The sequence below is a fragment of the Oncorhynchus nerka genome, linkage group LG24 (genome assembly GCF_034236695.1).
Source record: "Oncorhynchus nerka isolate Pitt River linkage group LG24, Oner_Uvic_2.0, whole genome shotgun sequence".
Taxonomy (NCBI): Eukaryota; Metazoa; Chordata; class Actinopteri; order Salmoniformes; family Salmonidae; genus Oncorhynchus; species Oncorhynchus nerka.
The window spans coordinates 79,255,943-79,382,466 of record NC_088419.1 but is presented as its reverse complement, the minus strand read 5'-3'; the positions used below and the strand labels follow the sequence as shown (position 1 = coordinate 79,382,466).

The 126,524-nt window shown below is 43.4% G+C and overlaps 1 protein-coding gene across 1 annotated transcript; it reads right to left on the bottom strand.

Annotated features, from left to right (window-relative positions):
* Positions 1–7,410: 7,410 nt before the first annotated feature.
* Positions 7,411–105,143, bottom strand: LOC115126871 (pituitary adenylate cyclase-activating polypeptide type I receptor-like). The gene is made up of 13 exons (XM_065009188.1): positions 104,827–105,143; positions 99,069–99,177; positions 73,044–73,148; positions 48,147–48,247; positions 44,778–44,875; positions 44,467–44,599; positions 16,186–16,339; positions 15,934–15,994; positions 15,722–15,791; positions 15,442–15,533; positions 15,017–15,146; positions 14,584–14,625; positions 7,411–14,255 (listed from the first exon to the last, which is right to left on the bottom strand). Exons 1-13 carry the CDS (start codon positions 104,905–104,907, stop codon positions 13,911–13,913), a joined length of 1,521 nt encoding a protein of 506 aa, XP_064865260.1. The 5' UTR covers positions 104,908–105,143; the 3' UTR covers positions 7,411–13,910.
* Positions 105,144–126,524: the final 21,381 nt, after the last annotated feature.

Sequence of the window (126,524 nt, the reverse complement as noted above, 5' to 3'; positions counted from 1 at the left end):
CCCCTAGCCCTATCTAAACTAACCCGAGCCCTAACCCTATCCAAACTAACCTACTCAATACAATACAAACTAACCCAACCCCTAGCCCTATCCAAACTAACCCAACCCCTAGCCCTATAAAAAAACGACCAAATACAATTCAAACGAACCCAACCCTAAACCCTATTCAAACTAACCTACCCAATAAAATCCAAACTAACCCAACCCCTAACCCTATTCAAACTAACCTACCCAATACAATCCAAACTAACCCAACCCCTAGCCCTATCTAAACTAACCCAACCCCTAACCCTATTCAAACTAACCCAACCCCTAGCCCTATTCAAACTAACCTACCCAATACAATCCAAACTAACCCAACCCCAAGCCCTATTCAAACTAACCTACCCAATACAATCCAAACTAACCCAACCCCTAGCCCTATCCAAACTAACCCAACCCCTAGCCCTATCCAAACTAACCCAACCCCTATCCAAACTAACCTCCCCAATACAATACAAACTAACCCAACCCCTAGCCCTATCCAAACTAACCCAACCCCTAGCCCTATCCAAACTAACCTACCCAATACAATCCAAACTAACCCAACCCCTAGCCATATACAAACTAACCAAACCCCTAGCCCTATCCAAACTAACTCAACCCCTAGCCCTATCTAAACTAACACAACCCCTAACCCCAACCAAACTAACCAACCCAATACAATCCAAACTTACCAAACCCGTAGCCCTATCCAAACTAACCCAATCCCTAGCCCTAACCAAACTCACCCAACCCCTAGCCCTATCCAGACTAACTCAACCCCTAGCCCTATCTAAACTAACCCAACCCCTAACCCCAACCAAACTAACCAACCCAATACAATCCAAACTTAACAAACCCCTAGCCCTATCCAAACTAACCCAACCCCTAGCCCTATCTAAATCAACCAACCCAATACAAATCCAAACTAACCCAAGCCCTAACCAAACTAATCCAATACAATTCAAACTAACCCAACCCAAGCCCTATCCAAACTAACCCAACCCCTAGCCCTTTCCAAACTAACCCAACCCCTAGCCCTATCCAAACCAACCCAACCCCTAGCCCTATCCAAACCAACCAACCAAATACAAATCCAAACTAACCCTAACCCAAGCCCTAGCCCTATCCAAACTAACCCAACCCCTAGCCCTATCCAAAGTAACCTACCCAAAGCCATATTTAAAACTAACCTACCCAATACAATCCAAACTAACCCAACCCCTAGCCCTATCTAAACTAACCAACCCAATACAATCCAAACTAACCCAACCCCTAGCCCTATCCAAAGTAACCTACCCAAAGCCATATTTAAAACTAACCTACCCACTACTATCCAAACTAACCCAACCCCTAGCCCAATCCAAACTAACCCAACCCCTAACCATATTCAAATGAACCCAACCCCTAGCCCTATCCAAACTAACCCAACCCCTAGCCCAATCCAAACTAACCCAAACCCTAACCCTATTCAAACTAACCCAACCCCAAGCCCAATCCAAACTAACCCAACCCAATACAATCCAAACTAACCCAACCCCTAGCCCCATCCAAACCAACCTACCCAATACAATCCAAACTAACCCAACCCCTAGCCCTATTCAAACTAACCCAACCCCTAGCCCTATTCAAACTAACCCAACCACTAGCCCTATTCAAACTAGCCCAACCCCTAGCCCTATTCAAACTAACCCAACCCCTAGCCCTATTCAAACTAACCCAAACCCTAGCCCTATTCAAACTAACCTACCCAATACAATCCAAACTAACCCAACCCCTAGCCCAATCCAAACTAACCCAACCCCTAGCCCTATTCAAACTAACCTACCCAATACAATCCAAACTAACCCAACCCCTAGCCCTATTCAAACTAACCCAACCCCTAGCCCTATCCAAACTAACCCAACCCCTAGCCCTATTCAAACTAACCCAACCCCTAGCCCTATTCAAACTAACCAAAACCCTAACCCTATCCAAACTAACCCAACCCCTAGCCCAATCCAAACTAACCCAACCACTAGCCCTATACAAACTAACCCAACCCCTAGCCCTATTCAAACTAAGCAACCCGATACACTCCAAACTAACCCAACCCCTAGCCCTATTCAAACTAACCTACCCAATACAATCCAAACTAACCCAACCCCTAGCCCTATCCAAACTAACCCAACCCCTAGCCCTATCCAACCTAACCCAACACCTATTCCTAACCAAACCCCAACCCACCACTATCCAACCTAACCCAACACCTAGTCCTATTCCTAATCAAACCCCAACCCACCACTATCCAACCTAACCCAACACCTAGTCCTTAGCAATCCAACTCATCCATACCTAAACTAACCTGACTCCTATTTCTATCCAAACCAGCCTATCACTATGTAAACTAACCCAACCAACCCTGACTTAACCTACCCCCACATTAAAACCCAACTCTACCAGACAGGAACAGAACACCTAACACCTCACCAGCAGCACCTGTTCACGAGCAGTTGTAGGTGAATCCACCTTTAAACTGTTACAACTACAGTGTCTCCATCATGGAGCAAACCACCGTCAGTGGTAGTGGCCTAGCAGTGAATGTCAATCACCATTCAGAAACCATCAGACAAGGATCTTTACAAGGAAGGCAGAAGGCTATGAAGGAAAAGCATGGTTAATGGTCTGTACATATCATCATGGTGTTATGTCAAAAAGCCTCCCCCCGTTAGGTTTATCACGTAGAGCAGAAGAGCTGGACCACTTCAGTGCTGCTGGAACATCCATGTAATACCACTGGTCATTGCAATCATATCATCATGTCCGAAGAATGACCAGTATTTAATGACTCCTCCTCCTCTCTTTCCTCAGTCTGTCTTTCAGCTTGTTGCAGACTCAAGTTAAGACTGTGTTTTGTTGTTCTGGGTATTGTTGTTGTTATGGCAACTCAATTACGGAGCAGTAACAAAACCATAAAGCCTCTATCAGAGTCCAAAATGTGCATGTGTACGCACAGCAGTGTTCTAGAATATTGGACCGTTGGCTTTCATACTTTTTGAATTCTCAGCAGAGAACGTTGGTTGGGAATTTTGGTAAGGTGCGCGTTCGGGCTGTGCATCCCCTGAGAATTGTGGTCTCAGAGCCATGTAGCTACAGTATGTCACAACGAGATGCCGGACTATCACGTCACTAAGTCTGTGGCCGGACTGTTTGACTCTGAATTAAGCTTTACACGTCCTGTACAGGAGAAGCAACAAACCGGCCAATCGAGACAGACTGACCTAATGTAAATATTTATCAGCTGACCAATCAGGTTGCAAGTGTGTGCCTGTTTGTAGAGGGCATAGATTTAGATAGACATTGCATCTTTGTATCTGTCCCACTATGGCATCTGTGAGAGAAAAGGCAACACCATTGAGACCATGTCCAGTTTGAAGTAGTCACTTTATTAATGTACTACTTCTATGAGTTGGCAAACAAACTAAAAAGGTGCATACTGTGGTCTGGACTATTATTTGAACAGGTATAAATGTTGCCTATTTACTGCCACCTGCAGTTCTGGAATGTTTGCTCACAAGAATAATTAATTGGCTGATCCCTCCTGATGACCTGGATAGAATTATGGGATCCTTTCTTAACCCATAGGATGTTCCACCCAGTTGACTACTTAAAAATGGTGAAAGTCCTCAATGGCACTGCCCATGCTAAAAAAGACTTTTGGGCACTAGTGTTGTCTATCTAAGTCTATGGTAGAGGGAAAATGATCATGTGAGGTTACTGTAAAATAATGAACAGTGAAAGGACACAAAATGGAGGCTAACACACTGCATCATGGGATACTATTCAGGCCTGGAGACTCAAGTCAGGATCAAGGCAAAATAATTAATTAATGGACCAACAGTAGAAACAATGTCTCTTAAAATATGAAGATAATAGTCAACCACCACCAGAAGTAGAGCATCATAGTGCTTTGTATGACCGTATATGACGTCAACAGCTATGTGTCAGCCAATGGCACAGGTCACCTTTACCTGTGTAAGCTGTGATTGGTGGAGTGACAGGAAGATGATGATGTCACTTCCTCCTTGCTATATGTACCACTGTTACTAGAGATAGAGGAATTCTTCCCACTGGGCACACACTGAATCAATGTTGTTTCCATGTAATTTCAATGAAATTATGTTGAACCAAAGTGGAATAGACGTTGAATTGACGTCTGTGCCCAGTGAGATTCTTCTGAGGAAGACAGATGACATGGGTAAAACCAGTATTTATGTGAAAGGTATATTTTCTACAGTTCAATTATGAGGAATGAAATGCCAAAAATAAAACCTGCATTAAGGTAAGATGGTCATCTATTTTAGAAGGATGAACAATGCTAAGGTTTGCCAACTACGACCATTACACACCAAACCTCTTTAAATCTTAGCATTGCTTATGATAACAAGATGCCTTGGTTCATTTCGGGAGAGGATTGATAGTGCCACTAGTTTTAAACAGCCGGTAGTACAGAAAATGTCAATGACAACTTACTCATGAATGGGTATCGTGAGTTCAATGTATAACTGTGTTACAATGTCTGCATGAATTGTATTTTTCTTTCTTCTTTTGAATCTGTTTACAATTGTTTTGTGAGATTATTACTGTACCTGACGCTGAAAAGGCAATGCAGTCCAATCTAGATTTTACTTCGTTTCTTCAGCAGTCTCTCAGCTAGCTTCAATTTGTATATTTAACTAAATAGATAACTTAGACCGACAGAAAGTATTTTACCACATTGAGTTTTGATAAACACCTTCCTGAATTGTGTTTTTAAAAAAGTATTATTTTGGGGTATTTCTCTTATTCCAAAGATGAACACTAGACTCCACACTGAGTTTCACGGCCGTATACATTTGCAAAGGCTGAGTAAAAGCTTTGCAACTGATGTCACTACAGATTTGATCCTTTGGACTGATTTAACTATTATTATTCTATATTCTAATCCCATGTTAATCCTAATCCCATGTTAATCTCTCCTAGTATACTTTAGTCTCCAAAGTGCCTTTATGCACAAAACGGCAAGTATTTCTGTTAATCTGAGAGATTTTTTTTAGACATTATTTTTTAAACGAAACTGCAAAGTATGTAAAAACATGTGGTCAACAAAAGTGCTTTTATGATGTTACACTGAATCAGTATTTTATTAACCTGGAGGCCTTTGAAGTACCTAGAGCTCATTTCTGGTTTAAGATGGGCATAACCTATGAACTTTAACCTACGACCTATAACCTACGACCGATGACCTTTTGAAATAAGCCACTTTTATTTTGAGTAAATATCTACTATGGTCTATCTATATCATATACACAATAATAGGTATGATTGATTGACTCTGTTCTATTTTGCAGCATTCAGTCCTTTACACTCATACTATTTTTTTTATATCAAAATAATGGGACACTGGTTGATTTAATTAAGTTACTGTGCACCGTTTGTGACTGCAGGCAAATGTGGTGCTTTTAAACGGGAGAGAAAGACAAAAAAATGTATATATATATATATATATTCTCAATTTGGTTTGGTCACGTACAGTACGAATAATTGCCTTTATTCTCAAACTGAAACGGAAAAGTCATATTATTTTATTTACCTGTGGATGTATATCGATGTATAACGATAGATAATGCAACAACGCATATCTGTAAACAGCGTGTCAAACGTTTGATGAACAGTTGATGACTCCACGACTCCCCAGCCCACCTGAAAAAGCACAGCTCTTTAGCAGTACTATCTGATCAGAAACACAAAACTTCCTGTTAGGAATAGTTTCCCATTGTTCATTAAAGAAGCATATAGAGGCTGGTTCAGATGAAGAAGAATGACAAGGAGGGTAGACAGAAAGCAGTAATGTGCTGTGTTTTTCTTCAGTAATATGGGTCCATCCATGCGTGTGCGAATACAGATGGCCAAAAGGTGTTCCTGTTTCACTGTGAAACAGTTCCTTATTAAAACCATAATGACAGTCTCAGCATGTCATGAGCCAATTTTAAGAGTATGAATATACATTTTCAAGAGTATTTATGTTATGAAATATTAAACAATACACAGCCTTATATTGCCGGTCAATGTGATGTCAATTAGATATGTAATCATTCTGAGAATACAGTATATTGTTTATTAAATCTGTTGTTATAATGGACAATTAAGTAGTTATCTACATACATGTACAGTAGTTTAGATGTGTCCCAAATTGCACCCTTTTCTCTAATCCTTGTATAGTGTACTACTTTTGACCAGGGCCCATAGGGAAAAAGTGATGCACTAAATAGGGAATTGGGTAGCATTTGGGATGGAGACTGTGGTTTACAAATATGTGTAGTCTACCATTGTGGCTTATAAATGGTCAACTGAATTCTGCCGTGTCATTGTGTAAGACAGTATCTCGTAGATGGAGTCGTCCGTGGTGCAAAGTGAATATTAGCAGTCATTAGAATTTTGCTCCGTGGTTGTTATCATTTTAGTATTCTTTTGGTGATAGTGATTGTTCAAATATGAAGCATATTGTATTGCTGCCTATAATCTCTTGTAGACTGATGCATGCATCTCTTGATGGTTTGATCCCTTTCACCAAGCTGTGTTGATTATTCTGCAGATGAAATCTTACTGGGAGATGATGGAACCTTTTATAGACATGTTTTTAACAGTTCACAGAATCCTGAGGGAATTCTAAGTGTGACATTCGTTTTACTGCATTCTGATCATGTAGTCAGCAATTTCAAGGAAAAAGCAGCTCCAATGAAGAAAAATACAATGGTGTTCAATAGTGAATAATTATTTTAAACTATTTAACCAGAAAGGGGCATAGGGTTAGAAAGCCATCCACTAAACTGTGAATAATATTTTTCTGTTTGACAACAGAGTTGCTGATCAATTGTCATTAAGAAGGGGCATTTTAAAACATTTATAATCGGGCCTAGTCAGAACCACCCTGTTCATTCAATTTCATTTGAATGTTAATACGTTTTAGAGTCCTTTGACATGAGGGTAATTGCCATACTACATTTCTAAATAAATAGCCAATACCTTTCATAGTTTCCAACCATCACAAGATGACATTTAGAAAGCTGGCTCTGTTTTGGATGGAAAAGAGACAACAGGGCTGTGTTCAACAGGGCTGTGTTCAACAGGGCTGTGTTCAACAGGGCACCATGTTGTGGAACATCATGTAGAACAAACATGTCACTCTGAAATGTTAAGTAATGTAAGGACTCACGTCAGCTCTATTCATGACATTTCTATCTGCAACGTTCCACATTTGCCTACCTAACATAGCCCAGGACAAAGGCACTGTACAGTGATGGCTGAATGTAATGTAACTGTTGTATCTGTGGTCTGAAGGGTTGGGCTCAATTACATTTCAATTCAGTCAATGCCGGAAGTAAACAAAACATTTTCTCAATGCTTTTTAATGAAAAACAAATGTAATTAATAATTTCAGTTTGAATTGAAATGTAATTTGCCATAATTCTGGTGACCTGACCGCTGCCTGCTTCAGGCTGTTTTTAAACTCATGTTTTCATTTCATCTTCTGTTTCACCGCTGCGCTGTATAAATGTCTTCTTGTTTTGATGTATATATTAAAACTGGGGTAGGAAACCCTGTTCTTGGTGTGCCGCAGGTACAGCAGGATTTTGATCCATCTAGGCACCACGCTGGACCAACTGAGCTAATTGATCAGTTCAGTAATTGCCTAAATTCAACATACCTGGTCTTCCAGGTTGGTTAAATCAAAAACATGAAGTGCCTGGGGCCCTCCAGGACCAGGGTTACCTACCCCTGTAATAAAGAGGTTTTGTACATTATTATTGTATTATTGACTTTAAGTCGCAATAAATGTTTTGGACTTGTTGACTCATTGATGTTGTGTATGTGTGTTTGTTATTTGGACTTAGAGTACAGCCCTGTATTAGCCTGGTGCCAGATCTGATTGTGCTTTTTTGCCAACTTGTATGTCCAGTGTCATGCCAAACATGACATGACGATAGGAGTTGGCAAAACAGCACAAACAGATCAGGCACCAGGCTAGCCCTCTAAATAAACAGCATCACATCAGAAATGATCAGTAATGTTGTAGCCAGGAACCTGTTAGGGGGGAAAGAGCTTTCAGTTTTTTACAGCTTCAGAAGAGAGAGAACACAATTCGCACACAGATGTGAATATTACACCATCTCAACTCCACAATACCACAAAAGCAGTTTACAAGTCAAAGTGCTGCATCCATTGATCCTTTCAGTAGCCTCACAGTCAATAAAAGTCTTGTTCAGTTCAGATCAGTTCCATGTTCTTGTCACAATTTGAACCCAACAAAGAAGCACACTATTATATTATGCTGCCCATGTTATAATAGAGTATACAGCTGTTTTATATCAAATGAATCAAAGTGCAGGATATCTTAGCATAGTATGCTCATCATATTCCACAAAAAAATGACATATTATAATTGATATAATTCATGATATGAATACACGGGATGATTGCCTTACATGTCAGATGCATATATGAGCAACACAGACCAGTAGTACATGGTAAAGGTACCAGAGGTCATCGTCTGAGCCATAACCTCCTTTTCCCACAATCACAGATTCACATAAGAGGTCACAAGCTCCAAAGCATGAATGGCTTTTTAATATAGTGTTTCATGTATATATACACTGAATACTTTAACCATGTACAGTACCCATTTACTTCTGATTTGTTTATCTTCTGGAAAGGTACTAAAATGGCCCCCATAAAATATGATTCTACAGTGCTCCCTTGTGGAGAGATGCAACTATTGACACCAAGAAATAAACAGACAAGATAATCCAAAACCTGTCCATTTTCCCAACTACACAATACAAATATCTGAAAACATACTCATACTGTACAGTTGCAACCTCTTGAAAATGTCCTTTCCCTAAAAAGTATTGTTGGTACAAGAAGTATGTAACAACACATTTTTGCAATTTGTCAATAAATTGATATACAAATGATATAATTCTATTGAAATGCAAGTTGTATTATATTTTATTAATTTACTCATTTTATTATACAACTAAATAAACCTAGTACCTACATATATGTGTATATGATACAAAATATTAACATGTTCAAAGTTAAATCATTAAGATGTGTAATGGGTATATGTTGTACAGATTGCTCAGAAATATAGAACACTTTGAAACAGTTTTGACATAAATACGCTGACTTTGGTGTTAATAAAATCTCGAAATAAATGCAATGTCCAAGAAAACGGGAGTATAAAGTTTCAAAAGAAAAACAAATCTAGACTATCTATAATCTATCATCTCTATCATTTCTATTATGTCTATAATCTATCATCTCTATAATCGATCATCTCTATAATTTCTATTATCTCTATAATCTATACATCTCTATATCGCTATCATCTATAATCTCTTATCAACAATCTATAATCTCATTCATTCATGTTTATGTACACTTCTACATTAAAACCTCTTAAACTGACAGTCCCTGAAATGGTGCACTAGAATTACTTTTAAAAATATGTAAATGTTTACCTTACTTATTTTATTGACTTCCCACTGTCTTGTCAGAAGACAGCAATGCAGACCTTCCTCTGTCGAATAAACTTGTATTTGCCTCCCTCTGCTGGTCAGTTTCATCATTACATCGATTTATATCACTTCACTGCCATGTGAGATCAAAGGGGCGGTCCTTAGAAAAACATTTATCCAGCTCGACTGCTTCACAGCACAGACATGGCAAAGCAATGCTGAATTTGTCTCGAGCAGGCAGATCTAAATTACAACAGAGCTCTACGATAAAGAACGCAATCTACACACTTCCTTAAACCTAAAATAAGTAAAGAAGTCATTTTGTGTGGAAGTCAAACATTTGTTTTACTTTGGAGGCAGACACATTGCATATGGTCAGAGCGACATAATCGATGCCTTTACATAGCCCTTCTCCCCTTGTCTATAAGAGGGAACCATGCTGTTTAAATGGCCCAAATGTTGATTGAGACATTCACAAATGTAACAGATTTTGACTATCATTAATGTCATGATACAGAGCCTTCGGAAAAGTATTCAGACCCCTTGTCTTTTTCCATATTTTGTTACATTAGAGCCTTATTCTAAAATTGATTAAATATTTTTTTCCCTCATCAATCTACACACAATACCCTATATTGACAAAGCATGAACAGGTTTTTAGACGTTTTTACTAATTTATTAAAAATAAACTGAAATATTACATTTATATAAGTATTCAGACCATTTCTCAGTACTTTATTGAAGTACCTTTGGCAGCGATTACAGCCGCAAATCTTCTTGGGTATGACGCTACAAGCTTGGCACACCTGTATTTGGGGAGTTTCTCCCATTCTTCTCTGCAGATCCTCTCTAGATATGTCCGGTTGGATGGGGAGCGTTGCTGCACAGCTATTTTTAGGTTCAATAAGGTTTAAGTCTGGGCACTAGCTGGGCCACTCAAGGACATTCAGAGACTTGTTCCAATGCCACTCCTGCCTTGTCTTGGCTGTGTGCTTAGTGTTGTTGTCATGTTTGGTCAACTTTCTCCCTAGTCTGAGGTCCTGAGACCTCTGGAGCAGATTTTCATCAAGGATCTCTCTGTACTTTGCTCCGTTCATCTTTGCCTCGATCCTGACTAGTCTCCCAGTCCCTGCCACTGAAAAGCATCCCCACAGCATAATTCTGCCATCACCATGCTTCACCATAGGGATGGTGCCAGGTTTCCTCCAGACGTGACGCTTGACATTCAGTTCAGTGTTCAATCTTGGTTTCATCAGAGCAGAGAATTTTGTTTCTCATGGTCTGAGTCTTTACTCAGACCATGAGGACAACTATGTCTGCAGCACTCCACCATTCAGACCTTTATGGTAGAGTGCTGCAGACATAGTTGTCCTTCTGGAAGGTTCTTCCATCTCCACAGAGGAACTCCAGAGCTCTGTCAGAGTGACCATGTGGTTCTTGGTCACCTCCCTGACCAAGGACCTTCTCCCCTGATTGCTCAGTTTGGTCTGGTGGCCAAGAGTCTTGGCAATTCCAAACTTCACTGAGTTCTTGGGGACCATCAATGCTGCAGAATTTTTTTGGCACCCTTCCCCATATCTGTGCCTTGACACAATCCTATCTCTGCGCTCTGCGGACAATTCCTTCGACCTCATGGCTTGGTTTTTGCTCTGACATGCACTGTCAACTGTGGGACCTTATATAGATAGGTGTGTGCCTTTCCAAATCATGCCAATGAATTGAATTTACCACAGGTGGACTCAAATCCAGTTGTAGAAACATCTCAAGGATGGTCAATGGAAACAGGATGCACCTGAGCTCAATTTCAAATCTCTTAGCAAAGGGTTTGGATACCTATGTAAATCAGGTATTTCTGTTAAAACATTTTTATACATTTGCTAAATGTCTAAAAAGCTGTTTTTGCTCTTTCATTAAAGGGTATTGTGTATCGATCGCTGAGGATTTAGTTTCATTTCATCCATGTTAGAACTAGGCTGTAACGTAGCAACATGTGGAGAAAGTACTTTCCGAAGGAACTGTGTGTTTGGTCAAGTAATAAAGAATGTGAAATATTTTGTGTAGATGTTCCGAAAACAGATTATAACTATATATGGACATATTATAAAGTATGAAAAGGCTTATTCATTCCCAACTGTATGTTATTTTGTCATTTCATAATTGTTGTATTTGTTTTAGTATACTTTTACTGTGTACTAGATCATATGGGTTGAAAAGTGTTTTTTTTTCCTCAGACATAGATAACAATTCCAGGTGAAAGCCAAAGGTCATAGCTAACTGGGGGAAAACAACACTACACCATTAAAATATTGCCCTCTTGCTAGATGGATGACTAAAGCCATAGCGAAACAGTACAAAACGGCTGTCAGCTCAACTGGTTTTAAGACAATTAATAACAACAAAAAACAAGGTCTACATAAATAATCATCTTTACAGTGTAGTGCTCCATACATGCTTGTGCACTGTGCAACATGTTGCATTTACAATCCATAAGGTAGAAATGGTTGTTCTTCTCTGTACTCCTCAGGTTGATGAGGGGAGAGAGATCAGTTGAACCTCTTCCTTCAGGTTGATGAGGGGAGAGAGATCAGTTGAACCTCTTCCTTCAGGTTGATGAGGGGATAGAGGTCAGTTGAACCTCTTCCTTCAGGATGATGAGGGGAGAGAGATCAGTTGAACCTCTTCCTTCAGGTTGATGAGGGGATAGAGGTCAGTTGAACCTCTTCCTTCAGGATGATGAGGGGATAGAGGTCAGTTGAACCTCTTCCTTCAGGTTGATGAGGGGATAGAGGTCAGTTGAACCTCTTCCTTCAGGTTGATGAGGGGAGAGAGATCAGTTGAACCTCTTCCTTCAGGTTGATGAGGGGATAGAGGTCAGTTGAACCTCTTCCTTCAGGATGATGAGGGGAGAGAGATCAGTTGAACCTCTTCCTTCAGGTTGATGAGGGGATAGAGGTCAGTTGAACCTCTTCCTTCAGGATGATGAGGGGATAGAGGTCAGTTGAACCTCTTCCTTCAGGTTGATGAGGGGATAGAGGTCAGTTGAACCTCTTCCTTCAGGTTGATGAGGGGATAGAGGTCAGTTGAACCTCTTCCTTCAGGTTGATGAGGGGATAGAGGTCAGTTGAACCTCTTCCTTCAGGATGATGAGGGGAGAGAGATCAGTTGAACCTCTTCCTTCAGGTCGATGAGGGGATAGAGGTCAGTTGAACCTCTTCCTTCAGGTTGATGAGGGGATAGAGATCAGTTGAACCTCTTCCTTCAGGTTGATGAGGGGATAGAGGTCAGTTGAACCTCTTCCTTCAGGTTGATGAGAGAGATCAGTTGAACCTCTTCTTTCAGGTTGATTAGGGGAGAGAGGTCAGTTGAATCTCTTCCTTCAGGTTTATGAGAGAGATCAGTTGAACCTCTTCTTTCAGGTTGATTAGGGGAGAGAGGTGAGTTGAACCTCTTCCTACAGGTTGATGAGAGGTGAGAGGTCAGTTGAACCTCTTCCTTCAGGTTGATGAGGGGAGAGAGGTCAGTTGAACCTCTTCCTCTCAATCAATATGTTAAATTTATCACTACTCTGCATTTCTAACACACCGGGGCCAGTTCATTTCTACTATGGACATAAGCGCAGTCCACTGGAGTCCACTAGCTTCCACTAGAGTCCAGTAGTGTCTAGTGTCCAGACCACACAGCCAGCAAGTCCATGTCTGGCAACAATAGCAGCAACCCACCCAAACACAGCACAGTCCATTTAGAAAGCCCTGACAGACAAGGCTGTGTATTTACTTGTACTATGGAAGATACAGTATATTGTAGACACTATAAAGTTTGCTTCATTTGGGAATCTGGTCAATCTGTGGCCATTGCGATAATTTGCTTTTTTTTGTATTACTCTTCCTCAGTCTATGGAGCCACACAGCCAAGCCAGTGAGTCAACACAACAGACAGCTCAGTCTATGGAACCACACAGCCAAGCCAGTGAGTCAACACAACAGACAGCTCAGTCTATGGAGCCACACAGCCAAGCCAGTGAGTCAACACAACAGACAGCTCAGTCTATGGAACCACACAGCCAAGCCAGTGAGTCAACACAACAGACAGCTCAGTCTATGGTGCCACACAGCCAAGCCAGTGAGTCAACACAACAGACAGCTCAGTCTATGGAGCCACATAGCCAAGCCAGTGAGTCAACACAACAGACAGCTCAGTCTATGGAACAACATTTAGATCTCTCTAGACTGAGAGGCCTATCTGAGATTTGGGCACTGCAGAGTCAAGGTGTAGTCCATCCTTGAGAGAGGGGAGGAAGAAAAGAAGAGGGAGGATTGGGAATAGAGAGAGATAGCGGGATTTTTTGTTCTCTCAGACTGTTGAGTTGTGTGTGAGTGAATCGGTGTTGTGTGTGAGAGTGTTTGTGTCGTCACAGATTGAGACAGAGCTGTGTGTGAGTGTTTGTGTGTCAGTGTGTGTGAGTGTTTGTGTGTCAGTACAGCTCGGGACAGAAGTGTGTGTGAGTGTGTGTTTGTCGATGTGTGTGAGTGTGTGTGTGTCGCTGATGCAGGGCAACTCCTTGGGGGAGGACTTCTCCAGAACAGAGATCTGTGTGACAGTGGAGCTCTCTGTGAAGAGGGTACGTCTTCTCCTACTGTAGCGCAGATAACCCTGGATCTGCCACTTCCATAGATGCTTCTTCAGCTCTGCCTGCACCTGGACACACGAATGCACGCACACACATGCATAGGCACACACACACGCGCGCATATGCATGCACGCACACAGGCACAAACACACACACACACAGAGAGAGAAAGAAAGAGAGCACTCTGTCATTTGAAAGCACATTGAGAGGTCTGTACACAGCGTTCAGTACATAAAATAATCTTGACATCAGAGACTTGAGATAGCAGTCAATCAGAAACGAAGGGCTATTTGGGATATTTGTCTCTGCAGTAAGAACACTGCGAGCTATTCAATCAAAATTACTGTAATCCTAGATTCTAATTCTGTCATTGTAATTATGTTGGTTACTGCTTACTTCTCCATTTAGGAAACAGTAGAGCAGAGCCACCACAAAGCCCTGAGGAAGAAGAAGGAATACAAAGTGAGTTTTACAGTTATATTAACTAGCTACATGTCAAATGTACCTTACTTTGTAACACACATTCCCCTAGGTAGTAGTGGCACACCCAAACCACGTGTGCAGGCACGCAGGCACACAGCCACGCCCCTACCACGCCCCTACCACATCCCTATCACGCCCCTACCACGCCCCCACCACGCCCCTACCACGCCCCTACCACACCCCTCCCACGCCCCCACCACATCCCTACCACGCCCCTACCACACCCCTACCACACCCTCCCACGCCCCTACCACCCCCCCCGCCCCCACCACATCCCTACCACACCCCTACCACACCCCTACCACGCCCCTACCACGCCCCTACCACACCCCTACTACGCCCCTACCTGAAAGGATCCCAGGCCCAGCTCTATGAAGATACGGGCCTCCTCTCCTGTGTTTTCTGGTAGGAAGGCAAACACCATGTAGTGCATCCCAAACAGAGGGATCAGGAACAGAGTGGATTTAGCCAGCCTCCTGCACACACAGAGAGAGAGAGAGAGAGAGAGAGAGAGAGAGAGAACAGGTAAGAGTCACAATAATGTCTTTGTGCCTGGCTCACCAAACCACCTTTACACGTGTGTGTGTGTGTGTGTGTGTGTGTGTGTGTGTGTGTGTGTGTGTGTGTGTGTGTGTGTGTGTGTGTGTGTTTCATGCTCGCACGTGTGTGTGTGTGTGTGTGTGTGTGTGTGTGTGTGTGTGTGTGTGTGTGTGTGTGTGTGTGTGTGTGTGTGTGTGTGTGTGTGTGTGTGTGTGCTTCTCTGAGACTCACATGAAGTGGCCAGTGTCGTGGCCCCCCACGCCAGGAGATTTGAGCTTCTGTACCAGAATACGGATCACATTGATGAAGATGATGAAGTTGACCTGGAGCAGTGGAGGAAGAGGAGGAAGATGAGGAGTTAGGGCTGGATACTTTACAACACTGGGTGGATTAGGGTTAGAGTGGAGTTAGGTTTTGGGTTGGAATTGGTTTAGGAAGAACTGGGATGTGGACATGAAACCAGGGTTAGGGTTAAGTTAGGTTAGGGTTAGGTTAGGGTTAGGCCAATCACCAGTAATGATGCTGTTATTGGCCCTTTGATGATCCACCAGATGAAGGCCACATCAGTGTCGTCCCAGCAACTACATCAGGACAGAACCACATGATATTATACAGTACAGTATTATTCCAACCGCCAACAATACATTAGTATTCATGTATATAGGCCACATGACAATATCAATTCAGAGTAAGATTATAGTAAACATAAGTTTCTATCCTTACCCTCGGTTATCATAGAAGTTGCGTGTCAGAACCCACACCAACAGTATTGTAGTTGGGAGACCTAACAGATGCAGAGGACAATATCAGCTAGGTGTCCTTACTAAACCATTCCTCTTTGAGTTGCTGAGGAGAGAGAAGGACGTAAAGAGAGAAGCACAGGGGGAAAGACGTAAACAGAGAAGGACAAAGGGAAGGAGAAAAGAAGGAGAGAGACGAGGACACGGAGAAAGTAAAAAGGAGAAGGTCACCGACCCCAGCCGATGAGTGTGTACCACCAGAAGTACTTCTTGTGTGAGACGAAGGTGAGGGCCAGGAGGGTCTGGAGGTACATGCCCTCCACCAGCAGCCAGAAGTAGTTAGCCAGGATGCTAAACTGGAAGAAGGCCACCGCTGACTTACACGCCATCTACAGTACACACACACACAATATAGCAACATCAATATCAGAGTTTTCTCAGCTCTTTTATTATTTATTTTACACTTATTTTAACAGGTAAGTTGACGAAGAACACATTCTCATTTACAGCAACGACCTGGGGAATAGTTACAGGGGAGAGGAGGGGTGATGAGTGAGCCAATTGGACGCTGAAGATGTTTAGGTGGCCATGATGGTATGAGGGCCAGATTGGGAATTTCGCCAGGACACCAGGACACCGGGGTTAACACCCCTACTCTTACCTCTAATGTGCGGGGGTACAGGTTAGTTGAGGTCATTTATACATGTAGGTAGGGGTGAAGTGACTATGAATAGATGATAAACAGCGAGTAGCACCAAAACAAATATTTTCTTAACTCTTCTCGAACTGCACCGTTGGTTAAGGTCTTGTAAGTAAGCATTTCACGGTATACCTCTCGTAAATACAAGTAGTAATGCAGTCCATCTCTCCTCTACTTTGAGCCAGGAGAGATTGACATGCATATTATAAATATTAGCTCTCTGTGTACATCCCAGGGCCAGTCGTGCTGCCCTGTTCTGAGCCAATTTTGTGGCACCTGACCACACGACTGAACAGTAGTCCAGGTGTGACAAAACCAGGGCCTGTAAGGACCTGCCTTGTTGATAGTGTTGCTAAGAAGGTAGAAACTAGAGCGTGTAGGTCCTGCCTTGTTGATAGTGTTGTTAAGAAGGTAGAAACTAGAGCCTGTAGGACCTGCCTTGTTGATAGTGTTGTTAAGAAGGTAGAGAAACTAGAGCCTGTAGGATCTGCCTTGTTGATAGTGTTGTTAAGAAGGTAGAAACTAGACCCTGTAGGACCTGCCTTGTTGATAGTGTTGTTAAGGTAGAAACTAGAGCCTGTAGGACCTGCATTGTTGATAGTGTTGTTAAGAAGGTAGAAACTAGAGCCTGTCCAACCTGCCTTGTTGATAGTGTTGTTAAGAAGGTAGAAACTAGAGCCTGTAGGACCTGCCTTGTTGATACTGTTGTTATGAAGTTAGAAACTACGGCCTGTAGGACCTGCCTTGTTGATACTGTTGTTAAGAAGGTAGAAATTAGAGCCTGTAGGAACTGCCTTGTTGATAGTGTTGTTAAGAAGGTAGAAACTAGAGCCTGTAGGACCTGCCTTGTTGATAGTGTTGTTAAGAGGGTAGAGAAACTAGAGCCTGTGCGACCTGCCTTGTTGATAGTGTTGTTAAGAAGGTAGAAACTAGGGCCTGTAGGACCTGCCTTGTTGATAGTGTTGTTAAGAAGGTAGAAACTAGGGCCCGTAGGACCTGCCTTGTTGATAGTGTTGTTAAGGTAGAAACTAGAGCCTGTCGGACCTGCCTTGCTGATAGTGTTGTTAAGAAGGTTGAAACTAGAGCCTGTAGGACCTGCCTTGTTCATACTGTTGTTATGAAGTTAGAAACTACGGCCTGTAGTACCTGCCTTGTTGATAGTGTTGTTAAGAAGGTAGAGAAACTAGAGCCTGTAGGGCCTGCCTTGTTGATAGTGTTGTTAAGAAGGTAGAAACTAGAGCCTGTAGGACCTGCCTTGTGGATAATGTTGTTAAGAAGGTAGAAACTAGGGCCTGTAGGACCTGCCTTGTTGATAGTGTTGTTAAGGTAGAAACTAGAGCCTGTCGGACCTGCCTTGTTGATAGTGTTGTTAAGAAGGTAGAAACTAGAGCCTGTAGGACCTGCCTTGTTGATACTGTTGTTATGAAGTTAGAAACTACGGCCTGTAGGTCCTGCATTGTTGATAGTGTTGTTAAGAAGGTAGAAATTAGAGCCTGTAGGACCTGCCTTGTTGATAGTATTGCTAAGAAGGTAGAAACTAGGGCCTGTGGGACCTGCATTGTTGATAGTGTTGTTAAGAAGGTAGAAATTAGAGCCTGTAGGACCTGCCTTGTTGATAGTGTTGTTAAGAAGGTAGAAACTAGAGCCTGTAGGACCTGCCTTGTTGATACTGTTGTTATGAAATTAGAAACTACGGCCTGTAGGTCCTGCATTGTTGATAGTGTTGTTAAGAAGGTAGAAATTAGAGCCTGTAGGACCTGCCTTGTTGATAGTATTGCTAAGAAGGTAGAAACTAGGGCCTGTGGGACCTGCATTGTTGATAGTGTTGTTAAGAAGGTAGAAATTAGAGCCTGTAGGACCTGCCTTGTTGATAGTGTTGTTAAGAAGGTAGAAACTAGAGCCTGTAGGACCTGCCTTGTTGATAGTGTTGTTAAGAAGGTAGAAACTAGAGCCTGTAGGACCTGCCTTGTTGATAGTGTTGTTAAGAAGGTAGAGAAACTAGAGCCTGTAGGACCTGCCTTGTTGATAGTGTTGTTAAGAAGGTAGAAACTAGAGCCTGTAGGACCTGCCTTGTTGATAATGTTGTTAAGAAGGTAGAAACTACGGCCTGTAGGAACTGCCTTGTTGATAGTGTTGTTAAGGTAGAAACTAGAGCCTGTCGGACCTGCCTTGTTGATAGTGTTGTTAAGAAGGTAGAAACTAGAGCCTGTAGGACCTACCTTGTTGATACTGTTATGAAGTTAGAAACTATGGCCTGTAGGTCCTGCATTGTTGATAGTGTTGTTAAGAAGGTAGAAATTAGAGCCTGTAGGACCTGCCTTGTAGATAGTGTTGTTAAGAAGGTAGAAACTTGGGCCTGTAGGACCTGCATTGTTGATAGTGTTGTTAAGAAGGTAGAAACTAGAGCCTGTAGGACCTGCCTTGTTGATAGTGTTGGTAAGAAGGTAGAAACTAGAGCCTGTAGGACCTGTCTTGTTGATAGTGTTGCTAAGAAGGTAGAAACTAGGGCCTGTGGGACCTGCATTGTTGATAGTGTTGTTAAGAAGGTAGAAACTAGAGCCTGTAGGACCTGCCTTGTTGATAGTGTTGTTAAGAAGGTAGAAACTAGAGCCTGTAGGACCTGCCTTGTTGATAGTGTTGTTAAGAAGGTAGAAACTAGAGCCTGTAGGACCTGCCTTGTTGATAGTGTTGTTAAGAAGGTAGAAACTAGAGCCTGTAGGACCTGCCTTGTTGATACTGTTGTTATGAAGTTAGAAACTACGGCCTATAGGACCTTCCTTGTTGAGTGTTGTTAAGAAGGTAGAAACTACGGCCTGTAGGACCTGCCTTGTTGATAGTGTTGTTAAGAAGGTAGAAATTAGAGCCTGTAGGACCTGCCTTGTTGATAGTGTTGTTAAGAAGGTAGAAACTAGAGCCTGTAGGACCTGCCTTGTTGATAATGTTGTTAAGAAGGTAGAAACTAGGGCCTGTAGGACCTGCCTTGTTGATAGTGTTGTTAAGGTAGAAACTAGAGCCTGTCGGACCTGCCTTGTTGATAGTGTTGTTAAGAAGGTAGAAACTAGAGCCTGTAGGACCTACCTTGTTGATACTGTTATGAAGTTAGAAACTTGTTCCTGCATTGTTGATAGTGTTGTTAAGAAGGTAGAAATTAGAGCCTGTAGGACCTGCCTTGTAGATAGTGTTGTTAAGAAGGTAGAAACTTGGGCCTGTAGGACCTGCATTGTTGATAGTGTTGTTAAGAAGGTAGAAACTAGAGCCTGTAGGACCTGCCTTGTTGATAGTGTTGTTAAGAAGGTAGAAACTAGAGCCTGTAGGACCTGCCTTGTTGATACTGTTGTTATGAAGTTAGAAACTACGGCCTATAGGACCTGCCTTGTTGAGTGTTGTTAAGAAGGTAGAAACTACGGCCTGTAGGACCTGCCTTGTTGATAGTGTTGTTAGAGAAGGTGTAGGACCTGCCTATACTGTTGTTATGCCTGTAGGACCTGCCTTGTTGATACTGTTGTTAAGAAGGTAGAAATTAGAGCCTGTAGGAACTGCCTTGTTGATAGTGTTGTTAGAAGGTAGAAACTAGGGCCTGTAGGACCTGCCTTGTTGATAGTGTTGTTAAGAGGGTAGAAAACTAGAGCCTGTGCGACCTGCCTTGTTGATAGTGTTGTTAAGAAGGTAGAAACTAGGGCCTGTAGGACCTGCCTTGTTGATTGTTGTTAAGAAGGTAGAAACTAGAGCCTGTAGTACCTTGTTGATACTGTTATGAAGTTAGAAACTATGGCCTGTGGTCCTGCATTGTTGATAGTGTTGTTAAGAAGGTAGAAATTAGAGCCTGTAGGACCTGCCTTGTAGATAGTGTTGTTAAGAAGGTAGAAACTTGGGCCTGTAGGACCTGCATTGTTGATAGTGTTGTTAAGAAGGTAGAAACTAGAGCCTGTAGGACCTGCCTTGTTGATAGTGTTGGTAAGAAGGTAGAAACTAGAGCCTGTAGGACCTGTCTTGTTGATAGTGTTGCTAAGAAGGTAGAAACTAGGGCCTGTGGGACCTGCATTGTTGATAGTGTTGTTAAGAAGGTAGAAACTAGAGCCTGTAGGACCTGCCTTGTTGATAGTGTTGTTAAGAAGGTAGAAACTAGAGCCTGTGGACCTGCCTTGTTGATAGTGTTGTTAAGAAGGTAGAAACTAGAGCCTGTAGGACCTGCCTTGTTGATAGTGTTGTTAGAAGGTAGAAACTAGAGCCTGTAGGACCTGCCTTGTTGATACTGTTGTTATGAAGTTAGAAACTACGGCCTATAGGACCTTCCTTGTTGAGTGTTGTTAAGAAGGTAGAAACTACGGCCTGTAGGACCTGCCTTGTTGATAGTGTTGTTAAGAAGGTAGAAATTAGAGCCTGTAGGACCTGCCTTGTTGATAGTGTTGTTAAGAAGGTAGAAACTAGAGCCTGTAGGACCTGCCTTGTTGATAATGTTGTTAAGAAGGTAGAAACTAGGGCCTGTAGGACCTGCCTTGTTGATAGTGTTGTTAAGGTAGAAACTAGAGCCTGTCGGACCTGCCTTGTTGATAGTGTTGTTAAGAAGGTAGAAACTAGAGCCTGTAGGACCTACCTTGTTGATACTGTTATGAAGTTAGAAACTACGGCCTGTAGGTCCTGCATTGTTGATAGTGTTGTTAAGAAGGTAGAAATTAGAGCCTGTAGGACCTGCCTTGTAGATAGTGTTGTTAAGAAGGTAGAAACTTGGGCCTGTAGGACCTGCATTGTTGATAGTGTTGTTAAGAAGGTAGAAACTAGAGCCTGTAGGACCTGCCTTGTTGATAGTGTTGTTAAGAAGGTAGAAACTAGAGCCTGTAGGACCTGCCTTGTTGATACTGTTGTTATGAAGTTAGAAACTACGGCCTATAGGACCTGCCTTGTTGAGTGTTGTTAAGAAGGTAGAAACTACGGCCTGTAGGACCTGCCTTGTTGATAGTGTTGTTAAGAAGGTAGAAATTAGAGCCTGTAGGACCTGCCTTGTTGATACTGTTGTTATGAAGTTAGAAACTACGGCCTGTAGGACCTGCCTTGTTGATACTGTTGTTAAGAAGGTAGAAATTAGAGCCTGTAGGAACTGCCTTGTTGATAGTGTTGTTAAGAAGGTAGAAACTAGAGCCTGTAGGACCTGCCTTGTTGATAGTGTTGTTAAGAGGGTAGAGAAACTAGAGCCTGTGCGACCTGCCTTGTTGATAGTGTTGTTAAGAAGGTAGAAACTAGGGCCTGTAGGACCTGCCTTGTTGATAGTGTTGTTAAGAAGGTAGAAACTAGGGCCCGTAGGACCTGCCTTGTTGATAGTGTTGTTAAGGTAGAAACTAGAGCCTGTCGGACCTGCCTTGCTGATAGTGTTGTTAAGAAGGTTGAAACTAGAGCCTGTAGGACCTGCCTTGTTCATACTGTTGTTATGAAGTTAGAAACTACGGCCTGTAGTACCTGCCTTGTTGATAGTGTTGTTAAGAAGGTAGAGAAACTAGAGCCTGTAGGGCCTGCCTTGTTGATAGTGTTGTTAAGAAGGTAGAAACTAGAGCCTGTAGGACCTGCCTTGTTGATAATGTTGTTAAGAAGGTAGAAACTAGGGCCTGTAGGACCTGCCTTGTTGATAGTGTTGTTAAGGTAGAAACTAGAGCCTGTCGGACCTGCCTTGTTGATAGTGTTGTTAAGAAGGTAGAAACTAGAGCCTGTAGGACCTGCCTTGTTGATACTGTTGTTATGAAGTTAGAAACTACGGCCTGTAGGTCCTGCATTGTTGATAGTGGTTGTTAAGAAGGTAGAAATTAGAGCCTGTAGGACCTGCCTTGTTGATAGTATTGCTAAGAAGGTAGAAACTAGGGCCTGTGGGACCTGCATTGTTGATAGTGTTGTTAAGAAGGTAGAAATTAGAGCCTGTAGGACCTGCCTTGTTGATAGTGTTGTTAAGAAGGTAGAAACTAGAGCCTGTAGGACCTGCCTTGTTGATAGTGTTGTTAAGAAGGTAGAAACTAGAGCCTGTAGGACCTGCCTTGTTGATAGTGTTGTTAAGAAGGTAGAGAAACTAGAGCCTGTAGGACCTGCCTTGTTGATAGTGTTGTTAAGAAGGTAGAAACTAGAGCCTGTAGGACCTGCCTTGTTGATAATGTTGTTAAGAAGGTAGAAACTACGGCCTGTAGGAACTGCCTTGTTGATAGTGTTGTTAAGGTAGAAACTAGAGCCTGTCGGACCTGCCTTGTTGATAGTGTTGTTAAGAAGGTAGAAACTAGAGCCTGTAGGACCTACCTTGTTGATACTGTTATGAAGTTAGAAACTATGGCCTGTAGGTCCTGCATTGTTGATAGTGTTGTTAAGAAGGTAGAAATTAGAGCCTGTAGGACCTGCCTTGTAGATAGTGTTGTTAAGAAGGTAGAAACTTGGGCCTGTAGGACCTGCATTGTTGATAGTGTTGTTAAGAAGGTAGAAACTAGAGCCTGTAGGACCTGCCTTGTTGATAGTGTTGGTAAGAAGGTAGAAACTAGAGCCTGTAGGACCTGTCTTGTTGATAGTGTTGCTAAGAAGGTAGAAACTAGGGCCTGTGGGACCTGCATTGTTGATAGTGTTGTTAAGAAGGTAGAAACTAGAGCCTGTAGGACCTGCCTTGTTGATAGTGTTGTTAAGAAGGTAGAAACTAGAGCCTGTAGGACCTGCCTTGTTGATAGTGTTGTTAAGAAGGTAGAAACTAGAGCCTGTAGGACCTGCCTTGTTGATAGTGTTGTTAAGAAGGTAGAAACTAGAGCCTGTAGGACCTGCCTTGTTGATACTGTTGTTATGAAGTTAGAAACTACGGCCTATAGGACCTGCCTTGTTGAGTGTTGTTAAGAAGGTAGAAACTACGGCCTGTAGGACCTGCCTTGTTGATAGTGTTGTTAAGAAGGTAGAAATTAGAGCCTGTAGGACCTGCCTTGTTGATAGTGTTGTTAAGAAGGTAGAAACTAGAGCCTGTAGGACCTGCCTTGTTGATAATGTTGTTAAGAAGGTAGAAACTAGGGCCTGTAGGACCTGCCTTGTTGATAGTGTTGTTAAAGGTAGAAACTAGAGCCTGTCGGACCTGCCTTGTTGATAGTGTTGTTAAGAAGGTAGAAACTAGAGCCTGGGACCTACCTTGTTGATACTGTTATGAAGTTAGAAACTACGGCCTGTAGGTCCTGCATTGTTGATAGTGTTGTTAAGAAGGTAGAAATTAGAGCCTGTAGGACCTGCCTTGTAGATAGTGTTGTTAAGAAGGTAGAAACTTGGGCCTGTAGGACCTGCATTGTTGATAGTGTTGTTAAGAAGGTAGAAACTAGAGCCTGTAGGACCTGCCTTGTTGATAGTGTTGTTAAGAAGGTAGAAACTAGAGCCTGTAGGACCTGCCTTGTTGATACTGTTGTTATGAAGTTAGAAACTACGGCCTATAGGACCTGCCTTGTTGAGTGTTGTTAAGAAGGTAGAAACTACGGCCTGTAGGACCTGCCTTGTTGATAGTGTTGTTAAGAAGGTAGAAATTAGAGCCTGTAGGACCTGCCTTGTTGATAGTGTTGTGAAGAAGGTAGAAACTATAGCCTGTAGGACCTGCCTTGTTGATAGTGTTGGTAAGAAGGTAGAAAGTAGAGCCTGTAGGACCTGTCTTGTTGATAATGTTGCTAAGAAGGTAGAAACTTGGGCCTGTAGGACCTGCATTGTTGATACTGTTGTTATGAAGTTAGAAACTACGGCCTGTAGGTCCTGCATTGTTGATAGTGTTGTTAAGAAGGTAGAAATTAGAGCCTGTAGGACCTGCCTTGTAGATAGTGTTGTTAAGAAGGTAGAAACTTGGGCCTGTAGGACCTACATTGTTGATAGTGTTGTTAAGAAGGTAGAAACTAGAGCCTGTAGGACCTGCCTTGTTGATAGTGTTGGTAAGAAGGTAGAAACTAGAGCCTGTAGGACCTGTCTTGTTGATAGTGTTGCTAAGAAGGTAGAAACTAGGGCCTGTGGGACCTGCATTGTTGATAGTGTTGTTAAGAAGGTAGAAACTAGAGCCTGTAGGACCTGCCTTGTTGATAGTGTTGTTAAGAAGGTAGAAACTAGAGCCTGTAGGACCTGCCTTGTTGATAGTGTTGTTAAGAAGGTAGAAACTAGAGCCTGTAGGACCTGCCTTGTTGATAGTGTTGTTAAGAAGGTAGAAACTAGAGCCTGTAGGACCTGCCTTGTTGATACTGTTGTTATGAAGTTAGAAACTACGGCCTATAGGACCTGCCTTGTTGAGTGTTGTTAAGAAGGTAGAAACTACGGCCTGTAGGACCTGCCTTGTTGATAGTGTTGTTAAGGTAGAAACTACGGCCTGTAGGACCTGCCTTGTTGATAGTGTTGTTAAGGTAGAAACTAGAGCCTGTAGGACCTACCTTGTTGATACTGTTATGAAGTTAGAAACTATGGCCTGTAGGACCTGCATTGTTGATAGTGTTGTTAAGAAGGTAGAAACTAGAGCCTGTAGGACCTGCCTTGTTGATAGTGTTGGTAAGAAGGTAGAAACTAGAGCCTGTAGGACCTGTCTTGTTGATAGTGTTGCTAAGAAGGTAGAAACTAGGGCCTGTGGGACCTGCATTGTTGATAGTGTTGTTAAGAAGGTAGAAACTAGAGCCTGTAGGACCTGCCTTGTTGATAGTGTTGTTAAGAAGGTAGAAACTAGAGCCTGTAGGACCTGCCTTGTTGATACTGTTGTTATGAAGTTAGAAACTACGGCCTATAGGACCTGCCTTGTTGAGTGTTGTTAAGAAGGTAGAAACTACGGCCTGTAGGACCTGCCTTGTTGATAGTGTTGTTAAGAAGGTAGAAACTAGAGCCTGTAGGACCTGCCTTGTTGATACTGTTGTTATGAAGTTAGAAACTACGGCCTATAGGACCTGCCTTGTTGAGTGTTGTTATGAAGTTAGAAACTACGGCCTGTAGGACCTGCCTTGTTGATAGTGTTGTTAAGAAGGTAGAGAAACTAGAGCCTGTAGGACCTGCCTTGTTGATAGTGTTGTTAAGAAGGTAGAAACTAGAGCCTGTAGGACCTGCCTTGTTGATAATGTTGTTATGAAGTTAGAAACTACGGCCTGTAGGTCCTGCATTGTTGATAGTGTTGTTAAGAAGGTAGAAACTAGAGCCTGTAGGACCTGCCTTGTTGATACTGTTGTTATGAAGTTAGAAACTACGGCCTGTAGGTACTGCATTGTTGATAGTGTTGTTAAGAAGGTAGAAACTAGAGCCTGTAGGACCTGCCTTGTTGATAGTGTTGGTAAGAAGGTAGAAACTAGAGCCTGTAGGACCTGTCTTGTTGATAGTGTTGCTAAGAAGGTAGAAACTAGGGCCTGTGGGACCTGCATTGTTGATAGTGTTGTTAAGAAGGTAGAAACTAGAGCCTGTAGGACCTGCCTTGTTGATAGTGTTGTTAAGAAGGTAGAAACTAGAGCCTGTAGGACCTGCCTTGTTGATACTGTTGTTATGAAGTTAGAAACTACGGCCTATAGGACCTGCCTTGTTGAGTGTTGTTAAGAAGGTAGAAACTATGGCCTGTAGGACCTGCCTTGTTGATAGTGTTGTTAAGAAGGTAGAAACTAGAGCCTGTAGGACCTGCCTTGTTGATACTGTTGTTATGAAGTTAGAAACTACGGCCTATAGGACCTGCCTTGTTGAGTGTTGTTATGAAGTTAGAAACTACGGCCTGTAGGACCTGCCTTGTTGATAGTGTTGTTAAGAAGGTAGAGAAACTAGAGCCTGTAGGACCTGCCTTGTTGATAGTGTTGTTATGAAGTTAGAAACTACGGCCTGTAGGTCCTGCATTGTTGATAGTGTTGTTAAGAAGGTAGAAACTAGAGCCTGTAGGACCTGCCTTGTTGATACTGTTGTTATGAAGTTAGAAACTACGGCCTGTAGGTACTGCATTGTTGATAGTGTTGTTAAGAAGGTAGAAACTAGAGCCTGTAGGACCTGCCTTGTTGATACTGTTGTTATGAAGTTAGAAACTACGGCCTGTAGGTCCTGCATTGTTGATAGTGTTGTTAAGAAGGTAGAAATCAGAGCCTGTAGGACCTGCCTTGTTGATAGTGTTGTTAAGAAGGTAGAAACTTGGGCCTGTGGGACCTGCATTGTTGATAGTGTTGTTAAGAAGGTAGAAACTAGAGCCTATAGGACCTACCTTGTTGATACTGTTATGAAGTTAGAAACTACGGCCTGTGGGACCTGCATTGTTGATAGTGTTGTTAAGAAGGTAGAAACTAGAGTCTGTAGGACCTACCTTGTTGATACTGTTATGAAGTTAGAAACTACGGCCTGTAGGTCCTGCATTGTTGATAGTGTTGTTAAGAAGGTAGAAATTAGAGCCTGTAGGACCTGCCTTGTAGATAGTGTTGTTAAGAAGGTAGAAACTTGGGCCTGTAGGACCTGCATTGTTGATAGTGTTGTTAAGAAGGTAGAAACTAGAGCCTGTAGGACCTGCTTTGTTGATAGTGTTGTTAAGAAGGTAGAAATTAGACCCTGTAGGACCTGCCTTGTTGATAGTGTTGTTAAGAAGGTAGAAACTAGAGCCTGTAGGACCTGCCTTGTTGATAGTGTTGTTAAGAAGGTAGAAACTAGAGCCTGTAGGACCTGCCTTGTTGATAGTGTTGTTAAGAAGGTAGAGAAACTAGAGCCTGTAGGACCTGCCTTGTTGATAGTGTTGTTAAGAAGGTAGAAACTAGAGCCTGTAGGACCTGCCTTGTTGATAATGTTGTTAAGAAGGTAGAAACTAGAGCCTGTAGGACCTGCCTTGTTGATACTGTTGTTATGAAGTTAGAAACTACGGCCTGTAGGTACTGCATTGTTGATAGTGTTGTTAAGAAGGTAGAAACTAGAGCCTGTAGGACCTGCCTTGTTGATACTGTTGTTATGAAGTTAGAAACTACGGCCTGTAGGTCCTGCATTGTTGATAGTGTTGTTAAGAAGGTAGAAATCAGAGCCTGTAGGACCTGCCTTGTTGATAGTGTTGTTAAGAAGGTAGAAACTTGGGCCTGTGGGACCTGCATTGTTGATAGTGTTGTTAAGAAGGTAGAAACTAGAGCCTATAGGACCTACCTTGTTGATACTGTTATGAAGTTAGAAACTACGGCCTGTGGGACCTGCATTGTTGATAGTGTTGTTAAGAAGGTAGAAACTAGAGTCTGTAGGACCTACCTTGTTGATACTGTTATGAAGTTAGAAACTACGGCCTGTAGGTCCTGCATTGTTGATAGTGTTGTTAAGAAGGTAGAAATTAGAGCCTGTAGGACCTGCCTTGTAGATAGTGTTGTTAAGAAGGTAGAAACTTGGGCCTGTAGGACCTGCATTGTTGATAGTGTTGTTAAGAAGGTAGAAACTAGAGCCTGTAGGACCTGCTTTGTTGATAGTGTTGTTAAGAAGGTAGAAATTAGACCCTGTAGGACCTGCCTTGTTGATAGTGTTGTTAAGAAGGTAGAAACTAGAGCCTGTAGGACCTGCCTTGTTGATAGTGTTGGTAAGAAGGTAGAAACTAGAGCCTGTAGGACCTGTCTTGTTGATAGTGTTGCTAAGAAGGTAGAAACTAGGGCCTGTGGGACCTGCATTGTTGATAGTGTTGTTAAGAAGGTAGAAACTAGAGCCTGTAGGACCTGCCTTGTTGATAGTGTTGGTAAGAAGGTAGAAACTAGAGCCTGTAGGACCTGTCTTGTTGATAGTGTTGCTAAGAAGGTAGAAACTAGGGCCTGTGGGACCTGCATTGTTGATAGTGTTGTTAAGAAGGTAGAAACTAGAGCCTGTAGGACCTGCCTTGTTGATAGTGTTGTTAAGAAGGTAGAAACTAGAGCCTGTAGGACCTGCCTTGTTGATAGTGTTGTTAAGAAGGTAGAAACTAGAGCCTGTAGGACCTGCCTTGTTGATAGTGTTGTTATGAAGTTAGAAACTACGGCCTATAGGACCTGCCTTGTTGAGTGTTGTTAAGAAGGTAGAAACTACGGCCTGTAGGACCTGCCTTGTTGATAGTGTTGTTAAGAAGGTAGAAACTAGAGCCTGTAGGACCTGCCTTGTTGATAGTGTTGTTAAGAAGGTAGAGAAACTAGAGCCTGTAGGACCTGCCTTGTTGATAGTGTTGTTAAGAAGGTAGAAACTAGAGCCTGTAGGACCTGCCTTGTTGATAATGTTGTTAAGAAGGTAGAAACTAGGGCCTGTAGGACCTGCCTTGTTGATAGTGTTGTTATGAAGTTAGAAACTAGAGCCTGTAGGACCTGCCTTGTTGATAGTGTTGTTAAGAAGGTAGAAACTAGAGCCTGTAGGACCTGCCTTGTAGATAGTGTTGTTAAGAAGGTAGAAACTTGGGCCTGTAGGACCTACATTGTTGATAGTGTTGTTAAGAAGGTAGAAACTAGAGCCTGTAGGACCTGTCTTGTTGATAGTGTTGCTAAGAAGGTAGAAACCTGGGCCTGTGGGACCTGCATTGTTGATAGTGTTGTTAAGAAGGTAGAAACTAGAGCCTGTAGGACCTGCCTTGTTGATAGTGTTGGTAAGAAGGTAGAAACTAGAGCCTGTAGGACCTGTCTTGTTGATAGTGTTGCTAAGAAGGTAGAAACTAGGGCCTGTGGGACCTGCATTGTTGATAGTGTTGTTAAGAAGGTAGAAACTAGAGCCTGTAGGACCTGCCTTGTTGATAGTGTTGGTAAGAAGGTAGAAACTAGAGCCTGTAGGACCTGTCTTGTTGATAGTGTTGCTAAGAAGGTAGAAACTAGGGCCTGTGGGACCTGCATTGTTGATAGTGTTGTTAAGAAGGTAGAAACTAGAGCCTGTAGGACCTGCCTTGTTGATAGTGTTGTTAAGAAGGTAGAAACTAGAGCCTGTAGGACCTGTCTTGTTGATAATGTTGCTAAGAAGGTAGAAACTTGGGCCTGTAGGACCTGCATTGTTGATACTGTTGTTATGAAGTTAGAAACTACGGCCTGTAGGACCTGCCTTGTTGATAGTGTTGTTAAGAAGGTAGAGAAACTAGAGCCTGTAGGACCTGCCTTGTTGATAGTGTTGTTAAGAAGGTAGAAACTAGAGGCTGTAGGACCTGCCTTGTTGATAGTGTTGTTAAGAAGGTAGAAACTAGAGCCTGTAGGACCTGCCTTGTTGATAGTGTTGTTAAGAAGGTAGAAACTAGAGCCTGTAGGACCTGCCTTGTTGATAGTGTTGTTATGAAGTTAGAAACTACGGCCTATAGGACCTGCCTTGTTGAGTGTTGTTAAGAAGGTAGAAACTACGGCCTGTAGGACCTGCCTTGTTGATAGTGTTGTGAAGAAGGTAGAAACTAGAGCCTGTAGGACCTGCCTTGTGGATAGTGTTGGTAAGAAGGTAGAAAGTAGAGCCTGTAGGACCTGCCTTGTGGATAGTGTTGGTAAGAAGGTAGAAAAGTAGAGCCTGTAGGACCTGTCTTGTTGATAATGTTGCTAAGAAGGTAGAAACTTGGGCCTGTAGGACCTGCATTGTTGATACTGTTGTTATGAAGTTAGAAACTACGGCCTGTAGGACCTGCCTTGTTGATAGTGTTGTTAAGAAGGTAGAAATTAGAGCCTGTAGGACCTGCCTTGTTGATAGTGTTGTTAAGAAGGTAGAAACTAGAGCCTGTAGGACCTGCCTTGTTGATAGTGTTGGTAAGAAGGTAGAAACTAGAGCCTGTAGGACCTGTCTTGTTGATAGTGTTGCTAAGAAGGTAGAAACTAGGGCCTGTGGGACCTGCATTGTTGATAGTGTTGTTAAGAAGGTAGAAATTAGAGCCTGTAGGACCTGCCTTGTTGATAGTGTTGGTAAGAAGGTAGAAACTAGAGCCTGTAGGACCTGTCTTGTTGATAGTGTTGCTAAGAAGGTAGAAACTAGGGCCTGTGGGACCTGCATTGTTGATAGTGTTGTTAAGAAGGTAGAAATTAGAGCCTGTAGGACCTGCCTTGTTGATAGTGTTGTTAAGAAGGTAGAAACTAGAGCCTGTAGGACCTGCCTTGTTGATAGTGTTGTTAAGAAGGTAGAGACACTAGAGCCTGTAGGACCTGCCTTGTTGATAGTGTTGTTAAGAAGGTAGAAACTAGAGCCTGTAGGACCTGCCTTGTTGATAATGTTGTTAAGAAGGTAGAAACTAGGGCCTGTAGGACCTGCCTTGTTGATAGTGTTGTTATGAAGTTAGAAACTAGAGCCTGTAGGACCTGCCTTGTTGATAGTGTTGTTAAGAAGGTAGAAACTAGAGCCTGTAGGTCCTGCCTTGTAGATAGTGTTGTTAAGAAGGTAGAAACTTGGGCCTGTAGGACCTACATTGTCGATAGTGTTGTTAAGAAGGTAGAAACTAGAGCCTGTAGGACCTGCCTTGTTGATAGTGTTGGTAAGAAGGTAGAAACTAGAGCCTGTAGGACCTGTCTTGTTGATAGTGTTGCTAAGAAGGTAGAAACTTGGGCCTGTGGGACCTGCATTGTTGATAGTGTTGTTAAGAAGGTAGAAACTAGAGCCTGTAGGACCTGCCTTGTTGATAGTGTTGGTAAGAAGGTAGAAACTAGAGCCTGTAGGACCTGTCTTGTTGATAGTGTTGCTAAGAAGGTAGAAACTAGGGCCTGTGGGACCTGCATTGTTGATAGTGTTGTTAAGAAGGTAGAAACTAGAGGCTGTAGGACCTGCCTTGTTGATAGTGTTGTTAAGAAGGTAGAAACTAGAGCCTGTAGGACCTGCCTTGTTGATAGTGTTGTTAAGAAGGTAGAAACTAGAGCCTGTAGGACCTGCCTTGTTGATAGTGTTGTTATGAAGTTAGAAACTACGGCCTATAGGACCTGCCTTGTTGAGTGTTGTTAAGAAGGTAGAAACTACGGCCTGTAGGACCTGCCTTGTTGATAGTGTTGTTAAGAAGGTAGAAATTAGAGCCTGTAGGACCTGCCTTGTTGATAGTGTTGTGAAGAAGGTAGAAACTAGAGCCTGTAGGACCTGCCTTGTGGATAGTGTTGGTAAGAAGGTAGAAAAGTAGAGCCTGTAGGACCTGTCTTGTTGATAATGTTGCTAAGAAGGTAGAAACTTGGGCCTGTAGGACCTGCATTGTTGATACTGTTGTTATGAAGTTAGAAACTACGGCCTGTAGGACCTGCCTTGTTGATAGTGTTGTTAAGAAGGTAGAGAAACTAGAGCCTGTAGGACCTGCCTTGTTGATAGTGTTGTTAAGAAGGTAGAAACTAGAGCCTGTAGGACCTGCCTTGTTGATAATGTTGTTATGAAGTTTGAAACTACGGCCTGTAGGTCCTGCATTGTTGATAGTGTTGTTAAGAAGGTAGAAACTAGAGCCTGTAGGACCTGCCTTGTTGATACTGTTGTTATGAAGTTAGAAACTACGGCCTGTAGGTCCTGCATTGTTGATAGTGTTGTTAAGAAGGTAGAAACTAGAGCCTGTAGGACCTGCCTTGTTGATACTGTTGTTATGAAGTTAGAAACTACGGCCTGTAGGTCCTGCATTGTTGATAGTGTTGTTAAGAAGGTAGAAACTAGAGCCTGTAGGACCTACCTTGTTGATACTGTTATGAAGTTAGAAACTACGGCCTGTAGGTCCTGCATTGTTGATAGTGTTGTTGAGAAGGTAGAAACTAGAGCCTGTAGGACCTGCCTTGTTGATAGTGTTGTTAAGAAGGCAGAAACTAGAGCCTGTAGGACCTGCCTTGTTGATAGTGTTGTTAAGAAGGTAGAGAAACTAGAGCCTGTAGGACCTGCCTTGTTGATAGTGTTGTTAAGAAGGTAGAAACTAGAGCCTGTAGGACCTGCCTTGTTGATAGTGTTGTTAAGAAGGTAGAGAAACTAGAGCCTGTAGGACCTGCCTTGTTGATAGTGTTGTTAAGAAGGTAGAAACTAGAGCCTGTAGGACCTGCCTTGTTGATAATGTTGTTAAGAAGGTAGAAACTAGGGCCTGTCGGACCTGCCTTGTTGATAGTGTTGTTAAGAAGGTAGAAACTAGAGCCTGTAGGACCTGCCTTGTTGATAGTGTTGTTAAGAAGGTAGAGAAACTAGAGCCTGTAGGACCTGCCTTGTTGATAGTGTTGTTAAGAAGGTAGAAACTAGAGCCTGTAGGACCTGCCTTGTTGATAATGTTGTTAAGAAGGTAGAAACTAGGGCCTGTCGGACCTGCCTTGTTGATAGTGTTGTTAAGAAGGTAGAAACTAGAGCCTGTAGGACCTACCTTGTTGATACTGTTATGAAGTTAGAAACTACGGCCTGTAGGTCCTGCATTGTTGATAGTGTTGTTAAGAAGGTAGAAATTAGAGCCTGTAGGACCTGCCTTGTTGATAATGTTGTTATGAAGTTCGAAACTACGGCCTGTAGGTCCTGCATTGTTGATAGTGTTGTTAAGAAGGTAGAAACTAGAGCCTGTAGGACCTGCCTTGTTGATACTGTTGTTATGAAGTTAGAAACTACGGCCTGTAGGTCCTGCATTGTTGATAGTGTTGTTAAGAAGGTAGAAACTAGAGCCTGTAGGACCTGCCTTGTTGATACAGTTGTTATGAAGTTAGAAACTACGGCCTGTAGGTCCTGCATTGTTGATAGTGTTGTTAAGAAGGTAGAAATTAGAGCCTGTAGGACCTGCCTTGTTGATAGTGTTGTTGAGAAGGTAGAAACTAGAGCCTGTAGGACCTGCCTTGTTGATAGTGTTGTTAAGAAGGCAGAAACTAGAGCCTGTAGGACCTGCCTTGTTGATAGTGTTGTTAAGAAGGTAGAGAAACTAGAGCCTGTAGGACCTGCCTTGTTGATAGTGTTGTTAAGAAGGTAGAAACTAGAGCCTGTAGGACCTGCCTTGTTGATAGTGTTGTTAAGAAGGTAGAAACTAGAGCCTGTAGGACCTGCCTTGTTGATAGTGTTGTTAAGAAGGTAGAGAAACTAGAGCCTGTAGGACCTGCCTTGTTGATAGTGTTGTTATGAAGTTCGAAACTACGGCCTGTAGGTCCTGCATTGTTGATAGTGTTGTTAAGAAGGTAGAAACTAGAGCCTGTAGGACCTGCCTTGTTGATAGTGTTGTTAAGAAGGTAGAAACTAGGGCCTGTAGGACCTGCCTTGTTGATAGTGTTGTTAAGAAGGCTAGAAACTAGAGCCTGTAGGACCTACCTTGTTGATACTGTTATGAAGTTAGAAACTACGGCCTGTAGGTCCTGCATTGTTGATAGTGTTGTTAAGAAGGTAGAAATTAGAGCCTGTAGGACCTGCCTTGTAGATAGTGTTGTTAAGAAGGTAGAAACTTGGGCCTGTAGGACCTGCATTGTTGATAGTGTTGTTAAGAAGGTAGAAACTAGAGCCTGTAGGACCTGCCTTGTTGATAGTGTTGGTAAGAAGGTAGAAACTAGAGCCTGTAGGACCTGTCTTGTTGATAGTGTTGCTAAGAAGGTAGAAACTAGGGCCTGTGGGACCTGCATTGTTGATAGTGTTGTTAAGAAGGTAGAAACTAGAGCCTGTAGGACCTGCCTTGTTGATAGTGTTGTTAAGAAGGTAGAAACTAGAGCCTGTAGGACCTGCCTTGTTGATAGTGTTGTTAAGAAGGTAGAAACTAGAGCCTGTAGGACCTGCCTTGTTGATAGTGTTGTTAAGAAGGTAGAAACTAGAGCCTGTAGGACCTGCCTTGTTGATACTGTTGTTATGAAGTTAGAAACTACGGCCTATAGGACCTGCCTTGTTGAGTGTTGTTCAGAAGGTAGAAACTACGGCCTGTAGGACCTGCCTTGTTGATAGTTTTGTTAAGAAGGTAGAAATTAGAGCCTGTAGGACCTGCCTTGTTGATAGTGTTGTGAAGAAGGTAGAAACTAGAGCCTGTAGGACCTGCCTTGTTGATAGTGTTGGTAAGAATGTAGAAACTAGAGCCTGTAGGACCTGTCTTGTTGATACTGTTGTTATGAAGTTAGAAACTACGGCCTGTAGGTCCTGCATTGTTGATAGTGTTGTTAAGAAGGTAGAAACTAGAGCCTGTAGGACCTGCCTTGTTGATACTGTTGTTATGAAGTTAGAAACTACGGCCTGTAGGTCCTGCATTGTTGATAGTGTTGTTAAGAAGGTAGAAATTAGAGCCTGTAGGACCTGCCTTGTTGATAGTGTTGTTGAGAAGGTAGAAACTAGAGCCTGTAGGACCTGCCTTGTTGATAGTGTTGTTAAGAAGGCAGAAACTAGAGCCTGTAGGACCTGCCTTGTTGATAGTGTTGTTAAGAAGGTAGAGAAACTAGAGCCTGTAGGACCTGCCTTGTTGATAGTGTTGTTAAGAAGGTAGAAACTAGAGCCTGTAGGACCTGCCTTGTTGATAGTGTTGTTAAGAAGGTAGAGAAACTAGAGCCTGTAGGACCTGCCTTGTTGATAGTGTTGTTAAGAAGGTAGAAACTAGAGCCTGTAGGACCTGCCTTGTTGATAATGTTGTTAAGAAGGTAGAAACTAGGGCCTGTAGGACCTGCCTTGTTGATAGTGTTGTTAAGAAGGTAGAAACTAGAGCCTGTAGGACCTACCTTGTTGATACTGTTATGAAGTTAGAAACTACGGCCTGTAGGTCCTGCATTGTTGATAGTGTTGTTAAGAAGGTAGAAATTAGAGCCTGTAGGACCTGCCTTGTAGATAGTGTTGTTAAGAAGGTAGAAACTTGGGCCTGTAGGACCTGCATTGTTGATAGTGTTGTTAAGAAGGTAGAAACTAGAGCCTGTAGGACCTGCCTTGTTGATAGTGTTGGTAAGAAGGTAGAAACTAGAGCCTGTAGGACCTGTCTTGTTGATAGTGTTGCTAAGAAGGTAGAAACTAGGGCCTGTGGGACCTGCATTGTTGATAGTGTTGTTAAGAAGGTAGAAACTAGAGCCTGTAGGACCTGCCTTGTTGATAGTGTTGTTAAGAAGGTAGAAACTAGAGCCTGTAGGACCTGCCTTGTTGATAGTGTTGTTAAGAAGGTAGAAACTAGAGCCTGTAGGACCTGCCTTGTTGATAGTGTTGTTAAGAAGGTAGAAACTAGAGCCTGTAGGACCTGCCTTGTTGATACTGTTGTTATGAAGTTAGAAACTACGGCCTATAGGACCTGCCTTGTTGAGTGTTGTTCAGAAGGTAGAAACTACGGCCTGTAGGACCTGCCTTGTTGATAGTTTTGTTAAGAAGGTAGAAATTAGAGCCTGTAGGACCTGCCTTGTTGATAGTGTTGTGAAGAAGGTAGAAACTAGAGCCTGTAGGACCTGCCTTGTTGATAGTGTTGGTAAGAATGTAGAAACTAGAGCCTGTAGGACCTGTCTTGTTGATAATGTTGCTAAGAAGGTAGAAACTACGGCCTGTGGACCTGCATTGTTGATAGTGCTGTTAAGAAGGTAGAAATTAGAGCCTGTAGGACCTGCCTTGTTGATAGTGTTGTTAAGAAGGTAGAAAGTAGAGCCAGTAGGACCTGCCTTGTTGATAGTGTTGTTAAGAAGGTAGAAACTAGAGCCTGTAGGACCTGCCTTGTTGATAGTGTTGTTAAGAAGGTAGAAACTAGAGCCTGTAGGACCTGCCTTGTTGATAGTGTTGTTAAGAAGGTAGAGAAACTAGAGCCTGTAGGACCTGCCTTGTTGATAGTGTTGTTAAGAAGGTAGAAACTAGAGCCTGTAGGACCTGCCTTGTTGATAATGTTGTTAAGAAGGTAGAAACTAGGGCCTGTAGGACCTGCCTTGTTGATAGTGTTGTTAAGGTAGAAACTAGAGCCTGTCGGACCTGCCTTGTTGATAGTGTTGTTAAGAAGGTAGAAACTAGAGCCTGTAGGACCTACCTTGTTGATACTGTTATGAAGTTAGAAACTACGGCCTGTAGGTCCTGCATTGTTGATAGTGTTGTTAAGAAGGTAGAATTTAGAGCCTGTAGGACCTGCCTTGTAGATAGTGTTGTTAAGAAGGTAGAAACTTGGGCCTGTAGGACCTGCATTGTTGATAGTGTTGTTAAGAAGGTAGAAACTAGAGCCTGTAGGACCTGCCTTGTTGATAGTGTTGTTAAGAAGGTAGAAACTTGGGCCTGTAGGACCTGCATTGTTGATAGTGTTGTTAAGAAGGTAGAAACTAGAGCCTGTAGGACCTGCCTTGTTGATAGTGTTGTTAAGAAGGTAGAAACTAGAGCCTGTAGGACCTGCCTTGTTGATAGTGTTGTTAAGAAGGTAGAAACTAGAGCCTGTAGGACCTGCCTTGTTGATAGTGTTGTTAAGAAGGTAGAAACTAGAGCCTGTAGGACCTGCCTTGTTGATACTGTTGTTATGAAGTTAGAAACTACGGCCTATAGGACCTGCCTTGTTGAGTGTTGTTAAGAAGGTAGAAACTACGGCCTGTAGGACCTTTCTTGTTGATAGTTTTGTTAAGAAGGTAGAAATTAGAGCCTGTAGGACCTGCCTTGTTGATAGTGTTGTGAAGAAGGTAGAAACTAGAGCCTGTAGGACCTGCCTTGTTGATAGTGTTGGTAAGAAGGTAGAAACTAGAGCCTGTAGGACCTGTCTTGTTGATAATGTTGCTAAGAAGGTAGAAACTAGGGCCTGTGGACCTGCATTGTTGATAGTGCTGTTAAGAAGGTAGAAATTAGAGCCTGTAGGACCTGCCTTGTTTATAGTGTTGTTAAGAAGGTAGAAACTAGAGCCTGTAGGACCTGCCTTGTTGATAGTGTTGTTAAGAAGGTAGAAACTAGAGCCTGTAGGAACTGCCTTGTTGATACTGTTGTTATGAAGTTAGAAACTACAGCCTATAGGACCTGCCTTGTTGAGTGTTGTTAAGAAGGTAGAAACTACGGCCTGTTTAGTTTAGTTTAGTTTAGTTTATTTTATTTTTACAGGGACAGTGCACATTAATCAACGTTTCAGTAAAAGTGCCGGTTTTAGCCAGCCGGCTAATTTTCAACCGCAGTCCCTGGGCAGGTTATTAAAAACAATTACAATATAGACAATAGCACCATAGAACAAGCAAGACATAGCAACATAGGACAAGCAAGACATAGCATACAGACAGAGCAACATAGAACAAAAAGCAGCAAAACAAAATTCATAAAAGCAACAAAGTGTTTCCACACCTCACAAGCTGCAGACAACAGACAACATGGAAAGCGGCAACACACAGCTAGGGACCATGTTCACAAATCTGATTGACCTTTAGCCAGGTCTTCAAGCATTTTGTGAAAGTGTGATATGTGGTGCAGTTATGTGTGTCTGATGGCAGTGTATTCCAGACATGGGAAGCTCTCACGGAGAATGCAGATTTACTAAAGGTGCTTTTCCTTAGGGGAACTATACAGTCACCTCTCATGGCAGACCTTGTGGATCTGCTGCCATATGTCTGGGTTTTCTGTTTAACAAAAATATTGAGTGGAGGGGGAGCCAGGCCATTAAGGATCTTGAATACAAGACATGCGTCGGTGTATTGCACAAGATTTTCCCAACTCAAGAGCTCATGCTTTCTAAGGATGTGACAATGATGATGGCTATTGGGCTTCCTATCAAGCACTTTGAGAGCCTGTTTGTAGACAGACTGAATAGGTTTTAATGTTGTACAGCAAGCTTGGGCCCAACTAGTCAAGCAGTATGTTAAGTGGGGGAGTATCATAGAATTGAAGTACAGTTTTGCTACCTCTGTAGTCAAACAATTTCGTATAAATCGGAAATTAGCTAGGTTGAATTTGGTTATTTGAATGACCTTTTTCACATGCTTTTTAAAAGAGAGGTTGGAATCAAGTATGATGCCAAGGTACTTAAAATCGGATACCACATGGAGCTTCTCCCCTGACACATCGACATCTGGCTCAGTAGCATCTGTTGCCCTCTTTGTGAAGAACATGCAAACAGTTTTTTTCACATTGAGATGCAAACACGAGTCACAAGGCCACTTTGTAACCTGGACCATTACAGTAGTGAGTCCTTGTGCAGCTTGTTGTTTGCTCTTTGCATGCACATGTATCACTGTATCATCTGCATACATTTGAACTTCAGACCCAGTACAGACAGAAGGCAGATCATTAATGTACAGGCTGAACAGGAGGGGCCCCAGTATTGACCCTTGGGGCACGCCCACATCATAGCTACGAGTGGGCGACAGCTCATTGCTCACTCTGACACACTGAGTTCTGCCTTCAAGGTATGATTTCATCCATCTCAAGGCATCAGGGGAAAAGTTTAACTTTGATAATTTTGTGATGAGAATCTCATGGTTAACAGTATCAAAAGCCTTCCTTAGGTCCAGAAACACAGCCCCAACAGCACCCCCTTTGTCCATCTTGGACTTCACATTTTCCAGAAGAAAGCAGTTGGCCGTTTCTGTGGAGTGTTTCGCTCTGAAGCCAAACTGCATGGAGTGTAATGTGAAGGGGCTGTTGTTGAGGTGGGCAAGCAGTTGTTCTGCTACACACTTTTCAACAACCTTTGACACCACAGGTAGTATACTAATGGGCCTGTAGTTACTCACGTCAGCAGGGTCGCCTGATTTAAAGATGGCCGTTATTATGGCCGACTTCCATACCCTTGGAAACACACCGAGACCAATAGATGTGTTGGTGACCTTAGTAATGGGGCCAATGAGTGACTCTTTGTAGTTTTTAAGAAAGGTAGAGTCCATCCCAAACACATCTTTGGCTTTAGAGTTCTTTAGTGAGCTAATCACCTTGTTCACCTTTGACTCAGAAACCTCCCTTATGATGAAGACAGGTTGAGTGTCATTCACTAGCACTAAGCCCAAGAAATCAGTGGATGGGTTCTGTGTCAGTAACCTGACAGAGTCAATAAAGTAGGAATTGAAGGCTGTTGCTATTTCAACTGCATCCTGTGCTAGATTGTTATTCACCATGATTTCTAGTCTTTTTGCAGTGTTACTATGGTCTTTCCCTGTTAACTTTTTTAGATTCTCCCATATCAATTTAGAATTTCCCTTTGCTTCACCAATTATGTTAATAAAAAAGTTTGCCTTGGCCTGTCTGATTTCTTTTATCACCTTATTTCTCAACATGGTAAACCTACGTCTGTCATGCTCTAATTTAGATTTTAGGGCTATTTTTAGAGCATAATCTCGTTCTTTCATCAATTTCCAGATTTCTCCATTTAGCCAAGGAAGAGTGCTCTTTTGGCCAGGTTTGGATTTTATTTTCTTTAGGAAGCCATTTATTGTAGTCTGGATTGTGGATAGAAAAACCTGACTATCAGCTTCCACGTCTGTATAGGACAAGAGATCATTCCAGTTTATTCCCTTAATTGCTTTTTCAAAATAGTTTAATTCACTCTTAGGTATTCTGAGTTGATCCGGCTTTCTAACAGTAGAGAGGTTAAACCTGCTCTTAGACAGCTTTCTGGCTATAAGTGTCAGATTATGATCAGACATAATAGGACCTGCCTTGTTGATAGTGTTGTTAAGAAGGTAGAAACTAGAGCCTGTAGGACCTGCCTTGTTGATACTGTTGTTAAGAAGGTAGAAATTAGAGCCTGTAGGACCTGCCTTGTTGATACTGTTGTTAAGAAGGTAGAAATTAGAGCCTGTAGGACCTGTCTTGTTGATAGTTTTGTTAAGAAGGTAGAAATTAGAGCCTGTAGGACCTGCCTTGTTGATAGTGTTGTTAAGAAGGTAGAAACTAGAGCCTGTAGGACCTGCCTTGTTGATAGTGTTGTGAAGAAGGTAGAAACTAGAGCCTGTAGGACCTGCCTTGTTGATAGTTTTGTTAAGAAGGTAGAAATTAGAGCCTGTAGGACCTGTCTTGTTGATAGTTTTGTTAAGAAGGTAGAAATTAGAGCCTGTAGGACCTGCCTTGTTGATAGTGTTGTGAAGAAGGTAGAAACTAGAGCCTGTAGGACCTGCCTTGTTGATAGTGTTGGTTAGAAGGTAGAAACTAGAGCCTGTAGGACCTGTCTTGTTGATAATGTTGCTAAGAAGGTAGAAACTAGGGCCTGTGGACCTGCATTGTTGATAGTGCTGTTAAGAAGGTAGAAATTAGAGCCTGTAGGACCTGCCTTGTTGATAGTGTTGTTAAGAAGGTAGAAACTAGAGCCTGTAGGACCTGCCTTGTTGATACTGTTGTTATGAAGTTAGAAACTACGGCCTATAGGACCTGCCTTGTTGAGTGTTGTTAAGAAGGTAGAAATTAGAGCCTGTAGGACCTGCCTTGTTGATACTGTTGTTAAGAAGGTAGAAATTAGAGCCTGTAGGACCTGTCTTGTTGATAGTTTTGTTAAGAAGGTAGAAATTAGAGCCTGTAGGACCTGCCTTGTTGATAGTGTTGTTAAGAAGGTAGAAACTAGAGCCTGTAGGACCTGCCTTGTTGATAGTGTTGTGAAGAAGGTAGAAACTAGAGCCTTGTAGGACCTGCCTTGTTGATAGTGTTGTTAAGAAGGTAGAAACTACGGCCTGTAGGACCTGCCTTGTTGATAGTGTTGTTAAGAAGGTAGAAACTAGAGCCTGTAGGACCTGCCTTGTTGATAGTGTTGGTAAGAAGGTAGAAACTAGAGCCTGTAGGACCTGTCTTGTTGATAATGTTGCTAAGAAGGTAGAAACTAGGGCCTGTGGGACCTGCATTGTTGATAGTGCTGTTAAGAAGGTAGAAATTAGAGCCTGTAGGACCTGCCTTGTTGATAGTGTTGTTAAATAGGTAGAAACTAGAGCCTGTAGGACCTGCCTTGTTATAGTGTTGGTAAGAAGGTAGAAACTAGAGCCTGTAGGACCTGCCTTGTTGATAGTGTTGTTAAGAAGGTAGAAACTAGTACCTGCAGGACTTGCCTTCGTAGATAGTGTTGTTATTAAGAAGGTAGAAACTAGAACCTGTAGGACCTGTCTTGTTGATAGTGTAGTTAAGAAGGTAGAAACTAGAACCTGTAGGACCTGTCTTGTTGATAGTGTTGGTAAGAAGGTAGAGCAGTGCTTTATTATGGACATACTTCTCCCCATCTTAGCTACTGTTGTATCACTATGCTCAACATGCTCCATTTCCACATTATTTATTACAAGATTTAGTTGAGGTTTATGGTTTAGTGAATGTTTTGTCCCAAATACAATGCTTTTAGTTTTAGAAATACTTAGGACTGACTTATTCCTTGCCACCCACTCTGAAACTAACTACAGTTCTTTGTTAAGAGTTGCAGTTAGGACTATCTCATTCTGCATACTTAGACACTTTAGTCAAAGCCGGTGGCATCTCATTAGGAAAGATTGAAAAAGTAATGGGCCTAGACAGCTGCCCTGGGGAATTCCTGATTCTATCTGGGTTATGTTAGAGAAGCTTCCATTAAAGAACACCCTCTGTGTTCTGTTAGACAGGTAACACTTTATCCACATTATAGCAGAGGGTGTAAAGCCATGATAAATATGCTTTTCCAGCAGCAGACTGATCCATAACGTCAAAAGCCTCACTGAAGTCTAACAAAACATCCCCCACAATATTTTTTATCATCCATTTCTCTCAGCCAAACATCAGTCATTTGTGAAAGTGCTGTGCTTGTTGAATGTCCTTCCCTATAAGCGTGCTGAAAGTTTGTCAATGTGTTTACTGTAAAATATTATTGTATCTGGTCAAACACCCTTTTTTCCAAAAGTTTACTAAGTGTTGGTAACAGGCTGATTGGTCAGATATTTGAGCCAGTAAAGAGGGCTTTACTATTCTTAGGTTTCGGGAATGACTTTTACTTCCCTCCAAGCCTGGGGGAACACACTTTCTAGTGGGCTTAAATTGAAAACATGGTAAATACAAATGGCAATATCATCCACTATTATCCTCAGTAATTTTCCATCCAAGTTGTCAGACCACGGTGGCTTGTCATTGTTGATTGACAATAATCATTTATTTTTTCCTAAAATTGTGTGTGTGTGTGTGTGTGTGCTTGTCTAGGAGAGTTGTAATTACACTCTAATCAGGGTCAGACTCAATATGTCCTCTTATGTGAGGTTGGGCCCATTCAGGTTTCAGTCGATATGGGGGTGAGGGTCAGGAGGGACAGCTATCAGCCAGGAGCACCACTCCTCAATTATTTAACCCTGCATCACCCAAACACACACACACTGCCACCTCCACTCCTCCCCTGTACCCCTCTGGTGACTCCCTGAACCCCAATCACACTGCCACCTCCACCCCTCCCCTGTACCCCTCTGGTGACTCCCTGAGCCACAATCACACTGCCACCTCCACCCCTCCCCTGTACCCCTCTGGTGACTCCCTGAGCCACAATCACACTGCCACCTCCACCCCTCCTCTGTACCCCTCTGGTGACTCCCTGAACCCCAATCACACTGCCACCTCCACCCCTCCCCTGTACCCCTCTGGTGACTCCCTGAGCCACAATCACACTGCCACCTCCACCCCTCCCCTGTACCCCTCTGGTGACTCCCTGAGCCACAATCACACTGCCACCTCCACCCCTCCCCTGTACCCCTCTGGTGACTCCCTGAGCCACAATCACACTGCCACCTCCACCCCTCCCTGTACCCCTCTGGTGACTCCCTGAGCCACAATCACACTGCCACCTCCACCCCTCCCCTGTACCCCTCTGGTGACTCCCTGAACCCCAATCACACTGCCACCTCCACCCTCCCTGTACCCCTCTGGTGTTTCCCTGAACCCCAATCACACTGCCACTTCCACCCCTCCCCTGTACCCCTCTGGTGACTCCTGAGCTACAATCACACTGCCACCTCCACCCCTCCTCTGTACCCCTCTGGTGACTCCCTGAGCCACAATCACACTGCCACCTCCACCCCTCCCCTGTACCCTTCTGGTGACTCCCTGAACCCCAATCCTACTGCCACCTCCACACCTCTCCTGTACCCCTCTGGTGACTCCCTGAGCCACAATCACACTGCCACCTCCACCCCTCCTCTGTACCCCTCTGGTGACTCCCTGAGCCACAATCATACTGCCACCTCCACCCCTCCACTGTACCCCTCTGGTGACTCCCTGAACCCCAATCACACTGCCACCTCCACCCCTCCCCTGTACCCCTCTGGTGACTCCCTGAACCCCAATCACACTGCCACCTCCACCCCTCCCCTGTACCCCTCTGGTGTTTCCCTGAGCCACAATCACACTGCCACCCTTCTCTACTTCTGCAGTAGTCTCTGTAATCCCCTATCTCCTCTCTGTGCTGTGGATTTAGCTTCTAAATATAGAACCTGGTGTCCTGTTGGGGTGCAAGAGACCTCTCTCTCCCCTCCCCCTCTCCCTCTCTCTCTCTCTCTCTCTCTCTCTCTCTCTTTCCCTCTCTTTCCCTCTCCCTTTCTATTTCTCTCTCTCTTTATCTATCTTCTCTTATCTGTCTCTCTCCCCTCCCCTCTCTTTCTCCCCTCTCTCTCTCTTTGTCCCTCTCTCATCATTCTCTCTCTCTTATCAGTCTCTCTCTCTCTCTCTTTCATCACTCTTAATAAGTCACCACTGATATTCTGATCCAATGGCCTCACTGCCACAGAAAAGGACCAAAGTCGACTGGACGACTCACTCTTTTTAGAAGCAGGCCAATGTTTTAGCATAAAAGTATTTGGAGGAGAAAGTCTCGACTCGCTGTCTCTCACAGATTCATTTCAATGAGCTAAAATGTGCTCTAGTCAGATAGCGTTCACAGCACCCTCTGATGCTTTTCCCATACAACAAGATGAGTCATACATCTGAAGGCAATGACATTCAAAAGTGGAAAGTGCATGGATGAAGACAGACCTATACAGCCACAGGAACTTAGTAGAAATCGGTGGTGTACACTATATGAACTTACATGACAGTAATATAGATATGGTATAGAATATCTAAATATATGGTGATATAACAGGTGAAGGTGTGACAGGGAGTTACAGATAGTATTAAGACAGTAAGTCCAGTATAGTTTGTGTCGCTTGTTGATGACAGCATGACACTCACTGTGGACATGAAGCAGTGGTCCAGGTTCTCATCAGCGAACAGAACTCCGTCCTTGATGAAAACGGCACTGGCTCTCAGGATGAATGAGGAAAATAGGTTGATGTGGATGTAGTTCCTGGTACAGTGGAACTTCCTGTACAGGAGAGTCAACTTCCTGTTAGACTGACCTAATTTCCTGTCATGTTAGAGAGTCCATATTGAATATGACCGCAATCCAGTCTTCCAGTGTTATCTATTTATCATCACAGCTTTATCATGTATCTGTGTGTATCTAAGGAATAAATATTGGACTGAGTATGTCCTAGTGTTACCTGAACACAGTGAAGACAAAGATGGCTGATATGAGGGAGACGAGGGAGGTGGCATATCCAGCGGTGTACACCTGACTGATGGTGTAGAAGTATGTTGTCTGGAAAGCAACAGGTCAGAGGTCAAAAAGAAACATACAGTGCAGGACTTCAAATCCCATCAGTAGGCTGCCCTCTATGTCCCTCATATACTCAATCATATAATAGTGTCATGACATACTGTATACTGAGAAAACAGTACAAGTGTAGCGAATGAACATATCGGGCCAGGAAAGATACTGTTGTGTTTCTGTCTAGGGAGTTACACTACTTAATAAGCATTTTAAGATGCACAGCACGATCACACACCTTCCTCATGGCCTTGGCAAGTGTATGTGTGTCTGCGTCTTCTAGGTGTACGAGGGTGTGTGGAGATACGTGTGTCTGCGTCTTCTAGGTGTACGAGGGTGTGTGGAGATACGTGTCTCTGCGTCTTCTAGGTGTACGAGGGTGTGTGGAGATACGTGTGTCTGCGTCTTCTAGGTGTACGAGGGTGTGTGGAGATACGTGTGTCTGCGTCTTCTAGGTGTACGAGGGTGTGTGGAGATATGTGTGTCTGCGTCTTCTAGGTGTACGAGGGTGTGTGGAGATACGTGTGTCTGTGTCTTCTAGGTGTACGAGGGTGTGTGGAGATATGTGTGTCTGCGTCTTCTAGGTGTACGAGGGTGTGTGGAGATACGTGTGTCTGTGTCTTCTAGGTGTACGAGGGTGTGTGGAGATACGTGTCTCTGCGTCTTCTAGGTGTACGAGGGTGTGTGGAGATATGTGTGTCTGCGTCTTCTAGGTGTACGAGGGTGTGTGGAGATATGTGTGTCTGCGTGTTCTAGGTGTACGAGGGTGTGTGGAGATTGTGTGTCTGCGTCTTCTAGGTGTACAAGGGTGTGTGGAGATTGTGTGTCGGCGTCATCTAGGTGTACGAGGGTGTGTGGAGATTGCGTGGAGATTGTGTGTCTGCGTCTTCTAGGTGTACGAGGGTGTGTGGAGATTGTGTGGAGATTGTGTGTCTGCATCTTCTAGGTGTACGAGGGTGTGTGGAGATTGTGTGTCTGCATCTTCTAGGTGTAAGAGGGTGTTTGGAGATTGTGTGTATATGGGGAGTGGTTGGGAATGAGACAGAGGGAGGGATGTGACAGGAGGATGAGAAGAGCCCCCTGAGCAATCAGCTATCAGCTAGGAAGTCTGGGATGTTAATCTATCCTTCTCATCTCTCACTCTGTCTGTCCTACCATTTATTTTCTCTTTGCATTTCCTTTCAAACTTGTGATTTGTCTAAATGTATTTGTTGCCAGATGGTTAGCGTGAATGGCCTGCAGAAACAGCCAGGGCTTTCTCAGATGAATACTCAAATATCCATTGTTAGTGATGTAACGAGAGATAGTCATGTTTTTGTTTGGCTGCCTGGCTGGCCGACCTGTTAGTAACACAATAAAGTAACACAACCGACGTTCAACAATGCTTACAGCATGTGAATGAGAGAGAGAGAGAGAGAGAGAGAGAGAGAGAGAGAGAGAGAGAGGAGAGAGAGAGAGAGAGAGAGGAGAGAGAGAGACAGAGAGAGAGACAGAGAGAGAGAGAGAGAGAGAGAGAGAGAGAGTGAGAGAGAGAGAGAGAGAGAGAGAGAGAGAGAGAGACAGAGAGAGAGAGAGAGAGAGAGAGAGAGAGAGAGAGAGAGAGAGAGACAGAGAGAGAGAGAGAGAGAGAGAGAGAGAGAGAGAGAAGAGAGAAAGACAGAGAGAGAGAGAGAGAGAGAGAGAGAGAGAGAGAGAGAGACAGAGATAGAGAGAGAGAGAGAGAGAGAGAGAGAGAGAGAGAGAGAGAGAGAGAGAGAGAGGAGAGAGAGCGAGAGGAGAGAGAGGAGAGAGAGAGAGAGAGAGAGGAGAGAGAGAGAGAGGAGAGAGAGAGAGAGAGATAATAATAATTTCCAGTAATAATGAAGATGCAGAAAATATCATTAAAATTTTGGCTACATCTAAATTCAAGTCCAAATTCGAGTCTACAATTTAAAGCACTTCAAGCCCAAGAGCTGAGCCCAGAAACGAGCCCTCTCAGTCAGCTTGTGTTGGACCTCACCAACCAAGCTGACACCAGCACTGCTTCAAAAGAAAGAATTCCAATAAGCAAAATCATGAACCAATCAAAGGAATCATATTTACAATACTGAAAAAACGAAACAAAATCCCAAAGCCGACTAAATTGCTATCTGACCCTAAACAGAGAATATGAATTGGCTGATTATCTCTACTCTGTCAGAGATACGAAGCAGAGACAGATCCTTACCAAGTACAGGCTGAGTGACCACCGATTGGCAATAGAAACCGGCAGACATAAAAAGACATGGCTACCCAAAGAGGAGCGTGTATGTGGTCACTGCATGACAGGGGAGGTAGAGACAGAGATGCACTTTCTCCTTTACTGTGATAAATATTCCTCACAAAGAGATTCATTATTCACAGAAATGACTACATATATTCCAAATTTTTACAAATTGAACCCAGAGGAAAAACTAAGAATACTCATGGGCGAAGGAGCAATGGCTCCTCTTGCAGCCAAATACGTTTTTTCCTGCCATAGCCTGAGGGACACTGAATAATAACATCTGCATAGTAAGCAGTAACTTACTTATTATTACTATTATTGTTATGACTATAATTATTCATGTTTATCATTCCAAATATGGGTGGTAATGGTAGTGATAACAGTTTAGTGATGGTAGTAGTAGTCGTAGTAATGATGATTGTAGTTGTAGTACTGATATAAAGAAGAAGATGACCGTTATTTAGTTATAAGTTAGTTATAGTTTCATTTTCCATAATTTGATTTGATATTTATTACATTTCTACTATTGACTGTTACCATTTTATTGTTATTATTTTTGTATTTAATTTTGTATTATTATTTACTACCATTTTATATTATTATTTGCTATCATTTATTATTTTGTTACAATGTATATTGTATACATTGTTGCTTTGGCAATATTGACACAATGTTTTTCATGCTAATAAAGCAGCTTGAATTTGAATTTGAGAGAGAGAGAGAGAGAGAGAGAGAGAGAGAGAGAGAGAGAGAGAGAGAGAGGAGAGAAAAAAAGAGTAGGCCTATAGTGAGATCGGTAGTTCGGACTGAATACGTAGATGGTTGAATAAGTACATGAATTAATGTCTCAGTGGAGTTGTTACATTTTGAAATGTGACAAATTCTCCCCTCAACCAATCCCATTCTATCTCCCCTGAGAAGAAAATTGAACAATGAGAATTCGGATGAGTGATTAAATGAGTGAGTAAGTAAAAGAGAAGGTTGAGGTCGAGAGTGGTGTGGTGGGGTGTCTCTAACCTCTGATCCTGTCTCTGACTCATCTGCGAACTCACAGGCCTCCTCATATGTAGGGTACAGCTCTGTCCAGCCAGCCTTCGTACAGTTCCTGAAGATGTAGCCTGGTAAACAGATCAACCAATCAGAGGTAGACTGCAGGTCTAATCCCCGGGACTAAACTCAAGAGGGTTGCCAGTTCATTCTCACCTCACATAGAATAACAAGACAGAACTACAGCATTACTACTTCAGTTATACAGATGGATGCATTCATGAGATAGAGACAACAACAAAAAATCCATAGAGTTTTACAGTACAACACTGTTCAATAATGTACAATACTAGACAGTGAAATACTGTAATACAGAACGCAGCAGGCAAATTAATTACGTAGAGAACTGTCTTCTCTATGCACTATATATCTCTTTATAATCATACTTATCATGTGCCGTATATCTCTTTATAATCATACTCATCATGTACTGTATATCTCTTTATAATCATACTTATCATGTACGGTATATCTCTTTATAAACATACTTATCATGTACTGTATATCTCTTTATAATCATACTTATCATGTACTGTATATCTCTTTATAATCATACTTATCATGTACTGTATATCTCTTTATAATCATACTTATCATATACTGTATATCTCTTTATAATCATACTCATCATGTAGTGTATATGATTGCCTGTGTCGTGTAGGTGCTGTTGTCATGTTGACGTGTGTGTGTGTGTGTGTGTGCATGTGTGTGTGTGTGCATGCATGTGTGTGTTCCTGTGTGCGTGTGTGTGTTCCTGTGTGCGTGTGTGTGTTCCTGTGTGCGTATGTGTGTTCCTGTGTGCGTGTGTGTGTTCCTGTGTGCGTGTGTGTGTTCCTGTGTGCGTATGTGTGTTCCTGTGTGCGTGTGTGTGTTCCTGTGTGCGTATGTGTGTTCCTGTGTGCGTGTGTGTGTTCCTGTGTGCGTATGTGTGTTCCTGTGTGCGTGTGTGTGTTCCTGTGTGCGTGTGTGTGTTTCTGTGTGCATGTGTGTATTCCTGTGTGCGTGTGTGTGTTCCTGTGTGCATGTGTGTGTTCCTGTGTGCGTGTGTGTATTCCTGTGTGCGTGTGTGTGTTCCTGTGTGTGTGTGTGTGTGTTCCTGTGTGCGTGTGTGTGTGTTCCTGTGTGTGTGTGTGTGTTCCTGTGTGCGTGTGTGTGTTCCTGTGTGCGTGTGTGTGTTCCTGTGTGCGTGTGTGTGTTCCTGTGTGCGTGCGTGTGTTCCTGTGTGTGTGTTCCTGTGTGCGTGTTCCTGTGTGCGTGTGTGTTCCTGTGTGCGTGTGTGTGTTCCTGTGTGTGTGTTCCTGGGTGTGTGTGTGTGTTCCTGTGTGCGTGTGTGTGTTCCTGTGTGCGTGTTCCTGTGTGCGTGTGTGTTCCTGTGTGCGTGTGTGTGTTCCTGTGTGTGTGTTCCTGTGTGTGTGTTCCTGTGTGCGTGTGTGTGTTCCTGTGTGCGTGTGTGTGTTCCTGTCTGCGTGTTGTTTTCATGTTGATAGGGGTTAAGGGATCAGAGAGGGCTGTGTAATTATTTCTACAGACTGATTAGACAGAGGATTAGATGAACCACAGAGGGCAACGACACAAGAGATCTTAGAGGCAGGAAACAATGAACAGCTAGAAACACACCACACACAGAGAGAGAAGAGGGGAAGAGATGGAAACAAACACTGACAAGGGAGGGAAAGAGAGAGAGTTCATTCTGTCTTTCAGCAGCAGAGAAAATGGAGACAATACATTGACAGAGAGAACTTACATAGAAAGAGAAAACAGCATGAGGGAGAAACCAAGAGAAGTCCCCTGAAAAAGCATGTAATGAGGATAAGAGAGAAAAGGAGGATGAGGATAAGAGAGAAAGGAGGATGAGGATAAGAGAGGAGGGGAGGATGAGAGAGGAGAGGAGGATGATGATAAGAGAGGAGGGGAGGATAGGAGAGGAGGATAAGGATAAGAGAGGAGAGGAGGATGAGGATAAGAGAGGAGGGGAGGATAAGAGAGAAAAGGAGGATGAGGATAAGAGAGGAGGGGAGGATAAGAGAGGAGAGGAGGAGGATGATAAGAGAGGAGAGGAGGATAAGAGATGAGAGGAGGAGGATGATAAGAGAGGAGGGTAGGATAAGAGAGGAGAGGAGGATAAGGATAAGAGAGGAGAAGAGGATGAGGATAAGAGAGGAGGGGAGGATAATAGAGTAGAGGAGGATGTGGATAAGAGAGGAGAAGATGATGAAGAGAAGAGAGTAGATGAGGATGAGGATAAGAGAGGAGTGGAGGATGAGGATATGAGAGGAGAGGAGGATGAGGATAAGAGAGGAGAGGAGGATGAAGATAAGAGAGGAGGGGAGGATAAGAGAGGAGAGGAGGATGAGGATAAGAGAGGAGGGGAGGATGAGGAAAAGAGAAGAGGGGGGGATGAGGATAAGAGAGGAGAGGAGGATGAGGATAAGAAAGGAGAGGAGGATGAGGATAAGAGAGTAGAGGAGGATGAGGATAAGAGAGGAGAGGAGGATGAGGATGAGAAAGTAGAGGAGGATGAGGATAAGATAGGAGAGGAGGATGAGGATAAGAGAGGAGAGGAGGATGAGGATAAGAGAGGAGAGAAGGATGAGGAAAAGAGAAGAGGGGAGGATGAGGATAAGAGGGGAAGGGAGGAGAAGACAGGAGAGGAGGATGAGGATAAGAGAGGAGGGAAGGATGAGGAAAAGAGAGGAGGGAACGATGAGGATAAGAGAGGAGAGGAGGATGAGGATAAGAAAGGAGAGGAGGATGAGGAAAAGAGAAGAGGGGAGGATGAGGATAAGAGAGGAGAGAAGGATGAGGATAAGAAAGGAGAGGAGGATTAGGATAAGAGAGTAGAGGAGGATGAGGATAAGAGAGGAGGGGAGGATGAGGATAAGAGAGGAGAGGAGGATGAGAATAAGAAAGGAGAGGAGGATAAGAGAGGAGAGGAGGATGAGGATAAGAGAGGAGAGGGGGATGAGGATAAGAGAGGAGAGGAGGATGAGAATAAGAGAGGAGGGGAGGAGAAGACAGGAGAGGAGGATGAGGATAAGAGAGTAGAGGAGGATGAGGACAAGAGAGGAGGGAAGGATGAGGATAAGGGAGTAGAGGAGGATGAGGATAAGAGAGTAGAGGAGGATAAGGATAAGAGAGTAGAGGAGGATGAGCATAAGAGAGTAAAGGAGGATGAGGATAAGAGAGGGGAGGAGGATGAGAATAAGAGAGGAGGGGAGGAGAAGACAGGAGAGGAGGATGAGGATAAGAGAGGAGGAGAGGAGAAGACAGGAGAGGAGGATGAGGATAAGAGAGTAGAGGAGGATGAGGAAAAGAGAGGAGGGAAGGATAAGGATAAGAGAGTAGAGGAGGATGAGGATAAGAGAGGGGAGGAAGATGAGAATAAGAGAGGAGGGGAGGAGAAGACAGGAGAGGAGGATGAGGATAAGAGAGGAGGGGAGGAGAAGACAGGAGAGGAGGATGAGAATAAGGGAGTAGAGGAGGATGAGGATAAGAGAGGGGAGGAAGATGAGAATAAGAGAGGAGGGGAGGAGAAGACAGGAGAGGAGGATGAGGATAAGAGAGGAGGGGGGGAGAAGACAGGAGAGGAGGATGAGAATAAGGGAGTAGAGGAGGATGAGGATAAGAGAGGAGAGGAGGATAAGGATAAGAGAGTAGAGGAGGATGAGGATAAGAGAGTAGAGGAGGATGAGGATAAGAGAGGAGAGGATGATAAGTGAGGAGAGGAGGATGAGGATGAGAGAGTAGAGGAGGGTGAGGATAAGATAGGAGAGGAGGATGAGGATAAGAGAGGAGGGGAGGATAAGAGAGGAGAGGAGAATGAGGATAAGAGAGTAGAGGAGGATGAGGATAAGGGAGGAGCAGAGGATGAGGATAAGAGAGGAGTGGAGAGGAGGAGGAGGATAAGAGAGTAGAGGAGGATGAGGATAAGAGAGGAGGACTAGGCCATCACAATGACGGACGAGGCGACTCCATCAAACACACAACTATAAGCACGCACACGCACACACACACACACACACGCACACACACACACACAGACACACACACACACAGTATGATGTTATGATGGAGGAGGGGTGTCAGTCCGTCACAGGAGAAATAGCCCCACTGCTCAGTTCATTAGCATTTAATGGATCGGACCATATTTCCATCTGCTTCTTAGTGAGATAGGTGGGAGGCGATATGGAGACGCACCTCCCTCTGTCCTCTGGAGAGACTGATAAATCTCTCTTTCACTAGAGTACATACAAACCCTCAACACTCAATTAACACACAAACTTTCTCTATATCGCTCATACAAACACTGTCCTCCTGTCTAGCAGCTGTTTGGCAGTAGCAGCCTACAGAGCTGATACCTTCATCCTCCTCCAAGGGTCATCTTGATGTCACCAGCAGGGTGCAGGGTGCCGGGTGCAGGGTGCAGGGTGCAGGGTGCAGGGTGGGGACAACAGGGAGCTAAAACCTCAACCTCAAGGGGATAGGCTGTTATACTATGGATACGGATGATTTGAGTTGGGGAGAAATGACAACTCATTAGGCTCAACAATGTAGGAGACGGGCTGTTATGTAGTCTGGAGCCAGCTAGCTGCATGAGATTTGATTATGGCTTCCAGAATAGGTGTTGTGTATCTCCATGATGACTTGATTTTGCAGTCGAAGCATCTTTCACTACTCTCTCTATGTCACTTCTCCTGCCTCCTGTCTCCTGCCTCCTGCCTCCTGCCTCCTGCCTCCGGTCTCCTGTCTCCTGCCTCCTGCCTACTGTTTCTGTTCTGCAACTGTAGGAGATGTACATTACCAGTCAGAAGTTTGGACCCACCTACTCATTCAAGGGTTTTTCTTTATTTTTACTATTTTCTACATTGTAGAATAATAGTGAAGACATCAAAACTATGAAATAGCACATATGGAATTATGTAGTAACCAAAAAAATATATATAGTTTACATTTCATATTCTTCAAAGTAGCCATCCTTTAACATGCTGACAGCATTGCACACGCTTGGCATTCCCTCAACCAGCTTTAAGGCTAGGCCCCTTTCTTCTCCACTTCCTGTCTGAATGACGTGCCCGAAGTAAACTGCCTGTAGCTCAAGCTCTGAAGCCAGGATATGCATATAATTGGTACCATTGGAAAGAAAACGCTTTAAAGTTTGTAGAAATGTAGGAGTAAAATAAAATAATGTCAAAAATGTAGGAGACTATAACACAATAGATATGGTAGGAGAGTTTTTTTTTGAGACCATGCTCTTACCATGGAAAGCATAGGGGCATACTGAATTCTAGCTCTCAGGATGCAATTCCCATGGCTTCCACAGGGGTTCAGCAGTCTACGTTCAAGGTTTCAGGCTTATAACGTCCGAAACAAATAAGAATAATCAGTTTTAGTACAGGGACACAGTCTTGGAAATTCGTGTTTGGGAATATTTGTGTTTTAGAAATATTATAGTTTGACTACATTTTGAGGACTAAATAATAACGTATTTTGACTTATTGGTACAAAGTTTAGGGGTAGATTTTCAGATTCCTTTCTCTGCATGTTGAACGAGTGGATTACTCAAATCGATGGCGCCAACTAAACTGACTTTTTGGGATATAAAGAAGGATTTTATCTAACAAAACGACACTAATAGCTGGCACCCTTTGGATGACTAATCAGAGGACGATTTTCAAAAAGTAAGTGAATATTTAATCGCTATTTGTGAATTTATGAAACCTGTGCCGGTGGAAAAATATTTTGATGTGGGGCGCCTTCCTCAAACAAGCTCATGGTATGCCTTCACTGTAATAGCTACTGTAAATTGGACATTGCAATTAGATGAACAAGAATTTAAGCTTTCAACCGATATAAGACACTTGTATGTACCTAAATGTTTAATATTCATAATTTTAATGATTATTTATTTGAATTACGCCCCCCAGTTTCACCGGATGTTGTCCCGCTAGCGGGACGCCTGAGGAATGCTTTTCCAACAATCTTTAAGGAGTTCCCACATATGCTGAGCAATTTTTGGCTGCTTTTCCTTCACTCTGCAGTCCAATTCATCCCAAATCACCTCAATTGGGTTGAGGTCGGATGATTGTGGAGGCCAGGTCATCTGATGCAGCACTCCATCACTCTCCTTCTTGGTCAAATAGCCCTTACACAGCCTGGAGGTTGGGTCATTGTGCTGTTGAAAAACAAATGATAGTCCCACTAAGCGCAAACCAGATGGGAGGGCGTTTCACAGCAGAATGCTGTGGTAGCCATGCTGGTCAAGTGTGCCTTGAATTATAAATAAATCACAGACAGTGTCACCAGCAAAGCACCCCCACACCATCACACCTTCTTCTCTATAATTCATGGTGGGAACCACATGTAACCCTCTCACCAGGCTCGAATTTGATATTACCTTTCTTAGAATATCTGAACAGCATGGGATATTTGGTGAGAAGAACATATACAATGAGAATCCCTATTGTAAACTCGCTAGGGTGATGACAACTAGGGGATTACCTTCCGATTGAATGATCATAGATTTTTGTTATTATATATTGATATGCTTTCCCATATAAAATGAAACAGAAACAATGAATGACTACACCAACGCAACAGACATAAGGTTCAAGATGTATATTATCACATTTTCAACGTACCACATCAAAAGAAATAAAAAATAATAAACCCCAATGTCCAAATTACTTGCAAGCTTGGTTAAACCCTTTGGCACGCGTTGGGGCTAAAAAAAATGGCTACTTACATAAAGTCCGGAAGCACCCCACTGTTGTAGTTACTCACTACTCGTAGATATTTCCTCAGCGAAGCATAGCAATTCCGTGCCGGTGTCCACACAAGATCCACAGCAAGCACAGCAGTCAATGCAAACAGTACTTCTTAGCAGCATCAGATAACCCATGGAAATATGAACTCGTTCATCTTCCACAAGCAATTCTCTCCACGTCTCGCACGATGCTAGGCTAACCTCGAAGGTGTCAAATACCTCCACGATGAAACAGTAGCTTCAGTCTCGACTAAGTCTTTCAACCTCTTAGGGCTAGGCGTCCCTTTAGCAGAACACCTGTTGACAACTTGTGGTGAAATTGGAGGGTGAGCAATTCAAATAAATAATCATAAAAATTATGGATATTATTAAACATTAGGTACATACAAGTGTCTTATATCGGTTAAAAGCTTAAAGTCTTGTTCATCTAACTGCATTGTCCAATTTACAATAGGCTTTACAGCGAAAGCATGCCATGTGATTGTTTGAGGACGGCGCCCCTCATCAAAATATTTTTCAACCAGCACAGGCTTCATAAAATCACAAATAGCGATTAAATATTCACTTACTTTTTGAAAATCGTCCACTGATTTGCAATCAAAAGGGTCCCAGCTACAACATGCATGGTCGTTTTGTTAGATAAAATCTGTCTTTACATCCCAAAAAGTCAGTTAAGTTGGAGCCATCGATTTGAGTAATCAACTCGTTAAACATGCAGAGAAAGGACTTGTTCAACATGCAGAAAGGACTTGTTAAAACAAGTCAAAATATGTTTATATTTCATTCTCAGGTACCCTAAAACGTAATCAAACTATAATATTTCATACGGAAAAAAGTATGTTCAATAGAAAAGCAAAATAAGCAGGTGCGCATCCTCTTCGTCGCACGCACAGACTGATTTTTCAACTCTGACTCCCAGTTTCAAAACTCAAAATTCTTCCTTGTTTGGGAAGAAACAAGCCTGAAACCTTGAAGTCGTATGACTTCTAGTGGAAGTCATACAAATTGCAATCTGGGAGCTGGATTTGCATATAGACCCATAGCTTTCCATTGTAAGAGCATGGGCTCTCAAAAATAAACAATTAGGTTTTTCTTTGTATTTTCTCCTACCATATCAATTGTGTTATAGTCTCATACATTATTTTAACATTTCAACAAACTTCAAAGTGGTTCTTTCCAATGGTACCAATTCTATGCATATCCTGCTTCTGGGCCTGAGTAACAGGCAGTTTACTTTGGGCACGTCAAACTCTCTTATAAAATCAAAATCAGTATATCCCTTCAAAACTTGGTAGGTATATGTTTTGTTCTATTTTTCTTCACCAACCCTGATAATGTATTTTCATACTTTTCAACATCTCTCCCTCTTTTTCCAACCTCTCCCTTTCCCCAGGCCTCCTGTTAACCAGGTCAGCTCTCCCATTGTCCACAGCTTAACAAGCTACCTTATTGGTCAAAACTTAAACCTCAAAGTATACCAACCTATTCACAATACTTCTTTAAAAGAAATGCATTAACAACATAGAAATTCAGGAGCAATTTGATCACTTTTAAAATCTAATACCAATTAATTATAGCAAATAAACTCTATACCTGGTTTTAACAAGGGTATTACACACACAGAGAGATATTCCATTCATCTGCATCTCACAAAGACACGGCGGTTGGAACCAAAAATCTCAAATTTGGACTCATCAGACCAATGGACAGATTTCCACTGTTCTGATATTCATTGCTCATGTTTCTTGGCCCAAGAAAGTCTCTTCTTATTGTTGGTGTCCTTTAGTAGTGGTTTCTTTACAGCAATTCGACCATGAAGGCCTGATTCACGCAGTCTCCTCTGAACAGTTGATGTTGAGATGTGTCTGTTACTTGAACTCTGTGAAGCATTTATTTGGGCTACAATTTGAGGTGCAGTTAACTCTAATAAACATATCCTCTGTAGCAGATGTAACTCTGGATCTTCCTTTCCTGTGGTGGGCTATCTTCTGTATACCACCTCTACCTTGTCACAACACAACTGATTGGCTCAAACGCATTAAGAAGGAAAGAAATTCCACAAATTAACTTTGAACATGGCACACCTGTCAACTACATTTACATTTACATTTAAGTCATTTAGCAGACGCTCTTATCCAGAGCGACTTACAAATTGGTGCTTTCACCTTATGACATCCAGTGGAACAGCCACTTTACAATAGTGCATCTAGGTCTTTTAAGGGGGGTGAGAAGGATTACTTTATACTATCCTAGGTATTCCTTATAGAGGTGAGGTTTCAGGTGTCTCCGGAAGGTGGTGATTGACTCCGCTGTCCTGGCGTCGTGAGGGAGTTTGTTCCACCATTGGGGGGCCAGAGCAGCGAACAGTTTTGACTGGGCTGAGCGGGAACTGTACTTCCTCAGTGGTAGGGAGGCGAGCAGGCCAGAGGTGGATGAACGCAGTGCCCTTGTTTGGGTGTAGGGCCTGATCAGAGCCTGGAGGTACTGAGGTGCCGTTCCCCTCACAGCTCCGTAGGCAAGCACCATGGTCTTGTAGCGGATGCGAGCTTCAACTGGAAGCCAGTGGAGAGAGCGGAGGAGCGGGGTGACGTGAGAGAACTTGGGAAGGTTGAACACCAGACGGGCTGCGGCGTTCTGGATGAGTTGTAGGGGTTTAATGGCACAGGCAGGGAGCCCAGCCAACAGCGAGTTGCAGTAATCCAGACGGGAGATGACAAGTGCCTGGATTAGGACCTGCGCCGCTTCCTGTGTGAGGCAGGGTCGTACTCTGCGGATGTTGTAGAGCATGAACCTACAGGAACGGGCCACCGCCTTGATGTTATTTGAGAACGACAGGGTGTTGTCCAGGATCACGCCAAGGTTCTTAGCGCTCTGGGACGAGGACACAATGGAGTTGTCAACCGTGATGGCGAGATCATGGAACGGGCAGTCCTTCCCCGGGAGGAAGAGCAGCTCCGTCTTGCCGAGGTTCAGCTTGAGGTGATGATCCGTCATCCACACTGATATGTCTGCCAGACATGCAGAGATGCGATTCGCCACCTGGTCGTCAGAAGGGGGAAAGGAGAAGATTAATTGTGTGTCTTCTGCATAGCAATGATAGGAGAGACCATGTGAGGTTATGACAGAGCCAAGTGACTTGGTGTATAGCGAGAATAGGAGAGGGCCTAGAACAGAGCCCTGGGGGACACCAGTGGTGAGAGCACGTGGTGAGGAGACGGATTCTCGCGACGCCACCTGGTAGGAGCGACATGTCAGGTAGGACGCAATCCAAGCGTGGGCCGCGCCGGAGATGCCCAACTCGGAGAGGGTGGAGAGGAGGATCTGATGGTTCACAGTATCGAAGGCAGCCGATAGGTCTAGAAGGATGCATTCCAGGTCACTACCTCATGGAGCTGGTTGAGAGAATGCCAAGAGTGTGCAAAGCTGTCATCAAGGCAAAGGGTGGCTACTTTGAAGAATCTCAAATATATAATATATTTTGATTACTACATGATTCCATATGTACTATTTCATAGTTTGAGAGCTTCCCTATTATTCTACAATGTAGAAAATAGTAAAACTATAGAAAGACCCTTGAATGAGTAGGTGTGTCCAAACTCTTGACTGGTACTGTATATTACTATGCACTAATGACACCATCATAACAGCTCAGTAGTATATCAAAGCAGCAGCTTCCTGAGATGGTCATTGAACAGGGTGTGGACGGAGATATGCTGTTGGATCACTTCCCACAGAATAACCATTATACCAATGAGAGATCATTTAGACTATCACATCCCTTTATCAGACAGGAAGGTAAATAAGGCAAGTGAGTATGTGTGTGTCTGTGTGAGTTCCCATGTGTTTGTTCACGTATGTGCATGCTGTTGTTTATGCTATGCATCCAACATGACATTTTACAACCTTGGAAAAAGTTCCCCCTGTCCACTCCAGTCAGTCAGATGTGATGGGCAAATCACCAGAAGGCTGTGATGAATATAAATGAGATGAATTAGATGGAACAGAAGAGTGGAGCAGAAAAGCAACAGAGGATGGTGTTCTCTCTCTCCAACCAGCCTGGAGTGTGGACGGGATGACTTAATACACTCACAGTGCCACAACTACAATGACTCAGAGTACGAGGTCACAAGTTGAGAGGAGAATGTGTGTGAGGGAAAATAAATGTGTGTGTGGGGGGGGCATATGCATACTGTAAGCGTTGCTCACGGAAAGGAAGTTAAAGAGTGTTTAACACTTTGGGACTGGGCTATTGGCTGTTATGGAAAATAAATTAGAACTGCACCCATCCAGTACCTCACTCCACTCCACAGTGAGATGGTGAGCGGGAGGAGAAAGAATGTGGGGTGGTTGAACAGTGGGTGGCTTGATTGATAAGTTGCCAGTGGGATTTTTGCTCCTGTATTATCATTAGCATAATGTGGCATGTAGCCGTAGCATGAATGCCAAGTATAGCAGAGGGCTAAGGCTGTGCTAGCTAGCCTAGGGGTAGCATACTGTAGAGGAGGTCTAAGACCCCAGAGACAGTAGACTAACTAGCTTCGCTAATGCTCCTCCTGTAAAGAATTGCTATTATGCAGGAGACCAATCTACTGCTAAATACATGGCTATTGCATTGTTATAACTGAGACAACACATAGCAACGTATTTTCACAGTAAAGCCTGTGGGGTCCCCTACAGGATAGCTCCCACATTACACACAAAGGACGGTTCCAAAAAAGACAGGTGAAAGAAATTCGGGGGAGGACAATAATTCTGCTCAACTCGGGAAACTGATCTAAAAGGTGCACCATAAACAAGGTAAGCAAAACCTGTTCAATCAAACTTTGCATATTGTCGTATAGTCTGTCTAAATTCTGATCAGTATTTCCGAGTAAGTATGAATTCTTGTGTAAATTTATAATTTGCTGACGAGTCAAAGAACAGTAGAGTGAACATATGTGGTACAAACCGGCGACGGCCGGGTGATTAAATCATTGATGAGATATCAGTAAGGGGATAGCTAATTACTATTCATTAAATCTGGCGCCGAGGGGATAAATTGTAATTTTGTCCCGTGACCCGGTCAGCGCAGTCTGATAGCTTTCAATGATGAGGGATCACTTTTGAGGCCTGTAGTTCCGATAGGGGTCAAAGATAATTCTGATAGGGGTCGGACATGTGTAATTATTAGTTCCGATAGGGGTCAGAGATCATTTTGATAGGGGTCGGACATGTGTATTAATTCTGATAGGGGTCAGCACGATAGAGATTAGGGATAGATATCAGTAAGGGGATAGCTAATTACTATTCATTAAACCTGGCGCCGAGGGAAAAAATTGTAATTTTGTCCCGCGACTCGGTCGAAGTCCAGTCTGATAAGAGGTCCAATGATAAAGATAAGCTGATAGGGGTCAGAGAGATAACGTGTATTTGTAACTGTTCATATTAAAATGTAATGTGGTTGTAATCGTCTCCATTAAGATTGTTGATGGTTGGAGAGACAGAGAGAGAGAGAGAGAACTCAAGAAGGGTTATTGGATAAATCCGAAAATTCTGTGTTGTATGTAAACTTCCATGTTGTATGTATCTATAACTTCTGTGTAAAATGTATAATCAGGAACAAAATGACTGATGTATAATTGAAATAAGATCTGAATATAATATTTAATATTGCGACTATATAGTCGAATAGATCCCTTGGTTGCGCGCTCCACAAAGCTATACCAACCCAATCGTTTTCTCGAACTGAATATACAAGGAAAAGCTCAGAGATAAGACAGAGCACGTGCAGCAGTGTCTCTTCGAGTACATCGTGGGTATTAATCAACGTCGGGCGAAGTATATGCTAACTATATTCAGATAGAAGGAGAGAATTCCGATTAAAACTACGATTAAATTCCGATTGAATTAAATAAAATCACGATTAAAAATTCACAATGGCGACCCCCAATACTCCAAAGCTGAGGTTTAATGAGTTCCTAGAACAAAAAATAGAATATAGATCAGGGGGAAAGAAACAATGGAAGCACATGAAGAAAGTTTGGGAGGGATTAAAGCTAAAATGGACACAGAAAGGTCATTTAGGAGGGGAACCGCCATCCGCAGTTCAGCTGAAAACAATGGAATGTGGGTTAAGAGAGAAAGAGGCAGAAAAGAACAAAATTCACGTATTTAAGAAAGAAGGGTCAGATACGAAGGGAGCGAGATTAATGAGAATCCTAATTGAGGGAAAACTTTGGGCGTTTAAATTAGTGCTATTTTCTGTTGTTCAGATGCCGGAGTAACAAATACAGATAACTGTAAATTGGGTCTATTTGAGGAGAATCTCAGTTCCATAGCATTGGTGGTTCAGTGGTGGAGTTCTCGCCTGCCACGTGGGAGGCCGGGGTTCGGTTCCCAGCTGAGGTGTAAAGAGTAGTTATATATGTCTGAGTTTTTGGTTTTAATTAAACTAATTGTTTTGCAGAGAAAGTTATAGTCACTAGTATTGGTATAAGATATAAACTGAACGTTTTAAATAGTTTGTTTGGTTCAAATTGAAAGACTAATTCATTCAACTTAATATAAGAACGGAGATTTTGATGCAAGGCGATGTCTGTTCACTAAATAATTTGTTGGGAATAATACATTGGGAAAAGAGTCGTAATTAAAATACTAATTCAAAGACGAGACAGTAACTTAAATCAAATTAATTCTGAATAATAACGGGGGAACAATTACGATAGATTTGTGTCCATCGAAATGTTTTTATAAGATTAGCGAATTGAGAGATGTTGATTGATGTTGTAAACTCTAATTCAGGATTCAACAGATGTGATAAATTAGGTTTGGTTTATCGAACCCGAAATACTGTTGTTGCAGACAGCCAACCATTATTTACAATGAGTTGAAAATCGTTGCGAAATGAGTCAAGATTGAGCGCTTGTTGATGACATCACTCGCGAGGTTTCCGTCGCCACGGAAATGATGTATTGACTGGGGGTGACAGAGAAAATGGTTAGTGTCCTTTAGAAGGAGGTGCGGGCATTAATGTTGAGTCACTTTTCAGAAGTTGATAAACATTTCGAAATACATTTTTTTAAAAAGGAGTATGTAAATCGTCAGGAAAGATGCTAAAAAACTAGCAGCTGATTCGCTGGGTGGGTATCATTGATTTGTGGCGTTTATTTGGACTGTAATTGGGCGGTGAGAGAGAGGATTGGATGTCTGAGTCATAAAACATCGTGATGGTGGATTCTGATGGTTGTTGATTCTTGGTTTGATCGTTTGAATAGCACCAGTGAATTTGAGCACTGTTTCCATTATGTGGAACGGTGTCAGGGTATTAATGGTGAAAAGCAACCTCTATGGTAAAACATAATTGTACATGTTTCGGTAAACTAGCGAGGTTGAATTTGGTTATTTGAACATTTCCCTTGATACGTAGACATACGTAACAGGGGCAAGTTGTTTTTCCTTGAGGAACACGCAGATGGTGTTTTGTTTTATTGAGATGTAAATGTGAGTTGAAGGAGCCAAGGGAAAATACGTTATTTTTTATTAAATATCAGGGATTATAATCTTGGGGAGAATGAGGCCATAAACGACCAAATTGGAAAGGCCTGGAAGTTTTGATTAATCATTAAGGTTTGCAAATATATACACATAAAACATTTGTTAGGACTATTTGTTTTGGTGGAAAGGTATTTTAAAGAGACACGCTCAAATATGGAACTTTATGAGTTTTTATTTTATGAGTTTTAAATTACACAAGTGAATTTGGATTTTAAGGATAAAGGGTTCTTTAATATGTCTAGTGTAGTATAGAACTTGACTATAAAAGGGTGGGTTGACTCATGGACCTTATCATGACTGTCTTCTAGGGTCTGATCAGCCTTAGGGGAGAGTCATTGGTATAATGAATGTGGTAATATTGAGTTACTAGTTTTAAGGTAAATTCATTATAAAGGAGTTTAGGTTAGGAGGTTAGGATAGGAGATATATTAAGCCAATAGGGCAGGGAATTACATAGAAAAATAAGTTTCAGTTCTTAGGGGTGATAAATTACTGTAGATAAGGAATTCTGCACTCTGCAACATATATTAAATTCATGTTATTGTCAGATAGAATACTGAGGGTCCTTGAAGGAAGGATTTTGATATGATAAGCATTTGTTTTGATTTTTTTTTTGACCATTAGGGGTTTAAAAAAATAAAAAAAAATAAAAAAGTATTACATTTAACAGGTATATAGGACATCTGTGATGATTTAGGATTATTGTTAGGTTGATTAAGGAAATGTAAGGACTTTAGAGATTGACACTCAGACATGATTTTAGATAAAGTCAAACAGTTAGAAGCTTAGTGGTATTTGAGAAATATGAGAGAAAGGGTTTAAATTGGTAAATATGTATTTAAGAAAATATATAAGTAGCGCAGATAGTTCTTAAGTAGATAAGAAACTTGACAGGGAATTGGTACTGGATTGACGCCCAAGGGAGAATTGGACATGTGGAAAACTAAAAGGGGCTCCTTCATGATGATGTCAGACATAAGGATAATATACTAATCTTACCTAAGTCATTATTTAGAGTAGGTAAGGTTGATACCTGGGCAGAGTCAGGTATCAAAAGGGGGATGGGTAAATTGTGGTCTAGGATAGGATGGGGCTTATTGGATAAGAAACTAATAAAAATAAAAAATATGTAAGCTAACAATTGGGAATAGAAGTTAAAGATAAAATCAGATAAAACATATGAGAAATTGTTTGTTAACCAAGCCTGTATGTCCAGGATTTTATGCATTACAGGTGAACTACAGGTGAAGTCACTCAATCCAGTCCCCAGAGGCTTGGGGACCATAGAAGACCCCTGGTGACAGCTAGCTGAAAGAGCTACCCAGATTCATATCGCACGGCGGAAGGGTAAGACACTTTTTTCACTGTCGGAAAATAAACAGAGTTCAGGAGAAGAACTGGAATTAACAGAATTCCGGGGGCCAACTCTCGAATGAAGCAACCCTACCTGTCCTATCACCCCTGTTTTTGTTCATAGAAGTGAAGATGTGTCTGGCTCTGGCTAAGCGATGTGTATTTTGTTCCAAAATAAGCATAAGAGATCCCTAGATCTGGGTAGACAAGAAGTTAGAGTAGAGATTACATGATAACCGACTTCGGACAGTTCTAGGATTGGAGAAGAGGGTATCCTTATAGCATGGGGGATCCCACAAGGGTGGATAGGTTTTCCATGATATGGGAAACCTGGGAGCAATGTTGAACTTTGTAAAGGTGATGAAATCCTACTAACCATCAAAACTATTAAGCTCTCTGATGCAGGAACTCACACCCTCGGACTACAAGGACGAGGACAGACATGATGGGTGTGTTTTCTATTAAGGTACTGCCAAGACCAGAGGTAACCGGACACACTCCTCTACCACCACTGTGTTAAAAATACCATTCAGGTAATTAATGTTAGAGACTATTCGGCTATGGATCAATTAGGAACTGAGACTGGTTTTGATAGTAGGGACAAGTTGTGGCTGTCTTATATGAGGTACACAGCTAAAACCCTGAGAAGAAAGGACTGCATTATTTGTAGTTATGCTAGACCTGTTCTGGCTACACACCCATTTGCAGTAGGAGAAGGAGAGGGGTGGTTGTGTATTCTGAGAAGTTTTTACCAGGTTAAGCCCAATTCAACCCTCTGTTCCTCTTTGAGCCTTGTGTTTCATGCAGTACCTCCTCATCGGGCCTCTTGGGGTGTTGAGGCATATGGGGCAATTACGAGTGCATCACGGGTACAGGTAATGGCATTGATTATGGGAGATTGCCTGAAGCTGATTGCAGGAGTAACATAACCATTAATTCCACTTGGCCAGTTACAGGCCTAAACCAAACTAGTGGTCTGGGTGATGTGGGTTGGATGTGTGGAGCCAAAAGAGTGCTGAGACCCATTCTTAGAGGAGAATGGCAAGGTACGTGTGGTCTGATCAGTTTGATAATTCCACTGACCATTGTTGATGTTGTTGCTGAACAGCTGCTGAGTTCTGTAACCAGGGGACCTGAAAACATTCCATCCCATGGGAGACATAGATGTAGTGCTCCATGGACAGAGGATGTAGTTGACATACACACTAACCTGTTGGGAGTGCCAGTGGGGATTCCTCATGAGTTTCAGGCCTTGGGTAGGAATGATGGACTCTGGCACTTACTACCTACTATGGGTCTAGCCATAGTGGATGCTAGACAGACTGCATGGATTAATTATATCTACTATAATCAACAGCGTTTTGTGAATTACTCCCGTGATGCACTCACTAGTATGTCTGAACAGCTTGAGGCCACATTTGGGGTTTCCAGACAGAATAGACTTGCCTTGGATATGCTTCTTGCCAGTCAGGGGGGACGTCTGCAAGATGTTCGGTAAACAATGTTGCACGTATATTCCTAATACCAGTCCAGATGGTGGTATGTCTAAGGCGGGGTTGATGCACTATCTGCTAAGATGAGGTCCACAGGGGGGGGGTGGAGGAGTCTGTTCTCTTGGCCTGGTTTGGTAAGTGCACTGGTAGGATGGTTACTGGATTTCTGACCCTAATTCTTGTATTATTTGTTATTGATGTGATGTGCTGCTTGCATCATACCGTGTTTTGAGAAGTCTGTTACAGATGTGGTGAGGGCTTCAGGCATATGCCTTTGCTTGATGCTCCAGTTGGCGATGCCGATACGGAAGCATGCTTTCAGGGAGGATGGGACTGACTGATGATGACACATGGTTTGGAGTCCCTGGGTGGCAAGGAGCCCACCTGGTACAGGATAGGAGTAGCTGAGAGGACCAGATGGTTTCTAATAATTCTTTACTCTGTTATCCATGACCAAAGTTTTATCCTACATCTTACATGTCAATAACAATAAAGTTTTATCCTGTTTTTGATAAGTGACACCCTTGGGGGGAACAAAAGCATACAACAAAGGCATATATAACTTGTTATTAGTAATAAACTTTTTATTATTTTCATGAAATGCTATGACTGCTGAAATAAAGGATAATTGAGTGACACCCTAGCAGGAGTCAAAAGGGGACCTAAATTTCACACTATTTTCTTTTGTTCTGTTTTTGAATGAGCTGTTCTCTTTTGACATGAAGGTAGTTTAAACTTTGTAACTGTTATATGATTCATTGCTGAGTTTTTGTTCACACCCTTGGGGTTATTTTACATTATAGCCATTACCATATATATGATTGAATATTATCTGCTGTTGCCTTGTGTGGATGTATGTATGTGTTATGCTACCTAGCTGATTTGAAACATTGTTAAAAGTATCAGGGCCATGGAACTTTCTCATGCTGGAAAAATACAGAAGGAAGGGCACATTCAGAGCGTGGGGTTGCGAGAACTAGCGGTCTTTTTGGTTAGATAACAGGAGCCAGGTGCGAGATAACGGTATGGATGAGACCCATCTCAGTTTTTGCAGCAATTTTAGGAGGGGGATCCAGTTGCTTTTATTGATTAAGCTTCTCCATTGTATGTCGTGTCCCATCTGGGATGGGAATAGGGGGAAATTATTTTTCTTTGTGGGCCATTTCCGGATAGACATACCTAGTTTAGGATATTTTTCCTTTTTGGATTATGTCTTCGTTTTTGCTTGGAGTAATGTATCTGGACTATATCACATCTCTTAGGAGATGTGAAGAGAGGGTATCACAACTTTTTCCTGCTGGAAAAAGTTGGCTAATGTGGACAATAATTTTTACTTTTATTTTTGAGCTGTTCTCCGCTCTGTTAAATGAGGGTTGTAAGTTCCTAGGTGGCTGGTAGCCAACTTAGTACATAGTGGGATTGAATGGAGAACATGATGGTAATACATAAATATCTATTTCTGTTTAATACCGTGCCTTATTTCATAGTCCTTTTGGGAGAAGTTTCTCTTTGTGTCTGGATCTAGTTAGGTTGTGTCACGTCTCTGGTGAGACGTGAAGAGAGGGTTTTGTAAAGAATTGCTATTATGCAGGAGACCAATCTACTGCTAAATACATGGCTATTGCATTGTTATAACTGAGACAACACATAGCAACGTATTTTCACAGTAAAGCCTGTGGGGTCCCCTACAGGATAGCTCCCACATTACACACATAATCTCCCTTTTAACCGAACACTGTGTGCCCGAAGAAGATTCTACGATGACGGACAGACAACTGAGCCAATGGCGGAAGACTACAGACTACAACCAGCTGAACCAATCCGGAGATCCGATCTTCCTAGAGTCAACATACTTTCTGTGACGTATATAAGGGCTGTGCTGACTGTTTACTCGCTCTCTGCCTGCTGTTCCAACACGAACTAACGGAAGAGCCGTATTTACGTGTACCAGATATTCTCACTCTGAAATAAACTGTCGCTTGTCGTACAATTTTAACACCTGGTCTGAATCGATCCTTAACCGGCTCACCCTTCTAATATCCTTTTATCAACACTCCTCACACTCTTCGTCACTCCCTTAGTTGAATCCTTTTTTTAAAAATGATTATTTTATTATTTCCGGTGCTCTCAGTTACAGTAGCTTGACTGAACTCCACAGTACCTAAGGTGTACTTATTGTTGTCTAAGTCTGCGGGGGAGGGGATCCAGGGCGTGCTCTGCAGGCTAGCTCCCACTCTTAAATAAGTTATGACATCATTGATGATATTGAGAACCCTGGTCCTCTGCTGCCATAGACTTTAAAGTTGAACCCCCTAAGGTCGATGTCCGTGCCCCCGTGGAAATCGAATTAGCATTATAGTTTAAGCTGGAGATATCTGTTGTTGCATTGGATGCGTCTCAATCCACCATATCCAACTATGTCTCACTTCCAGGGAGAACGTAACACAGCTAGAGTGTTGTTTGTCAGACCACGAGACATCCCAAAAAAGAACCAACGATTTGGCCTACAGTTGAAAACATGTATTGAAGTATATAAGGAGACTGTTGAGTGCCAAAAATAAGGGGAATACATGTACAAAAAAAAATGTTCCCTGAACTTTCTAATATCTCTCAACGTCAACAGTGAAGAGGCAACTCCGGGATGCTGGCCTTCTAGGCAGAGTTGCAAAGAAAAGGCCATATCAAATCAAATCAAATTGTATTGTTCACATAGACATGGTTAGCAGATGTTAATGCGAGTGTAGCGAAATAGTTGTGCTTCTAGTTCCGACAATGCAGTAAATATCTAACAAGTAATCTAAGAATTTCACAATACATACCTAATACACACAAGTGTAAAGGGATGAATAAGAATATGTACATATAAATATACGGATGAGCGATGGCCGTGCAGCATAGGCAAGATGCAGTAGATGGTATAGAGAAGAATATATACACATGAGATGAGTAATGTAGGGTATGTAAACATTATGTAAAGTGGCATTGTTTAAAGTGACTAGTGATACATTTATTACATCCAATTATAAATTATTAAAGTGGTTAGAGATTTGAGTCTGTATGTTTGTTGGCAACAGCCACTCAATGTTAGTGATTGCTGTTTAATAGTCTGATGGCCTTGAGATAGAAGCTGTTTTTCAGTCTCTCGGTCCCAGCTTTGATGCACCTGTACCGACCTCGCCTTCTGGATGATAACAGGCAGTGGCTCGGGTGGTTGATGTCCTTGATGATCTTTTTGGCCTTCCTGTGACATCGGGTGGTGTAGGTGTCCTGGAGGGCAGGTAGTTTGCCGGTGGAGATGCGTTGTGCAGACCTCACTATCCTCTGGAGAGCCTTACGGTTGTGGGCGGAGCAGTTGCCATACCAGGCGGTGAATGCTCTCGATTGTGCATCTGTAAAAGTTTGTGAGTGTTTTCGGTGACAAGACACATTTCTTCAGCCTCCTGAGCTTGAAGAGGTGCTGCTGTGCCTTCTTCACCACGCTGTCTGTGTGGGTGGACCATTTCAGTTAGTCCGTGATGTGTACATCGAGGAACTTAAAAGTTTCCTCCTTCTCCACTACTGTCCCGTCGATGTGGATAGGGGGGTGCTCCCTCTGCTGTTTCCTGAAGTCCACAATCATTTCCTTTGTTTTGTTGATGTTGAGTGTGAGGTTATTTTTCTGACACCACACTCCGAGGACCCTCACCTCTTCCCTGTAGGCCATCTCGTCACGGGTGGTAATCAAGCCTACCACTGTAGTGTTGTCTGCGAACTTGATGATTGACTTGGAGACGTGCATGGTCACGCAGTCATGGGTGAACAGGGAGTACAGGAGACGGCTGAGAACGCACCCTTGTGGGGTCCCAGTGTTGAGGATCAGCGGGTTGGAGGTGTTGTTTCCTACCCTCACCACCTGGGGGCGGCCCATCAGAAAGTCCAGGACCCAGTTGCAGAGGGCGGGGTCGAGACCCAGGGTGTCGAGCTTAATGACGAGTCTGGAGGGTACTATGGTGTTAAATGCTGAGCTGTAGTCGATGAACAGCATTCTTACTTACAGGTATTCCTCTTGTCCAGATGGGTTAGGGCAGTGTGCAGTGTGATTGCGATTGCATCGTCTGTGGACCTATTGGGGCGGTAAGCAAATTGGAGTGGGTCTAGGGTGTCAGGTAGGGTGGAGGTGATATGGTCCTTGACTAGTCTCTCAAAGCACTTCATGATGAAGTGAGTGCTACGGGGCGATAGTCGTTTAGCTCAGTTACCTTAGCTTTTTTGGGAAAAGGAACAATGTTGGCCCTCTTGAAGCATGTGGGTACAGCAGACTGGGATAGAGATTGATTGAATATATCCGTAAACACACCAACCATGCTCTGAGGACGCGGCTATGGAAGCCGTCTGGGCCGGGAGCCTTGTGAGGGTTAACACATTTAAATGTTTTACTCACATTGGCCACGGTGAAGGAGAGCCCACAGGTTTTGGTAGCGTGCCGTGTCAGTGGCACTGCATTGTCCTCAAAGCGAGCAAAGAAGTTGTTTCATTTGTCATGGTCCGCAATGAGGCTGGTTTTCTTTTTGTAATCCGTGATTGACTGTAGACCCTGCCACATACGTCTTGTACTTGAGCCATTGATTTGTGACTCTACTTTGTCTCTATACTGACACTTATCTTGCAGTGTGAATAGCTACACTGTTTGTATTTGGTCATGTTTCCGTTCACCTTGCCATGATTAAAAGCAGTGGTTTGCATTTTAAGGTTTTGCGTGAGTGCTGCTATCAATCCACGGTTTCTGTGCATTGACAAAATGGAGCCATGGTCAGATTTGCCGAAAGGAGGGCGGGGGAGAGCTTTGTATGCGTCGCGGAAGTTAGAGTAGCAATGATCCAGGATGCTGCCAGCTCGAGTTGCGCATTCGATATGCTGTTAAAATATAGGGAGCCTCGTTTTCAGATTAGCTTTGTTAAAATCCCCAGCTACAATAAATGCAGCCTCAGGATATATGGTTTCCAGTTTACATTGAGTCAAGTGAAGTTCTTTCAGGGCCTTCGAGTTGTCTGCTTGGGGGGATATACACGGCTGTGATCAGGTGAACAAAAGGACTTGAGTTCCTGTATGTTGTTATGACTACTCCACAAATCGTTACTCATAAAGCATACACCCCCGCCATTCTTCTTACCAGAGAGATGTTTGTTTCTGTCGGCGTGATGCATGAATAAACCTGGTGGCTGTACCGACTCTGATAACATATCCCAAGTGAGCCATGTTTCCGTGAAACAGAGAATGTTACAATCTCTGATGTCTCTTTGGAAGGCAATCCTTACTCAAATTTTGTCTACTTTGTTGTCAAGAGACTGGACATTGGCGAGGAGTATACTCGGGAGCGGTGAGCGATGTGCCCGTCTATAGAGCCTGACCAGAAGACCACTTTGTCTGCCCCTTCTGCGGCACTGTTGTTTTGGGTTGCCTACTGGGATCAGATCTGTTGTCCTGGTTGGTGATCCGAACAGAAGATCCACTTCGCGAAAGTCATATTCCTGGTCGTAATGTTGGTAAGTTGATGTTGCTCTTATATCCAGTAGTTCTTCCTGGGCTGTATGTAATAAGACTTCCTGTGGTAACAATGTAAGAAATAATATATACAAAAATTAAATACTGCATAGTTTCCTAATTACGCGAAGCGAGGCGACCATCTCCGTCGGCACCATCTTGTAGAATCTCAGACTGGCCAATAAAAAGAAAAGATTAAGATGGGCAAAAGAACATAGACACTGGACAGAGGAACTCTGCCTAGAAGACCAGCATCCCGGAGTCACTGTTGAGACTGGTTGAGACTAGTGTTTTGCAGGTACTATTTAATGAAGCTGCCAAATGAGGACTTGTGAGGCATCTGTTTCTCAAGCTAATGTACTTGTCCTCTTTGTCCTTTATTCTGGTTAGAGCCAGTTCTGTGAAGGGAGTAGTACACAGCGTTGTACCAGATCTTCAGTTTCTTGGCAATTTCTCACATGAAATAGACATTTCTCAAAACAAGAATAGACTGACGAGTTTCAGAAGAAAGTTTTTTGCTTCTGGCCATTTTGAGCATCTAATCAAACCCACAAATGCTGATGCTCCAGATACTCAACTAGTTTAAAGGACAGTTTTATTGCTTCTTTAATCAGAAAAACAGTTTTCAGCCGCAAAAGGGTTTTCTAATGATCAATTAGCCTTTTAAAATGATAAACTTGGATTAGCTAACACAATGTGCCATTGGAACAAAAGACTGATGGTTGCTGATAATGGGCTTCTGTACGCCTATGTAGATATTCCATTAAAAAAATCTCCCATTTCCAGCTACAATAGTTATTTACAACATCAACAATGTCTGCACTGTATTTATGACTAATTTGATGTTATTTTAATTGGACAAAAAATGTGCTTTTCTTTCAAAAACAAGGACATTTCTAAGTGACCCCAAACTTTTGAACAGTAGTGTATTTCTTTGTTATTTTATGGGGTCTTAAAATTCAAAATCAAATAGCTAAATGATCCTTGGTATGACCTTCTTAAAACAATTCCATGTAGTTTAGTATGATATGCATTGTGCATTTGTGCCATTCAGAGGGTGAATGGGCAAGACTTTAAGGGCCTTAGAACAGGGTATGGTAGTAGGTGCCAAGCGCAACGGTTTGAGTGTATCAAGAACTGCAACGCTGAGTTTTTCACGCTCAACAGTTTCCTGTGTGTATCAAGAATGGTCCACCACCCAAAGGACATCTAGCCAACTTATGGCAAGCATTGGAGTCAACATGGGCCAGCATCCCTGTGAAAGGCTTTCCACACCTTGTAGTCCATACCCCTACGAATTGAGGCTGTCCTGAGGGCAAAATATTATTAGGAAGGTTTTCCTAATGGTTAGCACACTCAGTGTATATTCTATTCTGCTCTCTCTCTCTCTCTCTCTCTCTCTCTCTCTCTCTCTCTCTCTCTCTCTCTCTCTCTCTCTCTCTCTCTCCCTCTCTCTCTCTCTCTCTTCTCAGTGAGTCATTTTAAGAACATAAAACACGCGAACACATCTATGTGTCTCTGTGAGTGTGATGAACATGTCTCATTTACACGCCTTATCTAATGTCAACCATTTTACGAACCATGAGAGAGGCTATAACTGTGTATGTTTTCTTTAGGGTAGCCAGCTGGCTATGGCTGGGGCTGAGGAGGAGAGGAGGATGGTCATAGCCTATATAAACATGCCAAGTTTCCTTCAGGATGGGAAGGAATTAATGTAATCCTCTGTCTTGAATGATCTTAGAATGACTTCTTGTTTCTAAGACCATAACATAGATCCCCAGGGATACTTACCAAACACTTGACTACTCAGTTGTGTTATACTTTAACTGATAGAATAGTTTCTATGGTGTTTGTATGCTTTATAAATGACCCAAAATAGCAACTTTAATAGCAATACTAAACTGTAGAAGCTTTCCACTCTGATCCTTCCACATACATCAATGTATTGAACAGGAAAAATACACACTGACGTCCTCCCTTTCACCTCTTCAGAAGCTTGAGTGGTTCTGGCTATATAAACTTCTCCCCACTGAGCTGAGTGGGTCTAGGCTAGGTTCAAAGGTCAATCAATAAATCAATCACATGTATTTACCAAGCACTTTTTACATCAGCAAAGAGCAAGCAGAGGCATGCCCAGGAACAAACCACTCATATATCAAAGGGTCAAAGGTCAAGTTAAAGGTTAAAGGTGAGATGTTACATTACCTTTGTTGGCGAAGAGCTGGGAGACGTCTGAGCAGGAGACGTTGACAATCTGGCCCACCTCAGCCCGTGACCAGCATCTGATATCATCCCACTCTGTACGACACCCTGGCACACACACAGGTACGCAGGCACACACACGCACACACACACGCGCACACGCGCACACACACACACACACACACACACACACACACACACACACACACACACACACACACACACACACACACACACACACACACACACACACACACACACACACACACACACACACACACACACACACACACACACACAGGAGGCATGGATATTAGCATCCTGATCTCATCCCACTCCATAAGACACCATGAGAGACTCACACACATGCATGGATGTATGCGCAACACACACAGGAGGCAGAAAGAGTAGATGTTAAAACACAGTATGTCACTTTCTGTAAGCAAGCTAGACGAATAGCGGATTTGTGCCGTGTTTGATGGGTCCACTGTGAACTTTAAGAGACAGTAGATCACAGTAGAATTGGAGGAACAGGGAAATGATTGACAGTGTGTCATCATCACAGAGAAAATGTATAGAGATCCTTACTTGGAAATAAGTAGTTTTTGCATGGAAATTGCCATTGAGGGCTTTCACAATTTTAAAGTCATCAACTGGGTGGGGATTCCTATGGGTGGAGTCCTATGGGTTGGGAGCAATGTTGGGTATTAGTTACTTTAAAAAGTTATATATTACATATTACTTGTTAGAGTTAACAAAAATACCTTGTTACTTTACAACAGTGGTCACCAACCCGTCGATCGGGATCGACTGGTCGATCTCCAAGGCATTCCTAGTCGATCACCAAACATTTATGTAAAAACAACGCTGGATAAATCCTTGCTTTCCTAAAAATATGTTAAGGTTTTGTGCTGTTAGTTGTCGGTACACTTTATTCAGCAGCCCTAGTGCTGGGAAGGCAAAGTGTCCCATTTTGATCCATTTCATATGTCTGAAGGTAGAACTCCGTCTACCCGGCAGGCACAGAGGGCAAATCAAGTGCACCTACAGGCCCACTGCTGACTAATCAGATAGCTCATATCACAATGTGTCCACAGTTTACTTGAGCCGTAGACTGTAAAAAGAAGGCTTGAGCGCACAGCAAAGTTGGTACTGTGAGATTATAAAAATAAAAAAATGACTAGAGAGAGACTGAACGAATACACGCGTTGTTTGACAAAGTAACTGTAATAATATTACCCAATGTGAAAAAGTAACACTCTACTATACTCCGTTAATCATAAAAGTAATCTGGTTACGTAACTCGTTTATTTTGTAACACGTTACCCCCAACACTGGTTGGGAGCAATCAGCTAATGATCAGAGCATTGTCTTCTTACATTTTTTTTCGATTGCTAAACGACAGTGGGCACAACTGGAGTCCCATGTGCAAAACTCTAACTACAGTCTGCACTACCAACAGTCACCTGAGCTAAACAGTTCACATCACCTGCAAAACTCATTCCAAGCAACACAACTCTTAACACATGGCTCAAAACACGCTCAGTGCAGCCAAACACTATGCACAACCCTCACTGAGATAACACACACTGTCACTCAGAACACACTGAGAGTAAAAACACTAGCATCAAACACCAATACAGAAAATGCAAACTTTTCATCTTTACAGTTTGAACAATTTCAGTGACTTCATACAAAGTAATATTTTCTTCAAAGAAAAGAGTGACATTCTTTCACATGATTTATTAAAATTTTTAGAACATAACAATTCTTTAAGGTAAATGACAATTAGCAGTTTGCTTCAATAGTCTGTAGTAATTTACGGAATTACAGTAATGAGAAAAAAAAGGTAGAAACTAAAAGTACATACTGTAATTCGAACAAATAATTGAGGGGCTAATCCTGCCTCTCTCTAGCATCAGGCCACAGGTTTTCTTCAACATCACATCTAATGTTTTCTCTTGCCATGCACCTGGGGAAGAACCTTCTGGAGTGCCTTATCCATCCCTGGCAGTCCTCTGGACTCGTGTCCTCACATCCGGCACGCATGGCTTCCAAAAGAGACATTTGGTCATGTGGGTGGTGACCAAACACTTTCCACCTCCAGGCAGAGAAAAACTCCTCTATTGGGTTGAGGAAGGGTGAATATGCAGGCAGATACAAAACCATAAATCTGTGATGTGCTGCAAACCAATCTGTGACAGCTGCAGAGTGGTGAAAAGCAACGTTATCGCAAACTATGACAAAAACTTGGGGGTTTCTTACTGGCTCCTCCTGTTCTGCTGGCACTAGCTGAGCATAGAGCTGTTCTAGGAAAGCTATAAGCCTTTCTGTGTTGTATGGGCCAATGAGTGGTGTGTTGAGACGCAAACCATCATTGGCCATTGCAGCACACATGGTGATATTTCCCCCCCTTTGGCCTGGAACCTCCACAGTGGCCCTTTGACCTATAACATTCCTTCCTCTGCGCCGTGCTTTGGCAAGGTTAAATCCAGCTTCATCCATAAATACAAATGAATGTGGTCTTTCCAGTGCTTCCACCTCCATTACTCTCTGAAAAACAGTAAGTGCACAGTTTTACTGTAGAAATGCTAGTGTTTTTTTTACTGTAAATATTTTGTATAGCTGTGTACGAAACCTCAGACGTCTTACCTGGACATATTGGTATCTTTGCTCTTTTACCTGTTCACTGTTTCTCTCGAACGGTACAGTGTATAACTGTTTCATTGTAACTTGGTGTTTCTTTAGGACTCGAGCAATAGTTGTTGTGCTGACAGAATTAGCATTTTCAAATATATCATTATCAGCCAGCACTCTATCTTGAATCTCCCGCAGTTTTATTGCATTGTTGACAACAACCATGTCAACAATAGCATTTTCCTGCGCATCTGAAAATATTTTTCCTCTTCCCCCTGTTGGGGGCAGCCTTTGGGTCCTGTTGTAAAAATATATTTTACAGTCAAACTTACTGTAATATATATCTGTGTAAATATTCTATAATTGCAATACAAAATAGATTCCTGTAATGTTTTCATTTACTGTAAGGATGTAACTCTCACCTGTTTGCATGATGGAAAATTGGCATTACAGATGCCACTGTGGATCTTTGCAGATTGGGTTGCACCCTCAACCCTGCCTCTCTCAATGAGAGACCATGGTTCACGACATGGTCTATAAGTGTAGCCCTTATTTCATCTGAAATAACAGCTCTTTGTCTTCTTTGTCTTCCTCCATGCATCCGCCCTCTCCCTGCCACCCTTCTCCCTCCACGAACCCATCTTCCTTGTTCCATTTCCAAAATGAGTCTTTCTGAGCTCTACCTATATATACTGTAATATGTGTGTGTGTTCACTAAGAAGTCTAAAACAAGACACCTGCTTAGCCTTTCAGCTGAAATTGCAATCAGCAGTGTTTGAAAGGCACAAGGCTGAAATCTATTCCGTTTTGAATGTGTGGTTCACAGTTTTGACAGCAGTGTGTTAGCATTTGAACAAAGTGCTGTAAATCCACAGTGTTGTGCAGGTTGTAGTTAAAGTCATGGGATAAGTGTGTAGAGTTTTGAAAACTGTGTTCAAGCAATGAAAAACGAACTAGAGTTTGGTCCACATGAACTGCTGCTGTGCAGACTGTAGTTAGAGTTTTGCACATGTGACTCCTGTTGTGTCCACTGTCGTTTAGCAATCGAAAAAAACTGTAATATTGTTTTGCCTAGTTTGTAAATGGCTTTAAGCTATCACTGTCATCAATAAATGAATGACACAAAATATTTGGTTCAATACTCCAGCACTGTAGGGGGCAGTAAATCACCAGTATTAGCTTTACACATCAAAATAAGAATAGATTGACTACTTTAAAATGGCGATAGCCTCGCTGGCGCTGCCCATGTTGGTCCTTGCCTAGGGAGCAGCAAGAGGAACTGCCTATCTTCATGCTCACACTCTACATCCCAACCCAAGTTCTCTGTTCTGGCACCTCTGGTCTCGTTGCTTTCCCACCCCTACGGTAGGGAAGCTCTCACAGCCCAGTCCAAACTCTACTCTGTCCTGGCAGCCCAATGGTGGAACCAGCTTCCCCCTGAAGCTAAGACAGCAGAGTCCCTGCCCATCTTACAAACACATCTGAAACCCTACCTCTATAAAGAGTATCTTAAATAATCCCAAAGCACTCCCCTTCACAACCCCTCCCCCCACCCCGAGAAAACATTGTATAAAAGCCTTCTGTGAACTAACACTCGCACTTGACTTTTTCCCGCTTACTAGCTCTGACTTTGCTTCTTTATTGAGGAACAATGTACTTACTATGACTGTGATATGTGGTTGTCCCACCTAGCTATCTGAAGATGAATGCACTAAGTGTAAGTTGCTCTGGATAGGACCGTCTGCCAAATGACCAAAATGTTCATGTAAAATGTCACAGACAATGGCACAGATGCAATGTTGAGATCTGTTCATCTATATGGTTATCACCTCCTGGCAACAGGGCACAACGTCTCTTTTGAGAGCAGAACACTTATAGAAACATTTTTTATAATGACTAAGACCTGAAAGGTAATTGAAAAGGCTAATTAGCTGGTAAAATCTGTAGCCAGTAACACAGTGTAATAGTCAAAGTTGAATAGACTATTGCCATTCCATCTACTTCTGCCATTGCATCTACTTCTGCCATTGCTTAGATAAAGTTTAATGGAGACTCCAAAGAGGTCAAGATCAGGGAGGAGGAAGATGATCCTCTGTATGCCTATGTGTGTGACAGGATTTAGACAATTTCCTGGGTAAAACGTTCCACTATAATAGTGAAGGTGTAAACTTGGCAGTAGAAAATCTTAACAGTATATTTGACCTCTCAGCTTCCCTATCAAATCTAAAAATCTCAAATAGAAAACCTAAGAAAATGAACAATGACAAATGGTTTGATGAAGAATGCAAAAATCAAAGAAAGAAATTGAGAAACCTGTCCAACCAAAAACATGGAGACCCGGAAAACCTGAGTCTACACCTTCACTATGGTGAATCACTAAAACAATACAGAAGTATACTACGGAAAAAGAAGGAACAGCACGTCAGAAATCAACGCAAAGTAATTGAAGAATCCATAGACTCTAACCACTTCTGGGAAAATTGGAAAAACACTAAACAAACAACAACACGAAGAATTATCTATCCAAAATGGAGATGTATGGGTAAACCACTTCTCCAATCTTTTTGGCTCTATAACACAGCATAAAGAGCAAAAACATATACAGAATCAAATACTAATCTTAGAATCAACTACTAAAGACCACCAGAACCCACTGGATTCTCCAATTACATTGAATGAGCTACAGGACAAAATAAAAACCCTCCAACCCAAGAAGGCCCGTGGTGTTGATGGTAATCCTTAATGAAATGATCAAATATACAGACAACAAATTCCAATTGGCTATACTAAAACTCTTTAACATCATCCTTAGCTCTGGCATCTTCCCCAATATTTGGAACCAAGGACTGATCACCCCAATCCACAAAAGTGGAGACAAATTAGACCCCAAAAACTACCGTGGGATATGCGTCAACAGCAACCTTGGGAAAATCCTCTGCATTATCATTAACAGCAGACTCGTACATTTCCTCAATGAAAACAATGTACTGAGCAAATGTCAAATTGGCTTTTTATCAAATTACAGTACAACAGACCACCCTGCACACCCTAATTGACAACCAAACAAACCAAAACAAAGGCAAGTCTTCTCATGCTTTGTTGATTTCAAAAAAGCCTTCAACTCAATTTGGCATGAGAGTCTGTTATAAAAAATTGATGGAAAGTGGTGTAGGGGGTAAAACATACAACATTATAAAATCCATGTACACAAACAACAACTGTGAGGCAAAAAACACCCATTTCTTCCCACAGGGCCGTGGGGTGAGACATGGATGCAGCTTAAGCCCCACCCTCTTCAACATACATATCAATGAATTGGCACGGGCACTAGAAAGGTCTGCAGTACCCGGCCTCAGCCTACTAGAATCTGAAGTAAAATGTCTACTGTTTGCTGATGATCTGGTGCTTCTGTCACCAACCAAGGAGGGACTATAGCAGCACCTAGATATTATGCACAGATTGTACAAGACCTGGGCACTGACAGTAAATCTCATTAAGACCAAAATAATGGTGTTCCAAAAAAGGTCCATTCGCCAGGACCACAAATACAAATTCCATCTAGACACCATTGCCCTAGAGCACACAAAAAACTATACATACCTTGGCCTAAACATCAGCGCCACAGGTAACTTCCACAAAGCTGTGAACGATCTGAGAGAGAAGGCAAGAAGGGCATTCTATGCCATCAAAAAGAACATAACATTCAACATACCAATTAGGATCTGGCTAAAAATACTTGAATCAGTCATAGAGCCCATTGCCCTTTATGGTTGTGAGGTCTGGAGTCTGCTCACCAACCAAGATTTCAGAAAATGGGACAAACACCAAATTGAGACTCTGCATGCAGAATTCTGAAGAAAAAATCCTCTGTGTACAACATAGAACACCAAATAATGCATGCAGAGCAGAATTAGGCCGATTCCCACTAATGATCAAAATCCAGAAAAGAGCCGTTAAATTCTACAACCACCTAAAAGGAAGTGATTCCCAAACCTTCCATAACAAAGCCATCACCTACAGAGAGATGAACCTGGAGAAGATTCCCCTAAGCAAGCTGGTCCTGGGGCTCTGTTCACAAACACAAACATGCCCCACAGAGCCCCAGGACAGCAGTACAATTAGACCCAACCAAATCATGAGAAAACAAAAAGATAATTACTTGACACATTGGAAAGAATTAACAAAAAAACAGAGCAAACTAGAATGCTATTTGGCCCTAAACAGAGAGTACAATGTGGCAGAATACCTGACCACTGTGACTGACCCAAACTTAAGGAAAACTTTGACTATGTACAGACTCAGTGAGCATAGCCTTGCTATTGAGAAAGGCCACCGAAGGCAGACATGGCTCTCAAGAGAAGACAGGCTATGTGCACACTGCCCACAAAATTAGGTTGAAACTGAGCTGCACTTCCTAACCTCCTGCCTAATGTATGACCATATTAGAGACACATATTTCCCTCAGATTACACAGATCAACAAAGAATTTGAAAACAAACCCAATTTGAATAAACTCCCATATCTACTGGGTGAAATTCCACAGTGTGCCATCACAGCAGCAAGATTTGTGACCTGTTGCCACAAGAAAAGGGCAACCAGTGAAGAACAAACACCATTGTAAATACAACCCATATTTATGCTTATTTATTTTCCCGTGTGTACTTTTAACCATTTGTACATTGCTACAACACTGCATATATATATATATAATATGACATTTGTAATGTCCTTATTGTTTTGAAACGTCTGTATGTGTAATGTTTACTGTACATTTTTATAGTTTATTTAACTTTTGTATATTATCTACCTCACTTGCTTTGGCAATGTTAACACATGTTTCCCATGCCAATAAAGCCCCTTGAATTAAATTGAGAGAGAGAGAGAGAGAGAGAAAATATATAAACTTTGTTGATAGTATAATGAGAGCATGGGGGGGTGTTGGGGGAGGGACAGAGGGTGGAGGTGGGAACGTTATCCCTGATTATTGTTTCTCTGTTGGACTCATTTATGATTCATAACTACAAACATACAGTAGCTCTCTTGGAAGTATCCCCTCTACATAACTGGTCACTTGTGGGTTGTCATTCATGAACGAGTAAGGTGAGAAGACACTTGACTGAATGTGTACTGTGCTGTGTACTCTCTCATGTTCATTGCTTTTCAATGATCAAACAATGAACTGCATTTCTGGCAAATTTACATCTGTCATTTAGCAGACATTCTTATCCAGAGAAACTTACAGTAATGAGTGCATAAAATGTTCATACCTGTCCCCAGTGGGAATAGAACACACAACCCTGGTGTTGCAAGCACCATGCTCTACCATCTGAGCCACACAAGAGATGGGCTGGTCCATTTTTATCCCACTGGGCCTGCCCACAAAATGATCATTATTTGGATAAAAATGGGTTGGTGTGGGTGCCTCTAGGAAGAAAATGGGCCAGTGTGGGGGCCTCTAGGAAGAAACTGGGCGGGTGTGGGGGCCTCCAGGAAGAAAATGGGCCAGTGTGGGGACCTCTAGGAAGAAAATGAGTTGGTGTGGGGGCCTCTAGGAAGAAAATGGGCCAGTGTGGGGGGCCTCTAGGAAGAAAATGGGCCGGTGTGGGGGCCTCCAGGAAGAAAATGGGCCGGTGTGGGGACCTCTAGGAAGAAAATGGGTTGGTGTGGGAGCCTCTAGGAAGAAAATGGGCCGGTGTGGGGGCCTCTAGGAAGAAAATGGGCCAGTGTGGGGGCCTCTAGGAAGAAAATGGGTCGGTGTGGGGGCCTCTATGAAGAAAATGGGCCAGTGTGGGGGCCTCTAGGAAGAAAATGGGTCAGTGTGGGGGCCTCTAGGAAGAAAATGGGTCGGTGTGGGGGCCTCTAGGAAGAAAATGGGTCGGTGTGGGGGCCTCTAGGAAGAAAATGGGTCGGTGTGTGGGCCTCTAGGAAGAAAATGGGCCGATGTGGGGGCCTCTAGGAAGAAAATGAACAGTATACAAAAAGTGAGATTATGGTACCTGGTACCTGTTAAAGTAACTGAATCTAGGCCTACGGTTAGATTCATCTGTTTAAATAAGAAGACAAGCAGATACGAGCCTCTAGGAAGAAAATGGGCCGGTGTGGGGGCCTCTAGGAAGAAAATGGGTCGGTGTGGGGACCTCTAGGAAGAAAATGGGTCGGTGTGGGGGCCTCTAGGAAGAAAATGGGCAGGTGTGGGGGCCTCTAGGAAGAAAATGGGTCGGTGTGGGGGCCTCTAGGAAGAAAATGGGTCGGTGTGGGGGCCTCTAGGAAGAAAATGGGTCGGTGTGGGGGCCTCTAGGAAGAAAATGGGTCGGTGTGGGGGCCTCTAGGAAGAAAATGGGTCGGTGTGGGGGCCTCTAGGAAGAAAATGGGCCGGTGTGGGGGCCTCTAGGAAGAAAATGAACAGTATACAAAAAGTGAGATTATGGTACCTGTTAAAGTAACTGAATCTAGGCCTACGGTTAGAGAGGGGCATGAATGTGATGCATTCATCTGTTTAAATAAGAAGACAAGCAGATACGAGTCTGTGCTACTGATTATAGACATCAGTGTAATTCTGATTGAGTAGGCAGCAGGAGACGCCTGGTATTAGTGGGAGGTCTACAAGACCAGATAATCTATTCCGAATGGTTATGAACACTGGGAGGTTTCTGGCTCATCTTTCTATATCTCCCTCTATCTTCCTCTCTCTTTCTCTGTTTCAGAACCCTTTCACTGTTGTTGAAAGGCAGCCAACATTGTTATCTGAATGATACAAACAAATGTCTTCTTTAATGTGTTTTGTTAACCTTCATAATTTTATACAACTTGTGTAATTATTTATCCTTTCTTTTGAGCAGAACTCCAGCGAACCAGGGGGTCTCTTTCTCAGGCACTAGCTCAGTAAGTCATCAACTGAGTAAAAAAGATTTTCCTACGGCCCTGAAAACAGTTGGTGACGTTTGAAGCTCTGTCCCTTGACCGCTGCTTACACATATGTCTCTGTCTGTTATTCCCTCACATGGCTGTCAGGAGCTGTCCTTGACCGCTGCTTATACACATGTCTCTGTCTGTTATTCCCTCACATGGCTGTCAGGAGCTGTCCTTGACCGCTGCTTATACATATGTCTCTGTCTGTTATTCCCTCACATGGCTGTCAGGAGCTGTCCTTGACCGCTGCTTATACACATGTCTCTGTCTGTTATTCCCTCACATGGCTGTCAGGAGCTGTCCTTGACCGCTGCTTATACACATGTCTCTGTCTGTTATTCCCTCACATGGCTGTCAGGAGCTGTCCTTGACCGCTGCTTATACACATGTCTCTGTCTGTTATTCCCTCACATGGCTGTCAGGAGCTGTCCTTGACCGCTGCTTATACATATGTCTCTGTCTGTTATTCCCTCACATGGCTGTCAGGAGCTGTCCTTGACCGCTGCTTATACACATGTCTCTGTCTGTTATTCCCTCACATGGCTGTCAGGAGCTGTCCTTGACCGCTGCTTATACATATGTCTCTGTCTGTTATTCCCTCACATGGCTGTCAGGAGCTGTCCTTGACCGCTGCTTATACATATGTCTCTGTCTGTTATTCCCTCACATGGCTGTCAGGAGCTGTCCTTGACCGCTGCTTATACACATGTCTCTGTCTGTTATTCCCTCACATGGCTGTCAGGAGCTGTCCTTGACCGCTGCTTATACATATGTCTCTGTCTGTTATTCCCTCACATGGCTGTCAGGAGCTGTCCTTGACCGCTGCTTATACATATGTCTCTGTCTGTTATTCCCTCACATGGCTGTCAGGAGCTGTCCTTGACCGCTGCTTACACATATGTCTCTGTCTGTTATTCCCTCACATGGCTGTCAGGAGCTGTCCTTGACCGCTGCTTATACATATGTCTCTGTCTGTTATTCCCTCACATGGCTGTCAGGAGCTGTCCTTGCGGGTCTACAGTTGCTCCAAACCAGAGGAGGTATATGGAAGAGATCACTAATGAGAGAGGATCAACTCTCTCTCTCTCTCTCTCTCTCTCTCTCTCTCTGTCTCTCTCTCTCTCACTCTCTCTCACTACAGTCTCTACATCAAAGGCCTGCAGCCTGTCGTCAATTAAAACAGGCTCAAAGACGGACGACTTCACATCTCATTCATAATAAAACACTGTATAGCTTTTGGGGAATTCTTTTCAGGACCAGTTGCCACAGCTGTGATGTCACGACACTTTCTGATTGATGTAACAAACAGTGGTTTTTTCATGGTTATGAAGAGTCATGTCTGTTTGTCATGCAGAAGATCCAACTGCCTAATATATTGTTTTAAAACCTGGTTTGGTCACCTCATGGAGATCCTAATTTCTCATTATATGGGTCACCCTGACTTGTGTATTGCAACAAGACGAGAACATGACATGCTGGTGCCATTTCTGGACTAAAACCTTCGAGAATACTGTGGATAGCATGCTGCTGCCTTGTGCTATTTCTACTTTAGGCTGGATTGAGGACCTCCTCATGTTCAAATAAGCCAGATATTTAGCATTGTGCTAATTGCACCCCAGCTATAGTAATGAAAAGGCACTCAGCCTGTCTGTTTTCAATAATGTTTTGTGAAAGGGGATCATGCTATTGTGTGTGTTTGTGTGTGTGTGTGTGTGTGCGTGCGTGCGTGCGTGCGTGCGCGTGTGTGTGATACTCTGTTGGTCGCTTGTATAATCAGGGCTATTAGCACTCTGCTCTGTATCAGTGGAGGAGGATGGAGGGATAGATGAATAAAGTGATACTTTCTCTTTTTCTCTTTCTCCCTCTCTCTCTCAATCTCTCTCCCTCTCAGTCTCTCTCTCCCTCTCAGTCTCTCTCTCCCTCTCCCTCTCTCCCTATGTCTCTCTTTCTCCCTCTCTCTCTATCTCTCTCCCTCTCAGTCTCTCTCCCTCTCCCTCTCTCCCTATGTCTCTCTCTCTCCCTCTCTCTCCCTCCCAGTAATTATTTCTCTCCCTCTGTCTTTCTCTCTGCCTCTCTCTCCATCTCTCTCCCTCTCAGTCTCTCTCCCTCTCAGTCTCTCTCCCTCTCCCTCTCTCCCTATGTCTCTCTCTCTCCCTCTCTCTCCCTCCCAGTAATTATTTCTCTCTCTCTGTCTCTCTCTGCCTCTCTCTCAATCTCTCTCCCTCTCAGTCTCTCTCCCTCTCAGTCTCTCTCCCTCTCCCTCTCTCCCTATGTCTCTCTCTCTCCCTCTCTCACCCTCCCAGTAATTATTTCTCTCTCTCTGTCTCTCTCTGCCTCTCTCTCCATCTCTCTCCCTCTCAGTCTCTCTCTCTCTCTCTGCCTCTCTCCCTGTTTTTCCCTATCTGTCACGCCCTGATCTGTTTCACCTGTCCTAGTTATTGTCTCCACCCCCTCGAGGTGTCGCTTGTTTTCCCCAGTGTATTTATCCCTGTGTTTCCTGTCTCTCTGTGCCAGTTCATCTTGTTATCCCCAGTGTATTTATCCCTGTGTTTCCTGTCTCTCTGTGCCAGTTCATCTTGTTTTCCCCAGTGTATTTATCCCTGTGTTTCCTGTCTCTCTGTGCCAGTTCATCTTGTTTTCCCCAGTGAATTTATCCCTGTGTTTCCTGTCTCTCTGTGCCAGTTCATCTTGTTTTCCCCAGTGTATTTATCCCTGTGTTTCCTGTCTCTCTGTGCCAGTTCATCTTGTTTCCCCCAGTGTATTTATCCCTGTGTTTCCTGTCTCTCTGTGCCAGTTCATCTTGTTTTCCCCAGTGTGTTTATCCCTGTGTTTCCTGTCTCTCTGTGCCAGTTTGTCTTGTATGTTAGTCAAGTCAACCAGTGTGTTTTTCCGTACTCCTTTTGCTATTCTCTTTTTGCTAGTCCTCTCGGTTTTGACCCCTGTCTGACTCTGGACTACTTTCCCGTCTTCCAGATCATCCTACCTGCCCTGACCTTGTTCCTGCCTGCCCTGACCTTGTTCCTGCCTGCCCTGACCTTGTTCCTGCCTGCCCTGACCTTGTTCCTGCCTGCCCTGACCTTGTTCCTGTCTGCCCTGACCTTGTTCCTGCCTGCCCTGACCTTGTTCCTGCCTGCCCTGACCTTGTTCCTGCCTGCCCTGACCTTGTTCCTGCCTGCCCTGACCTTGTTCCTGCCTGCCCTTAACTTGTCCCTGCCTGCCCTGACCTTGTTCCTGCCTGCCCTGACCTTGTTCCTGCCTGCCCTGACCTTGTTGCTGCCTGCCCTGACCTTGTTCCTGCCTGCCCTGACCTTGTTCCTGCCTGCCCTGACCTTGTTCCTGCCTGCCCTGACCTTGTTCCTGCCTGCCCTGACCTTGTTCCTGCCTGCCCTTACCTTGTTCCTGCCTGCCCTGACCTTGTTCCTGCCTGCCCTGACCTTGTTCCTGCCTGCCCTTTGGTACCGTTTGGACTCTGAACTGGTTTTGACCCTTTTGCCTGTCCACGACCATTCTCCTGCCTTACTATATTGGATTAATTAATATTGTAAGACTCCAACCATTTGCCTCCTGTGTCTGCATCTTGGTCTCGCCTTGTGTCATGATCAGTCTCTCTCTCTTCCTCTCTGACTCCTCTCCCTCTCTCTCTCTTCATTCACATTCCTCACAACACAACACACACAATGTTGCTGAAGCCACTGAAAAATTAAGCCTGAAGACTTCACATGTAAGGTTGGGTGGATACAGTATTTCCAAGCCTGTATCTGTGTTTAGTACCAGTGATTATAGATTATACAGTGTCTCCTGTAGGGAGGAGACCATTACTTACAGGTGATAGTGACAGCTTTACTATACAGTAGATATCTCACCATCACCATCGGATTTACAACAGATACTATATCAAATCTATGGGGAGACTCCAAGACTGCTGAGATACTTATCTTATAGTAAACATCATGTATATAGTACATAGCTTAACTGTTAATGGCTGAGGCAGGGTATTCGACTACAGCCTGTTCCTTCTTGTTTTAAAGGCCAAAGTCTGGTCACATGGTGACCTGTGTACACTATTACATCACCCAGACCTCAGAGACCCAGGAATCCATCAGCTGAACATTCATGTGAGTTTATGATCCCCGTGAGGGGCGGTACAAATACAGGGACATGGTTTGTATTGTCAGAGGTACACACCTGATCTGGTTTGTGAGAGGGCTGGAATTAGATTGAGGAAAGAGCTAAGTGTGTGCTCTTCTATTTTTCAATCTTTCCTTCTCTCACTCCTCTCTGACCTTCACTCTTCCTCTCTTCCCCTCGGGCCCCACTTTCAGATGTTTTGTGGCTGCACTTGTCTTCCATTTCTCCATTTCTCATACACAGATAGCTCTCGGTTTTGTTGTAATGCTGTTTACAATATTGTTCCCTCAAAATGTTCAGTCGGGATATATGATATCTCTGCACTGATTGCATTCCAGAAAGGACATGATGTGATACAATATGCTGTATTGTAGTGGTCATCTGGTCAGAAGGGAGGGAAACAAAATAGATGATGGAGAGAGGAAGGGGGGAGCAAGATACGGTCACACTTTATTTGGATTGTACCGTATAGATGCTGTACATGTCACGCCATGACCATAGAGAGCCATTGTTTCTCTATGGTGTAGTAGGTCAGGGCATGACTGGGGGTATTCTAGTTTATTATTTCTATGTGGCGTTCTAGTTTATTTTTCTATGTTGGTGATTTGTATGATTCCCAATTAGAGGCAGCTGGTAATCGTTGTCTCTAATTGGGGATCATATTTAGGTAGCATTTTTCCCACCTGTGTTTGTGGGATATTATTTTGTGTTTTGTGCATATGCACCACGTAGTCACGTTTCATTGTTAGTTTATTCGATCTATTGTTTTGTTTTGCTAAATTTAACTTTATAATAAATATTTGGAACTCAACATCCGCTGCGCCCTAGTCCGTCTCTCCTCACGAACGTGACAGAATATCCCACCTACCAAGGACCAAGCAGCGTGCTACAATGGAGAAAATAAGTTGGACCTGGGAAGAAATAATGGTAGGACAGGAGATCCTTCCTTGGCAGGAGTCACAGAGGACGCAAGAAGGACGGAGACGACGCCGGGGACCGCGGCCACAGAAACTCCAATAATGTTTTTTTGGGGGGGGCACATGGAGCTGGCGGCTGAGCAGAGGGAAGAGCCAAAGACCACCTGGGAGGAGATAGAGAGGTGGTCGGTCGACCCAAGGGGAGAACCAGAGCCCGTCTGGGATTCGATGGAACAGTGTGAGGAGGGATACCGGAGAATGGAGTTGGTTAGGAGTATGCGGCAACGCAGGCATTTGGAGGAGCTTGTCATCAGTCCGGTGAAACATGGGCCGGCTCCACGCATCTGGCCTCCAGTGCGCCTCCCCAGTCCGGTACGTCTTGTGTCTCCTCCTCGCACTCTCCCTGAAGTGCGTGTCTCCAGCCCGGTACGTCCTGTGCCTGCTTCCTGCACTCTCCCTGAATTGCGTGTCTCCAGCCTGGTACGTCCTGTGCCTGCTTTCTACACTCGCCCTGAAGTGCCAGAGACGGTCTGCGAGGCATTGGGGAAGATAGGAGAGAGTGAAATGAGGGAGATTTTGTGCAAGTGCGTTCTGCTCAACATCCGACCAGGGGATCCGGTTAGCAGTCTGGTGCAACTTGGGCTGGCTCCACCCTTCTGGTCTCCAGTGCGCCTCCCCAGTCTGGTACGTCCTGTGTCTCCTCTTCGCACTAGACCTCCAGTGCGCCTTCCCAGTCCGGTACTACCTGTGCCGGCTCCACGCACTAGACCTCCAGTGCGCCTTCCCAGTCTGGTACGTCCTGTGTCTCCTCTTCGCACTAGACCTCCAGTGCGCCTTCCCAGTCCGGTACTACCTGTGCCGGCTCCACGGACTAGACCTCCAGTGCGCCTTCCCAGTCCGGTACGTCCTGTGCCTCCTCCTCGCACTCTCCCTGAAGTGCATGTCACCAATCCGGTACCACCTGTGCCGGCTCCACGTATCAGGCCTCCAGTGCGTCTCCCCAGTCCGGTACGTCCTGTGCCAGTTCCACGCACTCACCTTGAAGTGTGTGTCACCAGTCAGGAACCCCCTGCGACGGTCCACAATCAGGAACCCCCTGCGACGGTCCACAGCCCGGAACCTCCAGCGACGGTCTGCGGTCTTGCCCAGTATGGGCACGTCGTTTAGCCCGGCGCCATGGCCGGATCCGGGGTCTGGGCGGGGGCTACGACCTGCACCAGAGCCGCCGCCGACATGAATCACCCCCAATACCCTCCCCAGTTGGTTTCAGGTTGTGCGGCTGGAATCCGCAACTCTCTGGTTCTCTATGGTATAGTAGGTCAGGGCATGACTAGGGGGGTTTCTAGGTTTATAATTTCTATGTTGGTGCTCTTGGTATGGTTCCCAGTTAGAGGCAGCTGAGGTTTGTTGTCTCTACTGAAGGGTTCCCTGTGGGATATTGTTTTGAGTTAGTGCATGTAGCACCTCTGATGTTACGGTTCGTTGTTTGTTTCTTTTTGTTTGGAAGTTTCGCTTAAATAAATATGTGGAACTTTAATCACGCTGCGCCTTGGTCCATCTCCCCACACAACCGTGATAGAATGAGGTTTGGGAATATGTCTGAATATAAACAGTGTAGTTATTCCCTCCGCAAGGCATTCAAACAAGTGAAATGCCAGTACAGGGACAAGGTGGAGTTGCACCCCCCTATCCACATCGAAGGGACAGCAGTGGAAAAGGTGGAAAGTTTTAAGTTCCTCGGCGTACACATCACAGACAAACTGAAATGGTCCACTCACACAGACAATGTGGTGAAGAAGGCGCAACAACGCCTCTTCAACGTCAGGAGGCTGAAGAAATGTGCTTGTCACCCAAAACCCTGACAAACTTTTACAGATGCACAATCGAGAGCATCCTAATGTGGTTGTATCACAGCCTGGTACGGCAACTGCACCTCCCTCAACCACAAGGCTCCAGAGTGTGATGCGTCCTGCACAACGCATCACCTACCTGCCCTCCATGACACCTACAGCACCCGATGTTACAGGAAGGACAAAAAGATCATCAAGGACATCAACTACCCGAGCTACTGCCTGTTCACACCGCTACCATCCAGAAGGCGAGGTCAGTACAGGTGCATCAAAGCTGGGACCGAGAGACTGAAAAACAGCTTCTATCTCAAGGACATCAGACTGCTAAACAGCAATCACTAACTCAGAGAGGCTGCTGCTTACATTGAGACCCAATCACTGGCCACTTTAATGAATGGATCACGAGTCACTTTATACAATGCACTGTAAATAATGCCACTTTAATAATGTTTACATATCTTACATTACTCATATCACATGTATATACTGTATTTCATACCATCTATTGCACCTTGCCTATGCCTCTCGGCCATCGCTCATCGATATACTTACATGTACATATTCTCATTCACCGCTTTAGATTTGTGTGTATTAGGGAATTGTTAGATTACTTGTTAGATATTACTGCACTGTCGGAGCTAGAAGCACAAGCATTTCGCTACACTCGCATTAACATCTGCTAACCATGTGTATGTGACAAATAAAATAGGATTTTGATTTGATTTAAAAAAAATAATGTTTCTGTTCTGGAACAGTATGGATCACTTTTGTTCTAGGATCTGTTTCTGTTCCTTGAAAAATTGCATTATTTTCCGCTTTTTGGTTCTGTTCCCTAAACCAGTTCCAAACCATGGTTGATAAGCAACTACTTTTTGGTTCTGTTCCCTAAACCAGTTCCAAACCATGGTTGATAAGCAACTACTTTTTGGTTCTGTTCCCTAAACCAGTTCCAAACCATGGTTGATAAGCAACTACTTTTTGGTTCTGTTCCCTAAAACCAGTTCCAAACCATGGTTGATAAGCAACTACTTGCAAAGGTTACGATTAGGGTTAGGTTAAGAATAAGGGATAAGGTAAGGGTTAAGTTTAGGGTTAGGATGAGGGTTAAGGTTAGGGTTATCGCTAGGGTTAGGGTTAGTAGATAGTTAAAATCTTGTTGACAGTTAATGAACGTCTACTGAACATCTAAAAACCATATAAATGGGACTAACCAAATAAAGTGTTACCCCAGATACTGTATATAACTAGAAGTAGTCAGGACAAGTCTTGCCTTGTCTACCACACCAATAGCATATCATGATGATAGCATAAACACTAAGGCCCGTTAGCTACAAGTAAGGAAGCGAGTTTGAGGAAACCCGACAGCTTGTGTAGTGGATCTGATTGATTTGGCAATATGTTGAAGGAGACCTTAATATTTAGACTGGTCTCTAATGCCTCTTTTCCATTGCCCTGTATCTCACTCTCCCCCTTCTATCTGCATATCTCTCTCTCTCCCCCTTCTATCTGTACCTCTCTCTCCCCCTTCTATCTGTACCGTCTCCCTCTTCTATCTGTATCTCTCTCTCTCTCCCCTTCTATTTGTATTTCTCTCTCTCTCCCTCTCTCTCTCTCTCCCTCTCCCTCTCCCTCTCCCATCTCTCTCTTTCCCCCCCTTCTATCCCTCTCTCTCCCAATTCTATCTCTCTCCCTCTCCCTCTTCTATCTGTATCTCTCTCTCTCTCCCCTTCTATTTGTATTTCTCTCTCCCTCTCTCTCTCTCTCTCTCTCTCTCTCTCCCCCTCTCCCTCTCCCATCTCTCTCTTTCCCCCTTCTATCCCTCTCTCTCCCCATTCTATCTCTCTCTCTCTCTCCCCCTTCTATCTCTCTCTCCCTCTCCCTCTTCTATCTGTATCTCTCTCTCCCCCTTCTATTTGTATCTCTCTCTCTCTCCCCCCTTATATCTCTCTCTCTCCCCTTCTATCTCTCTCTCTCTCCCCCTTCTATCTCTCTCTCTCTCCCTATCTCTCTCTCTCCCCCTTCTATCTCTCTCTCTCCCCCTTCTATCTCTCTCTCTCCCCTTCTATCTCTCTCTCCCCCTTCTATCTCTCTCTCCCCCTTCAATCTCTCTCTCCTCCCCTTCTCTCTCTCTCTCCCCCTTCTATCTCTCTCTCTCTCCCCCTTCTATCTCTCTCTCCCTCTCCCTCTTCTATCTGTATCTCTCTCTCTCCCGCCTTCTATTTGTATCTCTCTCTCTAACTCTCCCCCTTCTATCTCTCTCTCTCACTCCCTCTCCCCCTTCTATCTCGCGTGATCCTGTCCTAGTGATAGATGGGGTTGGATCAGGCTAGGGAGGACAGTAAAGGTATGCAGAGAGATACAGAAACAATGTACACTTGATTTAGAGTGGAAAGAGGACACATGGTATTTCAAGTGTACTCTACCGTCAACTGTGTCTAACTGGTTGCCGTGTGGTTTTTGACGTGTCCTTGCAGCTCTGAGAGAGATCATGTCAGTGGAAGTATAACTGTGATGATGCGGAAACAAGGCAGAGAGGCAGGGGTATCATGGTGTGCAATGTGCCGTGCAAATGCCAAGAGCAGAGCGTGAAAGACAAATCTCCATACAGACACACGGCAGCACACACACACATACCACACAAACACACAGTATATACACACAGTCATATCCACACAGAAGAACTGAATTTTATTAATGATTTATAGCTTTGCTATTATGGGTATACATTTTCCTTAATAGAATCCTGTAGACAGTTCCACTGTTTGTATTTTTTGCTATCTCACTCACTCATGCTCCCTCCATCATTTGACAAAAGGGTTTTGAGGCGAGGTGGTGAAATGGTAATAAATTAAGGTGTAGACGTGTAGCCTGAATTCCTCCTTCCCTTCCCTCCTCTCCTCCACTTCACTCCTCTCCTGTCTTTGTTGCCCCCATTAGAGTTTCAGGGCTCAGCCATGTTCAGCTCTGGGCTCAGACATGTCTAGCTGTCACCTAATCACCCCCAACAACCACCTCTACCCAGCTACAGCTCCCTTACCCTCCTCCATCACTACAATGTACCTCTACCCAGCTACTGTTCCCTTACCCTCCTCCATCACTACAGTGTACCTCTACCCAGCTACTGTTCCCTTACCCTCCTCCATCACTACAATGTACCTCTACCCAGCTACTGTCCCCTTACCCTCCTCCATCACTACAATGTACCTCTACCCAGGTACTGTTCCCTTACCCTCCTCCATCACTACAATGTACTTCTACCCAGCTACTGTTCCCTTACCCTCCTCCATCACTACAATGTACCTCTACCCAGCTACTGTTCCCTTACCCTCCTCCATCACTACAGTGTACCTCTACCCAGCTACTGTTCCCTTACCTCCTCCATCACTACAATGTACCTCTACCCAGCTACTGTTCCCTTACCCTCCTCCATCACTACAATGTACCTCTACCCAGCTACTGTTCCCTTACCCTCCTCCATCACTACAGTGTACCTCTACCCAGCTACTGTTCCCTTACCCTCCTCCATCACTACAATGTACCTCTACCCAGCTACTGTTCCCTTACCCTCCTTCATCACTACAATGTACCTCTACCCAGCTACTGTTCCCTTACCCTCCTCCATCACTACAATGTACCTCTACCCAGCTACTGTTCCCTTACCCTCCTCCATCACTACAATGTACCTCTACCCAGCTACTGTTCCCTTACCCTCCTCCATCACTACAATGTACCTCTACCCAGTTACTGTTCCCTTACCCTCCTCCATCACTACAATGTACCTCTACCCAGCTACTGTTCCCTTACCCTCCTCCATCACTACAATGTACCTCTTCCCAGCGACTGTTCCCTTACTCTCCTCCATCACTGCAATGTACCTCTACCCAACTACTGTTCCCTTACCCTCCTCCATCACTACAGTGTACCTCTACCCAGCTACTGTTCCCTTACCCTCCTCCATCACTACAGTGTACCTCTACCCAGCTACTGTTCCCTTACCCTCCTCCATCACTACAATGTACCTCTACCCAGCTACTGTTCCCTTACCCTCCTCCATCACTACAATGTACCTCTACCCAGCTACTGTTCCCTTACCCTCCTCCATCACTACAATGTACCTCTACCCAGCTACTGTTCCCTTACCCTCCTCCATCACTACAATGTACCTCTACCCAGCTACTGTTCCCTTACCCTCCTCCATCACTACAATGTACCTCTACCCAGCTACTGTTCCCTTACCCTCCTCCATCACTACAATGTACCTCTACCCAGCTACTGTTCCCTTACCCTCCTCCATCACTACAATGTACCTCTACCCAGCTACTGTTCCCTTACCCTCCTCCATCACTACAGTGTACCTCTACCCAGCTACTGTTCCCTTACCCTCCTCCATCACTACAATGTACCTCTACCCAGGTACTGTTCCCTTACCCTCCTCCATCACTACAATGTACTTCTACCCAGCTACTGTTCCCTTACCCTCCTCCATCACTACAATGTACTTCTACCCAGCTACTGTTCCCTTACCCTCCTCCATCACTACAGTGTACCTCTACCCAGCTACTGTTCCCTACCCTCCTCCATCACTACAGTGTATCTCTACCCAGCTACTGTTCCCTTACCCTCCTCCATCACTACAGTGTACCTCTACCCAGCTACTGTTCCCTTACCCTCCTCCATCACTACAGTTTACCTCTACCCAGCTACTGTTCCCTTACCCTCCTTCATCACTACAATGTACCTCTACCCAGCTACTGTTCCCTTACCCTCCTCCATCACTACACTGTACCTCTACCCAGCTACTGTTCCCTTACCCTCCTCCATCACTACAGTGTACCTCTACCCAGCTACTGTTCCCTTACCCTCCTCCATCACTACAGTGTACCTCTACCCAGCTACTGTTCCCTTACCCTCCTCCATCACTACAGTGTACCTCTACCCAGCTACTGTTCCCAAGCCCTTAGCCTCTACCTGCCCCTGCACTACCGCTCTATCTCTCCCCATACCTCCACTCTATCCTTCCTATTACCCCTGCACCTCTACACCTAATCCCATTGACCTCTATCTCCTTACTAAACCCCAGATCTGACTCCATCACTACTTCCCTTTTAAATATCCCTACCTCCTTCTCATTTTGCTACATTCACATTAACATCTGCTAACCATGGGGATGTGACCAACAACATTTGATTTGATTTGATATACTCATAGTGAATTAATGATCTGATGGGAATTGATTAAGAGATTAGTACACATTAAAACTGCCTACAGGCAGACTTGAGGACCATTGAATTCGATCACCATCTCAGCTCTTGGGAACACAGACATCGATGGAAGACAGAGGAAGAATTTGCTATGCTTCATAGGTTTCAATTGAAACAGGCCCCAGCTGCCCATACAGAAGGTCCCAGAAGGGAGCTCAATGACATTTTGAAATGGACCCCCAAATTGCTAAGTCCAACCCTGATAGATGACATCCAATCAAAACCCTCCCCAGGACACATTCAGGACCCACTGAGACAGACTGTGGCCACTGGACTGAGAGGAATCTAATTTCCAACCCCAAACTTCCTCCTCTCTTCTGGACGCACAAACAGTATTTGACATTTTTTTATTACTTTGAGCATTTGATTCAGCCTGCCTGAAGGAGCATCAGATATGCAGGGTTTGTACTTTCATAGTCAAGTGTTGCTAAAATATTTAAAGATTTAAAATACTGTTTGAACCCAGGTCTGGGAGAGGCTGGACTGTGCTAATGCTAATGTTAATCAGATGATAAATATTCATGCTGGCTGGTTTAATTAACATCATAACATTAGGTTGTGTGAGTGCGCTTGACATGTTTTCATCCAGGCCACTTCCCAGACCGCCAATCTCCTCACTCTGCCAACTAAGGTCACTGACTCCACTGCGCATGCTCACACACACACACACACACACACACACACACACACACACACACACACACACACACACACACACACACACACACACACACACACACACACACACACACACACACACACACACACATAGACACACACTGAACAAGGCTTAGACTGAAATGCCTGTGTGTCTAAGTATACTTTTCCCCTGCTCCTCCAAGCAATAAAAGAAACACATTTAAAGTTACAAAATAAATCTGTTTTGTGTGTGAACTGTGAACCGCCCTCTTTTTGACTGAATCTTTATTCATTTTCACGCACCAATCTCAGAGCATGTTTATGTTTCTATGTTGGTTGAGCTTGATGGTACTTTATTTCATCCCTACTCTAGAGGAGATATGAGGGCACTTAGGAGACCCAGGACCAGCTGGAGCTCAGGCTCCATCTCCCTCTGGGTGTCTGTAATGGTGAGCCAGCCAGGAGAAGCCACACACACACATCCACTGTATCCTGTTGTTGGCACATCAGACTTGATCAAAGAAGCTTATACCTGACACTCCAAATGATAATTACCAGCATGTCTTTGTTTTTGTTTCATCACAGAATAAACAGCTTACAAATGATGCAATTAATTTTGAGTGACAACAGCTGTGGTGCAGGTCCCCATAGACAAACGGACTGCTACCTTACAGAGAAGCTTCCTTTAATTCTCACCTTTTCCAAGATGGCTGTCAAAGGAAACTACAGGAGTGATGATGCTTAAACCCTTTCATAAAGTATCACAAAGCTCTATAAAACAAAGAGGGGTTCTTTTGGAACTCAAATATTTGCCCATAGAGAAGCAGACAGCTGCCTTATGAAGAATCTACCGTTCATGTTCACCTTTTCCAAGATGGCTGATAAAGGAGACTACGCAACTGGGATGACCCAACCACATGTCTCAGTCTCACAAAGCTCATACAAACAAAGGCAGATTATTTTGGAACACTGCATGCTGTTTTTAGACATCCATCCCTGATGGGAGAAGACGCTTGGCCCAGTTTCTGGAGAGGACAAGTTTGTAATGCAAGATTTATTTAGAGAGTGAAAAGAGAGAGGAAACCATAATGAATGAGTTCCCATTGATTCTCTCACCTCACCTTTTACATCAGGAGCAGAGATGGGAGTCGCTCCAGTTGGACTAACTACGAGAGAGAGGGATGAGACAGAAAGAGAGAGGGGGAAGGGGAGAGAGAAAGAGATGAGAGAGGGGACTGAGTGAGAGAGTAGCTCCAGTTCTACTACGAGAGGGAGAGAGGGATGAAAGAGAAAGAGAAAGAGGGAGAGAGAGAGAGAGAGAGAGAGAGAGAGAGAGAGAGAGAGAGAGAAAGAGAAAGAGAGAGAGAAAGCAAAAAAGAAAGAGGGAGAGAGAGAGAGAGAGAGAGGGAGAAAGAAAGAGAAAGTGATATAGAAATGTATATGATTTATATGTTTACGGTAGTGACTAAAGTATTCCACCCTGAAACGTATGATGAATTAGAATTATAAGACTAGAATTCTCTAATGTGTGTGCATAGGACAAGTTAAGACGTTACTATTTAGCAATGTAAGTGAGACAGTGTGTGAAAAGAAACTGTCAACAGACAACTTGTGACAGACAACTTGTGACCACTGTGAAAATGATAACAGGAAGGAGGTCTCCCCACCCAGGGAAGGGAGAAACCTTTAGGCTTGCAGTAGATTATGTAACATGTTGTAGGATATGATAAGCAATGTGTGTGTTGGAGTAGACTTGTAAATAGCATTGACAGTGTTAGAGAAGATGAGGGGCATTATATAAGGGGAATGATATATGCTATAACCAAATGTGAGGTATAAAAGGCTATGTGCTTGTATGGTTTTCAGAGCTCCCTGAATAAAGAACTAACCTTTTGCAGAAATTCTGGGACTTTGTCAAATTCTTCTATTAACCGGGGCCTTACAACCCCTGGGGAATTGGTCAAAGTATATAGTGAGATTTGAGTCAATATCATTGGAACTAGAAATTCTCGTGACAGAAAGAGAAAGAGGGAGGGAGAGAGAGAGAGAGAGAGAGAGAGACAGAGAGAGAGAGATAAAGAGATAAAGAGATGGAAAGAGAGAGCGAGATGTTCACTAATGTTCACTAATGTTTCCATTGTTTATTTCCCTTTTGTTTATTGTCTATTCCATTTGCTTTGGCAATGTAAACATATGTTTCCCATGACAATAAAACCCTTTGAATTGAATTTAACCGAATTAAGAGAGAAAGAGAGCGAGAGATAGAGAAAGGGGAAGAGGGACAGCAACTTTAACTATTTGCACATCATTACAACATATATAGACATAATAAGACATTTCAAATGTCTCTATTATTTTGGAACTTGTGGGAGTGTAATGTTTACTCTTCACTTTTCATTGTTGATTTCACTTTTGTTTATCCGTTTCACTTGCTTTGGCAATGTCAACATATGTTTCCCATGCCAATAAAGTCACTTGAATTGAACTGAATTGAGAGAAAGAGAGAGAGAGGGTGGGGGTTGGGGGGTTGCTTCAGTTAGAGAGGACTAACAAACTAACTAACAACCTTTAATCTGAGGAAACTCCACACCTGATTACCTCCCCTGATTGGCTCTCGGATGCTCCGGCCTACATCGCTGAAGGACAATGTGTTTAGAAAAGTGTTTTCCTCTTTCTACCTATTTCCGTTTCACAATGAATGGCAAATACAGAAGCTTGATTGAGGATGGAGTCAGTCACCTCTTGCTAAGGTAGCAGAAATGTTTCATGAGTGATTGTCCTGTGAGCTTTTATACGCTAGTCTGCTTATATTTGCAATACATTGCGTACCCTCCAGACGTATGATGTCCAGACACACACACAAATACATACACACACACACACACCTAGGGTTGCAAAGCTACCAGTAGTTTACCAAAGATGCCAGTAGCTTCTGTCATGTTGGTAATTAACAGAAAATCTATGGCGATCTATTGTAACTTTGGTAATTTATACTTGAATAACTTTTAAAAATTATTATTCATATATAGTATACATGTTTTATATCTGTGTCCATATTGTCCATGAGATTCTAGTAGATAGACCATATGGTTCAACAGAAAATAGCCTAATTAATGAAAAAAGCATCTAATCATTATTTTAAATGAACTCTGCAACTTTTCCAAATATTTAAACAAATTGAACAACTGCCACCAGACTGATGTCAAAACATCAAATTGCCAACAAATACATAGGAAAATACAGAAATGTGTGTGGGGAAAAATCTAAAGGATATGTCATGCTGAAACCCTCATATTAAACACCAATGGTATTCACAAGTTGCTGGTTTATATTTAGGATAATATTTTACAGCTTTGTCATTCTATTATTTACTTAAAATTCATCAGATTTAATTATTTCATTTATTTTACTTGATAAGGCCACACAAAGGTTGTTTTTTTTGTGGTGTGGTTTTCAAATAAGCCTGTGGGCTTCCAACCACACCTAGACAACATGTTTTTGTTTGTTTAGCACTTTCTTTCTTTGGTGCAAATAAATAATACCTGTTTTTATTATAATAATAATAATAATAATTAATGGGCCAGAGATCATTACAGACGCCTGTGATAATCTGAAGTACTCAAAACTGGCACTCAAAAATCCCTGAAAGATACTCCACACACACCATACCACACCACACCCACATACCTGTCCTGGCAGAGCGGTTCCGGCCTTCCTGTCTGCGTGTGTGGATACAGCTCTCCTGGGACTTCATGTGATGAGAGACCAGGGCACAGTCTGGATGGATAGCCTCCATCTGGGGTGCAAGAAGGATGAGGGAGAGAGAGAGGGAGAGGGAGAGGGAGAGGGAGAGAAGGAGGGAGAGGGAGAGGGAGAGGGAGTTTATTTAGCTATGAAAAAGCACCGAACTTCAAATGCAGGAAAAGTTGTCAAGCTTCACATTACACATTTGAAGTGTTTTATTTTGTTCTTTACTGGGACCTCACGTGCCACCGTATAACATTGTCCCCTTACGCACACTGTACTATTATTACATTATTCAACACAGAGAGTAAGACACTCATTATCAGCCTCCCTCCTGTCCTATTTGTAGGCCACTAAAACTACTCACAGCAAAACAGCATCTTCCTTTCAAACACCCCTTATTTACCCACATTATAGAGGCAGTCTGCTGCAGTTTGGGTTATGGCTTTGTTCACTCCACACACACACACACACACACACACACACACACACACACACACACACACACACACACACACACACACACACACACACACACACACACACACACACACACACCTCAGCTGGGTATTTGCTACTGCACCTAACAGCATTAGGAGAAGGTGTGAGCTCTCCAGAGACTGACAGTATCTATAATTAACCCCCTCAGTAAGGCTTAAAAATGGGCGCTTCTCGCTATCTAGCTTCTGTAGCTTTTTCTACAACTACATACCTGCCAGCCGTCTCTCCTTTCACTTTGCACAGACAGGATAACACTGACAGCTGGGTTTGGGCATGTGAGGAGGATAACAGAGCGATAGTGGGTCATTATGGGAATGTAATGAGAAGCTTGAGATGCACCTTACAACAGAAGTACCTACCAATTAGCAGTGCAGAGAAATACTATAACTCTACATCCTCATCGTATCACATATCCCTTCTTCAGCTGCATGGCTAATGCATGTAGGACAAATGAATTAAATAAAATAACCTACACTTTACTAGCTTCGCTATCACCATCCAGATGTGCTCTCTTGATGTGCCCTCTCTGCATGTTCTATATCATCTACTTCTATGTTCAGACAGTTCCCCCTTACAATCCCCTCACTAAGCAGGCAGCAGCACTGTGTAGTATATAGCCAGCTGTAGATAAACCTCAGTTATTACTGTACACCAGCTGGCTCCCCCCTGCCTCCTCTTCACTTTCATATCAAAGTCACTGGGAGAAGGGAAGTGGGGTCCAGGGTTGAAAGCCAAGAAATTATTCTAGAAAACTCCAACTCAGCTCCTGTCTGAGAGGTAGCTTGAGGCTTGAGAACACAGGGTTTTGGACAGTTTGAGGACACTAACACAGTAAGAGAACATAGGGTTTTGGACAGTTGGAGGACACTAACACAGCAAGAGAACACAGGGTTTTGGACAGTTTGAGGACACTAACACAGCAAGAGAACATAGGGTTTTGGACAGTTGGAGGACACTAACACAGCAAGAGAACACAGGGTTTTGGACAGTTTGAGGACACTAACACAGCAAGAGACACAGGGTTTTGGACAGTTTGAGGACACTAACACAGCAAGAGAACACAGGGTTTTGGACAGTTTGAGGACACTAACACAGCAAGAGAACACAGTGGTTTGGACAGTTTGAGGACACTAACACAGCAAGAGAACACAGGGTTTTGGACAGTTTGAGGACACTAAACACAGCAAGAGAACACAGGGTTTTGGACAGTTTGAGGACAATAACACAGCAAGAGAACACAGGGTTTTGGACAGTTTGAGGACACTAACACAGCAAGAGAACACAGGGTTTTGGACAGTTTGAGGACACTAACACAGCAAGAGAACACAGGGTTTTGGACAGTTTGAGGACACTAACACAGCAAGAGAACACAGGGTTTTGGACAGTTTGAGGACACTAACACAGCAAGAGAACACAGTGGTTTGGACAGTTTGAGGACACTAACACAGCAAGAGAACACAGGGTTTTGGACAGTTTGAGGACACTAACACAGCAAGAGAAAATCAAATCAAATCCAAATGAAATGTATTTGTTACATACACATGGTTAGCAGATGTTAATGCGAGTGTAGCGAAATGCTTGTGCTTCTAGTTCCGACAATGCAGTAATAAGAACACAGGGTTTTGGATAGTTTGATGACACTAACACAGCAAGAGAAGCATCAAGCCTCTAAAAACAGAAACATGACTGTGTGTGTGTGTGTGTGTGTGTGTGTGTGTGTGTGTGTGTGTGTGTGTGTGTGTGTGTGTGTGTGTGTGTGTGTGTGTGTGTGTGTGTGTGTGTGTGTGTGTGTGTGTGTGTGTGTGTGTGTGTGAATGCTACACGTGTATGCTGTTTTGGTACTGGACATTTCTCAGCTTTAGGCATTTCCTCGTGTGTAAGAGCTCTGCTATGAGAAGAGGATGAGAAACACAGTTGAGATTCTCCTATGTGAGTTGAGCTAAACTGACAAAAACTGACATTAAAAAAACTGTTCTTAAGTAACTGCAGACAAACAAGGAGTAAAGGTTAAACTTCCACCCTCTACTCTCCTGTCTGTGCTGGTTTCTCTACTGTGAGAATAAAACCTCTGAAAAGCTGCCGGACGTTACTGAAAAAAACCTAAGATGTGTGTGTGTGTGTGTATGCATGCGTGCATGTGTGTGTCTGACATTATCCCAAGAAAAGGGTCACACACTCTGCTCAGAGTAAATGTTGCTGGTGAGAGTGAGAGGAATGGTGATATGGCCTTTTCTTCTATATAAGATCATTTTGAAGCCCACGGCCACTTTGTGAAGCCTCCTTCCCCATAGTTTAAGTACTAAACATCTATTTTACATGCTAACTCACTACAAAGAAAAGTCTATGTCATTAAATGACTTAATGTGTCTAGTTTAAATTCCGAATCACCAGAAAGAAAAATTGCTGTCATAAAAATACTGTATGTAAATACTGTAAATGTATCTAGTTTACATTCTAAATCAGCAAACAGAAAAAATATGTAATGAAAATGCCAATACAACCATGACACACAATGCTATAAAGCATGTTTCCTTCCCTCATATTTATCACATCATATTTTACGTCTGCCACCAGATCTGACTGCAGGTCTCTGGGCGCTACAACGGCAGCAGGCAATAAACCAGTCATAATAGAACACAATATAACACCCTATTGACCAGCCACTATTCAAATCCTCTGAGCCTCTTTGTCTTCCTGGTCAATCTACTACTCTCCTCATGTCCAAGTAGCCTACATCTAAAGACAAAATGACAGCATTCAACTAGCATTCAACTACTTTACTACATTTTATACAGGAAAGGCTACAGTAACAAATAAAGCTTGATGAACCTCAACCTCTCTTTTTGCCTCCATCCATGTAATAACGCAGGGGCAGTCTAGTTACATTAGTGTAAATGGAGGAGAAACTCCAGTTCTCTGTTTGAGATGGTCTGCCAATGCTGTTGAGTTGGCACCAATGATGTATGTACACCATGTCTACGGTGCAGGGATCAGTTGGAAGGGCATTTGATTTCCATGTTTTTTTCATGAGACCTTCTATGTGTCCACTCGCTGCACGATAAAAGAAAATAGAACCGCTGGGCATCAAGGGACACAGCTTCAATCTAATGAGCAGTCATTCTGACTGGAACATTCCAACAGTGTAATTAATAGGTTTCATATATGCTATCGTTAAAATAATAATTTGGTTGTGTTTATGAAGGTGTTAGATAACATTACAATACTTTTTTTTAGAACAAAATCATGATCATTAGTTCTTGTTACTGTATGATATATGTAAAAACAAACAAACAAAAATAATTCAAGTGTCCAATCAATTGTATTCGTGGAGTGTCTTTGTTACAACTATGAAACAGAAAGCCAATGTGTTGGAACGCGGTAACAGCAGGGTGTGGAGTTATATTCTATATTCTATAGACGCTATATTCTCCAACGATACGAAACGATACGGACTCAGTCAAGTATCATCATGGGCACTCCTGATGCCACATCATGGCAGCGAGTGTTTGGCTTCAGAGCGTGTGTGTGTGTGTATGTGTGTGTGTGTGTGTGTGTGTGTGTGTGTGTGTGTGTGTGTGTGTGTGTGTGTGTGTGTGTGTGTGTCCATGAAAAACACATCTGTTTAATCCATTAATCCACTACCCCATAGCACAATGGCAGACAGACAGACAGCACCCCGGTGTGTGTGTGCATGTGTGTTTGTGAATGGGCGAGCATGTGACCAGAAGCAACCTTTTCTCTTAAACCCGCCTCTCCCTCCCTAACGATCATAATGGTACCTGTTTATGCCACAGTGGTTCTATTTTAATTCAATAGTAGTTTAAAACATGCCATTAAGTCAATAGTAGTGTTATTAACCATTCTATTAACATAGGGCAGCAGTAGCTCCGGGCCAAAGACCTTCACCATTCTCCCATTCTCCTCTCTCACCTCACATACATGAGTATAGATAACAATCTAACTGTTTTTCCCACTAATGGGCTATTGTGCACATTAGCTTTGTGGACATTGGAGTTGGCGTTAATTCCATTTAATCCAGGAAATGTTCCTCAAGATAAAACTTCAGCCATACCTATAGAATGACAAACACACTCAGAAAGAAAGGTACCGGTACAAACGCTTGTCACTGTAGTTGTACCGTGTAAGGCGAGGCTTCTCAAACCCGGTCCTGCCCCCCTGGGTGCACATTTAGTTTTTTGCCCTAGCACTACACATCAAGCATTGATTATTTGAATCAGTTGTGTAGCGCTATGGCAAAAACAAAACTTGCACCCAAGGTAGGCCCCAGGACCGAGTTTAGGAATGACAGATCTATAACTCACATTTCTACGTGCATTTGGTGGGTCACCCAAAAATGTACATATTGCAGCTTTAAAGTATGAACTGCAAGGGTACAATTATGCTCATATAACTAATGGTAGAGATAGAAACAAAGGAGAAAGGGAAGCGCTGCTAAGGTACACAATAGATTTTGGTGGACAGGAGATGCTCTTTGGCAAAAGGGGTAAATTGGTCATCAAAAAGAAAGGAGGACCAAGGCACTCTTCATATAATTAACTAAAATGCATTTATATTTATGGCATGATAAATTGATTCAAACTTTTACAACTCAGACTTGCTTCAGCTGCATGGCCTTCATCATGGGGCATTTTAATTCATTATATGAAGAGTGCCTTGGTCCTCCTTTCTTTTAGATGTAATATCTTCATTTGAATAGTTTCTCACAGTATTAAAATAATCCTGCATGTGAATTATTATGTGGATTATAATTAATGGGGATTTTTGTAGGGGTTGATACGTTTCTTGTTAAGATAAACCAAGTCTTCAATTTTAAAGTGTAAATTACAAACTTTAAAAGCCTTTTTAAACCTTGAATTCACTATAACACAGAGTGATCCTTTCTCAAAGGAAATTACCCTAAGAGTAGCCAGCAGAAGCATGGGGCTATGATGATGACAACTCGGAGAACAATGATGAAATCTAGCCTGGATAGGAAAAATGTCAGTGTAGCAGCCTATAAGGACATCCAGTCCCAAACTTTTTATGTAATGTCTTTAGCCTGGAAAAATAATGTTTACTTTAGATAATGCATAGGCTATAGCATTACATAAGGCATGTCATTTTAATTGATGATTAGATAGATTGGGGTTAGTAAAAGACAAGTCGAAATAATGTTTTTGTTATGAAAGCATCCACTTACCGTTTCCCACACAGTCAGATGCAGCCACATAGCAAATAACGCGCGTATCCATTTCAACGATGACGTTTTAGTGAGTAACATTGTCCTTTAGAATGTACCCTTTTCTTTCTACAACAAATGGTTCAAATAATAGTCAATTGCATTGACATAACCCTAAATAAGTATCGTAATTATTATTTTTTAACTAGTATTATCTGATGCTCTTCCACATTAAGCTATTAACCACATATTTTGCATTTGCCTGGACGACTGGAGGTCATCTTTTCTTGTCGCCGTTATTTTGAAGTTGGGCGGGTTTCTGCAGCGCAGGTATGGCTTGGCAAGACTTCACCATGCATGTACAAGAGACAGGACTCGACTGAGCGAATAAGGTGCGCGCCTCTTCCTCAAACGCCAGCTCGAGCGGACTGCGCAGCGCAGACACGCACTCTCAGTATAGCAGATGTGCTTGTCCCATAGGCGAAATTGTCATGGGGGATATTCAGAACAGGTTGATTCGTCCCTCACCCTCAATCATTTATCAAATAAAATAAAAACATGTTGGTTCGGGGCCCCCTGGAGGTCAGGGGCCATCCAGATAGCATGATCACGTCATAAGCAATGGAAAAATGGGGGAGAGGAAATTAGCATTAACGGTCAACTTTGTTCACGAAAAACGGTATAACTTATTCTCTTTCTCAATTATCTAACAAACATGGGGTGTGCCTTTGGTGGTTCATCATGTGTCATTCTGGTTATGCGTGTTGCGACCGACGTAGCTATTTCATTAGCTATGCTAGCCACTGTAGCTAGCCACTAACTCTTCCACTATGTATTGGTGTCATTTCATAGGGCTTGTTTTTGGATGGAAGCTGTAGAGATCGGTAAGAAATGGCACTTCTGTAGCCAAATATCTTATTCCTCCATTTTTTTGAGCCTGGAAAAATGTCATGGAAGAATGTGAAGAATACCATGAGATGACCTATAAAACAGCACATTTTTCTCTCTGCCCAATAGCAATATGTGTAGAATTGCAGGAAATTAGCTTTGAAGCTGCAAAACTTTCTCTCTGCCCCATGGCAAAATGTGTAGTATTGTAGGAAATTTGCTTTAAAACAACATTTTATATCAGACTCAAGGCAAAATGTGTAGAATAGCAATATAAAATTATATGTTTCTCTCTGCCCTATGGCAAAATGTGTTGAAATGCAGGAAGTTAGCTGTTTTACAAAAACTACATTTTTATTTTTGGGGGGGTTAGGGGGCCTTCCACTTATCCTTCAACTTATACTGTCTTTTCAAAATACCCCTCCATATACCCCTCAAGAGAGGCATAATTAATAAGTTATGTCAAACTGTGTAGAATTGCAGGAAAAAGATGCAAGAGTATAGAATGAATCACCAACATTATTTGGGTATGAGTTAATAGAATACAAACTCTTAAAAGTGAGATCTTCACTGGACAGCTCCGCCATTTCATGGTGGGAAAAATTCTAATAGTCCGCCTTATTTCAGTTTATGTGACAAAACAAGCAAGTATAGTGTAGATAATCGTTTTACCATCTACACCGCTGTGGAATATTGTATTTTAAGCTGTTTGAAGCTGGTGTACATAAGTAAAAGACACTAAATGAAACTTGAGAATGGGAAGCATAGAAATACCACACATAAAATATATCTACAGCTTCTTAGACTTACTTTCAATGAGAATGACAGATCTATAACACACTTTTCTAAGTGAATTTGGTTGGGTCTCCCAAAAATGTTACTTATTTCAGGTCACCCCGGACCCCCCGTCTGTTCGTACCCCCCAATATCTACACCACAATTTTGCCCTTGGCTTGTCCTCCTTCGAGATAAAGAGTGACCGTAGTTTGTCCACTGGCTTCTTATATTATAAATATTTACTATATCCACCGTTAAAGGGATACTTCAGGATTTTGGCAATGAGGCCCTTTATCTACACTGAATAAAAATATGAACGCAACATGTAAAGTGTTGGTCCCATGTTTCATGGAGCTGAAATAAAATATCCAAGAAATGTTCCATACACACCAAAAGCTTATTTCTCTCAAATTTTGTGTACAAACTAGTTTACATCCCTTTTAGTGAGCATTTCTCCTTTGCCAAGATAATACAGCCACCTGACAGGTGTGGTATATCAAGAAGCCTGTGCTGGGGACAATAAAAGGCCACACTAAAATATGCAGTTTTGTCACACTGTTAAGCGTGTGTAGCGGAGGCGAAGTCAGGTGCAGGAGAGCAGAGTGTAGCAAACAGGCTCACTTTAATTCCGTTCCAAATTGACAACACAATAAAAACATACAAGTGCCAAAACCATGGAAAAAAACTAAAGTAATGCGCCTGACAACCCCATAACAATAAACAATTACACACAAAGACATGATGGGAAACAGAGGGCTAAATACATGTAGATTGATAGGGAATGAAAACCAGGTGTGTATGGGACAAGACAAAACAAATGGACATATGAAAAATGGAGCGGTGATGGCTAGAAAGCAGGTGACATTGATCGCCGAACGCTGCCCAAACAAGGAGAGGAGCCGACTTCGGCGGAATTCGTGACAGTACCTCCCCTTGACGTACGGCCCCAGCGGGCCGCCGACACCAGCCTCGGGGACGACCCGGAGGGCGAGGCGCAGGCCGATCCGGCCGGCGACGGTGAAACTCCCGCAGCAATTCAGGATCCAAAACATCCACAACCGGAACCCAGCAGCTCTCCTCCGGCCCGTACCCCTCCCACTCCACGAGGTACTGAAGGCCCCCCACCCGACGCCTCAAATCCAGGATGGAACAAACTTTGTATGCCGGGGACCCTCGATGTCCAAAGGGGGCTCCCGCACCTCAGATCCTTGGAGCGGACCGCTGGAGGTGTACACGGGCGGCCTCCCATGTCTCCTCCGTGTGCCTAAACCAGTCGTCCACCGCAGGAGCCTCGGTCTGGTACCCCAATACACACTGAAAGGGGGAGAGGTTAGTGGAGGAGTGGCGAAGCGAGTTCTGTGCCATCTCGGCCCAGGGCACGAACGCCGCCCACTCCCCCGGACGGTCCTGGCAATAGGACCGCAGAAACCTGCCCACATCCTGGTTGACTCTCTCTACCTGCCCGTTTCTCTCGGGGTGAAAACCTCAGGTAAGGCTGATCGAGACCCCCAAATGTTCCATGAACGCCTTCCAAACTCTCTCGACGTGAACTGGGGACCCCGATCTGACACTATATCCTCAGGCACCCCGTAGTGCCGGAAGACGTGTGTAAACAGGGCTTCCACAGTCTGTAGGGCCGTAGGGAGACCGGGCAGAGGAATGAGATGACAGGACTTAGAAAAACGATCCACAATGACCAGGATCATAGTGTTTCCCTGTGAAAGAGGAAATCTTTAAGGAAATCCACTGACAGATGTAACCAAGGTCGTTGAGGAACGGGTAAGGGTTGTAACTTACCTCTGGGCAGGTGTCTCGGAGCCTTATACTGGGCACACACCGAGCAGGAATAAACATAGAACCCTCACGTCCTTTGCCAAGGTGGGCCACCAGTACTTCCCAGTCAGACAGCGCACCATCCGACCGATCCCCGGATGACCAGAGGAGGGAGACGGAGAGCAGACGGAACGTACATACGCCCAAAGGAACACTGAAGGGGAGCGGGCTCTGTACGCATCGCCTGCTCAATGTCCTCATCCAGCTCCCACACGACCGGCGCTACCAGGCAGGAGGCCGGGAGTATGGGAGTCTGATCCATGGGCTGCTCCTCTGTGTCATACAGCCGGGACATTGCGTCTGCCTTCTTATTCTGGGAACCTGGTCTGTAGGATAGGGTAAACACAAAACGGGTAAAGAACATGGCCCACCTTGCCTGATGAGGATTCAGTCTCCTAGCTGCCCGGATGTACTCCAGGTAGCGGTGATCAGTCCAGATGAGGAAAGGGTGTTTATCCCCCTCAAGCCAATGTCTCCACACCTTCAACGCTTTAACCACAGCCAACAACTCCCGGCCCCCCACATCATAGTTGCGCTCCGCTGGGCTGAGCTTCTTCGAAAAGAAAACACAGGGGCGGAGTTTTGGTGGCGTACCCGAGCACTGTGAGAGCATGGCTCCTATCCCAGCCTCGGACACGTCCACCTCTACTATGAATGCCAAAGTGGGATACGGATGGGCCAGCAAGGGAGCAGAAGTAAACAGAGCTCTTAGCTGCCCAAAAGCCCTGTCCGCCTCAGCCGTCCACGGCAACCGTACAGGACCCCCCTTCAGCAGTGAGGTAATGGGAGCAGCAACCTGGCCAAAACCCTGGATAAATCTCCGGTAGTAATTGGCAAAGCCTAAAAAGCGCTGCACCTCCTTACCGTGGTGGGAGTCGGCCAATTACCCACGGCTGCAATGTGGTCACTCTCCATCTCCACCCTTGATGTGGAAATGCAATACGCTAGGAAGGAGACGGCCTGCTGAAAGAACAGGCATTTCTCAGCCTTGACATACAGGTCATGCTCCAACAGTCGTCCAAGTACCTTGCACACCAAGGACACATGCTCGGCGCGTGTAGCGGAGTATATCAGAATGTCATCTATATACACCACTACACCCTGCCCGTGCAGGTCCCTGAAAATCTCGTCTACAAAGGATTGGAAAACTGATGGAGCATTCATCAAACCATACGGCATGATGAGGTACTCATAATGCCCTGTGGTGGTACTAAACGCTGTATTCCACTCGTCTCCCTCCCAGATACGCACAAGGTTATATGCACTCCTGAGATCCAGTTTCGTGAAGAAGAGCGCCCCATGCATTGACTGTACCTCACCGTACAGTTTGACTGTACCTCACTGTGATTTGATTGAGACCTCTATAGTCAATGCACGGGCGTAAATCTCCATCCTTCTTCTTCACAAAAATGAAACTGGAGGAGGCAGGTGAAGGGGCCGAATGTACCCCTGATGCAGGGATTCAGAGACATATGTATCCATAGCCACCGTCTCCGCTTGCGACAGGGGATACACTCCAGGGAAGCACAATGTCTGCCAGGAGATTTATCGCACAATTCCCCCCGTCGATGAGGTGGTAATTGAGTCGCCTTCTTTTTACAGAAGGCAAGAGCCAAATCTGCATATTCCGGGGGGGATGTGCTCGTTGGAGACCAGGTCTGGACTTTCCACCATGGTAGCACCAACGGCAACCCCTACACACCTCCCTGAGCACTCTCGCGACCACCTCGTGAGAGCCCTCTGTTGTCAGGAAATAATGGGGTTATGCAGAGCCAACCAGGGAAGGCCTAGTACCACAGGAAATGCAGGAGAGTCAATGAGGAAGAGGCTGATTATTTCCTCATGATCCTCCTGGCCAAGGAGATGGTGGCCTCCCTGATTAGCCCGGACCCTAATGGTCGACTATCCAGTGTGCGTACCGGGAAGGGTCTAACTACAGGAAAAATGGGGATCCCTAAACTAATGGCTAACGCTCTGTCGATAAAATTCCCAGCTGCGCCTGAATCGGCGAGCACCTTATGCTGGGAATGTTGAGAAAACTTAGGTAAACAAACAGGCACAAACAGTTGATCAACAGAGGACTCTAGATGAGTGTGGTGTGAACTCCCCTGGGGTGACGCCAAAGTGCCCTGCCTGTTGCCTCGACTCCCAGAGGAACAAACACGGCACCGACCGGCGGTGTGTCCTCTGCGGGCACAGATGGTGCACGTGCTGGCTCATCCTCCAGTCTCCCTATGAGCAGCCCCTCCTAACTCCATGGGCACCGGAGCCAGGATGCTGGAAGATGGCACCGACAGAACCCCCTCTGGACGTCCGCGGGTGACCAGCAGGTTATCTGCTAACCATGTGTATGTGACAAATAACATTTGATTTGATTTGATTTGATTTTATCCAACCGCATGGACAAATCCACCAGTTGGTCAAAGGAGATGGTGGCATCCCTGCAGGCCAGCTCACGTCGGACGTCCTCTCGTAGGCTGCATCGATAGTGGTCGATGAGGGCCCTGGCGTTCCAGCCTGCTCCGGCGGCCAAGGTCCGGAATTCCAGGGCAAATTCCTGGGCGCTCCTCGTCCCCTGCCTCAAATGAAAGAGCCTTTCCCCTACCACTCTACCTTCGGGTGGATGGTCGAAGGCGGTCCGGAAGCGACGGGTGAACTCCTCATAGTGGTCCAACGCCGTGTCTCCCTCTCTCCACAAGGCGTTTGCCCACTCCAGCGCTCATCCCGTGAGGCAGGAGACGAGGGCAGCCACTCTCTCTGAGGGAGCTGGGTGCACAGTGGCCAGGTAAAGGACCAGTTGTAACAGCAATCCCTGGCATTGTGCTGCCGTCCCGTCATACTCCCTGGGAAGGGAGCCTGGAATTCTCTCCCGACGGGACGGGTGGAGGCAACCCCGATTGTGCTGGTCGAGACGCTCGAGAGACTCCGTGTCTCTCCCAGCAGTCCATGGTTTGAACAACGCGATCCATCATGGCACCAAGTTGATTTAACATTGCCGAATGTTCCTGGTCCTCGACTCCTCTAACTGGGGTACCTGCTCCTGCTGACTCCATGGTTCGGTGTGTAATTCACACACAATACAATGCCACAGATGTCTCATGTTTTGAGGGAGTGTGCAATTGGCATGCTGACTGCAGGAATGTCCACCAGAGCTGTTGCTAGAGAAGTGAATGTTCATTTCTCTAGCATAAGCTGCCTCCAACGTTGTTTTAGAGAATTTGGCAGTACGTCCAACCGGCCTCACAACCGCAGACCATGTGTAACCATGCCAGCCCAGGACCTCCACATCCGGCTTCTTCAGCTGCGGGATCATCTGAGACCAGCCACCCGGGCAGCTTATGAAACAATGGGTTTGCACAAATTGTCAGAAACGGTCTCATCTGCTGGTTGTCCTCACCAGGGGCTTGACCAGACTGCAGTCCGGTGTTGTAACACACTTCAGTGGGCAAATGCTCACCTTCGATGGCCACTGGCATGCTGGAGAAGTCAAATCAAATGTTATTGGTCACATACACATGGTTAGCAGATGTTATTGCGAGTGTGGCGAAGTGTGCTGTTCACGGATGAATTCCGGTTTCAACTGTACCGGGCAGATGACAGACGTTGTGTGGGCAATGTCAATGTTGTGAACAGAGTGCCCTATGGTGGTGGTGGTGGTGGTGGTGGTGGTGGGGTTATGATATGGGCAGGCATAAGCTGCGGACAACGAACGTAGTTGCATTTATCTATAGCATTTGAATGCACAGAGATACCGTGACGATATCCTGAGGCCCATTGACAAGCCATTCATCCGCCGCCATCACCTCATTGTAGCAATAGCAGAACAATTTTCGGTGCTATATATGGTGTCTGAAGCAGGGGTGATTCAGCATGGACGATAACGGGATCGATAACAGGATAATGGCGGACGGAAGACAGGGTGGTGCGGCAGGTGCCGCTTCTCGTATGAATGCTTTAACTCATGCAAAGAGTTAAAGCTCAATTATGTGTTTTATCTCCAGTACTTTGCCATGATTGTCAGTTATGTGGCTGCTCTACTGATAATCTCAGTGCGTCCTTGCTGGGATGACACAATCAATCTACTGCCGGAGAATATCAACACCAAACACATTGGTTCACCGTTCCACGGGAGCGGACAGTACACAGCATACCATAATGTTCTGAATAATGGCCAAGTCTACCTCGTTCCCTATACCACTGAACTGCTTGGGCGTAACAAACACAAGTCAAACATTTATCGGAAACTGTTAAACTACCTGTTCACTAACCTCCTACTCTCCGGGGATGTGCAACTCAATCCTGGACATAACATCACCGAGCCAGCGATACTCACCGGAGTGGAAAGCAGTGGATGGCCTCGTCCACTGATTGTCGCCGCTGTGGAAGTGGGTGAGTGCTATGGTCCCATGGTTTCTCTCGACACCCGGCTCCAGGATAGATTTTGACCCTTCAAACATACCCAAGTCTCTATATGTGATCCCTGACTCTGCTTCTGGTACCCAAGCTGTTTTAATTAGTTCTCCTCATCCAGTGCAGGCGGGAGGGATTGTTAATTACGCTACCGAACTGCCCCTAATCAAAACGAAACAAAACAGCCTAAACCCAGCCGTCAGAAAACACAGAACATTTAACATTTTTCAATGTGTCAATCCCTCTCGAGTCATCTGGGACCCACGAGCTAAGCCCAAGGAACTACTAGGGGGGCACTTGAACATTCCTAGTGTCATTCCAAAAAGTGATCAAATTCAACATCTACTCACAGCCTCCAACCTTGACTTCTGCCTCTCAGAGACATGGCTCCATAAAAACTCTCCATATGCTGCTGTGATTGTGATTGGCTACAATGTCTTCAGGAGAGACAGGATTGAAGAAAGAGGAGGGGGTGTGATGATTTACAATAAAGAACATATCCGATGTAAACAAATTGAGTGGTCATGTGATAATGAACTAGAATGTATTGGCCTGAACGTTACACTGTCGACCCAAATGTCTTTTACCCTTATTGGAATGTATAGGCCACCTTCCACCAAAAGTGTGTTTTTTGATCAGTTTAATAACATGCTTAGGGAAGGTGATTTTGGGAAAGAGGTCATCTTAATGGGAGATTTTAATATTAATTATGAAGACAAGTCTGGTAGGAAAACCCTCAAATGATTCACTAATACCTTTGACCTTACACAGCTAGTTAAAGGGCCAACCAGGGTGACTTGTTGCACTAAAAAACAGATTGATTTGGTGTTCAGTAATAAACCAGAGATAGTGACTAAATCATTCAATATGGTTACTGGGCTATCTGATCATAATCTGATACTTATAGCCAGAGAGCTGTCTAAGAGCAGGTTTAACCTCTCTACTGTTAGAAAGCCGGATTAACTAAGAGTGAATTCAACTATTTTCAAAACGCAATTAAGGGTATTAACTGGAATGATCTCTTGTCCTATACAGACGTGGAAACTGATAGTCAGTTCCTTAAAAATAAATCAAATCCAAACCTGGCTAAATGGCTAAATGGAAAAATCTGGAAATTGATGAAAGAACGAGATTATGCTCTAAAAATAGCCCTAAGATCCAAATTGGAGCATGACAGACATAGGTTTACCATGTTGAGAAAGAATGTGATGAAAGAAATCAGACAGGCCAAGGCAAACTTTTTTATTAACATAATTGGTGAACCAAAGGGAAATTCTAAATTGATCTGGGAGAATCTAAAAAAGTTAACAGGGAAAGATCATAGTAACACTGCAAAAAGACTAGACATCATGGTGAATAACAATCTAACACAGGATACAGTCGAAATAGCAATAGCCTTTAATTTCTACTTTATTGACTCTGTCAGGGTACTGACACAGAACCACTCCACTGGTTTCTTGGGCTCAGTGCTAGTAAATGACACTCAACTTGTCTTCATCATAAGGGAGGTTTCTGAGTCAAAAGTGAACAAGGTGATTAGCTCACTAAAGAACTCTAAAGCCAAAGATGTGTTGGGGCTGGACTCTACCTTTCTTAAAAACTACAAAGAGTCACTCATTGGCCCCATTACTAAGGTCACCAACACATCTTTTGGTCTGGGGGTGTTTCCAAGGGTATGGAAGTCGGCCATAATAATGGCCATCTTTAAATCGGATCGACCCTGCTGACGTGAGTAACTACAGGCCCATTAGTATACTACCTGTGGTGTCAAAGGTTGTTGAACAGTGTGTAGCAGAACAACTGATTGCCCACCTCAACAACAGCCCCTTCACATTACACTCCATGCAGTTTGGCTTCAGAGCGAAACACTCCACAGAAACAGCCAACTGCTTTCTTCTGGAAAATGTGAAGTCCAAGATGGACAAAGGGAACGTTGTTGGGGCTGTGTTTCTGGACCTAAGGAAGGCTTTTGATACTGTTAACTATGAGATTCTCATCGCAGAATTGTCCAAGTTCAACTTTTCCCCCATGCCTTGAGATGGATGAAATCATACCTTGAAGGCAGAACTCAGTGTGTCAGAGTGAGCAATGAGCTGTCGCCCACTCTTAGCTATGATGTGGGCGTGCCCCAAGGGTCAATACTGGGGCCCCTCCTGTTCAGCCTGTACATTAATGATCTGCCTTCTGTCTGTACTGGGTCTGAAGTTTAAATGTACACAGATGATACAGTGATATATGTGCATGCAAAGAGCAAACAACAAGCTGCACAAGAACTCACTACTGTAATGGTCCAGGTTACAAAGTGGCTCAGTGACTCGTGTTTGCATCTCCATGTGAAAAACGGTTTGCATGTTCTTCACAAAGAGGGCAACAGATGCTACTGAGCCAGATATCTTATGTGTCAGGGGAGAAGCGCCAGGTGGTATCTGATTTTAAGTACCTTGGCATCATGCTTGATTCCAACCTCTCTTTTAAAAAGCATGTGAAAAAGGTAATTCAGATTCAGATTCAGATTCAACCTAGCTAATTTCTGATTTATACGAAATTGTTTGACTACAGAGGTAGCAAAACTGTACTTTAAATCTGTGATACTCCCCCACTTAACATACTGCTTGACTAGTTGGGCCCAAGCTTGCTGTACTACATTAAAAACTATAAAGTCTGTCTACAAACAGGCTCTCAAAGTGCTTGATAGGAAGCCCAATAGGCATTATCACTGTTACATCCTCAGAAAGCATGAGCTCCTGAGTGGGAAAATCTTGTGAAATACACTGACGTATGTCTTGTATTCAAGATCCTAAATGGCCTGGCTCCCCCTCCACTCAGTATTTTTGTTAAACAGAAAACTCAAACATGTGGCAGCAGATCCACAAGGTCTGCCATGAGAGGTGACTGTATAGTGCCCTTAAGGAAAAGCACCTTTAGTAAATCCGCTTTCTCTGTGAGAGTTTTCCATGTCTGGAATACACTGCCATCAGACACACATAATTGCACCACATATCACACTTTCACAAAATGCTTGAAGACATGGCTAAAGGCCAATCAGATTTGTGAACATAATCCATAGCTGTGTGTTGCCGCTTTCTTGTTGTCTGTAGCTTGTGAGGTGTGGAAACAATTTGTTGCTTTTATGAATATTGTCTTGCTGCTTTTTGTTCCATGTTGCTCTGTCTGTATGCTATGTCTTGCTAGTCCTATGTTGCTCTGTCTGTATGCTATGTCTTGCTTGTCCTATGTTGCTCTGTCTGTATGCTATGTCTTGCTTGTCCTATGTTGCTCTGCGTGTGCTCACTGCACAGTGATTGTCTATATTGTAATTGTTTTTAATAACCTGCCCAGGGACTGCGGTTGAAAATTAGTCTGCTGGCTAAAACCGGCATTTTTACTGAAACATTGATTAATGTGCACTGTCCCCGTAAAAATAAAATGAACTCAAACTCATCCCTAAAGCCAACACCTCATTTGGCCGCCTTTCGTTCCAGTTCTCTGCTGCCTGTGACTGGAACGAATTGCAAAAATTCGCTGAAGTTGGAGACTTTTATCTCCCTCACCAACTTCAAACATCTGCTATCTGAGCAGCTAACCGATTGCTGCAGCTGTACATAGTCTATTGGTAAATAGCCCACCCATTTTCACCTACCTCATCCCCATACTGTTTTTATTTATTTACTTTTCTGCTCTTTTGCACACCAATATCTCTACCTGTACATGACCATCTGATCATTTATCACTCCAGTGTTAATCTGCAAAATTGTAATTATTCGCCTACCTCCTCATGCCTTTTGCACACAATGTATATAGACTCCCCTTTTTTTCTACTGTGTTATTGACTTGTTAATTGTTTACTCCATGTTTAACTCTGTGTTGTCTGTTCACACTGCTATGCTTTATCTTGGCCAGGTCGCAGTTGCAAATGAGAACTTGTTCTCAACTAGCCTACCTGGTTAAATAAAGGTGAAATAAAAAAAATAAAAAAAATGTTTCAGCATGATAATGCACAACCCCATGTTGCAAGGATCTGTACACAATTCCTGGAAGCTGAAAATGTCCCAGCTCTTCCATGGCCTGCATACTCATCAAACATGTCAACCATTGAGCATGTTTGGGATGCTATGGATCAATGTGTACGACAGTGTGTTCCAGTTCCCGCCAATATCCAGTAACTTCGCACAGCCATTGAAGAGGAGTGGGACAACATTCCACAGGCCAAAAGCAACAGCCTGATCAACTCTATTCGAAGGAGATGTGTCACGCTGCATGAGGAAAATGGTTGTCACAACACATACTGACTGGTTGTGCGATCAATGACCTTACCTTTTTTTGAAGGTATCTATGAAAAAACAGATGCATATCTGTATTCCCAGTCATGTGAAATCCACAGATAAGGGCCTAACACATTCATTTCAATTAACTCAGTAAACTCATGCATTTTAGCATATTGTGTTGACATCTTTGCTAAGAGGTATATTGGAAAAAAATAATGTTGTTGACTACTTTTAAAGTTTCCAAGACTAGCTCAAACAATATGGCCTCTAAAAGTGATATATAATGACCTTATATGAATGGTTCTCTTGTCCAACAGGTACAGTTTAGATAGTCTTACATTCCTGAGCGTGTGCCAAATTTCATGACTCTGGGTCAAATATATACGTATATATATATATATATACACACACACACACACACACACACACACACACACATACTACAGTTCAAAGGTTTGGGATCACTTAGACATTTCCTTGTTTTTGAAAGAAAAGCACATTTTTTGTCCATTAAAATAACATCAAATTGATCAGAAATACAGTATAGACATTGTTAATGTTGTAAATTATTATTGTAGCTGGACACGGCTGATTTTTAATTGAACATCTAAATAGGCGCACAGAGGCCCTGTCACGCTGGTATAAAGGATTTGGAGACAGGCACAGGAATACACAATAGTGGTTTTTAATACACCTAAAACAAACAGGTATACAAAAAAACACTTGACTCCACCCAAACAAAAGAGCGAGGGTAAACCCTGTTGAAAGTCGCGGGACGATACCCATAATACACAATATATAAAGCACACAGCTGCACCAACACATAGGTGCTGCACCAACACATAGGTACTCACACCACCAACGGACATGGGAACAATAACCGACAAAGACAGAGGGAACAGAGGGCACATATATAACATACTAATCAGGGGAAATGGGAACCAGGTGTGTGTAATCAGACAAGACATTCCAGGTTGATGATAATGAATCCCGTTCAGTGATGCCTAGAAAGCCGGTGATGTAGACCTCCAGAACTGGTGAACAGAATGAGTAGCAGTACCGGGGGGATCCGTGACAGGCCCATTATCAGCAACCATCACTCCTGTGTTCTGGGAAAATGAACGCCAAGAGGAAAATATATCCGCAAGTAAAGGTGCTTGAATTTGCCTCTGGAGAATGGATCATTTCCTCAAAATCCTCGGCCTTTCGGAATACAATTTTTCCACATCATGTCATCACAGTCTCACAAGCTTTTCCCATTCACTTTAGCTTTAACATACGTCACTTATCGTAAAATATCATACATTGTCGTTACAAATGTATCTCAAGGCAATAAAAGGTTGACTTAATATTTATTCATGATGTTTCCACACAGTCTGATTCTTTCATCATCTACCATGTTTAGCTTATATTTTAACCCTGTCACTTAATGTATGTAACTTCTGTTCAACATAGCCTATTGCATTAACTGGTGTAGCAAGATACCACTGTTGTCTTGTATGGTGCTGTTCTTAGATTCTGTTATTGTCTGGTTGTTTCCCTACTTGAATTTCCCTAAACTTGAAAACATCAATAACCATCACAGGGATTTCAAACCCGACTGTGCTTTTAATTAACAACTGTCTCAGCAGGGTGACATAACAACCTCATAACCAGCATCTCTACAATAACACCAGTGACAGAGTTTACACAGTATACAAGAGTCCTAGGCTCTACCTCAATGCACCTTTCCGCAATTCCTTGCATCCCATCTCCTTGTCCCCTTCTCAAACCGTATTGGAGGAGAAGGTCCAAAGTCGTCCTGTCAGACCTTCTTCTCCAATGCAGTCTGAGGAGGCGAGAGGATGCGTAGAATAGAGGAAAAATGAACTGATAAAGAGCCCTAAAGTGAGAAACAGGAGGAGTAAACGATCAGGCAGGCAGTGGTGAGGATACAGTCAGGTCAGGGAAGGACCCCATCATGTAATGTGATGTGAACAGGACCCCTGCAGTGCAGCCACATCAGATGTGGTATGAGACCGCTAGGACCTCTTCATCTGTTTTCCTAACTCTATATCCCTCTGTGAGGCATGCAGCGTGGACCTTCAAACAGCATGTGATTGACTGAATGTCCCCTGAGTGACTGGCTGGCCCCAGTAGTCCCCTGTGTGTCTGTCCACCGGAGATGTTGTCCCAGCTTGGGCTAACAGCTGTGTCCACAGAAAGATGGATACAGAGGAATGAAGCAGTCAGAGAAGAAGTTGAAGTGACAGATTAAGCAAGAAGTTGAAGGGACAGAGTAAGCTAGAAGTTGAAGGGACAGAGTAAGCCAGAAGTTGAAGGGACAGAGTAAGCCAGAAGTTGAAGGGACAGAGTAAGCCAGAAGTTGAAGGGACAGAGTAAGCTAGAAGTTGAAGGGACAGAGTAAGCCATACGTTGAAGGGACAGAGTAAGCTAGAAGTTGAAGGGACAGAGTAAGCCAGAAGTTGAAGGGACAGAGTAAGCTAGAAGTTGAAGGGACAGAGTAAGCCAGAAGTTGAAGGGACAGAGTAAGCCATAAGTTGAAGGGACAGAGTAAGCTAGAAGTTGAAGGGACAGAGTAAGCCAGAAGTTGAAGGGACAGAGTAAGCTAGAAGTTGAAGGGACAGAGTAAGCTAGAAGTTGAAGGGACAGAGTAAGCTAGAAGTTGAAGGGACAGAGTAAGCCAGAAGTTGAAGGGACAGAGTAAGCTAGAAGTTGAAGGGACAGAGTAAGCTAGAAGTTGAAGGGACAGAGTAAGCTAGAAGTTGAAGGGACAGAGTAAGCCAGAAGTTGAAGGGACAGAGAAAACTAGATGTTGAAGGGACAGAGTAAACTAGAAGTTGAAGGGACAGAGCAAACTAGAAGTTGAAGGGACAGAGTAAACTAGAAGTTGAAGGGACAGAGTAAACTAGAAGTTGAAGGGACAGAGCAAACTAGAAGTTGAAGGGACAGAGTAAACTAGAAGTTGAAGGGACAGAGCAAACTAGAAGTTGAAGGGACAGAGCAAACTAGAAGTTGAAGGGACAGAGTAAGCCAGAAGTTGAAGGGACAGAGAAAACTAGAAGTTGAAGGGACAGAGTAAGCCAGAAGTTGAAGGGACAGAGAAAACTAGATGTTGAAGGGAACAGAGCAAACCAGAACTTGAAGGGACAAAGCAAGCCAGATATATAGTTCAAGATGTGTCATTGTCATTCCCTTAACTAGACTCCTCCCATCCCTCCCTGGTCCCTCCCCTCTTCAGAGCACCCACACTACTGCATGTATGTCTGTCTCTTTTATGCAAAGTAACTTACAGTATAGTGAGTAGTGATCACGTCAGGAATTGAACCCACAACCTTGGCATGGCTAGCATCATGTCCTGTGACAGCCTAAGCCACTGAATCATCACATATACATAGATATTAATTCATTGTTAAAAAAATGTACTTCAATAAACGTTTTTTAAGATAACGAACACAAGTTTAAAAGTTCTGTCACGACTTCGGCCGAAGTTTGTCCCTCTCCTTATTCGGTCGGTGTTTGGCGGTCGACGTCACCGGCTTTCTAGACACCACTGATCTATGTTTCATTTTCGTTTTGTTTTGTCTTGATCATACACACCTGGTTTCTATTCCATTAATTATATTCCTTATTTAACCCTCTGATTTCCCTCTCTGTTTTGTACGTTATTTTTTGTCATGTGGGTTCTTGTTGTTCGCGTTTGGGATTATTGTATTTGTTCCTTGTTGGAATCTTACTTATTTTGGAGTAAATTTTGGATGATTACTCTGAACTGTGTCCTGCGCCTGACTCTACATTTTACCAACATCCTCACAAGTTCATGAGTTTGACTCACTTATTTTCTAGTTTAGGCTTTAAATAAAAAAATAAAAAATGTAATCCAAAGAATCTAAGACTAAAAATCACTCCTCCAAAATTCTTTAGAGAAAGTTTCTGTGGTGTCCTTCTTGTTTTGATCGGTGGTCAATTTTTTTTACTAGAGATACATGGTCAATTCCATTGATTTCAGAAAAACACATTTTTCTGCAGTGAAAGAAAAAGAGAGATAGAGAGAAACACTGAGAAAGAGAGACAAACAAAGAGAAATAGAGTGATTGTTATCTTTCTTTATCTATCTCTGGTTCTTTCTTTCTCTCATTTCTCTCAATCTCCCTCTCATTCTTGTTCTCTCTCTTAATTCAATTAAAATCAAAGGGCTTTTTTTGGCATATACAGATTTCAAATGTCATATTATGGCCATGGACAGTGTTATAATGATGTGCAAATAGTTAAAGTACAAAAGAGAAAAAAGAGAAACATAAATATGCGTTGTTTTAACAATGGTGTTTGTGGGCAGTGTGCACATAGCCTGTTTTCTTTTGAGAGCCAGATCAGCCTACAGCAGCCTCTCTCAATAGCAAGGTCATGCTTACTGAGTCTGTACATAGTCAAAGCTTTCCTTAATTTTGGGTCAGTCACAGTGGTCAGGTATTCTACCACTCTGTACTCTCTGTTTAGGGCCAAAAATAATTCCTGTTCTGTTTCTTGGTAAATTATTTCCAATGCGTCAAATAATTATATTTTTGTTTTCTCATGATTTGGTTGTGTCTAATTGTGTTGCTGTTGCTGTCCTGGGGCTCTGTGGGGTCAGTTTGCTTAGGGGACTCTTCTCTAGATTATTGTCTATGTAGGTGACGGCTTTGTTATGGAAGGTTTGGGAATCATTACTTTTAGGTGGTTGTAGAATTTCACAGCTGTTTTCTGGAATTTGATCATTAGCGGGTATCGGCCTAATTCTGCTCTGCATGCATTATTTGATGTTTTACGTTATACACGGAGGATGTTTTTGCATAATTCTGCATGCAGTCTCAATTTGGTGTTTGTCCCATTTTGTGAATTATTGGTTGGTGAGTGAACCCCAGACCTCACAAGCATAAAGGACAATTGGTTCTATAACTGATTCAAGTATTTTTAGCCTGATCCTAATTGGTATGTCAAAATGTATGTTCCTTTTGATGGCGTAGAAGGCCTTCATGCCTTGTCTCGCAGATTATTCTTTGTGGAAGTTACCGGTGGTGCTGATGTTTAGGCTGAAGTATATATTGTTTTCTGTGTACTCTAGTAGAATTTGTTTTTGTGGTCCTGGCAACTGGACTTTTTCTGGAACACCATTATTTTGGTCTTACTGAGATTTACTGTCAGGGCCCAGGTCTGACAGGGCCCAGGTCTGTCAGGGCCCAGGTCTACCAGGGCCCAGGTCTGACAGAACCTGTGCAGAAGATCTAGGTGCTGCTGTAGGCCCTCCTTGCTTGGGGACAGAAGTGGCAGATCATCAGTAAACAGTAGACGTTTGACTTCAGATTCTAGTAGGGTGAGGCTGGGTGCTGCAGACTGTTCTAGTGCCCTCGCCAATCCATTGATGTATATGTTGAAGAGGGTGGGACTCAAGCTGCATCACTGTCTCACCCCATGGCCCTGTGGAAAGAAATGTGTGTGTTTTCTGCCAATTTTAATCGCACACTTATTGTTTGTCTCGCTGTCTCTCTCTCTCTCGCTCTTTCTCCCTATCTCTCTCTGGGCTCTAGCTGTGAACTCTATTCTACTCTGCCATCCTTTGTTAAAGCACAAAGGGTTTCACACCAATGTCTCACAGTCAGACAGTGAACCCCCAAGTCTTACATGGGCAGGAACCTTTGGCTGTCTGTTTAACTGACTTTCTGACAGTGTCACTTTTTTAGGCTGAGGGAACACATTTGATGGACACATTTGAGTAAACACTATATGTGCATCAGGGGTATCACCTTACACGACATGAGTGTAATGCTCATCAAACATTAATTGAACTTTGACTGGGACATACAGAGCTATCTCTACAGCGGTAGGAGAATGTAATGGTAGAATACCACGAAAAGAGTCGGTCGAGATTGAATTTTTAGGAAATAAAGGACACTTTGTCATTTCAATTCTGACCCACATTTGCATGATTATTTGAGTAATTTAGCAGACACTCTTACCCAGAGCGACATACAGGAACAGTTAGGGTTACGTGCTTTGCTCAAGGGCACGTCAACACTTAGGGGCTCTTTGTTTTAGTTTTTAACCCTTATTTTACCAGGTAAGTTGACTGAGAATACATTCTCATTAACAGAAATGACCTGGGGAATAGTTACAGGGGAGAGGATGGGGGATGAATGAGCCAAATGGAAGCTAGGGATGATTAGGTGGTCGAATTGTGAATTCAACCATGACATCGGGGTTAACACCGCTACTCTTACAATAAGTGCCATGGGATCTTTAGTGACCACAGAGATTCAGGACACCTGTTTAACATCCCATCCAAAATACTGCAACCTACACTGGGCAACGTCCCCAATCACTGCCGTGGGGTATTTTATTTAGATCAGAGGAAAGAGTGCTTCCTACTAGCCCTCCAACACCACATCCAGCAGCATCTGGTCTCCCATCCAGCAACTGACCAGGACCAATCCCGCTTAGCTTCAGAGGCAAGCCAGCCGTGGAATGCAGGGTGGTATGCTGCTGGGAAAATGGTATGCTGGTGTTATGCTACTGGCTCGTTCTCTGTGTCATGTCCTCTGAAAATCTTTCAGAGGATTTGCCCTAAAATGAGCAAATGGTCCTCTAGAATGCAGGAGAGGGTCTGAGGGGCTGAAGAGGAAATGGAAGAAGTCAGTCTTTCTGCCTTCAGAAAGTATTCCCACCCCTTGCCTTTTTCCACATTGTGTTGTGTTACAGTCTGAACATGAAATGGATTAAATGTACATTTATTTTGTTACTGGCCTACACACAATACCCCATAATGTCAACGTGGAATTGTTTTAGTATGTTTTTACAAATTAATAAAAAATGAAAAGCTGAAATGTCTTGAGTCAATAAGTTTTCAACCCCTTTGTTATGGCCTAAATAAGTTCAGGAGTAAAAATGTGCTTTACAAGTCATATAATAAGTGATTTAGATTTCTGAATGACTACGTCATCTCTGTACCCATATCATTATCTGTAAGGTCATACAGTCGAGCAGTGAATTTAAAACACATTTTCAACCACAAAGACCAGTGAGTTTTTCCACAAGGCAGTTAACCCACTGTTCCTAGGCTGTCATTGTAAATAAGAATTTGTTGTTAACTGACTTGCCTGGTTAAATAAATAAAATAATGGCTGTGATAGGAGAAACAACACAGGATGGATCAACAACACTGTAGTTAGTAGTTACTCCACAATATTAACCTAATTGTCAGACTGAAAAGAAGGAAGCCTGTACAGCTTTACTAAAGTAATACTGCAAAAAATGTGGCATAGCAATTAACTTGTTGTCCTGAATACAAAGTATTCTGTATTTAATTTGCAAAATGTCTAAAAACGTATTTTCTCTTTGTCATTATGGGGTGTTGTGTGTAGATGGGTGAGGAAAAAAATATATTTCATCCATTTTGTTTTCAGGCTGTAACACAACAAAATGTGCAATAAGTCAAAGGTTATGAAAACTTTCTGAAGGCACTTTAAATTGAAAGAGTCTTCTCTCTAATAGCCATTAAACCTCTGCGTGCCTCTGCATAGACAACGCCATTTAGCGTATACGTTAATTAGCTTCTCATTTTTATAAATAGAGCGGACACCACTGTTCGAAGGTCAGATTTAATTATGACGCTTGCTGGAAGATGTTCAGGGTTTTTGTTGGGGGAGGGGGACGACTCCTTGAATTTTCATATATTTGCATACAATACATATTCTCTCCTTGGTGTGATGCATCTCGGCACTCAGAGTATATCAAACGATGATGCCTTTGGTTCTCTAGTTTACAAGTGGATAGACACAGAGTAGTTTCTGTTCAACAACAATCATTATATCGTCTCAGTGAGGAGTAGGAATGAGTTTGACCTTCGACCTCATAGGAAGGTAGCCTACCTCCTGACAGCCAGACACAGTCAGAGGGAGATAGAGCAGAGAGTTATTTCTAATCATGTCTCTATGCTCCCCATATCCCCGTGCTGATCCCCTGCATGCTGTGTGTACTAGAGGTAGGGTTGGGGCTGAGCAGGAGTGGATTTTCAATTAGGATTCAATTCAGTACATAAACATTATTTGGAATTCATTAACAGAAGATCAGAATACCAAATTCATGAACATTTGAATCTGGTTATATTATAGGGTTAATGTAACCATCAATCTTTCTCCATGCGTTTTCATACTTGCATTGTTCTGCAGTGAGAGCTGCTGTAATATAACAGCTCTCCTATGACCATGATGCGATTACTTCCTCAACAACATCATTTAACAGAGGTATGATTAGACGGCTTTACAAGGATGAAACAGAAAGACACAATACAACAGACCTCTGTGTGTCCCCAGGAGCAAGATGGGATCCTGTCAGAATATTAAGTGTATCTCTCTTGTTCTCTTGTTCTGTCTCTCATTATGTCTCTCTCCCTTTTTCCTAATTTCTCTCTTTTGCTCTTTTTCCCGATCGCACTCCCCCCTCTCTCTCGCTCCCTCTGTTTCTTTCTCTCTCCCCCCTCTCTCTCTATCCCTCTGTCTCTCTCAAGTTCAAAGCCCCGAGCTGACAAGGTACAAATCTGTCTGTTCTGCCCCTGAACAGGCAGTTAACCCACTGTTCCTAGGCCGTCATTGAAAATAAGAATTTGTTCTTAACTGCCTAGTTAAATAAAGGTACAAATAAAAATATATATAAAAAAATAGAGCTAAAGAAGTTATGTATGTAAACCTGTCAGAATCATAATGAGGTCCGTCCCGGCTCATACAACTAGGTATGGTGACAACCTGTACAGGTCAGGAGTGCTGTTATGTTGTGCTATGCAGGGGTCAGAGGTGAGGATGTGGTGGGCGTACTAACTAGGAACATCCACGGCTTTTGTTTGTGGGAAGCAACACATAGACGTGTGTAGATGTATAGAACTAGAATGGACAGAATGGACAAGAACGTTGCCTTCATAAGCAATTAACCTATAAATTGTTTGTTAGCCTTTTGTTGTACGATGTCAAACTGCAACAAAAAAATTTGAATGTCAAACCTACACATTGTTAAGGAGTTACTGTAGATGAATTGGTCTGTAGTCTGTGTTGTGGTTATGTATGGAACAGCATCTTGTTGGACAGGAAGGTGGTACAGAATGTGTCAAATGTCAGTATATTCCTATTGGATGCTGGTTGCTGAGGTATTGATCTAAGCTAAGGGTCCTTGCTCTTGTCTTTATCCTTTCAAGGTGACATATTGTATACCCTGTGCCATATTATCTCTAATGAGCATATTTGAAACCAGGGAGGTCATTCAGACACCGAATTATTCCATAATCATGTAGTCTGGTGTCCAGTGTCTCCGTGTGTGTGTGTGTGTGTGCATGTGTGTGTGCATGTATGTACAGAGAGATCTCATTTTAATCTGATGAGCAGAGTGCCAAGCAGTCTGCGCTTCATGCTTCTCTAATGACTGTTTCTAATTGGTCGATCCAAGCCCTGTGTTAATGAGCTATCATTTTTCCTGGAATATACCAGAACAAATCGACAAACAAGCTGTTTGACATGCAAGGTGGAT

Bases quoted from the DNA above. Each gene is read 5' to 3' on its own strand.
- LOC115126871 (XM_065009188.1), bottom strand. From the start codon at position 104,907: ATGTTACTCACTAAAACGTCATCGTTGAAATGGATACGCGCGTTATTT. The intron at 15,995-16,185 runs GTCGGTGACCTT...TGCATCTGTTAG, and splicing joins GTACACACTCATCGGCTGGG to GTCTCCCAACTACAATACTG. The intron at 15,792-15,933 runs GTAAGGATAGAA...GTCCTGATGTAG, and splicing joins AACTTCTATGATAACCGAGG to TTGCTGGGACGACACTGATG.